This window comes from Protopterus annectens, chromosome 2.part2, assembly GCF_019279795.1.
Source record: "Protopterus annectens isolate FY-2018-M chromosome 2.part2, PAN1.0, whole genome shotgun sequence".
Lineage (NCBI taxonomy): Eukaryota > Metazoa > Chordata > Ceratodontiformes > Protopteridae > Protopterus > Protopterus annectens.
The window spans coordinates 384,947,382-385,091,560 of NC_056730.1; positions in this window are offsets into that span (position 1 = coordinate 384,947,382).

Consider the following 144,179-nt stretch of genomic DNA (forward strand, 5'->3'; position numbering starts at 1 on the left):
ATTCCGTAATGCATAGCTGATCTAGTTCAGGAAATGCTATGGCAATATCACTAGTACATAATTTTAATATAACATAGGAAATGTATTCTTCTAGGGCAGCAGGCTCTGCATTTGTAGATGAAATACTGGGATGGAAAGTTGTTTGCCAGTAGCAACCTCTGCAGTAGTAATAGTTTACTTTAATGTTTATTATACAGACAACTTTTACATCTGCAGATATTGTGCATATTGACTTACCATATGTTATCAGGTGGTTAATATTTCTTTTGCTGTCATAAATTATCTTTTATTTAAACTGCAACACATGGCTGGATCTTATGGTATGATGCTAGTGATCTTTATACAGTTTCATATAATTCAGTTAAAGCTGCCGACAAAGTACATGTAATTTATTTCTTCATAACAATAAGAGATAGATACAGTCAGCAAAGTGGCTATAACTGCTCTTAGTGATGGAGGGTTTGCTGTGGATGAAAGTACCTTATGCTCTTATCATTTGGTCATTTTTAGACAATCTTTAATCTGGCTCTTCAGGACTAGTGTGTATGTGTATGTATGATTTAAGTTGGAATACTTTGGCTACTGTGTGTTTGTGTAAAATGAATTTGGACAGCACAGTGGTGCAGTGGTAGCATTGTTGCCTCACAGCAAGACATTCTCTCATTCAATTCTCAGTTGGAGTGCCTTTTGTGTGGAGTCTGCATGTCCTCCTTGTGTTTGTGTGGTTTCCTTTCAGATTTCAAAGACATGCATCTGGAGCACTTCTTCCCAAGTATCTGCTGAAAATTGGCTACATTCCAAGTCAGACTTTCCTGTTAAATAAAATAAATAAAAGTATATGGCTTTGGATTATTATTTGATGCAAACATTTGAAAAGGATGTAGTCAAATGGGGGATGTCGGTGTATAAAAATGACTGACCTCACCGAGGTGAGAAAGGTAAAAAGTCATTAGTTTGTCTTTGCAGGACTAGTATGCATTTGTGTAAAGCAAACTGAAATGCTCTACAGTGGCCATTTTTATCAGTCAGACATGTGATGTATACACAGTCAATAATGTGGCCATACAGATATTGGTGGATTAAGTTTGAGTGGCCTTTCATAGCTGACATGTTCTGAAATAGGTAATGTTGCCATTTTTATTACAGTCAGACATGTGATGTGTACGCAGTCAATAATGTGGCCATACAGATATTGGTGGATTAAGTCTGAGTGGCCTTTCATAGTTGAAATGTTCTGAAATAGGTAATGTTGTCATTAATGTTTTACACATTTTGTTTTACTACTTTCTGGAAAAAAAATGCTCAAAACTTAAACTTTAAAATGCACTCCTAACAAATGCTACTGTAGTAAACAAGAAAGTGGCCTTTTATGGTTGAAATGTGTATTTTTATAATTACTGGTTTATATATTTTGTTTCACTGCTTTTTGGAAAAAAAAATGTTCAAAACTACAACTTTAAAACACACACCTAACAAAATGTTTTGAAATGTGTACTTTTGTCATTGCTGGTTTATACATTTTGTTTCACTGGTTTCTGGAAAACAAATGTTCAAAACTACAATTTTAAGATCTTGAGGGACTCCACTTGTGACTGGCCTCTTTGTAAATGTGGACTCCCCAGTTCTAACTTCCTGGGTCCTGTCTGTGAGCCAGTTGGCTATTCACCGGGTGATATGCGAGTTTGTACGTAACCTCTTGAGTTTGTAAAAAATGCCAAAGTGGGATATTGTATCAAATAACTTGGTCAGGTCATAGTAGGCAATGTGAGCTATTTTTCCCTCATCCATTGCTTTGGTGACCTTTTCAAAGAAGTCCACCAAGTTGAGTAGGCATGATCTGCCCTTGAGTCCAGTATCTGGAGGTTTACTATATCTCTGTTGATCATTTCCATGATAATTCTTTCAATGGCTTTACATATAAGACTAGTGAGACTTATGGGTCTGTAGTTTCCAGGGTCTGTAGATGGCCCACCTTTGTGCAGAGGGATGACTGTTGCTGTTCTGCATTCATGAGGCACAAAGGCTGTTTGGAGGCTACAGTTAAATAGTAATTCCAGAGGCCCTGATAAATCATGTTTCATGCTATTTAGAAGGCATCCTGGGATATTGTCTGGGCCCACTGATGCAATGTTCTTGGTCTCAGAGAGAGCATTAAGAACCTGCTCCCTAGTGATAGTGGGGGGAATTATATTTGATGGTATTTCCTGAAGGAAGGCTGAGGGAGAGAGACGGGTAAAGCTGGAGATGAATATATCAGCCAGGAGGTTTACTATATCTTCTTCTGCTTAACCTACCATAAAAATAACAATATCATCTGTATACATGATGCTTTGGATATCTGGAAGGACATATAATTGGTTCATAGGTGTTTACTAGGCTAATGACAACAAGGGCCTTTTTAAGCCTAGCCATGCATCCCAAATCTCAGACAGGTTTGCTACCCTTGATAAGTGTAAGCATGGGCTGGGAAATTAACCATTTACAGGTTACCTGTGTCCATTAGAGACATAGGTGCCAAACCAGGGATGAATTTCCGGTTTCCCATTCAATTGTCCAAGTAGCACTTGAATTGGAGTAGGGAGAAATTCTGCTTCACATGGATGGGGAGCCTGCTCCATAGACGTGGTAGTCTCTGGGATACATACCTATCTCTCCAGCAAGTCCTATTTATATCACAGGCAAGGTTTATGTCTTTACAACGGGTAATTCTGGTGCTGTTTGTTTTGTGGATATGCAGGAGGTCCATCAGAGTGGGATCTGACAATGCCCTGTATGCCAGGCATAGATCTCCCCTCAAAATCCAGCTATACTCAGTCGCATATCATCTACTCTGAGGCGATCTCTGCTTAACATACAAGGCCATGTCAAACCCAGAGCTGTTGGACATGCTACACTTAAAGAAATCCCAATCCCTCAGAGCCACACACTCCAGGGATCTAAATCCTGTCATCACAGTAAACAAAAACATGCTGGAGGGATAGGTTCCTGACCCAGAGACTCTCCAGACTCTGGAATAGACTGTCCATACATGTCAAGCAGAGCACCTCTTTGGACCTCTTCAAAATGAACTTTAATGACTGGATGGGAGAAAGGAAGTTCACCCTGGGGATCATGTCAGTCACCCTGCTAGACAGGGGTCCAGGGAAGTAAATGGTGTGGGAAGAAATAGCCAGGGAATTGTTATGGCTAGCCTTCTATAGGCCCTAGGGCCAATAGCCTAGTACCAACCTATGAACCTATGAACCTATGAACCTATGAGACAGAATACAGGGATAGGGCCTTGAGGCGGTCTGCATAGGACATATTACTTATGCCCTGTATTCTTTTAGTGAGGAACCTCTGTGGACATTCGAATTGTTGGCTATGCCTGGTTAGGTACAAACCAAAGGGGGCATTGTACTCAATAATAGGTCTGATGAATGCCGAAGGTTAGTAATAAAATGTAGAATAGGAGCATTTCAAGCACAACAAAATAACAATGGATGTAGTGATACCAGTGAACAGATATTAGAGCACAATATCAATATGAAATGCAAATGTTAAATATATGTATATATATATATATATATATATATATATATATATATATATATATATATATATCTTGAAATGTTATATGATTGAAAATGTAATCATTGAAGATGTATTGTTCAAAACTTAAAACAATGACAGCCAACACAAAAAAAATATATATCTGTTTTCTAAGGGGGACAAGTTCCCCTACCCCTAGCATCAGTGGCGGCTGGTGACTTCAAATCAAAGGGGGGCTGCAGGAGACAGCTGAATGGGTGGGGGTCAAGGGGAAGGGGTGTGGCCAACCAGAAAGGGGAGGAGCTATGCTCAAAACTACAAAAACTAACTTTAATTAAATACGCTGCCCTGGGTGGCAAACCATCATTATGAGAGTCCAATCAAGACAAAAATAAGTGTAGAAGAATAAAAATATTTCAATGCATTGGCTGCATGACAGCTTACTTAATATTTAGATGGAAACAAAAGGTTGTGAGGCATGAAAAATAAATTACTTTTTAAATACATTACTGGAATGCCAGTCAAAATCAAGTACAAGCAAAACCAGAAGCACTCAACTCAAACCACTTCTCCTTGCACTGCAGTTCTAATTATAATTTATATTCAGCTTTATTAAAGTTCCAAGTAACATGCTGAAAGTAGAAATCTCTGTGATGCCCCACTTGTAAAAATGTTTCTTATCCAAAAAGACCTGCTGCCTGACAATTATCTACTTGTTTCATGGGGAAAACATGTAAGTAAAAATGAAAAGCAAACAAGAAACAAGCTCAAGATACATTGCTTAAAGGATTACTGTACAGGTTATGGACCACACATGACTGGCATTCTGTTTAGTTTATGGGTAAAGTCTGTAGAGATGACTGGAAGTCTCCAACAAGTGTAATGAGCTTTTTAAAATAATGGAATCCTGTCCTTTAATACCCAAGGCTTATACATTATCTAGTCAAGTATTCTCTGCATGGCAACAACAGAAAGGCTTTCAATGTTGGCAATTCTTTAACAGTATGCTTATTAAAGCTTACTTGCATCTTACGATCTCAGACAAGCTTATCTTATGGTCATTAAAACATTGCTACTTAAACACAGAGCAACAGGCACTTTGAGTAATAAGCATAAATCAACAGTACAAAAATATGACAGAAACCAGACATTTCTGCAAAATCAAGGACAAATGAAAAGCCACTGTAGTACTTGTGTCTACCTTGGATGGGGGGGGGGGGAGACACACTGCACATTTACACTGCATAACTACTCCTTGCCTTGCTTGGACACATCCAGAGTCAGTATATGGTGGAGTGGGGTGCAACAAGTATGTCACAATTTGAAATGTTTCTGGCTGACTGTGATGGCCCTGACATGTGTCATACCTCTCAACCTCAGAGCAAGAAATCTGGACAAAGCCATACACAGAAGTGGGACAAATGCCCACAAATAAGGACAATTTTTAAATATTGCTCTAATAAAGAAAGATAATAGAATAGGTCTTGCATTAGTATGACTTTTCTGAAGGGTATAAAATCTGAAACTCAAATGTCTGTCATTATTTTCTAACTTCAGTCTTTAGTGATTTGTCACTAATTTTCCAAAAAACACAATTTTATGAAAAATGGACCAAATGTGATGCAAAAATATAAAATAGCCACACAATACAGCTGGGAACCTGTCAAAGAAGGGACACTTTAATATTAGTACTGCTAACTTGAGCAGCTGACAAAATAAAAGAATCTACATGCATTTCAAGTAATCTATAACTTTGATTATTACAGTTATTTCTTAATTGTAAACCCTCCATGTTTTCTTCCAAAATTGCTATTTTGTGGAGGGATTATCAGGGGGAAAAGCAACATTTTAAGCCAAAATCGGAGACAGTTGAGAGGTTGGCTATGCCTAATTCTATAAAGCAATTTATTTGCATGTACCTCTCAACCTGTTAATGCAGTAAATCTGAACAAGGCCAAATGTACTGGGGCAACATATAAACAGTACTAAAAATTGCTTTTGTAGAAATTGAGACAGTTGATAGAATAACAGTTCTTACTTTTGCATGCATTTTTCTGAAGGTTATGAAGTCTGAAACTTAGTGTATCATTATTTAGTGACTTAATTTCTAAATGATTTGCCAGAAAACTACAAATTTTATGAAGAACAAACCAAAAATAAGAAGCAAAAATCTATTCATTCTTTGAAAATCTGGACAGTTGGGAGGTATAGTTCAGCTGGGCCTGTCTGAGTTTGCTGCCCTTTCCCCCGACAAAATCACGGTTGAATGGAGCCTCTGCAGCCATTTCAATGAACCATTACTTGGCTATTTCACTCCATTTACCATAAACACTAATGTGCATACTGCTTTACTTGTATGAGGAGTTGGACTTCATTTGAAAGTTTTATTTTGTATTTTACAGCACAAACACTAAGTTATTTACTAAACAAAGCAATGCAGTCTCACAATGAAAACTTAGCATTAAAACTTCTCTGCCCTTGAAACTCACATTCATTGAAACAGCATTGAAACCCACATTCAAAGAAAATACATTTTGCCAGTGGCAGATAAAGATTAATTTTGGGCTGTTTTCAAATCATAGGCCCCTTGCATATGAAACATACATGTGCTCTTTGATACACCTTCCTCTTTGTACTAAATTATATTCCTTGTACAATATATTACAGTTGTTAGAGGGCGTTTTAAATTTGTTTTGAACATTTTTCCAGTAAGCAATGAAACAAAATGCATGCACCCATAATGACAAAACTGCCCAGTTCAGAACATTTGTCATAAAAGTCTACTCAGACTTCCAGTCCACCATTATCAGTAAATATGCACAATTCTACAGTCCACCGTTATCAGTAAATATGCACAATTCTACAGTCCATTATCAGTAAATATGCACTCTCTGAAGAAGTAAAGTCATCTAAATAATTCCACATTAAAGAAATCTGTAACTAATGAAGAGGTTGCTGCTAGCAAACACCTTTATATTTCATGGTTTCATTGAAAAATAAAGTGCCTGTTGCCCCTCAGGAATAAATTGGCTATATTACATTAAAAAAATGATAAGCTAGTAATATTGCAAGAGATGGATGGCAAACTGATAATGGACTCATAGTTAGTATTTTCACCAAGGAGAACATTCTCAATACAGCAGCATCCACCCCTTGTGGGAGTAGAACCCACAGCCTTCTACATCAAAGGTAAGTACACAACGTGTTGTGCTATTAACAAGGTAAACCAGCTTCACTTAAGCAGCACTAAACTTCTGTTCCCCTGCAGCTCTCAGCTCCTTGTAAAATCTACTCAATGCTCAACTTCGCAGCACAAGAAAACTGGAAAAAGCCAAAATGTATTGGGGGGGGGGGGTCAAAAGCCCAAAATCCAGGGACACAAGCATTGCTTGTATAATCTTGGAAAGTTGCTAGAACCATACATTTTACTGCCAAGCTCCCTGTGCAAAACAGAGCAACATACCACTATGCCAAATCAGCTGCTTTGTAAAAGAGGAAGACTGAAACTTAAATGGCTATCATTTAGTGAATTCAGTTCTCACCATAGCTGTCAACCTCTTAGTACAAAACACCTGGACAAACCCAGTAATGAGGGAATACAGCCCTCAAACATTCAGTGAATTCAGTTCTTGCCATAGCTGTCAACCTTAGCACAAAAAAACCTGGACAAAGCCAATATTGAGGGAATACAGTCCCAAAAATAGGGACACATTTCAAATATTCATCTTATAAACTTAGAAAATTGCTAGAATAAAAGGTTGTGTTACTATGTATTTTTGAAGAACATGAAGTCTGAAATTCAAATGCCTGTCAATTTTACTGCTGACAGAATAAAAATTTTCAGCAGAGACCCAGGGAGAAATACTGCAGACACGTCTTTGTAAAATGACAGGGCACCAGAGCAAATCCACACAAACACAGGGAGGAGATGCAGACTCCACACAGAAGGCACCCCAGCCAAGAATCAAACCAGAAAACCTATAGCTGTGAGGCAAAAATACTACCACTGCACCATCAAATATGCAAGGACTTAAACATTCAGATTCCTGAAGTCTGAAATTCAAATGCCTGTCAATTTTATTTAACATTTGTTAATCAGGACAGTCTGACTTGGAAAAAAAATAAATAAATAAAATCAGCAGAGGCCCAGGAAGAAATAATGCAGACATGTCTTTGTAACATGGGAGGACACAAAAGCAAACCCACACAAACACAGGGAGAAGATAAAGACCCCACAAAGAAAGCACCCCAGCCAAGAAGCAAACCTGAGAACCTGTAGCTGTGAGGCAACAATGCTACAACTGCCCCATCAAATATCAAGCATTGCAACATTTACAAACCACAGATATTACGAGGAACAGATCAGATCAAACATGAGGCAAAAATCTGCAGTTTTTTTTCCACAAATGGTGGTGGGTAGGGAATTAAGGTCTTTAACACCTGCATACAAGGTACAGCGTTCAAGCCTGAGGTATTCCCACACACACAAACACCTGTAGTAGCAAACCTCAAAAACTAAATATACTGCACTGGGTGCCAAACAGTTGTCATGAGAGTCCAATCAAGACAAAATGAAGTGTAGAAGAATAAAAATATTTCAATGCATTGGCTGCATGACAGCTTAATATCTAGATGGAAACAAAAAAGGTTGTGAGGCATGAAAAAAATGCCAGTCAAAATCAAGTATAAGAAAAACAAGCAGCACTCAACTCAAACCACTTCTTGCACTGCAGTTCTAATAATTTATATTCAGCTTTATTAAAGTACCAAGTAACATGCTGAAAGTAGAAATCTCTGATGCCCCCACTTGTAAAAATGTTTCTTATCCAAAAAAGACGTGCTGCCTGACATCTACTTGTTTCATGGGAAAACATGATCAAAGCAAAAATGAAAAGCAAACAAGAAATAAGCTCAAGATACATTGCTTAAAAGGATTACTGTACAGGTTATAGACCACATGATTGGCATTCGGTTTATGGTTAAAGCCTGCAGAGATGACTGTCTGTAAGTCTCCAAGTGTAATGAGACTCTTAAAATAATGTAATTCTGTCCTTTATTACAAATACTGGCATATGCATTTCAATACCCAAGGCTTATACATTATCTAGTTAAGTATTCTCTACATGGCAACAGAAAGGCTTTCAATGTTGGCAATTCTTTAACAGTATGCTTGTTAAAGCTTACTTGCATCTTGCAATCTCAGCCAAGCTTACCTGATGGTCATTAAAGTATTGCTACTTAAACACAGAACAACAGGCACTTTGAGTAATAAGCATAAATCAACAGTACAAAAAATGACAGAAACCAGACCATTCTGCAAAAATCAAGGACAGATGAAAAGCCACTCTAGTACTTGTGTCTACCTTGGATGGGTGGGATTCTCTGCACATTTACACTGCATAACTACTCCTTGCCTTGCTCTGACACATCCAGAGTCACTACATGGGGGAGTGGGGTGTAACAAGTATGTCACAGTTTGAAATGTCTCTGGCTGACTTGTGATGGCCCTGACACATTTGTCATACCTCTCAACCTCAGAGCAAGAAATCTGGACAAAGCCATACAAAGAAATGGGACAAAGGCCCAAAAATAAGGACAATTTTAAAATATCGCTCTTATAACCTTAGAAAGCTAATAGAGGTCTTGCATTAGTATGAATTTTCTGAATGGTATGAAATCTGAAACTCAAATGTCTGTCATTATTTTTTAACTTCAGTCTTTAATTATTTGTCACTAATTTGCCAAAAAACCCACAATTTTATTGAAAATGGACCAACAAATGTGATGTAAAAATATAAAATAGCAACACAATACAGCTGGGAACCTGCCAAAGAAGGGACACTTTAATATTAGTACTGCTAACTTGAGCAGCTGACAAAATAAAATAATCTACATGCATTTCTGAAATAAAAGTAATCTGATTATTACAGTTATTTCTTAATTATAAACCCTCCATGTTTTCTTCCAAAATTGCTATTTTGGAGGGATCATTAGGGAAGAGTAACATTTTGAGTCAAAATCAGGGACAGTTCAGAGGTTTGGCTATGCCTAATTCTATAAAGCAATTTATTTGCATGTACCTCTCAACCTGTTAATGCAATAAATCTGGACAAGGCCAGATATATTGGGGAACATATAAACAGTACTAAAATTGCTCTTGTATAAACTGGGACATAAATCTGGACAAGGCCAAATATATTGGGGAACATATAAACAGTACTAAAAATGCTCTTCTATAAACTGGGACAGTTGATAGAACAGGTCTTACTTTAGCATGGATTTTTCTGAAGGTTATGAAGTCTGAAACTAGGTGTGTCATTATTTAGTGACTTAATTCCTAAATGATTTGCCAGAAAACCACAAATTTTTATGAGGAACAAATCAAAAATAAGAAGCAAAAAATCTATTCATTCTTTGAAAATCTGGACAGTTGGGAGGTATAGTTCAGCTGAGGCTGTCTAAGTTTGCCGCCCTTCCCCCTCACAAAACCCTGGTTGAATGGAGCCTCCCCCTGCAGCCATTCCAATGATCCATTACTTTGCTATTTCACTCCATTTTCCATAAACACTAATGTGCATACTGATTTACTTCTATGATGATTTGAACTTCATTTGAAAGTTTTATTTTTGCATTTTACAGCACAAACACTAAGACATCTGCTAAACAAACTTGGCATTAAACCTTCTCTGCCCTTGAAACTCACATTCACTGAAACAACATTAAAATCCACATTCAAAGAAAATACATTTTACTCGTGGCAGATAAAAATTAATTCTGGGCTGTTTTCACATCATAGGCCCCTTGCATATGAAACACATGTGTTCTTTGATACACCTTCCTATTGCTTTGAACATTTTTACAGAAAACAATGAAACAAAACTGTCCAATTCAGAACATTTCCATCATAAAAGTCTACTCAAACTTCTACAGTCCACTATTATCAGTAAATATGCACAATTCTACAGTCCACCATTATCAGTAAATATGCACAATCTCTGAAGTAGTAAAAAAGTCATCTAAATAATTCCACGTTAAATAAATCTGTAATGAAGAGGTTGGTGCTAGCAATCACCTTTATATTTCATGGTTTCATCGAACAATAAAGTGTCTGATGCCCCTGTGGAATAAATTGCCTAAATTATATTAAAAATAAGCTAGTAATATTGCAATAGGAAATGGATGGCAAACTGATAACAGGCTCATAATTAGTATCTTAACTTTCAGTACGGCAGCATTCACCCCTTATGGGAGTAGAACCAACAACCTTCTGCATCAAAAGCAAGCACACAGCCTGGTGTGCTATTAGCACTAAACTTCTCTTCCCCTGCAGCTCTCAGCTCCTTGTAAAATCTACTCAATACTCAACTGCATCTCAACTTCGCAGCACAAGAAGTCTGGAAAAAGCCAAATTTATTGGGGTGGGTCAAAAGGGCAAAAACCAGGGACACATTAAACATTGCTTGTATAATCTTGGAAAGCTGCTAGAATAAAATGCTGTGTTACCACGGTACCACCATACATTTTACTGCCAAAGTCCCTGTGCAAAAAAGAGTCAGAACATACCACTATGCCAAATCACCTGCTTTGTGAAAGAAAAATGCTGTGTTACCACCGTGCATTTTACAGACAAGGTCCTTGTGCAAAACAGTCAAGAGCAACATACCACTACGCCAAATCAGCTGTTTTGTGAATGAGAGGAAGACTGAAACTTAAATGGCTATCATTTAATGAATTCAGTTCTCACCATAGCTGTCAACCTCTTAGCACAAAACACCTGGACAAACCCAGTAATGAGGGAATGCAGCCCTCAAACATATTCAGTGAATTCAGTTCTTGCCATAGCTGTCAACCTTAGCACAAAAAACCTGGACAAAGCCACTAACAGGGTATTACAGTCCCAAAAATAAGGAAACATTTCAAATAGTCACCTTATAAACTTAAAAAATTGCTATAATAAAAGGTTGTGTTACTATATATTTATTGCTAGAATAAAATGTTGTTTTACTATGTATTTTCTGAAGACTATGAAGTCTGAAATTCAAATGCCTGTCAATTTTACTTGTGATGGAACAAAAACAATTTTCAGCAGAGGCCCAGGGAGAAATACTGTAGACACGTCTTTGTAAAATGGCAGGACACCAGAGCAAATCCACACAAACACAGAGATAAGATGCATACTCCACAAAGAAGGCACCCCAGCCAAGAATCAAACCACAAATCCTATAGCTGTGACTCTGAGGCAACAATACTGCCACTGCACCATCAAATATGTAAGAAATTAAACATTCAGAAACCTGAAGTCTGAAATTCAAATGCCTGTCAATTTTATTTAACATTTGTTAATCAGGACAGTCTGACTTGGAACAAAAAAACAATTTTCAGCAGAGGCCCAGGAAAAAAATAATGCAGACATGTCTTTGTAACATGGGAGGACACAAACGCAAACCCACACAAACACAGAAAGAAGATACAGACCCCACAAAGAAGGAATCCCAGCCAAGAATCGAACCTGCAGCTGTGAGGCAACAATGCTACCAGTGCACCATCAAATAAAAGCAAACCCCACCCAAACACAGAGAGAAGATACAGACCCCACAAAGAAGGAACCCCAGCCAAGAATCAAACCTGAGAACCTGCAGCTGTGAGGCAGTAATGCTACTACTTCACCATCAAATATCAAGCATTGCAATATTTACAAACCACAGATATTATGAGGAACAGATCAGATAAAATATGAGGCAAAAATCCGCAATTTTTTTACAAATGGTGGTGGGTAGGGAACTCAAGTCTTTAACACCTGCATACAGGGTACAGTGTTCAAGCCTAAGGTATTCCCTACCACACCACCTGGGGCATTTTCACACACACACACACACACACACCTGTTCTCCATACTAACCAGTTGCACAAGCACCATATATTCAACACTTACCTGTCCTCCATTCTAACCAACGTTAGATCCAAACCCCTTCCCGCGCAATACTCCAACGACTCGCGAGAGTAGATCGCATCCAAACCCTTTCCCGACGAGACTGCAGCTCCCATTCCTGCTGCTCGTGTTGCAGTCCGGCTGCGCTGTATAATCCCAGCATGTCTGTGCACTTTAAAGTGCACAGACGTCTCCTCGCGTTTCCCTATCAGTCCTGCCGGACTGCTGTGAGCATGCGCATACAGTAGACCAGTAGTCTGGTCTACTGTGCATGCGCGTAGTCCGTGAAATTTAAAACTTTTTTTCTTTTTATTTTTTTGAGTTCTTTTTGTTTTGAGGGGGCTGCAGTCCGGCAGTCCGATAGCGTGGGACGCCCCTGCCTAGCATCAAGTTCCCCTTGCTAATTATATATATATCAACTCTGAGATTACACTACAGTGTGAAAAAGGAAAAATTCCCAAACCCCACTATACCGTGATCTCATTAAAAAAAAAAAGCTAGTATAACTCAACAAGCTGATTTTCAATCAGCTGTAGTAGTTTTTCAGTATTCCATGTAAAAGCAATGTCTTTCAGCTTTTCCCGGTTAGGGGTCGCCACAGCAGATCACCAGTCCACAGATTGATTGGCAGCAAAGTTTTTATAGTGTCGAGTTGCCAGCCTGGCACCCAACCTTCATAGAAGGCACACACACATGCACCTATCTGCATGTCTTTAAAATTCACTTGACCACAGGGAGCACATGCAGACCCCACACAGAAAGTGCTTCAGCTAAGAATCAAACTGTAGAACCTCTTGCTGTGAGGTGACAATGCTAACCACTGCACCACCATGGCCAGCATTTTATTCGTTATTCGATGTAAAAAAAAAAAATTGATCAAATCAACTTAAGCATTATGTATTAGCATATAGCGTGAGTTTTTGAAATGCAAAAGCAATGACCCTTTTCAAAATCAACATAAGTAATGCCTACTATTCTTATCCTTTACTTTTCTCTTTCCTCTAACCTTAACCCTACATTTTACCTTAGAAAAACCTTTTCCATAAAACTACCACAATGCAAGGCAGCTCGGCCATGCACACACACACACACACACACACACACACACACACACACACACACACACACACACACACACACACACACACACACATGTGCACCACACTAAATCTATCCCTTTACTCAGGGGCGGCACGTGCTATCGGTCTGCAGGACTGCAGCCCTCCCACCTAGAAATAAAAGAAATACTTAACATAAAACATACACTTTAAAAAAAAAGTTCTTTTTTTACCGAGTACCGGAACTGCCATGCATGCGCAGACACACTCAGACGGCCCCACAGATGCCCAGGAATCTCTGCGAACTCTGACTGCCTGAGTTAGCAGTCCAGATGCAGAGAAGGTATTTTTGCCCTGCAGATGCCCAGGATGCCATGCAGTAGACGATCGCACAGAAGAGAGGAGCTCCGGACTGCTTGAGCCACAGACAGAACCAATCAGGAGAGAGGTAAGCAGGGATTTGAGTGCAGGACCAATCAGGAGTGAGGTAAGTTGAGTTCACAGCTCCTGCAGGGAAGCGTTAAGTCAAGTGCAGGTTTTGCTGCTTCAAGACAATGGAGTTGGACCTGGTTTGCTTTCCGGACCCATTTACAGGTAAGGTGTGTGTGTGAGCTCCTGTGTGTATATTTAATCAAGGCAGTGACAAGCTCCATTAGTGGAAATATCTCATAGCTCTGTTTATTCAGACCAAAACAAAGGGTGTGTGTGTGTGTGTGTGTGTGTAATGCCCTTGTTAACACATAGTGGTGGGTAGAAATGCTCAGGCTTGAACACTGTACCTTGGATGCAGGAGGCAAGGACCTGAATTCCCTACCCACCACTATTTGTAAAAAATTGCAGATTTTTGCCTCATATTTGTTCTGTTCGTCATAAAATCTGTGGTTTCTGTATCTTATTATGTCCTTGGAAAGGTTTGTAGTGCAGTGGTGCACTGGTAGCATTGTTGCCTGACAGCTACAGGTTCTCTGGTTTGATTCTTGGCTGGGGTGCCTTCTGTGTGGAGTCTGCATGTTTTTCTCTCCCTTACAAAGATGTGTTTGTAGTGTTTCTTCCTGCTCTGCTGAAATTTGGCTTTGTTTTGTTCCAAGTCAGACTAGTTTCCTGGTTAACAAATGTTTAAAAATAACAGGCATTTGAATTTCAGACTTCATATTCTTCAGAAAGTACATGGTAAAACAAAACCTTTTATTCTAGCAATTGTCTAAGTTTATAACATGGATATTTGAAATTTGCCCATATTTTTGGGAGTGTATTCCCCCATTATTGGCCTCGTCCAGGTATTTTGTGCTAAGGTTGAGAGCTATGGTGAGAACTGAATTCACTGAATATGTTTGGCAGCTGTATTCCCACATTACTGGCTTTTTTCAGGTGTGTTTTGCTAAGAGGTTGACAGCTATGGTGAGAACTGAATTCACTAAATAGTAGCCATTTAAGTTTGTCTTCCTCTGTTTCAGTTGATTTGGCATAGTGGTATGTTTCTCTGACTGTTTTGCACAGGGTCCCCTGGGTTCCAGACGTGGCAGTGAAATGTATGATGGTAACACAGCATTTTATTCTAGCAACTTTCCAACATTATACAAGCAATGTTTAAAATGTTTTCCTCATTTTTGGTCTTTTGCCCCCCCCCCCCAATAAATTTTGGCTTTTTCCAGATATCTTGTGCTGCAAAGTTCAGAGATACAGCTGAGTGTTGAGTAGATTTTACAAGGAGCTCAGAGCTGCAGGGGAACAAAAGTTTAGTGCTGCTTATGCTAAGTTTTCTTGCATTGTTAATAGCACAACAGGTAGTGTACTTGCTTTTGATGTAGAAGGCTGTGGGTTCTACTCCCACAGTAGGTAGATGCATTGCCGATACTGTACTGTGTTGTAAAGAGGATGGATGCTACAGTCCTTTTTGGCAAAGATACCTAGTAACTATGAACCTGTTATCAGTTTGCTATCCATTCCCTATTGCGGTATTACTAGCTTATCATTTTTTTAGTGCATGCAACATAGGCAATTTATTCTTCAAGGGCAACAGGCATTTTATTTGTAGATGAAACAATGACATATAAAGTTGTTTGCTAGCAGCAACAACTTTATTAGTTACAGATTTCTTTAATGTGGATTTTACTACTTCAAAGATTGTGCATATTTACTGATACTGGTGGACTATAGAAGGTTGAGTAGACGTTTTATGATGGAAATGTTCTGAATTGGGCAGTTTTGACATTGGTGCATGTATTTTGTTTTATTGTTTACTGAAAAAATGTTCAAAACAATAAATTTAAAATGCTCTCTAACAACTGTACTGTATTGTGCAAGGAATATAATGTAATACAGTCAGGAAGGTGTATCAAAGAGCATGTGTATGTTTCATGTTCAAGGGGCCTATGATTTTGAAAACAGCCCAGAGTTAATCTTTATCTGCCACTGGCAAAATGTATTTTTTTTGAATGTGGGTTTCTATGCTGTCTCAATGCATGTGAGTTTCAAGGGCAGAGAAGTTTTAATGCTAAGTCTATTTTCATTGTGAGACTGCATTGCTTTGTTTAACAGATATCTATTAGGGTTTGTGTGTAAAATGCAAAATAAAACATTCAAATGAAATCTAAATCATTGCAGAAGTAAAGCAGTATGCACATTACAGTGTTTATGGTAAATGGGGCAAAATAACCAAGGAATGGGACGTTGGAATGGCTGCAGGGGGGAGGCTCTATTCGACCATGATTTTGTGGGGGGGGGGTAGCAAACTCATTCAGCCCCGGTTGAACTATACCTCTCAGTTGTCCATATTTTTGCATAATGAATAGATATTTGCTTCTTATTTTTGGTTTGTTCCTCATAAAATTTGTGGTTTTCTAGAAAATCATTTAGGAATGAAGTCACTACATGACAGACATTGAGTTTCAGACGTCATAACCTTCAGAAAAAATGCATGCTAATGCAAGACCTGTTATTCTATAAACTGTCTTAAGTTTATACAAGAGCAATTTTCAGTAGTGTTTGTATGTTCCCCAAATATATTTGGCCTTGTCCAGATTTCCTGCATTAAGAGGTTGACAGGTACGTGCAAATCGCTTTGTAGAATTAGGAATATCCAAACCTCTCAATTGTCCCCAATTTTGGCTCAAAATGTTGCTCTCCCCTAATAATCCCTCCTCCAAAATGGCAATTTTGGAAGACAATGTGGAGGGTTTACAATTATATATAACTGTAATGATCAGAGTTATAGATTACTTTTATTTCAGAAATGCATGTAGATGCTCTTATTTTGTTAGCTGCTCAAGTTAACAGTGTTTATATTAAAAAGGTGTTCCTTTTTTGACAGGTTCCCAGCTGTATTGTGTGGCAACTTTATATTTTTGCATCACATTTTTGGTCTGTTTATCATAAAATTGTGGTTTTCTGGAAAATTAGTGGCAAGTCATTTAAGATTGAAGTTAGAAAATAATGGCAGACATTTGAGTTTCAGATTTTATACCCTTCAGAAAATTCGTACTAATGCAAGATCTACTACTGTTTTATTATCTAAGTTAATAAGAGCAATATTTAAAAATTGTCCTTATTTTTGGGCCTGTGTCCCACTTCTAGTTCTATGTATGGCTTTGTCCAGATTTCTTGCTCTGAAGTTGAGAGGTATGAGTGTCAGAGCCATCACTGTCAGCCAAAGACATTTCGAATTATGACATACTTGTTGCACCCCACTCCCCATTGTAGTGGCTCTGGATGTGTCCAAGGAAGGCAAGGAGCAGTTATGCAGTGTAAGTGTGCAGAGTATTCCCCCATCCAAGTACGACCGTGGCTTTTCATCTGTCCTTGATTTTGCAGAATGTTCTGGTTTTCTGTCAGATTTTTATACTGTTGATTTATGCTTCTTATTATTCAGGAAATGCATGCTGTCACAGTGCCCTGTTGCTCTGTTTAAGTAGCAGTGATTTAATGAGCATCAGGTAAGCTTGTCGGAAATTGTAAGATGCAAGTAAGCTTTAATAAGCATACTGTTAAAGAATTACCAGGATTGAAAGCCTTTTCGTTGTTGCCATGCAGAGAATATTTACATAACTAGATAATGTATAAGCCTTAGGTATTGAAATGCATATGACAGTATTTGTAATAAAAGGACAGGATTACAGTATTTTCAGAAGCTCATTACATTTATTGGAGACTTGCACTCATCTTTTGTTGGAGACTTGCAGTTATCTTTGCAGGCTTACCGGTAAAATAAACAGAATGCCAATCTATCATGTGTGGTCCATAACTTGTGCAGGAATCCTTTAAGCAATTTATCTTGAGCTTGTTTCTTGTTTGCTGTTCATTTTTTACTTTGATCATGTCTTTCCCATGAAACTAGTAGATAGTTGTTGTCAGGCAGCAGGTCTTTTTTGGATAAGAAACATTTTTACAAGTGGGGGTATCACAGAGATTGCTACTTTCAGCATGTTACTTGGTAATTTTATAAAGCTGAATATAAATTATAATTAGAACTGCAGTGCAAGGAGTAGTGGTTTGAGTTGAGTGCTGCTTGTTTTTTATACTTGATTTTGACTGGCATTCCAGTAATGTATTTAAAAAGTAATTTATTTTTTCATGCCTCACAACCTGTTTCCATCTGGATATTAAGTAAATTGTCATGTAGCCAATGCATTGAAATATTTTTTTCTTCTATACTTCATTTTGTCTTGATTGGACTCTCGTAATGACTGTTTGTCACCCAGGGCAGCGCATTTAATTAAAGTTCCAGTTGTTGTGGGTTTGAGCATAGCCCCACCCCTTTCTAGTTGTCCACACCCCTTCCCATTGGCCCCACCCATTCAGCTGTCTCCTGCAGCCCTCCTTTAATTTGAAGTCACCAGCCGCCACCGCTTTTACTTAATCCTTACACTAAACACAACTCACCTATACTTGCATAATCACTCCCACCCCTATTGCTGAAACCTCAGTTTCCCAAACACACACCTACCCTATCTGTATGTACACAATGCTACATTCATCTAATTTCTTACTTTTCTATTAATGGAAGAATTAACTATATCTCAGAGTCATTCACTCTGTTGATGAGCTGCTGATCTGACAGAGTGAATGGCAACTATATATATATATATATATATATATATATATATATATATATATATATACACATAAATATACTGCGGTGGTGGTGCTGCGGTAGCGTTGTCACCTCACAGTTAGACGTTGCCCGTTCAATCCTCAGTTAGAGCGTCTTCTGTGTGGCGACATGCGTGAACGGGCGTTCCTTCGTGGAAGGTTGTGCGTTAGGCCTGGCAAGCCAGCACGTAAAACTCTACTGCCAATCATTAGCGGACCGGAGTTCCGCTGTGGTGACCCCTAACCGGGAAAAGCCGAAAGACACAAATAAACAAATATGAATACACATCTATATCTATATCTTGATATCTATATAGATATAGATACATAAATATATGAATACACATCTATATCTTGATATCTATAAAGCTATAGATATAGACACACAAACACACACGCACACACACATGCACACGCACACACACACACACACACACACACACACACACACACACACACACACACACACACACACACACACACACACACACACAATGTTTCTAAATTAAAAGGATAACATTCCTAAAGTATGTTGAGACAGGAGGTTGGCAGAGTTATGGGAGAGATGGCATACATGTTAAGGTCTTAACCTTACATATACAGTACCTGAGTCCTATAGTTATTGGCTAGGCTTGTAAAAGTCTGCAGACTGACAGACTGATAGGTGAGTATGAACTTATGAGATGCTATTTCACCATAATGTTTTACCTCCAGACACTGGACCCATCTAAGGTTGGTTTTGTTAAAGGAAGGTCATGCTTACTAACTCTAGTGGACTTCTTTGAAACGGTCACCAAGGCAATGGATGAGGGGAAAATGGTACATACTGCCTACCTAAATCTGGCTAAAGCATTTGATACAATATCCGACTTGGCCATTATCAAAAAATTAAACCAAATTAATAACACAAAACTTATGAAAAACAAAAAAGAAGGCGAATTCGAATGGAAACGATGTAAACAAAGTGTAATAAAATTTGTGCTTTCGGATTAGTCAGTGCTCTTCCTTTGTCAGATACAAGTCAAATGCATTTTTAGTAGTTTTATAATAAAACTACGTACCGATTAAACAATTAATGCAATCACATGACATAAAAATTAATATTTTTAAAATGATGACCAACTTCAAATCACAAAATACTATGTTATAAATAGATCGAAATTACATTTTTTCAGCTTTTATATTCAACACTTAGTTAAGAGGACATTTTAGCCTCCTAATGTGATTTAAGTATTTTTTACAGGAAGGGACGTATGCAGACTTTTTAAGTGTGTATTTGTGTTTTTTATAAAGAACTTCATATAATCAACCTTTAAATAAAGGAGACAAATGTAAGTAATTTCGAAAGCGCTAATTTTATTAAACTTTGTTTACATCATTTCCATTCAAATTCACCTTCTTTATTGTCAAAAAATTTACACAACTAGGTATAAAACTCTTTATACATGCTGGATAGCTAACTGTCTCAATGATAGGACACAGGAGGTTAGAATCAGTGAGGCCACCTCCACAAAGAGGCTGGTCACCAATGGAGTCTCCTTGCCTCGGGCTCTGTGCTAGGCATACTCCTCTTTGGGATTTACTTCTCGGATGTTGAAGCTGATGTCAAAGATCTCTGGCTTACCAAGTTTATTGAAGATTGCAAACTAAGAGCAGTCACTGAATCCCCTCAAGGTGAAAACACCCTTCGGGAAGGTCTAACACAGACAAATGCTTGTTGCCAAATCCTTGGCTTAACCTCTATATGAAGAAATACATTATAGTACGTTTTGAGATCAGCCACCCCGGGTCACCAATAAAACACCCCTAAAAGTTGATTCACTAGTTAAGGATCTGGGAGCTCATATAGATAGTAGTCTTGCCTTCGACCAACACATATTCAAGGTAGTGAAAAAATATCCTTCTATGTCGCTCAACTTATAAGTAAGGGCATAGCATCTATGTCCAGAAAGGTCATCATACCACTGTACTCAGCTCTCATCAGACACATAGTAGTGAATAATGCCCCCTTCTGTATGTACCTGACCAGATACATGCAGCAACTGGAACATCCACAAAGATTCCTTATAAAAGAAATACATGGAGTAAACACAATCTCCTATACTGATCGCCTCAAAGTCCTGTTTCTTTAGTTGGTATCATACAGACTTTTGAGGGGTGATCTTTGCCTGGCATACATGACATCCCCAGACCCTATTTTGATGAACCTTTTACACATCCACAAAACAAACACCATCAGAACTACTTGATTAAAAGACTTAAGAGTTTGCTTATACTACATAAATAGGATATATTGGTGAGATAGGTGTATTTCTCTGAGAATTCCCATTCTTGGGAACAAGCTCACCATCCATGTAAAGCAGACTTCCTCCTTATCATTATTTAACCACAAATTGGACCAGTAGATAGATCATCAGAAATTCACCCCTGGTTTGGCTCCTATATCTCTGATGGACATAGGGAGTCAGTAAATCACTCCCTGTATAAATCAAACTTGTGAGTCACATTTGGGTTGCACAGCTAGGATTATAAGAGCCCTAGTGGTCATTAGCCTAGTATGCATCTATGAACCTATGAACCTATAAGTAGTTGCTCTACTTTTGCCAAAGTTATATTTCTGTTTGCCAATGCATTGACCGACATGTAAGATGAAAGTTGTCTAACGTTGCAAAAGGGTTTGTATAATTTACAATTACTACAAATATCTTTAATTTTTGAAGGGTGAGGTAGTATTTAAAAAAATACTTGCTGATTCCAAACTGACACTTTTTGTTAAAGATCATCAGCCTCAACATAGAATAACACCACCGATATACATTACTGTAATTTCACCTAACACTTGAGAATGGAAGGCAATTTAATTTACCTACATTATAGCCACATCTCATTTAAATCTTCTGAAGATCATAGTGAGAGGGTATGATTCACTCATACAGACAGGCAAACTGCCTATGTTTTGTGCAGTTCACTATAGGCAGCTGTATCCATGAGTTTCTTCAGCAAGGACATGCTGCAGCCTTTTGTTAATGAATCACTGCACGACTCGAATGAGCAGCAAAACAAAAACAAACTAAAAGTTGGGTGCATTTTATTTTCTTGAGAAAGCAAAATATTAAATGCAGTTGTTATCTCATTGATGTAGCACCATCCTTCATATATATATATATATATATATATATATATATATATATATATATTTGTGTGCGCGTGTGCATGTGTATAAAAAATGCTGACGGAAACCTGATGTAATGCCATTTATTTAATTGTGTAAGGAATATATCCTGTATCATGCTATCCTTAATAGTTTATCATACAACTAATATGCATTCAGAATCTGAACTGAAGCATTGTAGAATTATTTAATTATTATATGTGGTAACCATTTGAAATATCAAGATCGGCTAAAGCTAGTCCAGAAATACGGAGACTGAATGGCTGAAAGATTGGAATTAATATATGTAAGTCAATATACTAAGTCTGAGATGCCATTTCTCAGAATATTCCCTTTTCTTTGAGTTATGGTAGTCTCAGAGTTGCTATATACAAGTTCGGAGGGGAGGGGCACCCCCCAAAAGACGTTCTAAGGATTTGCTTTTCTCCTGTGTTTCTGGTCTTTTTTTTCAGCTTTTTGGCACTTGGCATTTTGAGTGCCAACATTTCAGTAAGGAGCCATTATATGTTCATAGTGGCAAAGGAAACTGCATAATTTCAAACTATAACCTGGACTTGGTATCACTGATATTGTAAGAAGTTATTGTGAATGCTATACAAATGTGAATGTAAAACACAACACAGCATAAGAATCATGACTGCAAAACATGGTACAAGTCTCAGAGATGTAATTATAAGTATCATCAAACTGAGTTTCTGTGCTCCTGAATGCCAGAAACCCAAGGTAGAATGTATATATTTTCAACATTTTTTTTTTTAATTTTAAGGACTGAAAGGTTCCATTTATGTCAGTTGTTAACTCTGGAAAGTTATTCCACATAGCTTGCAGCAAATATTTTGCCAAAGTTATCCTAGAGTATGTATCTTATGTAACACAGTCCTATTAAAATCATGCACAATTTTGTTAAAAGTCTTTGATGTTCTTGGCAGAAAATTACTTAATGTTAACTTTCACAGCAGGTGTGCAGTCTGCTTTAAGCATGTGCTCTTAATATCTTATCTTTTGTGACACTAACTATACAATAACCATAATAACCATTTTAATTGCGTTATGCACAACAGTGTAGTATTGTGCCTGATAAAAGTTGCTTCATCAGTGCATCAAATTATCCATTTTCTAAACTACATGTGCTACTGCGTGATTACAAACTAAGTAGGGTAGATGAGGCTTCCCTATGCCAGCAACATTGTCCAGTGTATCTTGTGAGAGCCCTAGTTACTTTCATGTGAACAAAGAACATAATCCCTCCAGAATATCATGGGTCAGTCCCATGTCTTCCTCTCGGTAGGCCAGAAGAGTACTTTATAATATAAAAAATATCTGGAAGTATTACATTTATACTCCCAACTATTGCACCTTAAAAATGATAGAGTTCATTCATGCACATTAGTCATTATTCAATGAAATTATGACTTATAGCATTATTATCACACTAGAAACTCATGGAGCTAACAAATGTTACAAAGGTTTGCTAATGCGTACTAATATGGATAGACCACTTCTGAAGAATAATTTCTACAAGCTCTTTTTATGTTTATTGCTACTGACTGTCTATCAGAAGCCTCTCAGCCAATTGACTCATTTGTTCTCCTTTACTGTGGCCATAGACAGCTAAGAGGAACCATCATTAAGGCAGCTTCAGTATATTTCTTCCTGATAGATTCCTACTCTTTTGTGCATGCTCAGTGAGCGCGCTCCCAGTGGCCCATTCAGTGAGTTTAGTACGGCAGGGTCACACTCTTCCATGACTGACATATCGGCAAACAATCCTGTCTTCCAGAATAAACATGTTGTACATATTTTCCAGTTTCCAGTGGTCACATTGGCACACTTTAAGTGTTTTGGACACACCGCCCACCCATCTGGCCTGAAAGGGGTGACCAGGCACAGGGTTTTAACTGCCCTCCCTTCTCCTCTAACTCCAACAGGTGCTCCAGTTACTAAATGAACTCAGGTTTCATGGATTGCCATTAGGACTTTATCCTTCGATGCCAGTGAAGACAGCTTGGATAATTATTTATTTTAATTGAGAAGAAAACAACTACTTTGGAATGACAGATGACCCCTAACTCTGTGTGGTAAGGCTATATTACCGAACAAGTAAAAATAAAAACACAGTCCAGATGAACCAAAAAGAAATTTTATTTAGCCACTAAAGTGAAACATAAGTGCTTTTGTCTGCTAAGCTATTTTCAAGAGCCACAGACTACTATCTAAACCTCTGTTTTGAAAGTGTCTTGCAGGACATCGTCAGAAAGATGACAAAAGGATGTATGGTTATGAGTTTTGAATGCACAGTTAATGTGGTAAGGCAATCTGAAAGATTTTTTGCTGGACTTCAGTATACGTTTGGTATATAGTTAACATTACATTACATTATGCTGCATTACTTTGACATTGGAATGAGACAGTCTGTCCTTTTAAGTGTCATAACATTATACCTCTCCTATACCCCTTACTTCTACCTGCCCCTCTTTTCACCTGCCACATGTCCTCCTGAATGCTTCTGTGGATTCCCTCTCATTTATTCATTCTGGTAGTCTATCTCATAGGTCTACAACCCTCATTGTGAAAAAAATATATATTTTTGGAAGTGCAGGAAATAGTTTGTTCCTACAATGTGCGGCCTGTGCTCCATCCTTCCTCCTGTACCCTTCCAGCTCAGAATCACCCCTTCTCATCTTCCTGACATGATCGTGTGCACCTGTATCATGTCATCCTACCTGTTTTAGTTTTAAGACTAGAGCAGCCCTAGCTTTTCTATCCGCAGGTCATATTGCTCCTCCTCCTCCTCCATTCCACAGATCTTTTTGATAACATTCCTCTGAATTAAAAAATAACACAGGATTAAATTTTTGAGTTTTGAACTCAACACCTATGTAAAGATAAGATATATGTGAACAACATTGTTTTATAACTTTCTTTTGTATGATATTAGCAATTCTTTGAGGAATGGTTTGGAAAAGTTATTTTGTTTGAAACATTTCTTGACTCAGCAGGCATTCCCATTAATCAAGGACTGCACCTAGGCAAACTATAGTTGTCTTCTTTATCTACCTCTGATGTGTGATTGTGAGGAAAAATAAAGAAATAATGACAGCACTATTCCCAGCCACCAAACAAGTTGTTGTGACCTCTTGTACGCATGTCTGCACAGGGCTGGTTTTAGGCTATGTGGAATCCAACACAAAGACTGAGGATAGTGTCCCATACTAAGTCTGTGTCAGAATCACCTTATTTAGCTGGGGTGTACAGGCCTGATGTCTCCAAAATGTTAGAAGGTATAGGTGTTGTATGATTTCATTTAGCCTTATATTTAAAATATATACTTGCTAACTGTTTTTTATTTACTGCTAGCCAGAACAGCCATGTAGGCACCCCCAATATTGTGTGTGTGTGTGTGTGTGTGTTCACAAATAAAATTTCTAATATTATATTTTTATGCATACACTCACAAATTCTGACACTTTCACTCACAATCCATAGCTTTCACAAGACACATACACACACACACGCACACACACACACACACACACACACACACGCACACACACACACACACACACACACACACACACACACACACACACACACACACACACACACACACACACACTTGCCATAAGACATCCTTTTAGAGAACTGGAGAAAATTGGATAAAACCCACACACAAACAGGCAGCATATGCATGCTCCACACAAAAGGAACAACAGCCAAACATTCTACCAGAGAGCAAAGTCGTGAGATGGCAATAATATTTGCTGTTCCATTGTGCCAATAATCAGCTGCTTTCACAATTTGTTCTCTTGCACTATGCCCAAACCAACAAAGGTAGCCAGCCATTTTATACAATGCAGATATGTGGCTGTAATTGGAAGTATATGAAGTTATGGACATTATTCTACTGTGGAGCTTTTCTCCCTGGATCTCTGCTGAAAATGGGCCTCACAGCTCAGCTGGTCTAACCAGGTCAACAAATGTAAAATAAAACAAAATAAATAAATAACTTGTCACTCTTAGATACATTGCAATGCCTTGTTTTATCCTTGTGGGTTGTTCTATACTGGAGAAAAGAAAAATAAATTTAGTGATAGAACAAAAGAACACCTTAGAGATATAAGGCACGCTAAATTAAATACAACCATAGGATGTTCTGTTGGCTACTGCTTTGTTGCAAGTAAAAGTTAAAGAAACTGAGGAACATTTAATCCTATAAAACATGTATATTAATTATATGTATTTTGAAGTATGATACTTTGGTACCTAAGGAGTTAAACAGGGAAGTTAATTGGAGATATTTAATTCATTAATTATATTTGATGTCTTTACTTGTTAATTAAATTTTATTTTGTATAAATGTAAGATATGTTGGTTTAGACATCACTTGCTTTGAAGGCTGTTGAGCTAAGGCACTAGAAGTGAAATTTTATGATCTTTATAGTTCATTAAAGAATAGTTTGCTTTTTATGTCACATTTTCTTCACTCATTTGTGTGGTATTGTTAAATAATATACTGCAATATCCCTCTCAACACTAATATATTTATTACCTATAGGAATGATCATTTTACAATTATTTCCACAATACAATACAGTGTGCTACACCACTTTTGCCAAGCCTGAACACTGACTGTTAAAATGTGATCAGACAACAGCAGAGGTAAGTTGCTTTTATCAACAGACAGCCTCAGTACCCATAAGTTACATCCATTTTGACTATGCACACTTCAGAAATTCGATTGTGACTAATAATGGCCCCAGTAAAGTATTCCAACTTCTTTCAAAAAAATGCACATTAATGCTTCAAAATAGATCAATGAATGTTTAACCTGAGCAAAGGACAACAAGGTCAGTTATTTTTATCCAATGACAAGCTACTATCCCAGCCATTATAACCACTTTCTTGAATCTGTATACTTCAAATGTCCGATTGTAGTAAAAACAATGGCCAGAGTAAAGTATATCAATTTTTGCACACATACATTAGCTATAGTAAAATATTTTAACTTGATTCACACAAATATGCAAAGCTAAAAAATGATGGTTTATCTTGATCAAATGACAGCAGTGTGATTCATTTTCATGTACAAAGCAAATTTCCTCAGCATAATTTATTTTCATCCGTTTTAAGTCAAGAACGGCCCTACCTTCTCTAGTCTTAGGTCAAATTGCTCCTCCCCCCATTCCACAGATCTTTTTGATAACATTCCTCTGAATTAAAAAGTAACACAGAATTAAACATACTACCAGGATTAAGTTTTTGAGTTTTGAACTTAACACCTTTGTAAAGGTAAGCTTTATCTGAATAACGTTGTTGTTTATAACTTTGTTTTGTATGATATAAGCAATTCTTTGAGGAATGGTGTGGAAAAGTGGTTTTGTCTGAAATCTTTCATGACTCAGCAGGCATTCCCATTAATGTAGTCAAGTATCAAGGACTGGAACTAGACAAGCTTTAGTGGGCTTCTGTGTCTACCTCTGATGTTTGATTGTGAGGAAAGGTAAAGAAATAATGACAACACTGTTCCCAGCCACCAAACAAGCTGTTGTGACCTCTTGTGCACACGTCTGCACAGGGCTGGTTTTATGTAGTAGATTTTAATGCAGTTCTGTGTCAATGTCCCCAGTCCTGTCTATAAGTCCCTGCACTTTTTTTTGGATTTGATTCAGGCTATCTTGGGTACTGGTCACATAATGCAGCCTAATCTAATGGGAAAGGCTGCTCACTTCTTCATGTTGTACACCCCCAGAATGACAAGCAACCTATAATGAAATGTAATCATCTTGTTCTCTATGGAAGTATAGTCATAAAAGCTGAGCTGCTTTAAAAACAGCCAAGTCAGCTCATTTTTAACAGAAATCATAACTCTATATGTGTAGAGTTCTGATTCTCAAAGCAATGTAGGCAACTACTTAAAAACACACACAAATGAAAAAGAAATAATTAGTAACTATTTTGCTTTTTGAGGCCTGCAACCTAACAGTCTAGTACAATGAACTGCTCATGACTTGTCTTACAAACTAAGTTTTCTCCATTTATTTTTTTATTTCCCATATTAATGAACTGTACTTGTCAAATGTGGAATCACTATATCCCCTGACCAGAGCTGTAGTATGTACTACTCAAAATATATTTCTATATCTATATTTGTATCTATATAGATAGATGTTTATATTAACTTAAAGAATAATTAACCCTCACATAGTCGACCAAAACTTGGCAACTGTATGTTTTATTCATGCAGTTAATTTCAACCTAATGGGCTTCTTTTGTGATCTGTAAGAGCATATACAGCGTACATAAAAATCAAATCTCCTGCAAATCTTATGTGCAGTATATGCAGTATACACCATCTTATTGTTGCATTCTCCTATAAAATTGACAAATCAGAGCACATCATCTGCCAACACCTAACATATAAACCCAAATCCCCAGTAACATAATCCTCATGAAGAAGAAAATATAACAAAGGAAGCATCTGCATTTAGACAGAGGGCTGTGCCTACCATTCCCCCAAAGTGTGTGTTTCACCTCAACACCCCCTTATGTTTCACTGTTCAAAAACTGCAGCTAATGGCACCAACCTGCAATAGCAACAATGTTGTCCACAACATGTCTGTCAGTAGCAACAGTTGACATAAACAAGACAAAACTGCAACAACACTTTGCCTCAAACACACACACGCACACACACACACACACACACACACACACACACACACACACACACACACACACACACACACACACACACACACACACACCTGTCTATCTAACTATCTATCTATCTATCTATCTATCTATCTATCTATCTATCTATCTATCTATCTATCCAAATTGTGCTACATGATTAAAAACTGAGAATTAATGTAGTAAGAGGCAATTAGCACCACAGAGATTAACTGATTAACAAATATTCTGGGGCGAATAACACTGCAAGGGAAGAAAGGGCTATAATATGACTGCAGTCACATGATTCATTTATATCAGTAATATGCAGGTAGCAGGCATACAACTATATGTATTCAGATGCGTTGTCACAATAACTGTTCAGAATCATAATAAATCCCTCTGAGTAAGATTCCTACCAATTTTATGCTTAGAAATGGAGAGGAAATAGGGGCATAGGACAATCAGAAAGAAGCAAGCGCAAACAAAAGAACAAAGAGAAGGACACAGGAAGGAAACTTTGATGTAGAAGTGTAGAAGAAATGGCATGCTTGTTTGAGTCAGATGCTCCATTTTTTATTTTCAAAAAGGGTAGAGGTGAAATGAAGCAAGGGGAATGTAGGAGGAATGATAGAATGTATAGGGATGGTAACAGTCGCAGGTATACACACACACACGCACACGCACACACACACACACACACACACACACACACACACACACACACACACACACACACACACACACACACACACACACGCACACGCACACACACACACACACACACACACACACACACACACACACACTGGATGTGCTGGCACAAATAGGGAGAACATTATAGAGAGACATATTTATTTATTTTATTTATTATTTGACATTTGTTTACTGGGAAAGTCCGACTGGGTATGACCCTATTTTCAGCGGAGGCCCAGGGAAAAAAGCTCCTCAGTACACATTAAACAGAATTAAAAAAAATGAGCAATGGTTACAAATATTAAGACAATAATAAGAGTAGTACAATATGTGAATACAATAAAAGAAAATAAACAAAATATAAAGGCAAGCAATAAAGTTGACCGTACATTATATACACAACAGAAGAGAGTTCTTAATGTGCATGTTACATAATGATACATGAAAAATAGATAACAGAATAAGTAATAGGTCTTAAAAGCCATATACTCTTTCTGGCAGGAGAACTAGATAGTAAATTTCAGTCATAAATTCTGGGATAGATAAAGGTTAGTGTAAAAATATAAAGAAAGGAAATTTAAATGTTAATGAATTAAAGAGAAGTGAGGCTAGAAAGTAAGTAAAGCAGGAAGACAAGTAGGATACATCTAGAGAAAGTCTATTAAGGGGGGGGGGTAGAAAAGAGTACTAAGGTGGCAAGGAGCATGGGCAGATCCAATTACTGGTTGGATGTCCTTTCAGCCTAGACTTGAAGGAGTAGTAGTGGAGTAAATATCTGTTTGCTTCTGGAATGCTATTCCATGATTTAGCAACACAGTGAGAGTACAAACTAACACCGTTAGATCTTTGAGGTTTGTAAATAGATAGTAGATACTTGTGACAGGAGCGTAGATAATGTGATAGAATATAGTGTTGACGTAGTGATGATGTAGTTTGCAAAAATGAGGTGTTGTACAGTAATGTGTGAGTTAATGTTAATTAAAGGTGAGAAGGTGGGGGTAGTTTGAGCCAATTTAGGAACTTGAGAGTAGAGCAGTGGTGACAGTATTGGGCCTGCCCTGTGGCAAACTTAGCTACTTTATCATAACATTGACTAAGTTTTGCTTTGAGGGAAGAGTGGGAGATTGGTTAGGATAGATGAAGCATATAGAAGGCAACCTAAGAGATAGGTGGTGGCAAGGGTTACTCTTGTGGAGTTAGAGATGAATTTCTTAGCCCTATACATCATACCTAATTTTTGATTATTATTATTATTTTTTTATGATGTTGCTGATATGTAGGTCAAACTTAAGATTGTTGTTAGTAGTTACACCTAACAGTGTTGCATGTGAAACCCCATTGATTAAAGTATTGTTCAGAGAAGTAATAGGAACATTTGAGGCATTTGGAGAATATTATTTTGGTAAAAACAGTAGAAGTGTAGTTTTTTGGGGGACTAAGTAACAAATGGTTGTTGGTGAGCCAAGACTCAATGGAATTGAATGATTCTTGTGTTAAACTCTGTAGATGAGACAGGGTCCAGGCAGAGCAGATTAATGTAGAGTCATCAGCATATTGAATTAGAGTGGCTTGTTTGCTGGCAGTATTAAGATGGTTAATAAAAATGCTGAAGAGAAATGGACCTAGTATTGAGCTTTGGGGCACCACAGTACTAACAGGTACGTAAAGAGAGAAGTTAGAGTTCCATTTGACAGATTGATATATGTTACAGAGATAGTCAGTGAACCATTATAAGAATGTTTTGGTTAAGCCCAGAAAAGATAGTTGGGATAACAGCTGGGGGTAGGAGACAGTATCAAAGACTTTGGACAGATCTAAGAACAGAGAAGAGACAAAGTTTCCAGAGTCACAAGCTTTGTTGACGGTGTCAGTAAAGGATAGTAGAGCAATGGTATTGCTGTGTGCTGGCCTGAATCCATGTTGGGTGGGAGAGAGAAAATTATTGTCAAGTAGGTATTGAATAAGTTGTTTGTGGATACATTTTTCTAGAATTTTTGATAGTGGAGAAAGAATAGCAATTGGCCTATAGTTAGAGATTTCTGTGGAGGTACCACCTTTGTGGAGAGGAAGAATGAAGAATTTTTCCAGAGGGAGGGGACATAAGACTCCTTAGTGGATCTATTAATGATTATTGAGACAGGGTAGGCAAATTGAGTCAGAAGACATTTTTTGAAATTCATTAGGAAGATTGTCTGCAGAGGGGGAGCATGGCCTGGGCTTGGAAAGGAGGGATTTGATGAAAGAAGTAGGAACCAGTTTCAGGGAAAATCTGGAGTGATAGGTAATATGAGGCTAAGAGAGGGTAGAGGGAGATGGAGGGAATTTTTTAGGGATGCAAACTTTGCTATCAATGAAGTTAAGAGTTAAACTGAGTTGTTGTGTCAGGGGAGGTACTATACCCAGAGGGTTGGGAGGAGGACTGACTTCCTGGGTTTAGGATTTTTTTATAGTATGCCAGAAGGCTTTTGGACTGGATTTGTGCTGATTTTGTGACTGTGCATAAAAGTGTTTTTTGTCTAAATTAACCTGTTTCTTTACGAGGTTACACAGTGCTTTGAAATGCTGTAAATTATTGTGAGTCTTATGTTTTAGGTAAGTTGTCCAAGCCTTTTCTGTTTTTTGAATGAGTGATCTGGTATAGGCAAAAAGCCAAGGAGTATAGCAGATTTTAACTCTTTTCCTTTTGGTGGGAGCTAAACTGTCTGAAGTGTTTAAGAATGTAGAACTAAATTATTCAACTGCATCATCTACATATACAGAGGGATGTTATTTTGCAGTGAGGAGGCTTGGATTACAAACAGGCAATTCATGATGTCCAGGGCAGCATGCAACCAAATGTCATTGTCCATGACTGCCATCTCTTTTTTGCCCCCTGCCTCTGTTTACACACTAGGTAGAGGCAGGCAGTGGTGCAAGTCTGTTAGTCACACAAGGTTGTTCTCCAGGTAGCCAGTGTGGATGCCAAGTTACTGGTCTACCATCATCACCATCTTCTACATGGTAACATTCGGGATTTACAGGCCATATCCATGGAAGGTGTGACAACCCTCCCAGTGAACTCACTGAAGGCCACTATGGCATTATTCACATCACCACTCAACCTGGTTGACTTATATCACCCTGCAGAACAGGCAACCCTGCAGGCAGATGGAGATCCTGCAGAAGAAGGCAGGGCAGAATAATGGTGTAGTGACAGCTGCCACAGCACAGACACAGCTGTGTTTGACACCACATAAAAAAGTAAGAAAAACATTAGATAACTATATAAGTGTAAGCTAGCAAGAAAAAGAGAGCCACATATATATAAGTGTGAGCTAGCAAGAAAGAGAGAGCCACAAAAAGTTACTATCATGTTTCTGTATGACTATCAGGCACACAGGTAGATACAGGACTACAGACTGCTTGCTTGATATGCAGTGGTAGCATGGAGGATGCATCTGGTCAGGCACACTATGCAATTTGGTGCAATTGCATTAAGACCAAGGATGTTACCCATGTCCACTGTGTGTATCAGGAAATACAATGCAGGTGGTGTGCTGGGGGACAATGGAACACGTGGAAGGTGTAGGGGGATTCCCTTACTATTCGTCTTACAACAAAGGGACAAGGAAGGGCTTAGTAAACATGGTCATATGTACAGAAGTTGTAGGGCAACATGTTGACCATGCCAATGTAACAGTCCTCACAACATTTTGCATCTAGGGGGATTGCCCCTCTCACCCCATCCTAGCTACAATTCTGATTATTGTTTGCATGCAAGGTTTGTTTCACTTGTGCAATCTATCAAACGTATGAGCTAAAAAAACAAAACAAAAAAAAAACACACTGAATTTTAAAGATTTGAAAAAAAAAACAAGTAATGCAAGCTAACCCCAATCCTGCTCCTGCACTTAACTATAATCTAACACTTTACCTTAAAAGAAAACTTTCTGTAGCACTATCATGACACAGTTCAAGCTCATACACACAAACATGCACCAACAGACACACTCAAAATGATTAATCTATTACCTTACCTAATCCTTAGCCTAATCTTCATACAGTCACACACACACACACACACACACACACACACACACACACACACACACACACACACACACACACACACACACACACACATGTACACATGCACGCACACGCATGCACATGTATGCACGCACACACACACACACACACACACACACACACACACACACACACACACACACACACACACACACACACACACTCTGAAGCTATGCTATTACCTAGCAATACCTCTGACCTTAAGCCTCAGATTCACACACAGACACTCCATTCCCCACCCAAAATCTTCTTTCCTTTTTGGCAAACAGACATTTAAAATCTGAACATTTGATCAGTCAAATATTTAGCAATTTGTGACACCACTTTCAGTTATCAAACAAACATACATTTCACAAACTTCAGGGGAACCATGTATCTCTCTCTCTCTCTATATATATATATATATATATATATATATATATATATATATATATATATCGACATATTGATCTCTCTCTCTCTCTCTCTATATATATATATATATATATGTGTGTGTGTGTGTGTGTGTGTGTGTGTGTGTGTGTCTGTGTATATGCAAGATCACTACATAATCTCAAATGTTTGAAATACCGAATTTCAAACTTTCGAGACTATATAGCGGAAACCCCTAATTACCAAAAGACCAGAAGCGCGACTTTCAAAAGCCCGATCATCGGGAGTTTGACAGTCGTGCTTCTGGTGTTGCGGTATGGTGGAAGGTCAGGTAAATATCGATGTTTAAATGTGTTGGTTAGGGATTTAGTGTGTAAGTGTGTGTTGTGACTGTGATGTGTGTGTGTGTGAGGGGAATGTAGGTGTGTGGTGGTGTTTTGTGTGTTTGTATATGTAGTACAACCTTGGAGTTAGAATATTTAAGTAGAGGGGGTGTGGGGACGCAGCACACGGGGGTTGCAGGGGGGCTTCCCCCTATTTGTCTGTAGTTTAGGTTTGTGTGTTTGTGTTCTGGGGGAAGGTATGTGTATGTATATGTGTGCGGTGTATGTTGAGTGTAGTTTTCGGTAGTTTGAATTCCGCGGTTTTGATGTTTTGGTATTTTAGTGTTTCAGGTATTTGGTCTTGGGATTTTGGGCATCAGTAGTTTGGGTTTTCAGGATTTAATATATATATATTTATGGATCTAGGACACTTGCTCGAAAGAGCAAGTGTCCGAATCCATATGTATCGATTACAGTTTAATGAAAGTGCTTTATTCGAAAAAGCGCTTCCGTTAAACTGTGAAAAAAACAAAAAACAAAACCACCAGTTAAATGTTTTTGCAGCCCCTGTGCACCCCCCAACGTGGGGGGCTGTGCCCCCCACACCCCCCCTTACTTAAATAGTCTCACTCCAAGGTCACACTACAGTGGAATAAAGGAATATTCCCTTACTCACACCGCAGTGTGACTGGCACACCACTCACACATACCCAAAATTGCTGCTTCGATGAACAGCAATTTCGGGTATGTGTGAGCGCGAATTTGACTTTCAGTGAAAGTTAAATTCGCGCAAGTGTCTGGGTCCCATATATATATATATATATATATATATATATATATATATATAGATAGATAGATAGCTATAGATATATGCATACATACATACATACATAGTTTGGGAATTATTATGCATAGCAGGAAAATATTGACAATGTCATGTAAAATAATTTGCCACTTGATCCACACAATTGCCAGCCTAGTAAAATTAAATAAATACTGATAAAGAAATAGTATGGGGAGTTCATTTTGAAATGTCCTAAAAGAAACATTTAGCACACACAAAGATTATGAATAAATGTTTTTTTTTTATTATTTCCTTTTGTTGAGAATATATGTTAAAGTCATTTTACAACACTTCTCTGCTGTTTTAAAGTGTTCGATTTGAAATAATCCTAAGTAGTTATGATGTCTTTCCACTTACAAGCAATGTACATATAGACTGATGTTTTATAAGGCTAATAGTTTATTTAGATGAAGTCAATGTTGTTATGATTTACCAAACAGGAACGCACCAAAATGACATATCTACAGTCAGGGAAAGGGAAACATTTTGTTTTAAAATTAGAAAATAATATTTGCACCTTAAATAAATATTTTAGTTTTGGTGTAAAACGCCGTTTAATAAGGTACATCCAGAATTGCAAGTTTTGTAGTCTTCTTTCATTCGTAGGCTTCATAGAAGTTATGGGATTCCAAGGAGTTTCCAGAATATTTTAGTCTAATAACTGCATACACTTTGCCAATAGTCAACTTCAGGGTTTATCTCATTTTTCAAGGAGGGAGAGGCTGTTTAGTCCTTAAGTAAAGCTGAGAGTACCTATCCACTTATACAGGTTTAGTTTGAATAAAGATATTGAATAGCATCACTTAACTTACAGAGAAAATGTATTCCAATCAGGGGATAGGCACTAGGTAATGAATCTATGTCTCTATCACATTCTGATTATCAGCTGCTGAAGGTTCATGTCTCTGGTTTTTGGTGAGCTGCACTGTTTAACTTAACTACTTTATCGGAGTCAAGGGTCACTAAGTCTCTAATGGAGAGGTAAGCAAGGCATAGGTCAGCACTCTGGAGTTTTTAAGACACAAAGTACATGAGCAGAGCTTCTAGCCTCTCCTGATAACTAATATTTTTAAGACCAGAGATCTTTTTGGTTGGTAACATATTAGGCATTTCAAATTTATTGAAACGTTGAATGAGGTACATCTTAAAAAGAATATTGTGGTCTATAATGGGCCTGATCAGTATTCGGAGATGAGCTGAAACAAGTGCTGAGAAAGGTTTTTCCACAGCAATTATAAGCTTAAACTCCACATAAATATCCAGGAAAATATTGAAATTGTTGTTCTTTAGTCATTTTGGTGATTTCTGTACATTTTTGCTGATTTTATTGAATTTTGTAACTTCTTACAGTTTGGTTAAAATTACTGTTTTTTTTATTTTGCACAATTGCCTGCCTGATAGAGTATCAGACTGCATCCACTTACACTTAATCAGGGTGTTCTCCCTGTGATTTTATGCTTTCTGTACAACCTTTTTTAGCACTAAATTACAGTTTCAGTTAATATACCTTATATAGTCACTTGTCTATTTGTGCTATTAATTGATCCTCCATTTTGTTACACTGAGTAGTCTCCTTTGCTAATTAATCAGCAATCAACTACATTTGTCTAAACAAGACATTTTCCTTGTGACTTTCCATCTTTTTCCCTATTTTACATTTTGATATTACAAGTAAAGTACATTTTCAGTTGTTTTTCTGTTCAGGGTGCAAACTTGCTGAGAACATTAGTGGTTATATAATGTCAGGAAATAACCTGCTGCTATTTTTGAGGTGTGGACATTATTGGCTGAAGCTCTAACTGCCTTCTTATTGGTTCTTCCACTTTTTCCCCTTTGGTCTTCAGTGGGTGGTGGAACTCAACACAGGGCCATCCAACACTGTATTTGGCAAATACAGGAACTTTAATTTCCAAATTCTGTCTTACTTAACTCCACCTCACTGTTATAGCTGTATAAATCACAGAATTTAGCAGTGGTACATTTTTACATGTTTAAAGCTGATCTCTTAGCTGGTCTTGACCAAATTATTTACTGCCTAGCTGGTTTTGGTGGTTGAACCCATTTTTTTCTATCTACATTTATTAGCTTGGCCCAAATCAGTATATTAACTTGGATCCAAAAGACTTTTATTTTCTCCATTTCTTTTCAACTGACATTATAGCTAGGTTAGACTAGAACATTGCCCACATATAGTTAACTTAGTGCTCAAAACGTCAATCTATGTCTACTATTTTTCTCAAACAAATACCTAAAACCCAGGAACCAAAACACTGTTATATTTTTTTTATTCTTCCTGGACACATCTTGCACTCTTGGGTAAAATAGAAGATCAGAAAACTAGCCTGTCCCCTGTTGCCAGCCTCATAACACTAGGAATACTAAGGCAATGTAAAAACTACCTGATGCTCACAAACCATTATCTGTTGCTTAACTTGTCACTGTCTGTTTGTGAGAGATGTAAGTACCTAGCCAAATTCGAGACCACACTCTCACAAACAAACCCATCTTGTGAGCATCACTCACCTACACCAAAATCCACACCTACCCATACTAAATCCTTACCCAAGGGGCTACAGACTAATAGGTACAAGGTCCAACATAAACTAAGCAGTGAAACACTAATTAGATACAACAAAGCTGAGAATCACCAGGAAAAACTACATCCCAAACTGATTACTCCTAAGCAATCTTCAAACACAAATATAAATGTACTAGAGACTGGTGACTTCATAGTTAGGCATATGGATTCTACCCTCATGAGGCCAGATAGAAACAGGGTAACAGTGAGCTGCATCTTAGGGGCCAAGATTTTTATTATTACAAGGGCCCTTAGGACTCTTGACACAGACAATACAAACAATACAAAAGAGTGTGGTACGCTAACTGCTAACCATGAAAATAATAAGAAACACACCATGGAGGTATCAGTAGTTGAAATCTACTTTATTATAACAATTAAGCACTTTCATCTCTCCGCAGCGGGAACTTCATCAGAACGCTAAAACCTTCCCTTTAATCCCTTAAATATCACACTGATGTTGGTTCATAGGTTCATAGGTTCATACTAGGCTATCTGCCCGAGGGCATTTACAAGCCTAGCCAATAGTTTTGTGGCTTACGCCACCCCTTTAGTTTGGAGAAACTATGCCCATTATTTTGCTGTGCCTCTGTCGAGCAGTGACACTGAGGTAACCCCTGGGGTGTATCTGCGATCTCCCATCCATTGGTCAAGATTCCTCTTGAACAAGGCCAGCGAGGTGCTCTGCCTCACATATACCGGGATTTTGTTCCACAGCATAGGGAGTCTTTGGGTGATGAATCTATCCCTCCAGCACGTCCTATTAATAACCGTGTTGAGGTTTAAGTCTCCGCCCTTGTGGCTCTGAGGGATCTAGATTTTTTGAGATGAAGCATGTTCATCAAATCTGGGTTTGACATGGCCTTGTATGTCAGGCACAGGTCACCTCTGAGCAAGCGGTAAGCAACTGAATATAGCTGGAGTTCTTTCAGTTGGACAGCATAAGACAGATTTTTGAGACCCTTTATCCTTTTGGTGAGGAACTTTTGTGGCCTCTCCAGCTGCTGCAAGTGTCGGGTCAGATACATTCCGAATGGGGCATTGTACTCAATCATTGGTCTGATGAGTGATGAGTATAGGGAGACTATGACCTCCCTTGATCTAGATGTGAATCCCTTCATGATAAGGTGGGCAATATAGAAGGTCTTCCTAACTACTTTAGCAATATGAGTGTCGAATGAAAGGCTACTGTCAACCTGGGTCCCCAGGTCCCTGATAACTTCTTCTGTGATCAGTGGATTGCCACCTATATGGTAGCTAGGGGTAACCTTGTTTTTCTCGAAGGGTATGACTATGCATTTCTTGGCATTTAACTTTAGGCCATGGCTCTGGCACCAGTTATCCATTTCTGTGAGCCCCTTCTGAAGGATATCTGTGTCAGATGTGTTTTCAACTACGGCGCCCAGTTTGCAGTCATCTGCAAACTTTGTCAGCCATAACCCTCCTGTGTTTGCCTGTACTTCAGAAAAGTAGATGCCAAACAAGAGTGGGCCCAGGACTGAGCCCTGTGGGATACCACTTGTGACAGGCTTTGAGTCTGACATGGCGCCAGCAACTCTGACCCTGTGGGTTCTGTCACTCAGCCAGTTTGCAACCCATCTTGTAATGTATGGGTTTACATTTAAGTTGATGAGTTTTTCAATGATACCCGAGTGGGGTATTGTATCGAAAGCCTTCGCCAGGTCTAGGTAGGCTGTATGGACTGCCTTTCCCTCGTCAATGGCCTTGGTGACTGTTTCGAAAAAGTCAACCAAGTTTAAAAGGCATGATCTGCCTTTGACAAAGCCAAACTGGGTTGGATCCAAAGTCTGCAAATTCCTATGTCTTTATTTATGAGATCCATTATGATCCTCTCCATGGCTTTGCAGATAAGGCTTGTCAAGCTAATGGGACGGTAATTTCCAGGGTCGGTGGAGGCACTGCCTTTGTGAAGTGGGACCACAGTCGCTGTGCGCCACTCCCTGGGTACGTATCCAGAGGTGAGACTAAGATTAAACAGCTGTCCTAACTGTGGGTTTAATTCCTCGTTGAGTTCGTGGAGCACACAGCCGGGGACACCATCAGGTCCCATGGATGCTGTGTTCTTTGCCTTGGAGAGAGCAGTTCTCACCTGGGCATTAGAGATGTTTGGGGGGCTACAATCATTTGGTATAGATATCTCTCCTTTTGGGGGGGGGAGAAGTTTGCACTGAACCTGTCAGCCAGTATGTTGGCAATGTCTGTAGGATCAGTAATCTTCACATCATTTTGGACTAATTCTGAGCATATCTGGGAGTTTCCTCCTAGGTTTCTGACATAGCTAAAGAATGCCTTATGGTTGTCTTTAGAGTCCTTAGCTATTTTTCTCTCAAAATTAGCTTTGGATGATTTTATGAGAGCTCTTAGCTTTTTACTTATAGTGATCAGTGGTGTCTTACCTTTTAAGGATTTTGCTCTATCTTGTAGTAGCTTTCTCCTTTTGTTGTAGAGTTTGTTTATGGCTGGGGTCCACCAGACTGGACGCTTGCCTTTGGTACAAAGAGTCTTTGTTTTGCTTGGGATTGCCTGATCCATGCAGCCCTGCAGGTGCTGGTAGAAGGCATTTGTAAGTGATTCAGCGGTTTGAGTAATGTTTACCGGCTCGGGGCCTTAAAGGAGACCACACTAGTCTTTAGAAGTGTGAAGTCGGCTTTCGAGAAGTTCTTTACTGTGGTCTTTTTTATTTCAGGTGGGGGCGGGATAAGGACCTCCAGCGAGATTAGTTTGTGATCTTATCTCACCAGTGAGGGGTATACTTCCGGTGTTGAACATTGTGCTCCCATGTTCGTGATGATGAGATCAAGTATGTTTTCTCCTCTTGTGGGGATGGTGACTAGTTGTTCCAAGGCATTTGAGTTTATGAATTCCAGGAACTTTTGGGCTAGAGTGTTTGGGCTTGACTAGTGTTCCCAATCTATATTAGGGTAGTTGAAGTCACCTAGTATGATGGTGTTCGGAGATACATTTATCCCCTCCAGTGTTTTCAGGAAGGCCATGTGAGGTTCCTGAGTTTGCGAGGGTGGCCTGTAACATGCTACAAATTGCAAAGCAGTCTTGCCTATGGTTAATTGCACCTGGATGGTTTCCAATGCATCGTGCATTGCCACCAATCTTGAGGTGTGGGTGTCCTTGATGAATATGGATACCCCCCCTCCTTTCTTGGTATTGTCCGGATTTTGGGGCCGGAACGCATGATATGAGGTAAAACCTGATAGTGCTGGGGTGCTCTCAGGAGCCTTGAACCAGGTTTCTGTCACAGCACAGACATCGATGTTCTCCATACTGAGAAGGGCCTCGACTGCGTGCATCTTGAGGTTAAGACTTCTGGCATTGAGCAGCATTACCCTTAGTTTCTTTTCTTTGTTGTGTTCTAGGGTGGTAGGTTTAGAATTTGAGCCTTGCCTAAAAAAGGCACTATGGGGGTGGCAAGAGCCTTTGCCAAAATCCGGAATCCCAGGGGTGACAGGTGCAAGCCATCCCTTGCGAAGCAGCATGGCTTGTCCAGCATGTCATCCCAGGCAAACAGACATTGGATCCCCTTTGAATGACACCAGAGTTTAAGCCAATTGTTAAAGCTGATCATCTTATCTCTGTATTGTGGCATCATTCTTGGTGAAGGTAGGATACTGCTCAAGGTCAGGGTCATACCTGCTTGGGCTACATAATCAGAGAGCTCCTCTATGTTTCTTTTCATGTAGTCCAAGGAGGTACGTCTCAGGTCGTTTACACCAGCATGGACAATGATTGAGTCGTACTTGTACCTGCTGTTGAGAGACCTGAGTGCTTGCATTATGTGGCGGATTCTAGCGCCCGACAGGCAGCTTACTGTGACCTTTTCCTTACTCAGTCTGGTGAGCGGGACGTCAGTGTGTCTGACTATGGAGTCACCAATGACTAGTGTGTCTGGCATTGTGTTTGGCCTTAAGGGCTGTGACTGCTTGACACTCTGACTGTGTGGTCTATGTGTTGCAGGTGTTGTGTTCTGAGGTGGTAGTTGTTTGGGTGTCTGCTTTGGTGGCCTCTGCTGTTTTGGTAGATTTTTGATCAGAGCCTCCGAGTATGTCTTTGTGTGTTTATGTGTATGGTTTGATGTTGTGATGGTATTATGTGAGACTGGGTCTATAGTGTGTGTGGTTACCTTCTCCTCCTGTCTGGTCTTGCCAGTCCTATGTTGAGAGAGCTCAGCCTCCAGTTTGGCTGTATAGTTGCATCTCTCGCATGTATTTGTGTTTTGTGGGAGGAGGAGAGGGTTGTCTGTGTACATGAGGCAATTGTAACATTGCCTCAATATTCCCAGGTTCACCAGCTGAGCAGGAGAGGACATTAGCAACTGATCCCTCGACATGCTAGAAGGAATAGACAGAAAAACTTAAAAAAGGTTTTGGGGGATGTGGGTGACCGAGAAATGTGGTTTGCTTTTTTGGGGTACTATCTATAACAAGAGTGCTGTATCAAGGTGATAAGTACTGTAGGAGCAAGTGCTGGGCTATACAGATAGAGAATAGTCTACTTGGGAGTCAAGTAGAGATAATTTATAGTTATAGGATACACTAAATAGAACAGTAGTATACTTTGAGGAAGGTAGTTTTAAGGGAAAATTTGAAGAGTGGACTTTAGGTAGCCCGAATAGTTTAAACCTGATTAACCGCCGCTGCCCTAGTGTGCAACGGTAGCAGCTCCACGCTAAATCTCGCTAATGCGCGCTAAAGCGCGCTTTATAGCAGGGGGCTGGAAAAGACTGGAAATGACCCAAAATGGCCAATAAACTACAAGTTACTGCCTTAAACCAATCCTCTAAGGACAAACAGGCAGCTCAGTACTCCCCACTCTCACTGGTGAGTAAAGAAACTTCCCCCTGACCAAACAAGGAAAATGGAGAAACACAGGAACCAAGACAAAGCCCAGGGATCAGCAAAATCTGGTCTCTGGAACACTAGTTAGGAAAGTATGGAAAAACAAGGATAATTTTTGTTTTTTCAAGATTTTTACAGAAAGGCAGAAAACACAATAAATGCTATAATTTTCGATTAATTGCTATCAAAAGCTAGTACACTTGAGTGTATTAGCCTGTAATTTAACTTTTAGGCAAAACTTAAATTAGCAAGTGCAGTAAACAGTTTTAGCTTATAAAGACAGTAAAAACAGTGCAAACTTCGATAAAACAAGCAAAAACAGTGGTCGAAAGTATCAAATAGTCGAAAAAGCCAAGAAAAATACTTAAAATCTGGAAAGGTAGTCTTTTCTGGTCTCTGCTACTACAGGAACACTGCTGGCCACCACGAGGAGCTGTGCTGAGTTCTCAATAGCTGAAAAAGCCCGCCAAAGCGCTTTATAGCAGGGGGCTGGAAAAGACTGGAAATGACCCAAAATGGCCAATAAACTACAAGTTACTGCCTTAAACCACTCCTCTAAGGACAAACAGGCAGCTCAGTACTCCCCACTCTCACTGGTGAGTAAAGAAACTTCCCCCTGACCAAACAAGAAAAATGGAGAAACACAGGAACCAAGACAAAGCCCAGGGATCAGCAAAATCTGGTCTCTGGAACACTAGTTAGGAAAGTATGGAAAAACAAGGATATTTTTTTTTTTTCAAGATTTTTACAGAAAGGCAGAAAACACAATAAATGCTATAATTTTCGATTAATTGCTATCAAAAGCTAGTACACTTGAATGTATTAGCCTGTAATTTAACTTTTAGGCAAAACTTAAATTAGCAAGTGCAGTAAACAGTTTTAGCTTATAAAGACAGTAAAAACAGTGCAAACTTCGATAAAACAAGCAAAAACAGTGGTCGAAAGTATCAAATAGTCGAAAAAGCCAAGAAAAATACTTAAAATCTGGGAGGTAGTCTTTTCTGGTCTCTGCTGCTACAGGAACACTGCTGGCCACCACAAGGAGCTGTGCTGAGTTCTCAATAGCTGAAAAAGCCCGCCAAAGCGCGCTTTATAGCAGGGGGCTGGAAAAGACTGGAAATGACCCAAAATGGCCAATAAACTACAAATTACTGCCTTAAACCACTCCTCTAAGGACAAACAGGCAGCTCAGTACTCCCCACTCTCACTGGTGAGTAAAGAAACTTCCCCCTGACCAAACAAGGAAAATGGAGAAACACAGGAACCAAGACAAAGCCCAGGGATCAGCAAAATCTGGTCTCTGGAACACTAGTTAGGAAAGTATGGAAAAACAAAGATTTTTTTTGTTTTTTTTTCAAGATTTTTTTACAGAAAGGCAGAAAACACAATAAATGCTATAATTTTCGATTAATTGCTATCAAAAGCTAGTACACTTGAGTGTATTAGCCTGTAATTTAACTTTTAGGCAAAACTTAAATTAGCAAGTGCAGTAAACAGTTTTAGCTTATAAAGACAGTAAAAACAGTGCAAACTTCGATAAAACAAGCAAAAACAGTGGTCGAAAGTATCAAATAGTCGAAAAAGCCAAGAAAAATACTTAAAATCTGGAAAGGTAGTCTTTTCTGGTCTCTGCTGCTACAGGAACACTGCTGGCCACCACGAGGAGCTGTGCTGAGTTCTCAATGTAATTGGTAGAATGCTAACCAATAGTACACCAGTATAAATCTTGTTGCTTGGTAAAAATAATTAATACTTGAGATAAAATGTCAAAAGTATGAAACCTCTAAATGTGTCACATATTGCTAAATAAACACATTAAAAATGTAAAAATTAAAACATTATTCTTTTCCATGCCAGTATAAATGCAAGAGCAATTTTCTTATAATTTATCTGCTTTCTCTTTCAGTACTGGGGCTATTGACAAGGATTCATTCAGACCTGGCAGTATAGTTGCAGCAAACCTCAGCTGCCATTGTAATTCTTTTTTAACCAAGAGATTCTTTCAGTCTCCCCCTCTAAGATCTGTTTCTATTGTTTCCAGTATCCCAAATCTGAATTTAACAAAATTTTCACATAAGAGAGAATGCCTGTATAAAGCATTGTTTTATTTTTTATTCTTAATCTCATAAGTGTGTTCATATATTCTATTTGTCAAGGATCGTTCAGTTTTTCCTACATAAAATGCTTTACAGGATTTACATATGGCCACGTAAATTACCCTAGATGTAAGGCAATTCTCTTTCTTAAATGTAACTTTACTTTTCATAGTGTTTTCCAGTGTAATGTCTGTCTCATTGTTTATAAAATGACACTGACTACAATTGCCACAAGGTCTTGTACCATTGGTGACCCCATTACTTGTCCCCACCTTTTTCCTCCAATAATGTTGTTATGTTCCTTCCTACTCTATTGATAAAAACAGGTTCTTCTCCTACCATTTTTTTGATGTACTGTACTATTGAAACAGGCATATATAAACACAGCATGGTGGTGAGTCATGTTAGGGCAAATGACATGGCATGCAGAACCGTAAGAGATATGGAGAGAGACATGACAGATCTCTTCATGCATGTCAAAAATGTAGGAAATACTCTAGTATTGAGTGGAATCCTTCCATTACCAGAAACGATGCCAGGGTTTAAAGAAAAGTTTATAGGGTTTAACAATTGCCTAAAGACTTGATGCCATTCTAGGTGGAGTCCACTATGCGTCAGCAGGGAGTGAGATGCTTGGCAACAATTCTGACTTTATCAGGGATGGTTTGCACCTTTCTTTCCAAGGCTTCCACATGCTGTCCAAAGCATTTGCAGTCTACACTGTGCCTTTTTTAAGCAAAGTCCAGCTGATGAATCTCTCAACCTAAAGTTCAAAACAAATCAACCATTGGACCATGTCAAATGTCTCAATTAATGCTAGAACTCTAAAGAACAAATGCTGGACCTTGAGGCCCTCCTGCATTTGTATCACATTCAAGTATGTACCATTACTTAAACCTGGTTTAAGTACCCAGAGAAAACTCCTTCAATAACTGTGTTTTATACTTACTACTTGATTTGACCTGATAGAAACTGTGGTGCCATATCCATATTTGTTAGAAACCACAGTACCTCCACCTCCTGACAAATGCCTAGAAACCCACAAGTGGAGCTTATAGAAATTCAAATCACACTAAAAAAATCCAATATCAGTTTGTAGCATACTAAAGACCACCCTCCATGTCGCTACAAAATCACAAAGCATTACTAAATATTCTAGAGGAACTCCCCATAAGTAGGAATGCTAGTATCCAAGTTCATTTTAACTACCCCTAATTTAGTGGGGGACCTGCATAACCAATGCACAATATGCTCAAAAAGGTTTAGATTTTATAAATAAAAACTCCTTGGATCTGATCTGCAGTTATAGCCCAGATGTGGAAATATGTTTTTAATGATATTTGACCACTGATACATGGTTACAGCAATAGGTTACATATGTAAAGCCTTGAAATCCACTTCAGACTTTAGTTAGCTAAATGATTGGCGGAATATTCTTATATGCTTGGGACAGTATAATACAACTGCTTATAGCTAAGAGTGATGGTTTATTTTAGGGCCAATAGTCTTGTACTCTACCCTCTGTTTGCTGAACTTGGTATGTCAATAAAGTTTTTAGGTGGTTAAATAAAACTCCCTGGATCAGATTGTTAAAGAACTTATTAGACAACAGAATATATTTGACCATGTCTTAACAAACTTAGCATGTGTATGTATCATCCCCAAGGTATTCCCCTCAGTGTCAGATCAGACCACAAACTAGTAAACTTATCCAAAAGAATCTCCAAATCATTAGAAACAAATGCCACAGAATTCAAGGACTTCAAACATACAAATGTCAAAACAATCTATCATGAAGCCTGCACATGTGAGTATAATGGCATTACCCACAATGTAAATTCTGTACCTGGACAAATGTATTACATTAGCTGTCACAACTAGATGCAAGCAAATGGCAAGGTCTAAAAGCAATTGGTTGTCGTCAAGAATTAATAAACTCTGTAATAAAAGGAAAACAATCTCCTAAACCTGTATAGCAGAACAAATGATCTCCAAATTAAGGAGAATATCAAACAGCTATATAAGAAACTAAAAAAGGACAAAATGAAATTGAGACATCTCATTTACTCAGACTAGCTACAGAAGCCAAAGGTAACTACAAATCCTTGTTTAGTTATGTCAGAAGCCAAAGATAACTACAAATCCTTATTTATTTATATCAGAAAAATAGGAAATAACATTCAACATTGCTTCAAGCTTATTCATAATGGAATTAACTTCTCTGACACAACATACTAACTAATAAATTCAAATCCAGCTTCACCCAAATCTATTCCAAACCCACCTATCCCTGATGGAATCAAGTCACCAACCATTATGAAACAGCATGCAATGGGGGTACTCTGCAAAATGATAACTATCTCATCCATGAGGCCTGCCAATGTACCTGGTTGCCTGTTTAACAGTTCTAAGCAAGAACTGGCAGATCCATTTATCAACCTCTTACATGCAAAGCCATGGAATGTATCACAATTGACCTAATTAACTATGATATCAAAAAATGTATCAGACTCAATCTCTAGCAGTTTGGCTTTGTCAAGAGTAAATCCTTCCTAATGAATCTTTTGGACGTCTTTGAAAGCACTACTCAGGCTTCAGATTTGGGACAAGCTGTCTAAATAATATGCCTTCACCTTGCCAAGGATTTGATTCCAATTTAGAGAGTCAAAGACCTTCTCAGTATCCAAGTTGATAATAAGGGCTTATTCTTTCTTGTTGTTTAAGATGACTATAAGGGTTAATAGTCATTTAATATTGTCATATGTTTGTCTATTATGAATGAGGCCAGTTTGGTCTGTGTTAATTATATGGGCTAAGGGTTCTTTCAACTGATCTGTAAAAATGGACATATAGATTTCATAATCATTATTTAAGAGTGAAACATATTAAAAGAGAGAGAACTTGTGGAGGAAAATCAAATAATTCTATATTTTTGAATAATAATTCAAATTTAGAGAGTCAAAATCCTTCTCAGTATCCAAGTTGATAATAAGGGCTTCTTTTTTCTTGTTGTTTAAGAAGACTATAAGCATTAATAGTAATTTAATATTGTGATATGTTGTCTATTATGAATGAAGCCAGTTTGGTCTGTGTTTATTATATGGAGCAAGGGTTCTTTCAACCGATCTGTAAAAATGGACATAAATATTTTATAACCAATATTTAAGAATGAAATAGGCCTATAAAAGGAACATAGAGGATGGGTTGTTTTCTTTGGGCATTGGAATAATTAGGGAATATTTCCAAGGAGAAGGAATCATTTCATTTTTGTGTCCTTCTATTAGGATCTTATGAATGAAATTAATGATGGTAGGAGAAAATAACTTCCATATTTCAGCTATTATTCCATCAATACTGTGTGCTTTGTTAGGTTTAAGTTGTTTAATCTTGCTCCAAACGTCATTAAAAGCAATTTGCTTAAGTACATTTTCTTTTAGTTCAGTTGGAATTTTGTTCACAAAACTGAAGTCAATGTCTAAACTTAAATTGGATTCAGTGTATTTTGCTTCTTGATTTAAAGATAGATAATGTGTCTGAGTGTATCTAGGATATTTTCAATATCAGTATACAATTTATTAATTTTTGTCTTTTTTATTTCTAGAATTTCATGGACCTAGATTGTATTTTAACTCTTCTGGAGATATTATGCATATGTTTTGGTGACATGGCAAGTGAAGCATTTTTTAACATCTCCATTGATAAAGTTGCCTTGTGAGACATAATATCAAAATATGTTTAACTCTTCTATTGTTGCAATTAAAGATGCATAATCACTTTTATACTCAGCTTTAGCTCTTTGAAGTTCTTGTTGGAAACTCACTGACTGTAACTCCCATTATTTAAATTTTCTTGCACCAGGTCAAGGATTTATTGAATATGTAGGTTTTTAGGGAATTCTAAACCATTATTGTGCTGGTTTTATCTGTGTTATTCAGTTTCATAAAAAATCTACTTTGGAACAGGGCTAGTGCTTACATTATTTTACTTTAGTTATGGAAGCAGAAATTCTAGTTGTGAATTGTATTCTTTTAAAATCAATTTCAAAATTTAGAATAAGAGCATTATGGTCTGATATAGGAGAAGGGACAGTGTTAAACTGAAATATTTTTAAACTATGTCATATGACTTTAATACTCTGTTGATTCTAATTTGGGTTTCATAATTAAATGAATAGTGAGTAAAGTCTAAAGATTTTTTATCTTTTAAGGTGAATGTATATTTTAGTTTAAGAGTATATATCTGATTTTTAAGTGCTTTGGCAGTAGAAGTTAGTCTTACTTTTCTCTTTGATTTGGAATCTAAGTCATTTAATATAAAATTAGAATATCCCCAAAGTATTAAGTTACCTTCAGTGTCATTGGGGGTTAAATCTAAATTCTTTTTAGCTAAATTTATACACACTCCAGGAATCCAGTAAAGATTTACTAAGGTCCAATATCTTTTATTATAATGTATTACTATAAGGAATAATGATAGACCATTATGGACTTATAGGTTCATAGATTCATATGTGTTTACTAGGCTAATGACCACAAGGTTCTTTTTAAGCCTAGCCATGCATCCCAAATATCTGACAAGTTTTGATGCCATTGATAAGTGTAAGCATGGGCACTGCCCCCATGCTTACATTTGTGCTTGATATTTATGAATTACCTGGGGTAATGGCATGCTATTCTTGAAAATGTCATTACTCCCTTCCTCTTACTTTTAAATGTGGACTTAGCTAATATACTATATTTATTTGGATTCCCATTCTTTTTATCTGAGTATTTGATAAGAGCTTCTTGAAGAAAAACAACTTGTGCTTATTGATGTTTAAGTATTGTAGCAGGTTTGTTCTTTCCCTTGGGTGGCTTAGTCAATTAATATTTAAAGACCACAATGATAATTCCATGGACGGTTTAGGTGGTGTTTAGAAAGTGAACAATCTTGTTAATATATGCCGGCAAATGATAAGATATCATACCTCTCTTTATTTTTTGAAGAGTAAAAAATAGTATTTCAGGCATATCAAAAAAGTAAATTATACTGATACTTAAAACACTCTTGGATAACTAAATACATGGAATTGTCAAAATTCCTGCACTAGAGATAAGTATTATTCACTAGACTACTGCTCACTCACTAACTAAACTGAAGCTTATGAGTTAAGTTAACATACGAGGATGTCAGAGTCCCGCATTGTCTAGATGTGATTTTATGAGACTTGATTCTTCCCATTTTACATTCTGCATGATTTCATTATTGTATACAAGTCAGTTGTGAATACAATGAGAGCTATTCCTTTAATGGGAAAAAGCACACACTTCATAAGCTAGATACTTTGGTTAAGAAAGGGACAGACTTTAATTCTAATATTTCATTACAGTTATTTTTTCTGTGCATTATGATTTCTATGAATATTTAAGTGATATTTATTTTGTTTTCTTCACCCTTTTCTTCATATTCCCTGCTTCCTGTATTCCTTTTGTTTTTCTCCTTTCATTTATCTCTAGTCTCCATTCCTCTTTTGCTTTCCCCTTTTTTATTTTCCCCCTTTTATTATTCCTCATGTAAATATTTGTTGCTCCTTTCCCTTTATCTTTACATTTTGTAACTTTAACTGTGGTTTCCTTTTGCTTGAAACTTTGAGATGGTAAAATCTGACATATTTTGAGTGCTGTTTGTATAGATTTACATTTGTGTTCATATTATAACCATCTATAAATTATTACAATTCATTATACTTCTGTAAGTATTTTCTAGTGTAGTCAAGACTTCTCATAGGGGATGACAGAAGAAAGGTATACTCTGTGACTTAAGTGATTACTCACTGCCACATTTTCAACTGAAATCCTCTCTGATGAGGGACTTATTGACCCTCAATGCATATAAAGAATCTTGGTAACATTCAGCATTTACTGTAATTGTTAATCAAGCTAAGCTATAAAGATAAGGTTTGCAGAGTCAAATAACCAACTCATGGAGTATAAACTACACTGTAAACCTCCAACAAAGTGAAAAGCAACACCAGAAATATGGAACCAAGATGGTATACCTCACTGTCACAGATAGCTTTTCAGAATTAGCGTGCAGGCTTAACTCGAATAAGGCAAGAGAAATGCAATTCCTCCAAAATATTTAATATGAACAGTCCACAAAAAAAAAAACACAGAACTAAAAAATTCCAAATATTGCATATGGCTGTTAAGCGCTTTCATCCGCTTATTGCAGACTTCTTCAGAACAGCTGATCAATTCACCAGATGATCCATTTCAAATCTTTTTGGCGCCATTCTGAAAGCACAAATCTTTTTAAAGTGCCAGTGCTCATTTATACTTAAAGACACTATACATAACTAATCCAAGTATATAGCAACAAACTAAAAATACTTCTATAAATATTTATATTTTGGAGGAATTGCATTTCTCTTGCCTTATTCGAGTTAAGCCTGCATGCTAATTCTGAAAAGCTAGCTGTGACGGTGAGGTATACCATCTTGGTTCCATATTTCCACAACTCATGGACTATAACATTTTCTGACAACACTGAGATAAGGGGTACAATCTTAATCAGTTTTCAGTGCTTCATTTAGATTTGATCCTCTAACTGTTAAACTATGCTAATATGATTTAAATTTGAACTGACTAGCATTAGCCAAGTCCTTTAAATGTTAAGCACTTCATTCATAGCAAAGATAGTACCTGTATTCAGATAAATTTAAAGAGAATGTCTTAGAATTTTTTTTACTATGGCGAGCTGCTAGGTAACATAGTTTATGTTTCAAACCAACCTAAAGGTATGTGATTAAGATTTAGTTAATTAACACATATGATATTAGGATGGTGACAACCATTTTGTGATACCTCATTAAGTTTGCAGAGCAAAGAGCCTATATTACAACACGGATTGAGTCTGGGATACATTCATTGTTGTTTTGACTCTCATCTGCATTATTTCTACATTCATATATCAATAATTCAGTACCACACACTATTAGGACAGATCTACAATCAATCAAATCAAATCACCTGCTAGAAAACAATCAGTTGTTGTCAAGACAACCTGCCTGAGGTTTGTGGCGATACCAAAATACATTTGAGTTAAATATTCTGGGTGTGAAAATACTACTTAACCCAATGTCTTACTTATCATGCTGAGGTGAAGGTTATCAGATAAACAGCAACCAAAGCTTGCACCAAGCATGGGAAAAAAGATTTAGAAAATATTCCATTTTAAATGGAAATCCAAGTATAGCTTCAAACAGAACACAATCACATGGATATCAAACACTCTCGCAAAAAAATCTAGCTTTCTATTTCCCCCTACATTTCCCTTCTCCCTCTGTTTCAATCTTCTCCTTCTGTTGCTCTTCACTCAACACCAAAACAAGTATAAAAGGGAAATGAAAAGAAAAGAAAATATATAACATAAGTCCAAACAATTGCAATAGTGAACAACTTGGCTGAGGAAGGTGACAACTTGGTTGAGGAAGATGACTAAAGCATGATTTATTCTAATACTTTAGCCAGAATTGCAAGTTAACTAAACTGTGAAAGTTGGATGCCATATTTATATAAGAAACTAGTAATCCCAAACTAGTATGTAATATGTACATTATAGTTTAATAATGCCATTAAAAGAAACACATTAATATTAATGAGAAAAGTATTAAATCTTACTTTTATAATGTTAACTCTTACAATGTTGAGAGAAAGAATCAATGAACATATGGGAGCTATATCACATCATATTCAGATATGACAGTAATACACTTTTATAGCATCACAGTACAGTTTATGAAATTAGAGTTGTATGCATTTGAACAAATATGAAAAGATATGAGGGGAGGGGATAAGGACTTAATTTTAGAAAGCAAAAAAACAATTGTGCATGACTGTCAGATACAGTATGACCTGTTACCCATGACCAGTCCATCCATCTGTTCCTGTTCTAATCAGTACATTGGGCAACCTGACCCCATAAAAACTGTAACTGGTCCAATGCACCTACTGTATGTCTTTGGAATATGGGAGGAAACTGGAGCACCCACAGGGAATCCATGCAAATGCAGGGAGGACATGCAGACTCTACATAGAAGGTTCACCAGCTGAAAATTGAACTGGAGAACCTCTTGCTATGAGATGAAAATTCTCACCATTACACCACTGCACTGCCCCTTGTGACTAGTAGTCTGGTATAATTGTTTTTGGTTTTTACTTTATTTTTTTTTAAGCTTAGAAACCGGTAGGGTATTTTTCTTATTTTTACTTATTATTAGAAACATGTGAACTGTATTAGCAATTGTTGCTTAATGTTAACAGATATCCAAGTTTAAAATGAATCCTTTAAAAATAAAATTTAAATCTGAAGCTTTTGGGCTACTGAATATTTTGGACATCATATGGCACCCTTGCTCTAGGAATCCTAGCATGTACTTAAGTGAAGTAATTATTTTTTCACCATGCATTTTTTGCTTAAGATAAACTTTAAAATATACAATAAAGAAATATGGTGAATCATGGTTTAAAAGAACAAACACAATAATAACTATTTACAATATGTACAGTTAGGATGAGACCAATAAGGTAATAAATGAGACAAGACAATTTCTTGAAAAAGAGAAAACAAAGCAATCTTAACAACATTCCAAATAATTAAGTAGATGAAGATGTTGATTCAATAAGGGCCAAAACCTTGGACCAAGAATTATTCCTTAATTTCTTTGGATATATTATTCTCTCTTTTACTTTAATGTCTTTAATTGCAACCTTCTTTAGGAGAGTAAGAAAGTCTTCAAATTTTGATTCTGAAGAAGATTTCCAGTTCCTTGTAATAGTTTTTCTGGCACCAGCAAGTATGTTCCAAGTTAAATAAGAATTTTTTTTTCATTTGTTTATCTATTCCCACAATATTAAAGAGAAACATTTCTTTTTTTTAATATGAATGTATCATTCAATAATGCTTTAAAAATATCTTGAATTTTTACCAAAAAATTCTGAACCATAAAACAATCAAAAAAATATGTGACTAATTAACTTTAATTTGTTTAGTACATCTCCAACAGCCAGAAAGATTTTCTTTTCTCATTTTAGCAACGCTTCCAGGAGTTATAAATGATCTAAACCAATATTTCCAAGTTAATATACTCCAATAAAGGGTCCAAGATGTATTTTTAACAGAGGAAAGAAGATGAGTTTTATTTTGATCAGGGAAGACTATATAATATTCTTCAGGAAAAAGTTCCAAAAATTCTTATCTTGGCTAACATTTGATATACTTTCGAGATTAAATTATTAAATCCCAAATGTTTATAAATAATTTCACCTAGAGTTAGTATCCATTCAGGAATTTCAATTAAATTAGACTTAGATAATAAAGAAAACTTAGTTTGAAATTATGTTAAAATTATTTGTAAATAATTCATTAATATTTATATTAAATTCTAAACAAATAGTTTCAATAGAGTTACATGTAACCCCTTCAAAACATTGGTAACCATAATAAATATGTTTATTATTTCAAGAATTGAAAATATGATCAGGTAGTTTATTCATAACATTTTTAGTTAATGAAAAAGGAATTGGAGATTCAAACCAGAATTTATAATTTGAGTTATTCGGTATTATTATTTTAATTTTTTTTAAGATTGAATTTAAATAAGTTGAATTAGAAGGGGAATTTGTAGTTACTTGAATATATTTACAAATAAAAAGCCAGAAAGGATTGCACAATTTAGAGTTTATTGAGTCTAAAGAGTTTAGCTTATTGACATTCAGTAATTGCAAATGTAATATTTTCCAATTAGGTATATAATTTATGTCTAACCAGTTAAGAATCATTTTAATAATTGCCACTTTTGCATAAGTATCTATATTAGGAAAGTTTATACTCCCATTTTTCCAAGGCCTGAAGTGATGATTTATATTAACTCTAGATTTATTTGGATACCATAAAAAGTTTATAAGTATCCTATACATTGTTTTTTATTTGTTTCTTGTTTGGTGGTAATATAATTGTGTTATATATAATTTTTTTGGAAATAGAAACATTTTAATAATTTGTAATATATCTTCAAATGAAATACATATTTTATTGCAAGAATTAATAAGATTAGATGTTTTTACTACATTCTGTTTCTGGGCTCTGAACTAGTACTCTTTGTCAACTAAACCAATGGTGTCTTGACTAAAACTGTCATAGGGAAAACTACCTCTGTCATTGGAAATTCATTTTGTATTAAGGCTGTGGATTACTAAACTGTCACAGAGAAAACTATAGGTTCTTGTACCACTACTGGTGTTATCTGCCCATCTTACGTATATTATAGAATTCAGGATTCAAAGCAAGTCAGAGGCCATACTCCTGCTCATCAAAGGGTTCAATTGTGGCAAATAATACGCATGACTATTAGATAACCTTTGATTAGAGATTCAAACCAGAATTTATAATTTGAGTTATTCAGTAATATTCTTTTTAAACATTTTTAAGATTGAATTTAAATAAGTTGAATTAGAAAGGGAATTTGTAGATACTTGAATATATTTACAAATAAAAACCTAAAACCTTCCAGCCCTAAAAGCGCCATCTTTAAACCAGGTTCTGTTCTCGGCTGCTGTGCATCCCTGGCATTAGCGTCCACACCTACATTCTCCAGCTTGCTCTGCATTACCCTTTGTGACTATGCCTTGTTGGATGTCTCTAGACTTAAAATAAATTAAAATAATCACTGCTGCCTCATCCCCATTATGGGAATAGAACCAAGCTTCTCCCAGAAGTATAACCACTGAAGGAACCAAGAAATTCTCCATCTTGCTTGCCCTGCATTACCCTTTGCGACTACGCCTTGTTGGACGTCTAGACTTAAAATAAATTAAAACAATTACTGCTGCCTCATCCCCATTATGGGAATAGAACCAAGCTTCTCCTAGAAGTATAACCACTTTATTTATTTATTTATTTCCAGTTTGAAACACTGAAGGAACAAAGAAAGTCTCCAGCTTGCTTGCCCTGCATTACACTTTGTGACTACGCCTTGTTGGATGTCTAGACTTAAAATAAATTAAAACAATCACTGCTGCCTCATCCCCATTACGGGAATAGAACCAAACTTCTCCCAGAAGTATAACCACTTTATTTATTTATTTATTTCCAGTTTGAAACACTGAAGCAACCAAGAAATTCTCCAGCTTGCTTGCCCTGCATTACCCTTTGTGACTATGCCTTGTTGGACGTCTATACTTAAAATGAATTAAAACAATCACTGCTGCCTCATCCCCATTATGGGAATAGAACCAAGCTTCTCCCAGAAGTATAACCACTGAAGGAACCAAGAAATTCTCCAGCTTGATTGCCCTGCATTACCCTTTGTGACTATGCCTTGTTGGACGTCTAGACTTAAAATGAATTAAAACAATCACTGCTGCCTCATCCCCATTACGGGAATAGAATCAAGCTTCTCCCAGAAATATAACCACTGAAGGAACCAAGAAAGTATGTGCAACTGTTGCTAACCTTCTGTATTAGATTTTATTTGCCTAATGTCCTGTTAGGTGTTTCAGCACGCTCCCTTGCCAGGACAGCCAGCAGCCAATCCCTTCTTAATTCTGTATCCCCCATACTTGCCCCTCTTCTAGCTCCCCAATTTACAGTAGCCTCTCCTCTCTCCTTCCAGTCCAGGGATCTGCCCTTGTGGAGCCACAGGTGTACTTTAGCATTTGTCCACTAGATGGCACCATCTCCTCACTATTCTTGACTTCTTATATCTTCGCTTTACTTTCTTGTCTTCTGTATAGTTCTAAGTCAATTTTCCCTCTCTCTTTTTCTTAAACTTCAGGCCCACTCTATCCTACCAAATCCCTGTCCCCTGTACTTACCTTCAGCAATCAACACTTCACTGATTGGTTCTTGTTCTTCTCCTGCCTTCCCTTGGCTCTTAACCCTGCTATTGTATCATGCCGCACTGTTCTTCAATCTCTCGCTCTCTCCCTCTTACCTATTTCTCACTCAGCTCATGATATTCCTGTCCTCTATTACCCCATCCTTACTCACTGAACCTCTCCTCATCTTCTGAACCAACCCTGCAAAGACAGTAAGTGTGTGCCAACTCTCTCTACCTTGCTGCAGAATTGCAGTTCTTCCGGTCTGTACCTGCTAACACCTACCCCGGCTCCTCCCCCTTCAACTTGAATATCCTCCCTGAACTTATAAAACCTTCCAGCCCTAAGGGCGCCATCTTTAAACTCAGGTTCTGTTCTCGGCTGCTTTACGTCCCTGGCCTTAGTGTCCACACCTACAGTAAGTTGAATCTGTTATCATTTGCAACTGTAAATCTGTATTGCATTTATTTTGAAAACAGCAATGTCTTTGTACTAAATGTAGTTTGATGAGTTAAAAATATGCTGGTCAAATGTACTTTGAAAATGTCAACCTGTGTTAGTGTACTACAAGCTAATGGTTTATAAACAATCCTGCTTAAAGTGCTTATGCGTTAACTAGATACAGTAGCATGGTAATTGATATAGTAATATCACCCAGCCTATTCGTAGTGCTTATTTTGCAGTACAGATTGCATTTTGCATGTCTTATTGTGTATTACGTGCTAGCTGTTCCTGAATTTCCTACAGCTCCTTCTGAAGATCCTTAACCTAGCCACCTGCGACAAATGAATCAGTATTAGTGTAGCGGTCTATACCCAAACACATAACTGGATACTCTGAGTGTATTTCGCTCAGCAAATGGACGCAGTTGAGGGTCCTAACAAGAGTTAAATCTGAAAGGGACTTTAAAATGTACTAGCATATTAGCGTGCTGCTGATAATATAATTTGCCTAGATTAGTAGTGCATTTAGTGGGTGTAAAACTTTAACTACGCTAGCGTACTCTTAGATTTGCAAGTAGAAGCATACAGTGTTACAGTACAATCCCAAGTGCTTATTTATTTATTTTTTTCTGCTACAATTTCAGTATTGGCAATCTAAATGTAACAAAATACCTTAGCTAAAGGGTTTTAAATCTCAGTCATATTGTTGCTTTGAATATTTGTTCATTTTTAATCACGTGTCTGATACCTGTTTGTTACTGTTGCTGGGAGCCAATATATTTCTGTATTACTTACTATAATACAATTTCTCTCTGTCATCATATCTCTCCAGTTCTCCAGCTTGTTTGTCCTGCGTTACCCTTTGTGACTATGCCTTGTTGGATGTCTAGACTTAAAATAAATTAAAACAATCACTGCTGCCTCATCCCATTATGAGAATAGAACCAAGCTTCTTCCAGAAGTATAACCACTGAAGGAACCAAGAAAGTATGTGCAACTGTTGCTAACCCTCTGTATTAGATTTTATTTGCCTAAAGTTTTGGTAGATGTTTCAGTATGCTCCCTTGCCAGGACAGCCAGCAGCCAAATCCTTCTTAATTCTGTTGCCCCTCTTCTAGCTCCCCAATTTACACTAGCATCTACTCTCCTCCCAGTGCAGTGATCTGCCCTTGTGGAGCTACAGGTGCACTTTAGCATTTGTCCACTAGATGGCACACTCTCCTCACTATTCTTGACTTCTTATATCTTCGCTTTACTTTCTTGTCTTCTGTATAGTTCTAAGTCAATTTTCTCTCTCTCTTTTTCTTAAACTTCAGGCCCACTCTATCCTACCAAATCCATGTCCCCTGTACTTACCTTCAGCAATCAACACTCCACTGATTGGTTCTTGTTCTTTTCCTGCCTTCCCTTGGCTCTACCCGCTCCGTTCCCCCTGCGGGCTCACTCCGCTCCCCTACCCTGCCCCCATATCCCACCCACCCCCAGCACCTCTACATTTATTCCTTCATAGCCGCACACACTACCCTGCCTGGCCAATTAGTCTCCATTGCTCTGTCAACACCCACTTCATAATTCCACCCATATCAACCATCACTCAACTCTCCATTCCCTCTCATATATTAGAGTATTACCTGCTCCTCTGTAAACATACAACTCTCCTGCCCCTGTAAATTACTCAGCCACAACATACCTACTCTTAACAGCCCTATCTCACTATGCTTTCAAAATATTCATCCTTCTCTATTCTGCTACTACATCTTCTCAACATATCCTATATCTACTATCTCATCCAGCCCATTAACACTAATCACTCACAATCCTTCCATATAACCAACCATTTTACCCCACCACTCTTATACCCACATATCCCAATATATCCCTGCCTTTATCCTATAAAAAAATCTACTCTTTCCCTGTAAACATATTACTCCTCATAAATATTCTACCTCCTCAGTAACTAACAAAACCCTCACAATTCTAATAAAGCTCAACCTAGATTCTAAGCAGTCCAAGTACCTCTCCAACCTAATCCTACATCTAACTACCATTCTATTATCTGGAGATATTCACCCTAACCCAGGCCCTCCCATCTCCCCCCTCTACAGACAAATCCATACTACTTACCTCTTTAAACTCCCAAAGTATAGCTAACAAAATCCCTAACCTCCATGCCTGGGTTACACATAATAAACCTGACATCCTGTCCATCTCCGAAACTTGGTTAAAACCCCATATAAAAGATTCTGAAATAATACCACCCAACTATTCTATCATTAGAAAAGATAGAACCCACAAAAAAGGTGGAGGAGTAGCTCTCCTATACATATCCTCCTTATCAGTTACTCCCTATAACAAACCTACTCCCCACTTCAATAATGCCGAATTACTCCTAGCAATACTTCAAGTTGATAAACACAAGCACATATGTATAGTCTCCCTTTACATCCCCCTGGTGACAATATTTCTACACTCAAGGACAGCCTCTCCTGGCTTTCTACCAACATTAGCAATGAAACAATAATTTTGGGAGACATGAATATCAATTGGTCCTCCATTCAGTCTCCCACAAACCCATTTAACATCAACTTCTATAATTTCTCACAGCTAATCAACTCCATAACCCGTCCCTCAAAAATAACTCTCCAGTGGTAGTACCGTAAACTGGATTTTAGTCTCTCACCCCCATTATTTCTCTGACAGTGGCACCCTTCCCGATCCCCTTAGTGACCACTTACCCACATTCACACATCGACTTCCTTCACCCTTACTCATAATTATATTACTACTCGCTACCAAAAAAACTTCAACCCCATTACCTTTTCTAACTCTCTAAAAGCAATAAACTGGAACAGTCTAAAAACTCTACCCCTGAAAAATGCATTTGCCCACTTCAACTCACCTTTCTTAAACCTCCTAGACCACCATGCTCCCATAAAGACAAAAAGAACAAAAATCAAAACTGCCCATTTGCTAACCAGAAACACACTAGCAGCCATGCACCACAGAGATAAAGCTTGGGCACATTACCAGAAAAATAGGACTCCACCCACCCATAATGAATACAAAATACTTAGAAACAAAGTAAAAAAGCTCATCATCACTGATCGACAGAATTATTTCTCCATACTCCAAAACAACAATAAAACAAACCCTCAAAAAAATTTGGAAATGAATCTTCACCCTCCTTACTCCCAGCAAAACAGATAACCCCAGCACAGACCCTAATGATCCAGAAATAGATTTGGCTACACAATTTAACTCTTTTTTATTGATTCTATTTCCAAACTAACCTCATAATTCCCTAACATCATCGCACCCTCCACTTCACCCCCATCCTCTTCTACCAACACTATACCCCCCACTTCTGCTTCTCCTTTCATTTCTTCTCCATCACCACCACCCTCAAATAACCCCTCTTCCCACTCTCCACCTTTCTCATTAAAACCTATACCCACATCTACCATAAAAAAACTCCTTCAGAAACTGAAGCCATGCTTTAATGCCCCTGATAACATTCCTTCATACTTTCTTAGCATAGCTGCTGAAGCTATTGCCTACCCTATCAGCATTCTAATCAACTGCTCTACCCAAGAAAGTTTTGTACCCCAAATATGGAAAAAGGCTTTTATCATACCTTTGCATAAAGGTGGCAACAATAACAATATCACTAATTTCCATCCCATCGCTATTCTATCTCCCATCTCTAAACTCCTAGAAAAGTGTATCCATCTACAACTCCTAACACATCTCTTAGACAATCACCTACTAACTCCCACACAACATGGTTTTAGACCCAGTCACAGCACTATGACAGCCCTTCTTTCCTTCCTAGAAACTGTGAATAAAGCCCAGGACTCCGGCCACATTGTTTCTACCCTCCTACTTGACCTCTCTAAGGCCTTTGACACTATCTCTCACAATCTACTTCTAACTAAACTCTCTAAGCTTAATCTATCACCTTCCTCTCTGAACTGGTTCACCAGCTACTTATCCAATAGATATCAAGCAGTAAAATGGAAAAAGGCCACCTCCTCATTCCTTAACACCCCAACTGGAGTTCCCCAGGGATCCATACTGGGTCCCCTCCTCTTCAATATATTTATAAACGATTTCCGTGACTCCATCCTTTCACAAATATTATCCAATATGCAGATGATTCAACTATTATCTGTTCTGCCACCTCCATCCCTACACTCCTAAAGCTTACACAAGATGCGTTCTCAACCACTGAACAATGGATGAAAAAAAATCACCTAGCACTCAATGCCTCTAAAACCAAATTAATGGTATTTACTCCCTCTAAAGTCACCTCTTTCAATATAAGCACATTCTCTATCACTAGCCATAACAACATGTCTCTTGAATTGGTATCAGAGGCCAAATTACTAGGGGTCCAAATTGACAGTCAGCTTAAATTCAACTCCCACCTTCAACTAAATATCAAAAAAACCCACCAAAAACTTGGCATGCTCTACCGACAAAATCGTTATCTCATGCCCTCCACTAAATTCACTCTCTCTACCACATTTCTTATCCCCTCCCTCCTCTATGGAATCCCACTCCTAACTAACCTACAATCTTCCCTTAAAACACAACTTTCCTCTTGCTATAACAAAGTAGCCAAGTTTGCTACCAGCCATATGTCCTCCACCCACCACTGTACATCTCTCCACAAACTAAAATGGCTAGAACCATCCAATCATCTCACCTACACTCAACTTGCTCTTGCTCACAAGCTCATTTTCAACCCCTCCCTCTGTCCCTCCCTTTCCTCTGCCTTTAAAATGCACCTCCCTGATAGACTACTAAGATCTAACAACCAAAACCTAATAGAATTGTATAAACCAATTCGTCCCCCCCAGGTTAAAATCTCCTATCCTATAGTCTAGCACGTATCTGGAACTCCCTACCACCATCCATTCGTACCACCTCAAACCACTTTTTATTCAAAAAATCTCTTCACTCACATCTAATATCCCAGTGGGAATGCTCCTGCTCCCACCCCACATAATCTCCTCCCCTCTTTACACTGGCAATTCCCATTTTACTTACTCTCCTAACTTATACATTCTGTTTTTACTTTTGTACTAAGCTATTTACAAAGAATGTATTAGAATGCACCTCTTAAGTGCAAGCTTCCTTAAGATCTAATGGCTTCTCAGTATTTATATTGTAATGTTTTTTTCACCAGTCCATAGCATCTGTAATGTTTTTCACTAGTTTATACTATTTGTAATGTTTTTCCACTAGTCTGAAGTATTTGTAATGATTGTAACCTAAAACCTTACTGTAACCTTGCTTGTTTTTGGAGCTTTTCTCCCCAGGACTCCATTGAAAATGGGTTCATCTTGGCCCAATGGACTATCCTGGTAAACCAACTGCAAATAAATAAATAAATAAATAAATAAATAACCCTTAAGATGGTAAACAGTACTACTGCCAGACAACTGAAGATGAATTTTATAATGTACCTATACAGTCACCGTGTGAATCAGACATGGACTATGGTCATCAAAATACTTTTTTCAGCCAATTTGCCAGCCTGATGACAGTCTGATGGCATTTCAAGTCAACTGCTCAAATAAAAAAAAATGTAAATGTTAGAGGTCTCAGAACCCCAAGTATGGGTCAATTCAGTTGTCCTCCATCCTAGAAACAATTTCTAAAGTTGTATACAACACAGTTCAAATCACCCTTACAACTCTGAACTCTTCTCAAAGCAAGATGATAAGCCTTACAGGGCAAGTGCACACCTTGAGAAACTGTAATGGTTTCAGAGTGCAGATTATTAAATATCTTTTTAGTAGCATCAGCTGCACTTTCATATGCATTTCCAATAAATGATTCAGAGGATATTCTTATTCAGCTTAAATGTATTGAGTAACAGATTTTTTGTACTTAAATCTCTTTGGCTTTCATTGTGATTATAAAGTTCGGAGCTCCATACTTATATTTTCATAATTATTTAGCTTGAAGTAATTGACTAATCATGAGTATGACTGCCAACCATGTGAAACTGTACTGTTGTGTTGCACAAGCTAATGCAACAGCAAAATATAGTCCCTTCAGCATATCATGTGCAACTGCACATAATTCCAGCCACATGTAATAATATTCAGTAGTAATAATATACTTTTCATTGACATATCACTGTGATGATGTGAGGTATTGCCAGCTATGCCGGGAAAAGTAGAGAAATGGATGTGTAACATATGCCAGCAAGCCTAGCTGAAATTTTGTAAAGAAAATTTATTTATTTATTTATTTATTTGTCTTTTGTTAACAAGGTTAGTCCACTGGGCTGGGGGCCCACTTTCAGTGGAGACCCGAGGAGAAAAGCTCCACATAAAGAACAACTTGGAGAGTTTTATATTTGCAATGCATACATTCTACAAATTTACAGAAGTTTTATATTGCAATACTTACATTCTTGACATATCAAAAATATAGTACATGGTGTTATGACATATTACATTAATGAGACTTAACAATACATATAACAATGGTAACAATTTAAAAGAAGAAGTAGATTGCTGAGCAGTTAAAGAGGAGAACCCCTACAGTATTAATTATTATTATTATTTTTTATATACCAAGCGGGTAGAGGTGGAGAAGGAGTGAGTAGTGAAAGAGAATAGGTACAGGTAAGGGGAAAAAGGTGTAGTGGAGTCAAGAGAGTAAGAGGGAGAGGGAGTAAAGTAGCAGTGGAAGAGGGGGTATGATGAGTATTAATAGTGGAAGAGATAAGAATAGGTTTTGGTAGAGAATTGCTGAGAAAGACAGCTGAGGGGAACAGAGAGTTGGTGTTTAAGAGAATATAGATTAAGGTGATGAAGGACTATTGTATTATAGAACAGTTGAGTGGGTAATGGGTTGGGTGGTGACAGGTGCAAGAGGGGGCATTACCTAGGTAGTTCTTCAATTCTTTTTTGAAGAGAGGGAGGAGTAGATAGACCATAAATTGTTAGGGAGTTTATTCCAGGTTTGAGACATAGAGCATTTATATAATACTTTGCGTATAGTTTTATTGGGTCTGTAGGTATCAAGAATTTGTTGGTAAGTGCTGTGAAGGGATTGGGTAGGTTTGTATAGGGGTAGGAGGGTAGACAGATAGGGGTAGTTGACAGATTTGTAAAGTAGAAAATGTGTCATTTGAAGCTGAGACAGATTGTAGGCAAGTCTAGCTATCTGGTAGTAGGTTTGATTGAGCTTGATTAAAAGATTTGCTTGAAAGTGAACAAATATAGGGGATGCACAGAGTAGGCATGGAAGGAGGTAGGCTTGAACCAGGAAGGTCCTAGAGGAAATTGATAAGAATTTTTTGTTTGTGTACAATAGGCCTAGTTTTTGATTGGTCTTTTTGATGGATAATTGGACATGAAGGTCAAATTTCAGGTTATCATCTATTGTGACACCTAGAAGTTTGGTATGAGAGTTGGCATCAATGATCATGTTGTCTAGGGAGGAGAGAGTGAAGCATGTCTTAAGGTTGACCATGGATTTAGGGAGGAAAGGTAGTAACTTGGTTTTCATTGGGTTGAGGATGAGTTAATTGCTAACTAGCCAGTTCTCTACGATGTTAAATGAAGTTTGTGTAAGAGTGTGGAGGTCAGTAGGGTTGTCAGAGAGGTTAATACGAGTTGAACTATCTGCATACTGGATTAATGAGGATGCGCAGCTGGCAGAGTGAAGATTATTAGTAAAAATATCGAAGAGGAGGGAGCCGAGAATAGATCCTTGGGGTACACCAGTTTTGATGGGTAGGAAGGGAGAGCAGGAGGATAGCCATCTAACAGATTGCTGTCTGTTCGTAAGATAACTAGAGAACCAAAGAGTAGCGGATGCAGAGAGGTTAAGTTCAGTAAGTTTTGTGAGGAGCTTAGGGTGGGAGATGGTGTCAAATTCCTTGGAGAGGTTGAGGAATAAGCATGACACCAATTTGTTGTTGTCTCTAGCCTCAGCTGCAGTCTGAGTGAAAGACAGAAGGGCAGTGGAGGTGCTGTGGTGGGGCCCAAATCTATGTTGTGAGGGGGCGAGGAGATTTTCCTGTAGTAGATATTTGAGAAGCTGTGTATGAATGCATTTCTCTAGGATTTTTGAGAGAGATGAAAGGATGGCTATAGGGTGGAAATTGGATGGGTCAGTGGAGTTAACTCCTTTGTAAAGTGGTATTGTAAAGAAGGATTTCCAGATGTGTGGTACTATGGATTCTTTGATAAAATGGTTAATAAGGATTGATACAGGATATGCTATAGTATTTGCTGCAAGTCTAAGAAATTGAGGGGGTAGATTGTTTTAGGAAGGAGAACATGGCTTAAATTTCAACAGAAGAGATTTTATATAGGTGGTGGGGACAGGTTTCAGGAAGAAGGTTAAATGGGGGCAGGTACTGGAGGGGGAGGGGGGTTGTGACTGGTTGGTGTCAGGAGGGGTTAGTTTGCGGATTGAGTCTATGAAGTAATTGTTTAGTAGGGTAGCTGTTTCAAGGGGTGCTTTGTTAGGGAAGGGGTTGGGGTGGAGGGTTTTTCTGTATGGAGAATGCGGTTCATGGTATGCCAACATTGTTTAGGGTTTGAAGAGTGGGTAGATTGAGCATTTAGGTGGAAGTTTTTCTTGTCTTGGACAATATGTTTTTTAGTAAGGTTTTGTAGTTGTTTGAATCTAAGGAGGTGTGATGGGGATTTAGACTTAGTCCACTGTTTCCAGGTGGAATCCCCAAGTTTTATGGTGAAAAGGGTATGTTTGGAGAGCCAAGGTGCTGGATTAGATTTGATCCTAAGTTTTCTTATGGGAGCTATGGAGTTCAGTATGTTCAAGAAGATATTGTTAAATTCAAGAATGGCTTAATTCAAGGGAAGGTTGTACAGGTGGGACCAGTTTGCAAGGGAGAGTTGGTAGTTGAAGTTATCTGCATTAAAAGTAGATAGGTTTCAGTAGTCTTTATAAAGGTGGGTTTTAGAGGTGTGAGATGGCATTCTTAGTACTGAGACAGGGTGGTGATCACTTAAGGAGTCTGGTAAAGTACTTGGATTATGGTAGTGATAGGGGTTGGAAGTTAAGTTCCAGTCAATAATGGAGCAAGCATTCTTGTTAATGTGGGTGGGGTTAGAAATAAGTTGACTGAACCTAAAAAGGTTAATATTGAGGCTTGGAGAGAGGTTTGAGAGTTTATTCCAATAAATGTTATCATCTCCTTGGTAATATTGTCTTGTACAATAGTTGCTGAGAGAAAAGAAATATACATGCATTATTGTAACTGTTTAAATGTATATTTTTAACAGAGGAGACTGGAGGAGAAGAGGTTAATCTCAATCCACCTAACATTGAAAATGGTTTGAAATTAAATTACCTGGCATAGGCCATAAAGATTGTATCTTACAGTTCTTAATGCAGCCAGAGAAAAAAATGTCTGTACTAGGAAGCTTTTTGCATTGTCTTTGGGGTGAACTAATTGCTGCACTGGAAGGGTACAAGTTTGAAATTATTTTATGACTTCCAGGAGATGCAGCAGATCTTGGCAAGGCTCTCCCTGTATGTATTATTGACATATATGTGCTAAATCCTGACAACTTCTAGCCAAGGGTGGGGGGGGTAGCATGGGGAACCAGAAGTCAGATGACCAGATATATGTGATGTCATTCTGTAATCCATCACTGAATCTTATATTTAAATACTAGGTGAGATTGAAGTCTCATTGTGTCCTGTTTTTGGAACCTGACAGAGAAGGACCTCTCAACTACTTCATCTTGCCTTGCTCTAGTTAGTGGCCAGGGAATAGTAATTCTTTAGATTAGTCAGAAAAATATAGTGAGATTAGTTAAGTACTGATTTTCTGTATCTGTGTGAATCTATTCATCTGTGTTATGTTAATATTTTCTGTGATTGAAACTCTGGTGTTTACTATAAATCAGTATTTAGTATTTTCATGTTCTTTTCTTATTTATTATTAAATATATTTAAATTTTTTTATCATGGCTGGTCTTTTAGAGAATATTTTAATCTCTGAGAGTACTTATATATATATATATATATATATATATATATATATATATATATATATATATATATATATATATATTTGCTGACAGCTATGGCCACTCCTGAAAGCCTTGCTCTTAGTCAAACTATCATTTATATTAGTCTTAATTTCATTCAGTATAATTGGGTACCCTTGCAAGAGCCTTAGAGTAGCTGGCTTTGGAGTGTCTGGAGATGGTGAATCTACCTTATAATCTGGACAGAAGGGGGCATAGCTAGTAAATCTGTGCCAGCCTTTCCCAGGTGTGTGTGTGTGTGTGTGTGTGTGTGTGTGTGTGTGTGTGTGTGTGTGTGTGTGTGTGTGTGTATGTGTGTGTTTGAAAATCAAATCTCAAAGTGTGCTTATGTCAGCTTCTTGGAGCAGGGACAAAACCACTGGTTTCAAAGAGAGGGTGCTGTAGGGCTCGGCTTGGACACTCACCTTAGGACTCAATCCTACACCTGTGCCAGTGGGGAGTCTTACTGGGGATTTGGACAGAGGGGGAATCGAGACACTGGATTGAGTGTGTTCTGTGTGCTCTTAAGGGAAATTGTGCTTGATGCAGAGAGCTGCATCCGGGAGTACTGGGTGTATCCATTTTTGTTCCAAGTGAATGTCCCTCTCCAGTGTTAGTGGCAAGGATTCAGGCTCCTTGATTACTGGCCCAGAGTGGGGATGTCACAATCACTATATTGCATTAAATTTTGCATTTTATCCTTTGTTTAAGATCTTATTATAAATATACCACAAACATGAGCCATACATCAGTTTTTAACAATAACATTTTCTTGGTTTTTGTCATTATGTTTAGGTATTATTTGTGTTTTGGCTGGACCATCTTCATTTCAAATTATTTCCTTAATTCACTGAAATGTTACCACAGAAGTGGAACGTATGAAAGCTTGGAAGAAAAAGAAAAAGTAAAAAAAAACAAAAAAAAAAAAAACAAACAAAAAAAAATATATATATATATTTTTTGGTGATAGCCTGCCCAAGCAGTCTCTACCCTTTTTCTTAACATTTCCATGTGAGAAGGTCACCGGAGAACTGTGACTATCTCAGTTTTCACTGTAGTGACCTGTGTATGATGATTTATTAAAGTATCCATTCAAAACAGTTGGTTGGGCATGTTGTGAAACCTTCAGCAATGGTTTAAAAGCATAGGCTTAATCAGAATTCATAGTGGCCTGAATCAGTCTTCCCTAAATTATTAGTAGATATGAGCAAAGCCATAACTACTTGGAATGATGCCCTGGGTAGTGTCCCAGTTGTAGCCCAAAAAACGATCTTCTGATATTGATGGACAATAAAAATTTAAATAGATAGGTAGATAGCTAGATAGATGAAAAGGTCCTTGAAGATTGAAAATATATATTCACTCATTAAACAACTGAGTATTCATGGCTGGAATGCTGATACTGCACTTTCTTGCCATTTTCACTGCTTGGTAAGCTTTAAAATGAAAGCTAACTTTCAGTTTCAAATTGCATGCAGGCCAAAGAGTCATCAGCCTTGGAGATGGACGGCCTGGAGTAGTACCTCATTCTCCTCATCAGAGAACATTGCCTTATGTGTTGTGTTTTCAGAAGAATCTGTAATGTGTTTCTGCTTTCCTGTTTTTAGGCATTGCTCTGTAGGTCTTATCGCCTGAAAAACCCTTACACCACCAGTCTGCCTTTTGTCCATTCTAGCATGCTGTTAGTGTGCTTGACAGTTATATATCCCTGTCTACACTCAATAACTAATGTCAGGCACATAGCTGTACTGAGCAAATGTCCCCCTCAATAAAATATCCATAACATTGCAACAGACCAAGTTGACATGACTTTTTTCTTACTGTTAAAAAGATTTTTGCAGATGTGTCACGTACACAACAGGCACATTTTTTCAAATGAAAATGGTAACAGAAGGCCAGCCAGAAAGTGGTGAAGTGTCAGTCAGATTATATGCTGATGGATGTCTTTCTGTATGCTTAACAATACTGCAGCACAACAATTGCCTTACCCTTCCAGTCTCCATCTTAGTAATTTTAATTCCATACATAGTCTGAAGGAAATGGAGAAGCTATAGTGCCTGTTTTCTTAACAGCATATACAGGGATACAGGACTGCCATGTTTCACACCTTAATGTGCCATTGTAATCCACTGTAATGTAGTACTTATATTAGCTTAGCTTGCCATGCACCACACAAATGAGGTGCCCATTACTGACTGAAAGATGGAACACATGAGATCTACTTTTGGTACAGATTTTCTGCCATTTTCTCTGGGATTCGTTATGGTTGGTTACCATGGCTGGAGAAGGAGAGGGTAGTGCTCCTTTTATAGCTTAGAGGTAGTGTGTAAAGCAGACAAAAATCTGTCTAAACCTCCTTGATAAAGATCACAGCGAAAGGCTGAAAAAGTTTAGCACATGCTGCCATCTGTGTCACTGGCATTTAACCCACAGGAGGGCAGTGCTGTCACCATTATAGTGACATGAGACAATGCAAACCTGACCTCCTAGGCCAATAGGAAAAAGAAGTTAGACAATAGACACTATTTATGTACCACAAGTAGAAATTATGTCAGCTACACATGCAGCCTGCCAGTGTGCGCCACCCACAGGTGTTACACACTGCTCTTTGTCACCATTGAAGAGATTGCAGAGAATAGGTAGCTGTACACCAGGAGATAAGAGCACCTAGGAGAGTGTTGGGATTAGTATACCTGGTTTAGACAGTATAGTTTTTAATATTAAGCATCTACTCAGGTAGTCTGGACAGTTTTGTACCCTACAGCTTTTATACGTAATTGACATTTCTGTGCTAACTTCCATAGTTCAAATGTAGCAGTATAAGTGTTGAATGTTATGAGTGTGTGTGTGTGTGTGTGTGTGTGTGTGTGTGCGTGTGTGGTGTGTGCGTGTGTGCATGTGTGTGGTGTGTGTGTGTGTGTGTGTGTGTGTGTGTGTGTGTGTGTGTGTGTGTGTGTGTGTGTGTGTGTGTGTGTGTGTGTGTGTGTGTGTGTGTGTGTGTGTGTGTGTGTGTGTGTGTGTGTGTGTGTGTGTGTGCATCCTGCCATTTACTTGAACAAGTGTCTCAGAATGCTGTGGCTGTGCTTCCACAGTGTGATGATTGCTGCAGATTCAAGTCTCCCTCCCACGTATGTTTTGATTATTTCTAATTTGAGGTGTGTGTCTAATTATAGTAACTGCAAGATTAGAGGACGGAAATACAAAATGAGCAACATTATTTTTGTGCCACAAAAACGTTTTCAATATATTTGTTTCCTTCACTAATGGTACTCACGAGGGAATATATATCTGAGCAGCATTTTTTATTTCAGTTTGTAAATTTGTCTCTGACATTACATTACTGTGTCTTGGACTGCAGACCCCCTGCTGGTTTGTTCAAGTAGTTCAAGATGTTAATACTTCGTTCTTCAGAATGTAGATGAAGATGGCTGTAGGTTCAAGTTCCTTTCTAACTTGTCTATGCTAAAATTGTTATTAAACTGAAAAATGAATTTATTCATGCAAGTATAGTACATGTAATTTTACCAAAGAAAAGTATATTATATGAATATGAGCTTTATTTTTTTTATTGCATTTGTACTTCTCTGCCCCCAACTCTCTCTTTGTCCTTTCTATCACTTACATTTATTTTGTCTCTCTCCATTTTTTTTACTGTTATATGCAGCAGCATCAAGACCTGCACCCATCCAGTAGGCAATATCTACTGGACACCTAGAGGTGAGAGCATCTCTGCCCACCACCCCCCACCAGAAGCACCAACAACATGTGGGTCACAGCTTGCCACTGTCATCTCCACATCCCCTACCCTACCCTACCTGCATCACTGACTACAGATAGCCCTGCACCAGATGCTGTAACTGTTGTACCCACCAGTAGCAGTGCAAGTAGAGGTGACACATTTGTCACCCAACAACAGCTAACAGATATTGTGGGGAGATAATTGAGAGAAAATTAGATGACCACATTTTCCGGACGGAGAACATTACTCAGTGATACACTGATTTGCTTACCTTTGTGGAACTGTCTCTAAGGCAGAGCTAGTGGTGATGGTAGCCAGGTTGGTGAGTAATTTCATGCTGGATCACAGCTGGAGGGGCTGCAGCTGCAGAACCCCTTCCTATACCCCATTCTGGTGTTCCCCTCCCTTTTATGTCTATAGTAGTATAGCCTTCCCACATCATAGTCTTCCCTCTGTCTGATGTCTCCTTCACCAGTGTTTCCTTCTTTTCTCATTGTGTTACTACACACCATGTTATTATTCCCTGTCTTCCCCTGCTACCTATCCTAACCCTCTTACCTTCCTCTTACTTCCTTTTCTTCCTTTCCTGACTTACCTTCTATTTATATGTGAAAAATGAGCACCTGTCCTGCAAAAAATATTTAGTGGATTTCCCCCTCCATCCTGCTCACTCCTTAGATGATTTTCTTTTGCTCTGCCATTTGCTTGCTTCCTCTTTTCATCTCTTTCCTCCCATTTCATCCCTTTTGACTGGTCATAACATAGATAAACGTACTTCACCCATAGCCATTTAAGGCTTCCAAATCACCTTGCCGGTACTGTGCACAGGATATAGTGTAAAACAATGTCACTGCTGAGAGGAAACTGATGAGTATGGTTATTGCTCATTGTATAGAAAGGGGTTAGGCTACCTTAATTCACACCTTCAACTATTATGTACAGCCACCATCATACACTACTTCAATTGGCCTTTTCTGCACCAGCAGAGCAAATGAACTGACCATCATTATCTGACAGTTGTCACAGACAAAATCAGGCATGACCACAAAAGCACTTCTCTTTGCAAAGTATTGTACTGCCAACTATAGCTTTGGAAAATGAGTTTATATCCCAAAAAATATCCATTCATCACCATTAGAAGCCAAGGCTTCTTGATGAGCAGTGCCAAGTTCCACAATATCAAAGAGAGTCCTGGAGCAGCCTGGCACAAGATGTCACATGTTCTATAGGCATACCTCATATTGATGAACAATTTGACCACCAATGCAGTGATAGCAAATGTAGAAATTCTAACCACTTGGTCCAATGGAAAACCAAGGTGATGGAGCAGCATGTGTTTCCCTAATATCCTGTCTCTGATTGCTACTGTATATTTTGCATGTACATGACATATGTTTGAGGTTTTAGGTGATGAAAGTTCTAGGTTCAAGTCCCCTAGGAGATGCATAATGTCTCTTTCATTGAACAAGTGTGTGACACATCACTGGTGTGTTTGCCATTAAGCTTCTCTCTGTCTTTGGCTATAGCTCAGCATGGACATGAAGTGCTTTTGAGGTTGCAGGTGAGGGGTAGCACATTGTTGTTCCCTTTATTCTTTCATTCTACAAGTGTGTGGCACACACCATTAGTGTGTTTCCTTGAATGCCAATGCCTGATTGTTGCTGTAGCTCAGCGTATAAGTGATGTGCCTTTAATGTTGCAGAAGGTAAAGACTGTAGGTTCAGGACTGCTCTACATATTGGCACATCATTGCTAGAGTCGAGTGCTTGTATAATGACTGTTGTATTATAGTACAGGTAAAGTGATCAGACTCAGTTGATGTTTTTCCCTAATATTTTCACTACATTTGTATTTTTTTTCTTCCCTGCCCTCTTTTTTATTTTATTTATTTTCATTTAGCTTCTGTTTACCAGATTTTTCTGACTCAGTTTAGTCAAAAATCCATATCCATGGAGGCCCGGGGAGAAAAGATCCAACATATTACAAACATTTTTTAACAGACATTCAATAATATACATGAACATATATCAACAGTTCCACATTCATTTGCTAATTATATTACACCATTATGAAATAAAGGCAACTATAACAGTATAAAAGATACTTATGCTTCAGTAGATGCTAAATATTGAGCATTTGAAGATGTGTACTACTGGGTTTGTCAAACAGATAACAGATCATGTGATTAGTGTTTAGACATTCAAAGACATTGAGGAGAGGGAAGCTGCTAGGTTGGGCAGAAAATGTTAATAGTTAAGAAGTGGGATATAAAGCAGATTCATAGACGATTAGATATATGGCTATCATGAGGTTATATTAGAGTCTAAAGGTGGGGGATGAGTAGTTTTACAAAACTATGTAAATGGCTGGGAAATGCTAGTAAAACTATTCAGGTATTGATAAAGACTGTCTGTGAGGCATAGGATTCTGAATAAAGAGAAAGGGTTTGGCAAGCTGAAGGTAACCATGGCAATGCGATCCATAGTGTGTGTGTGTGTGTGTGTGTGTGTGTGTGTGTGTGTGTGTGTGTGTGTGTGTGTGTGTGTGTATATATATATATATATATATATATATATATATATATATATATATATTTTTTTTTTTTTCTTTCTCCATTTAATTTACATTTATACACAGTAGCATCCAGAGAAGTATCCCTGATACCATACAGGCCCACAAGCAATGGCCAGAAGTGCAAGTAGCCTTTTGGCATCTGGGGTGAATTCCTCATTTGGGGGCCCCTTCATCACCGCCTACAAGTTAGATGACCAAAAAAAAAGCCATGAAAGTCAAGTTCTCAATCAATAAATACAATACATTCACTGATTTATTTACAGGAGCATGGTCATTGCCAGCATTAATGAGCTACGACTATTTAAAAGTGAACTATTATTAGCAGTCTGCTAATTGAGAAATATGCCTGCCATACCTCTCAACTGTACAGTTTTTTGCAGAATGTCCAGATGTTCACTTCAAATATTTGGTCTGTCCCTCATAGGAGATTACTAGGCTATTGACCCAGAGGTCATTAAAGCCTAGCCATTTCAACCCAATGTAATACCGTAGAAGTACATTACATTTAGTGATGACTGCCCATGTCCAGTTGGGTTGTAGCACTATCCCTGTTAAGAATTTATGATGCCCTATCCACTTATTTAGGTTCCTCTTGAACAGTGTCATAGAGGTGTTCTGTTTTACATGAATTGGTAGCCTGTTCCAAAGACGTGGCAGTCACTGGGAGATAAATCTGTCCCTACAGCATGTCCTATTTAATTTGCAAGCCATATTTAAGTCCCTGGAATGGGTAGCCCTAGACCCATTTGATTTATAGATATGCAGTAAGTTCATTAGGTTTGGGTCTTGGGTTGCTCTGTAGGCCAGGTATAAATCTCCCCTAAGAAGTCTATACAATACAGAGAATAGTGACAGGGAATTTAGTCAGTCTGTATAAGGCACATGGTGGAGAAGCTTCTGAGGTCTCCCTAATTGCTGCAGATACTTAGTACGGTACAGACTGAATGGGGCATTATACTCAATTATGAGCCAGATAAGTGCCAAATATAGGGGGGGTTATAACTTCTTTTGCTCTCGAGGCAATGTCTTTACTAATCAAGTGAGCTACATGGAACAGCTTTCCTTACAATGGTAGACATGTGGTGGTCAAAGTTAAGGTGGCGGTCAACCTGTGATCCCAGGTCCCTTACTGTATCATGGGTACTTAGGGCATTGTTGTTGATTTGATAGTGTGAAGGGACATTGTTTGTGCAGAAGGGAATGGTGATGCATTTCTTTGCATTCGGTTTGAAACTGTGACTAACATACCAGTCATCGGTCTGTGTGACACCGTTCTGGAGTATACTGACATCATTTGGGGACTCAATGATTGCACCTAGTTTGCAGTCATTTGCAAACTTGGTCAGCCACAACCCTTTAGCTTTTGACCTGAACTGCTGAGAAGTATATACTAAACAGTAGGAGGCCCAGCACTGACTCCTGTGGCACCCCACTGGTAACAGGTCTGATGGTTGATGTGGCATCACCCACTTTAATAGTGTGTGCCAGTTTGTGAGCCAGTTGGCAACCCATCTTACAACAAAGGGGGTTACATTCAGTTTGCTAGGTTTATCGGTAATGCCTGAATGTGGGATTGTGTCAAAAGCCTTTGCCAAGTCATTGTATGCTGTGTGCACAGACTTGCCCTCTTCAATGGCCTTGGTCATACTTTCAAAGAAATCCACCAGATTTTACAGACAAGACCTGCCCTTCATGAAGCCGAATTGGGTAGGATCCAGGGTTTGGAGGTCACCTATGTCTTTATTTGTGTGGCCCATAATAATACATTTCTTAGCCTTACAGGTGAGGCTGTTCAGGCTTATGGGTCTCTAATTTCCAGGACCTGTTGCTAGTCTACTTTTTTTGGAGGGGAATAACTGTAGCTGTTCTCCATTCTGCAGGAACAAAGCCTGTGGTTAGGCTATAATTGAAAAGGGTACCTAGTGGTGATGCTAGCTCATGTTTTAGCCTGTTTAGAAGAGAGCCTGGGATGTCACCTGGTTCCATAGAGGCCATGTTCTTTGCCTTGGACAGGGCTTTGATGACCTGCCCTTCAGATATGTAAGATGGGGGGGTGGGGGAGGGTTTGTTGTAAGTTAGGAGGAGATAAGGTAGTGAGATTTTCAAAAAACCTATCACTAGTGGGTTCACTATTTCTGTGAGGTCAGTGTGTGTGACACCATTGCCCATCAGTTCTGCACATGCTTGGGTCCTGCCCTTTAGGTTACATAGGCATCTGTAAAAGGCCTTATGGTTATCCTTGGCAGTACTTGCTAGGTTTCTCTCAAAAGAGCTCTTGGAGGATTTGACAAGTTGTCCTATTTGCCTGCTAAGGCTGAGGAGGGTGCTTTTCCATTGTTGGGTCCTTGTCTTTGTTTTCTTGGACAGCAACATTTTGCATTTATTGTAGAGTTTGTTGATGATGGAAGTCTACCATGGAAGCTTGATTTTACTTGTGGGTTTTGCTTTGATTCTACCTGGTACAGCTGATTTTATACACTTATGCAAGTGATTGTATAAGGCTTTAGTTTAAGCTTCAGTGTAATTACCACTTTCAGCTTGGGGTGGGGCATGGAATGCATTTATAACTTCACCTAGGAGGGTATAGTTTGCCTTGGTGAAGGTTTTTAGCCTGATTTCACCCTTTGTGAGTTCTGGTGTTAGTGTGAGTTCAAAGGTGACTGATTTGTGGACAGTTTTAACTAATGAGGGTCCAACAGTTGCAGCCGTGCACCTGCTTGACATGTTGGTGAGATGTAGAATGTTTTTTCCTCCTGTCTGTGTATGGACAATTTGCACCAGGGCATTTGAATTCATAAAGTCAAGGAACTTTTGTGCTAGCGAGTTTGGGCTAGAGTAGGTTTCTCAGTTGATGGTGGGCTAATCGAAATCCCCCATAACCAGTGTGTTCGGTAAAATTTGAATTGTTTTCAGTTTGGTTAAGTAGGCTTCATGGGTGTCGTAACTCATACAGGGGGATCTATAACAGGCTAGGACTTGAATGGGGGTCTTACCAAGCATAACCCGAACCTGGAGTAACTCCATGGAGTTGTCCAGTCTAACTAGACAGGAGGTGAATTTATCTCTAATATAGATTGAAACACCACCTCCTTTGGTTTTCACACATTCATTTTGCAGTCTAAAGGTGTGGAAGGCATTGTAGCCTTGTAGGGCCAGGGTACTCTCTGCTCTCTGAGGCCTTAAACCAGGTTTCTGTGATTGCGCAGACATGTACATCTTCTAGTGATAGAAGTACTTCCAGGGAGTGCAGTTTTAGGTTTAAGCTCCTAGCATTTAGCAGCATGACCCTTATTTTGTTCTGATTGGTTAATTTTACACTGGTAATGTTGTTTTCAAGATCTTGCTTAAAAAAACCCTATGGTGGAGGCAAGAGCCTCTGCCAGCAGCTGAAAGTCTAGGAGTGCCAGGTGCAAACCATCTCTTTTAGAGCAGTGAGGTTTATTGACCATGGCTTCCCTGGCAGACAGGAACTGGATCTCCTTGGTATGATACCAAAAACTAAGACAATTATTGAAATCAATTGTTTTTTGTTTATACTGTGGCATCATTCTAGGTGAGAGTAGTATGCTGCTCAAGGCTAGGGACATACCTGCCTAAGACACATACTCAGAGAGCTTGACCATGTCTCTCTTCATATAGTCTAGCGAGATATGTCTCAGGTCATTCACACCAGTATGAACTATGACATAAAATCTGTGGTTTTCTGGCAAATCACGGAATACTGAAGTGACTAAATAATGAACAAATAATGACACATTTGTGTTTCAGACTTCATTTCCTTCAGAAAATGCATGCTACCACACATCCAGTTATCCTAACTGCTTTCTAAGTTTATAAAAGCAACATTTAAGATCTGTCCCTATTTTGGGGGCTTTGTCCCCCCATTATTTCAGTCTTTTTTCCAGATTTCTTGTGTTAAGAGGTTGAGAGGTATAATGCCTGTTGACTCATTTTTACACATACGCAGTATGTGTTATATGTGGTGAGCGAGTCATCCCATAAATTAAGCTACATAAAGCCAATTTTGGGTTGTAGAAAGAACTCACAAACTTTACTTCTACCACCAGTCCATACTATTGCCCACACACCACAATGCCCAGAGTAGCGACCAGAAATTACTGATTGGTGCAATAAACTTCTGCACTGCTACCCACCCAACATTCCGGACTTTTTTCAGTTATACATTCTGAATAGGAATTAAAGATGCAGAATCCTTTTATGGGAATGGTGACAAAGGTCTTCCACAGCCATCTTCCTTACTAGTTCACTTGCACCGTTATAATTAACAGTTAAAATATTTGAAGCTGAAGTAATTTCTGCCATTGTCTGGACAAAATGCTATCCCCTTAAAAAGTAATTGTACATCATGAACAGAAATATAATATATGCATGGCTACATGCACATGGCCATTATATTGCATCATGAATTACTTTGGATAAAATTCTTACAAAAAATACAAGATGTTGTTTTGAAGTTTAATTCAAAATTCCACCACTCACCGGCAGCTGAGATTAGTTACAATTAAATGTAATTTGTTGCTCACATTTATAAAAATCTGTATTAAGTCTACTAGTACGCAATAGCTGACTTTTAACTATTCCGCGGAATACGTGGTTAGCATGCATACTATTTGCATGTGTATATCTATTAACTTGTACCTTCTTCTGAAAAAACTGAAGTTTCTAACATATTAACACGATTTTTGTGTATTTCAACATCCAAAAAAAGACATTTTAATGTTAGATGAACACGTGGTAAATTTAAAAAATTCAGTGGTGTTATTTAAATAGGAAACAAAACTTGCTAATTGCTCTTGTGTTCCTTCCCATAGGAGAAAACAAACATCTACAAAGCGTTAGTAGAATAATATATTATTTTTATATAGATTTTTATTGCCATATATATATATTCTTTCCCATTGACTTAAAATAATGTTGGCATATGTATTTGCCATGGGAGTACCCATAGCCACGCCAGAAGTCTGTAAATAGTATTGTTTTTTAAGCATAAAAACATTTTTCTCCAAAATTATTTCCAGCACACTGCACAAAACTTCAATATCTCTCCCTTTAATATCAGTGTTTTCACATAGAAAACTACGAACGGCATCAACTCCATAGTCATTAGGTATGACTGTGAACAAAGATGCTATGTCCATAGTCACCATTATGTACTCAGGTTCTTTATTTATAAAACACCACTGATTTAATTTCTTCAAAAAAGCTCCCGTATCCTTTATGTAACTAGAACATAAAGTCAGGTATTTACCAAGTCTTTCCTGAATATAAATAGATAGAGGTTCTGTAGACCAACCTCTCCCTGATACAATGGGCCTCATCGGTGGCAATGTGAGAGATTTATGTAACTGAGGAATACCATAAACAACTGGAATGACCGGAGTTGAAACAGAAAAATAATTAAAGAGTTCTATGCTAATATCACCTTGTGCTTGTAAATCATATACAAACATATTCACATCACTGATGATCTTTTTAACATCGACCAAAGCAATCTCCTTAAATGTTTGTTTATCATCCAAGAAATTATGCATTAATTCAAGATAGTTAGCTTTGTCAAAAATCACAATAGCACCGCCTTTATCTGCCTGTTTGATTATGATGTTTTTATTTTCAACTAATGACTTATAGGCCTCATTCTCACCATACGTTATATTATATGAATGCGTTTTTAGTTTATGCTTAGACACATCATCATATAACTGTCTTAGCTCTTCCTCACAGACAGAATTAAAAGCGTTCAATATAGGAAAATTATTAGGAATAAACACACTTTTTTTCTTCAGCTTCTCTTGAACACCATTATACATATCCTTAAAAAACATTTTCAAACTAACATTTCGCACAAATATTTTTAAATCATTCAGGGCTTCACCTATGGTATCGTTACCACTTACAATGAATTGTAAGCCTTTATCTAGAAGCTTCTCCATATCGGCAGTCAGAATAAAGGAAGATAGATTCACAACTGATGCATTCAGCTTACCAGTCACTTTCGCACCTGTTTGTTGTTTGGCAAGGGACTGTTGTTTTTCCTTTTGCCTACATTCAAGTTGAAATTTTGTTGGGAGTGACCTCTGGACTGAGGCCGACTCCTTGTGTCTACCTTCTTGGGCAAGTTCGGAACTATTGACTGTGTGAGGTTTAAAAAAAATCAGTTTGCTTAGTTTTCATGGCCGATACACTTATTATTATTATACACTTATTCCAGAAAGCTTTGTTTTATGTTTTAAATAAATTGAGTTTTCTTATCTCATTCGTCTTTGGAGCTTGTCTATAATACCAGAATGGTGAATGGTATTGAAGTCTCTGCGAGATCTAGGTAGGCTGTGTGTACCACCTTTCCTTCTTCTATAGCCTTGGTTAACTGTCTCAAAGAAGTCCACCAGGTTTAGGAGTTATGATCTGCCCTTAACAAAGCTGAACTGGGTATTGTCCAGGGTTTGGAGGTTCCCAATGTCTCTGTTAATGAGTTCCATGATGATGCACTCCATAGCCTTGCAGACCAAGCTAGTCAGGCTTATAGGGCAATAGTTCCATGGGTCTGTTGTGGCTCCACCTTTGTGGAGCGGAATAACCGTTGCTGTGTACCACTCTATGGGTATGTAGCCTGTTGAGAGGCTGAGTTTGAACAGTGTGTTTAGGTGAGGGGTTAGTTCGTCTTTGAGCTCATGTAGGATGCAGCCTGGGACACCGTCTGGTCCCATTGATGCTGTGTTTCTGACTTTGGAGGGGGCTGTTTTAACCTGAGTGTCTGTGATTTCAGGGGCTCTAAATTCTTCTGGTATGGTTATGGGCCCTTTTGGGCATGAGAGGGGGGGGTGAAGTTTGCACTGAACCTGTCTGCCAGGATGTTGGTGAAGTCAGTCAGTTCAGTGTATTTTGTGCCATTCTGCACTAACTCCGAGCAGATCTGAGCATTGCCACTTATATTCTTGTCATAGATAAAGAATGTCTTGTGGTTATCTTTGGAGTCCTTGGCAATTTTTCTTTCGAAGCTCACCTTGGATGATTTTATGAAGGATCGTAGTTTCTTGCTGATACTGATCAGGGATGTCTTCCCTTCTTGGGATTTTACTCTTTTCTGTACTAGTTTCCTCCTTCTATTGTATAGCTTATTTATGGTAAGGGTCCACCAGACTGGTTTCCTTTTCTTGGAGGAGTGAGTCTTGGTTTTGCTTGGGATAGCACAATCCATGCATTCTTGTAGGTGCCCGTAGAATGCATTAGTAAAGAATTTTGCAGCTTGGACAGCATTATCCTTTAGCATGGGGGCTTTGAAACTTTCCACCTCGGTCTTAAGTAACGTGAAGTTTGCTTTTGAAAAGTTTTTCACGGTGGTTTCCTTGTCCGGGGGTGAGGGTGGAATGTGGATATCCAAAGTGATTTGTTTATGGTCAGATCTAACCAATGAAGAGTTGACCTCCGGTGTGGAACACCAGTCGCCCATGTTGGTGATGGCCAGGTCCAATATGTTGTCACCTCTGGTGGGAGTGTTGACCAGTTGATCCAGGGTGTTTGAGTTTATAAATTCTAGGAAATGTTGGATAAGGGAGTTAGTACTATTCTTAAATCAACCTAGCACAGCTGTTGGAACTCTGCTGTCTTTTTTTCTCAGTGTTCGGTAAACAATCTTTATCTTCTTTTAACCCTTCTCATCCCTATAATATACTAATTTTTGTATTTTTCCTTTGTGTTTCCTGCCCAAAATTGTTTTAAAGAGACTTGCATCCCTTATGTCTGCACACAGAAATGACTATCACATGCATTTTTTTGTGAAACATATATTGCATACCTTAAGACATGGATTCTCCCTATTACAATCTTCACTTCCTTTCCATTTTTCTGCAGTTATTCACAAAATTTTCTCTCTAATCATAATTATGTTTACATATTTATTCAAATCCTAACTGACTTCAAGTCATGTCTTATGAAAACACTTTTAAACCATTTGTCCTTACATTGCATTTTTACCTCTATGTATGTGTTGTTTTGTTTATCAGCAAACATTTTTGTTTCTCTTTCTACTCACATGTCTCTCCAACATGTCTCAGGAACATGTCGGTCTTCCTCTGTACCAAGGATATTATATCTAGGCAATATAAAGAAAATAATAAGAGAAAAGAAAAGAGAAAAAAGAAAGAAAGAAAAATGCACTGAACTACAACAAGCCACAGCACCGCATTCCCTTTCTCCTCTTTTCATTACTTAACTGATAATCTTAGCCTCTTTATAGCTTTGCTTCTTATTTGGTGTCCATATCAAAGATATCTTGACCTAGAAGTCCATAGTCCTCTTCTCTGACTTTTTCCATCTCTGTGGCCTTTCTCTCACTCTCTCTCTCTTTTTCTCATTTCCTCCCTGCACAATTCACTGCACTTCAAACTCAGTCCTGGACTGGAACATTCCTCCTCATCACTGTTCCACTCATTTAAGTATTTCTCCCAGTCATAACTGTTTTCCCTTTTGTCTGAGGGGGAGGCATCTTTTTCTTCCCTCTCCAGTACATTCATCTTTCACCCATTAACTATACTTTCCTGCATTCATTCTCATATTACCAACTCTGTCATACTTTCCCTTATATCTCATGGATGATGGGCCATTCCCTGCTTGTTCCTCTCCTTTAATATTGCTGATTCTGGATCCCTCACTGTTGTTTGCTCTAAGCTTCTTTCTGTTCCCTTCTTTCATCTTGAGTTCCTTTGTAGTCTTGTTTATTTTGGTGTGGAATTATTACATTTATATCAATTTTATTCTTCTGAGATATAATGCAGGCATATCTTATTAATTTAAAAGTACTGTTTCTTTGTATTTTATAGAAATGTATTTTGCACCTCTGCAAGGTTTGCACAATTTAGCAAAAGGTAATCTGTTTAGAAATAGTTCATAGCAGGACTTATATGATCCTGGAGACCCTTGTTTGGAGAACACAATCAGCTTAGGGATAGTATGTATAGGGACTTACGACAGGCAGCTAGACTAGTACTTGCCTATGAACCTATAAACCTATGGTGCTTAGCATGTTTTTACCAGACCTCAGGAGACCTTGGCTGTAAAGTGCAATCAGTTTAGAGTTGGACTTACCTGACCTCAGATATTCTTGGCTGCGGAAAGCAATCTGCTTAGAACACGTGTGTAGAGACACTTATCTGACAATAGAGGCTCCTGGTTGCAAAAAACAATCAGTTTATAACTAGTACATGGTAGGACTTATCTGATTTTACTGACTTTTGATTGCAGTTCTGAGCTGGTGGATAACTGGATTTACCTGAACTCAGTGATATTTCACTAAAGAAAGCACTCAGTTTCAAGCAGGTGCATAGAGGGTCCAATCTGATCTCAGAGGTCCATGGATATAGAAAGCAATAATTTTAGAGAGTTGCAGGGTTGGTGTAATAGTTAAGGTGTTTACCTCACATACACAAGGAACAGGACTTGATTCTTACCTTTGAAAAGGAAACTGGCTAGGCATAAAATGGCCCACAAGGGCAACTAGCCTAGTACTTGCCTATAAACCTATGGTGCATAGCATGTCTTACCAGATCTCAGGAGCCCTTGGTTGTAAAATGCAGTCAGTTTAGAGCTGGAGCAGGATGTGACTTACTTGACCTCAGATGTCCTTGACTGCGGAAAGCAATCTGCTCAAAGCAAGTCTGCAGAGGGACTTATCTGACCTTAGAGGATCCTGGTTGCAAAAATCAATCAATTTAGAGCTGGTAAACATCAGGACTTACCTAATTTCACTGGCTTTTGGTTGCAGAGGGCTATCTGTTTAGGCCTAGTTTGTTCATATCAGGTGTTATAAGATGTTATATACCCTTGGTTAGAGAATGTAATCAGCATAAGGATAGTATATATAGGGACTTATAACCTCATAAGCCCTTTCTTGCAGGAAGGAAGCAGTTTAAAGATGGAGTGTAGCAAGACTCATCTGATCTCAGTAACTCTTCATTGTGGAAAGCAATCTGTTTAGAGCTGATGTGTTGTGGTGCAATATATCTAACCTAGGAGGCTCATTTTTGCAGAAAGTATTCACTTCATAGCTGGTGTATAATGGGACTATCATGACCTCAGTGGTCTATTGTTGCAGAAAGCAATCAGGTTAGAGCCAGTGCTCATTTAGTCTAACCTGATCTCAGAGGACCTTGACTGAAGTAGGAAATTAGTGTAAAGCTGGATACCTGACCTCAGAGGCACTTGGCTGCAGAAAGCAGATAGGTCATATTTTTATGCATGTTAAGACTTATCTGACCTAAAAAGGAATTGGTTGCTGAAAGCAATCAGTTTAGAGCTGGTGTAGTATACAGCTGGTCATTAGTCAGACTTACCTGACCTTAGTGACCAATCAATGCAGACAGCAAACTCTTTAGTGCTGGCGTGTAGCAGATTTACCTGAACTCAGAGACCCTTTATTGTGGAACGCAATCAGTAAAGAACTAGTGGGTGAGATGGGAGTTTTCCAACCTCAGGGACCTTCATTGTGTAAAACAATCAATTTAGAGCTGATGCATAAAGGAACCCACCTGACCTGCGAATTTTCTAAAGAAATCAATTTAGGGCTAGTGTGCAGAGGAACTTATATGAACTCAGAGGCCCTTTCTTCTGGAAGGTAATCAGATTAGAGGTGGTAAGTTGTGGAACTTACTTGACCTCAGAAGCTCAGAACCCATTTAGAGCTGGTGCCTAGTGCAACATTTATGACTTCAAAGATGAATAGCTATAGAAAACATTTGGTTTAAAACTGTCACATAGCAGGACTTACCTGCACTCAAAGGCCCTTTGTCACTGAAAGAAATCAATTTAGAGCTAGAGTGTATCAAAACTTACGTGACCTTAGTGGGCCTTGGCTGCAGAAAGCAATCACTTTAAAGCTCATGCTTTGCAGGACTCACCTGACCTTAGAGTTCCATGATAGCAGAAGACAGTCAGTTCAGAGCTTGTGAGTAGTGCGTTTTAAATTAACTCAGATTTTCTTTCCTTGCAGAAAGCAATTAGTTTATAGCTTGTGGGTATCTGGACTTTCCTGTCTTCACAGGCCCGTGGTTGCAGATAGCAGTTTAGAGCTAGTGTGTTTCAGGACATACCTAACCTTAGAGGTACCTGTTTGAAGAAAGCAGTCAGTTCATGTTTTGCACATAGCATGGCTTCTGTGACCTTAGAGGTTAATTGTTCTGAGCTGGTGCATAGTTGGATTTAGGTGGCCTCAATGGGCTTTCATTTCAGAAAGGAAACAGTTTAGAAAGGTGCATATTGGAACTTGCATTACATCGGAGGCCCTTCACTGTAGGAAGGGTGGTGAAATCTGCAAGAGAAAGAGAGTAGTATTGCTGATGAAGGAAATATATTACAGAAAGTCAATAAGACTCAAAATGTTAGAAGTCTGATAAAAGAAATGAACATAGCAATCAAGATTATTAACAAGAATTTGCTTGACAAAAGTAAATAGGATATATTATTGTGCAGCTAAATTAGTAACCGATCATTTTCTTACTCCAAAAACAGAGAATAATAAGGGAAAGGAAGAGAATAAATCAAATGCCATCATGGAAGTATTGAATAGAAAAGACTGTAAAGCAACTAGGACAAGAATTTCATTGTTAAAAAAGTACAGTAGAGGGAACAGATCAACAAAAATACTAAGGAAGATAGATGTGATAAAAGCAACATGCAGCATTAGAACAGACCAGAATCTATAATACACTCTTGCGAGTAATAAACTTAAGGTATTAGCACAGGCAGAAAAACCTAGAAGATATGCACTTAAATATAAAAGAAAAGTACAAAATAAGGAATTCATTGATGACCCAAAAACCTTTTATAGAGAACTGGGAAAAAAAGCAAAAGGAATAGAAACACCACAGAAAAAAAGAAGAGATAGACACATTTTGGAGAAATATCTATGAAGACTATGGTGAACATAATAAAGATGCTGAATGGATAGAAGAAGTAAAAGAAACAGTAACAAGCCCAAATGCACAGGATATGAAATGAGATGAAGCAACAGCCAGAGAGACTAAAAAAAACTGGTATGCATAATGGTTTGCTTCTCTTACAACAGCTGCAGAAGAGAGGGCTCGCAATGTCCAGTCCCATGCAGGGCGCCTGGCCAGGATGAGTCGATAGTGTGGTAAATAGGGAAACATCAAAGTAATAACCTAATGCATAATGTACTTTTATAATAAATTATTTACAGAGTTTGCAGTCTTAACAGTCAGGTATCACATACCTGTGACACATAACATGTTTAGCATTGTGTCACTGCCTACCTGAAATGTTAAAGCAAGTTAAATCAAGTAAACATACAGTACTTTGTAGTATAGCTTCCAAACATCAGTTAATTTTTGGGTCTACTCAGCTTAGCAGTCACTGTTCTGGCCTGCTCATTATGCGAAATATGGTGTAGGTTGCACTTAATTAATGGTGAGGGTATATGGGTTATTTATTAAAAGTCTTACACAGCTATCCATGCTCTACATGCCAGACTTGAAGCAACATTAATCGATATTTTTTTAAGCGTGATGGTGCTTTGATATGTAAAATGTTTTCAAATAATAAGTGCACATTATTCCATATTCACTGCATGTGTGTTCAAATCTGACACCAGTCAACTGTGAAATGTAAATGAATACAGACTGAAAAATCAACTGTCTGAAATAAATGTAGTGCAATACCCACTGTAAGGTTCAAGCTTGTGTTCTGGCCATTTTGTCTGAAATAATGCTGTGTATTCCATCCAGTCGAGGAACAAGGTATATGGGTAAGGTAGCTGAAGTCCTGGGCCGCTATCCATGAGAATAAATACCAGATTTTAAGGAACATTATCAATAAAGTTTAAAACAGGATTTTGCTTTGATAAGTAATCTTTGCAAATAAGTGTGCATTCTTCCTGTATTCACTGCATGTGTGTTCTAATCTGACACCAGTTAATTATTAAATTAAGTACACATTTTCCTTGTAGTCACAGCTTGTGGATTCTAATCTCATGGCATCTCACTAAGAAATCACCAGCTGTCTAGTCTACTTAGTGTACATGAAAATACCTCTCAACTGTCATGATTTTTCAGAATGTAATGACTAATGCCCCATATGTCTGCTCCTCGATCAGCAGATAAATGACATTGCTTGGAATGCAATTTTATTGGCAAATCTGTTATCAGAACACCTTGTTACTAATGTATGGACACATTATGTACAACTGTTTCCTGTAATTGTGCCTCTGTATCACCATGTGTTAGAGCTTGGCCCATACTGTCCCACGCTAACAGGTTGAGAGCTATGTATGTGCAACATCATCTATACAGTAGTTGCAGTCAGTGTTCTCACAACTGTAATCTTACTTATGTGGAAGTATGTAGTAGTAGTCTGTGTAGTAATATTACCTGTGAAGTTACTAATGGCATTTTTCTCTCTCAACCCCACCCCTTCTCTTCTTTAATTTATTAGTATTATTTATTATTATGATTTGATATTAATATATATTTTTGTAACCACCTCATATGTTGGCCTTATGTATAATTTCATATTTCTTTGCTGTTAAAATAATATTATTTATCGTTATGTTTTTCATTATATTCCTTTCTATTTCATTTCATTAATCATTATTTTCTATAATGTTAATACTAACATCTGTTTGGTTATGTTTATTCTCACCTTATATTTATATTTATTTCCCACAGTGGGACAAGGTAGGACAGTTCCAGGTGATCCACCTACCTTGGCTCCCCCAGCTGTGGCACTTTGGCCCAGCACATCTTAGCTGCAGCCTGATGGAGCACCACCTGCTGTCCCTGCACTACCTGTGCTGTTGGGTGGTTCTACCCCAGATGCTGGGGTTGGTCCCTCCTCTAGGAGTGGAGGTGGAGGGGGTTGATTATGTCACCTGTGAGGAACTGCCAGGCATGGTGCATAGGCTGCTGCTCCAAACTCTTGGTGCACGCCTACGCCAGATGGAGAGCATGCTGTCCACACCCACCAAAATCAATCATTGCCTCCACAGGAGCAGTGAAGGAGCAATGCTGACAGCCCCATGAATGAGGACTTGAGTCACACTGCTACTGTGTCTGACGTCCATGGGACTGGGATTCCACAACACCCTCCCAACCAAGGTGTTTACCCCACTCTTGTGTCACACACCAACCCTGTCTGCTGTCTTGTCTGTCTGCAAAAGCTTCCTCACCTTCCCAACTTACCTTCTCCACATGTACCTATGTCCCTTCCTCAACATTCTACTCTCACCTTAAAATAAAAAAAAAAAAACTGGGCACCTGTCCCAAGAAAAAATATCATCCCATACATAGCTCTCCATTTTCCACATGTGACCACTGGACACACTTAATTGGTCCAATTGGCTTGACAACACACTTCTGTTGTTCTCACCCCTCTCTCTCTCTCTCTCTCTCTCTGGGGGTGACAGTCCAAATTCAACTAAAAAAAATTTGTTAAAGTGCATAGTTGTTGCTGTACAACAAATGGATAGCTATGGTTCTTTCCTACACCCTTCCTGCACATACCTACCTGCCTTTCACTATGTTTCCCCCCTACTTACACCCCATTTTGCTACTGTCTTATCTCCCCATTTTTCTTTTCTTTAGAGATTTTTTTGCATGATGTCGCACGCACATCACTACGCTTAGCTATGCTAAATTGCACTATGTTGATATATGGGTTTGAAAAAAATTGTCATGTTCAAAAAGTTTACCTGCACCCAATTTCAAACTCATGGCCATCAAACCTGCAGAATAGTAGATCAACCTGTCAAGCTACATAATTAACACAGATGTTTTAATCAAAACATAGTAATGATCAAGTTCCTGTCATTAAGCATATGTAAGCAATACTGCACATCTCACTGCATCACACAAATCAGCCAAAAGAGTAAGAGAAAAATAGTACTGTAATTGAGACTCTAGTACAGAAATACATCAGTATAAAGCCATACACATAAGAATAGATGTAAGTGAGGTATCTAATATCAGGAAACCCTGCAATTATATGTGCAACATGTAAAAATACACTTGCTAAAACATTAATGGAAAAATAGGATTTTAACCGTGACTCTGGTAGACAAATACAGCACTCTAAAGCCTTACACATAATAATAGATGAAAGTGAGGCATATAACAGCAGATATCTGTGGAATGATATCTACAACAAGTAAGAATACACCTGTTGTAACAGTGACTCTGTAGCTCAGTATACAAAATGCATTGTGAACATTAGATTTTGGTACACATGGTCCTAGGTTCAACTGCAGCTGCATCTAGAACTGAAAATACATGTATGTGGACATCAACATTATAAATTGAGATATGTAAGTCTGTCTCATCACCTATTTATCCACCCAAAGCAGTACAAATGGCATGTCTACTTCTAAATAATATAAGTCAAAGGCCTACAGATAGGACCATTCATAACTACTCCTATTACAACTCTAGAAAGTGCAGAGAATGTCAGGTCATGCATTATCCTGAATTCCCAGAGGATGTTGCAGTGTGTACTGAAATTGTGGCCCAGCAATGATTTGCTAGTGACATTACAGACAACCACAGCTGCACAAATAACATACATATATGGAGGTTGTGTTAGATGCAGTGGTTGCCAACACGTAACAGGGGACTACCATCACATAACATATGACTTGACAGTTGCCCAGCTGCTTGACATAATGATTAATGTATCCCCTACCTTTTTCTAAGACACACCAAGCATTTTGCCTTTTATTTTGTTAGTGATACCTTTGGCTAATATAATTGCTTTGAACACATAACCTAATTTCCATTGGGATGGGTTGCCTCCATCTGGCTCTGCCTATACAACAAGGCTGCCACAAGCCCCACACTTACTCGTAAAGCTTGCTGTCCTGCAAAGTGTTCACCCCCTCTGCCTATGCCTATTGCCTGTAGCATCAGAGCTCCAGATGAGAGTGTGCTGTTCCACACCAAGATGTGGCAGGCCATGGGATCATGTTCCTGGGTGTTCCCATGGAGGATACAGTCCCAAAAGACAGCAGTCACCCTCAGGTAGTAACCCTGCTTTTGACCTTGGGCATGTAGGTGCCAGTGCAACCCATGGCAGAGCCAGTTTCCATGTTCAGTGGTGGTGGATGTGGTGAACTGTCAGCTCTATTATGCATGGTTCAAAGCTGTCCAACATACAGACATGTAGGGCTAGCACAGAGCTTGACTATGTTCATGCAGACACTCACATACCACTGTCACAATCAGGGAACCTACAGACACACACATCACATTTCCATGGTCCATCTTGCCTGATTCTCTTCCTGACTAACACACATGCTTACCAACCTATTGGGTCAGCCTAGGCCTCCTGCACCCCCACAAAACACGCTGTGCAAGTGATGATACCTGTGCCACATCCCTGTCATCCTTGCCATTGACACAGGGAAATAAAGCTATGTGTCTGATGCACAGGGTGACTATATAAATTACTCTGTATTTGTTTCATCCATTGTTGCCTTTGACATGCTACTTGTACTGGTCACTAACAGAAATTGTATGCTGGAAATTGTAATGAGTAATCCGCATGATTTTGTGTACATTATACTGAATGATGTTGTAATGGCTGTATACTTACACAATGAAAGGTGTCTCATAGCATTGTTTATGTTTCAGTTTCAAGATTGTGTAGGACACACTTATGGGTACACAGGTACAATAAACCCATAAACATCAGCGTCCAGGATGGAATGTCAGCACAAAAGGAAAATGTCTTCAGAAAGGTAAAGCAGGATAGGTGCATGCCTCTGTAGATTCATATGTGTATAACAGGCTAACAAGAACAATGGCTGCTTTCAGCTTAGTCATGCATCCCTAATCTCTTGCAAGGTCTGATACCTTGATAAGTATAAGCAGGGTTTTGGAAGCTGACACATCTACAAGCTGTGATGTGGGAGATGTACCATCTACAATTTCTCTGTGTCCATTAGACACATGTCCTAAACCAGTTATGATTGTCTTGTTCCGTATCCCATTGTATAACTTGCACATGATGTGCATTACAGCAGATGTGTGCTTCACATGGATGGGGAGCCTGTTACATATAGGGTGTAGTCTCTGGGTTACATACCTGTCTCTCCAGCATGTTCTGTTTATATCACAGTTGAGGTGCAGGTGTGTAGAACAGGTAATTATTGTGCTAGTCCTTTCTTCAATATGCAGGAGGTACACGGTGGGATCTGACACCACCCAGTCTGGCAGTCATGTACCTCCCCTCCAAAGAATATAGGAGACAGAACACACAATTACGACCTTAACATGGTCTGCATATGACATGTTATGTACACTATGTATTGGTGGACTGTGGAACCTCTTTGGCTGTTACAGTTGCCGGATATGCCCATGTAGTTACATGTCAAAAGTGGCATTGCACTCAATGATAGGTGTGAAGAGTGCCAAATACAGTTAACAATGACAGTCTTGGATTTACATGCCATATCTTTCCCTATAGATTGTGCAACATTGAATGAATCCCCACATCTTACTGATCTGTGAAAGTAAAGGCTAGATCATTGTCAGTGTCCATATGCCCCTGACTACTGGGTCAACTGTTGGAAGTATGCAGACACTACGATATTTACCAGGGGTGGATGACTTCCCAAAGGATAGTATTATGCATTCCTTGGCATTTAGTAATCATCAATGACAACAACTGAATGTGTTTGTGTGTGTGTGTCTGTGAACCCATCCTGGATAACTGTTGGTTCTCTGTGGAATTCAGTGACAGGTCCTAATTTGCAATCAACTGCAAATGTAGTCAGTCTGAGGTCACTGACAGTAGCTGTGACTGTAGAGAAGGGAATGGCTAGAGTGGTAGTCCCAGGAATGATTTGTGAGGGAGTTCCACTGGTGACTGGCTTCATTGTAGTGGTGGACTACCCAATGCTATTGTTCTGGATAATGACAGTTGGACACTTGGCTATCCATTGGCTGACATACTAGTTTATAAATAACCTCTATAGTTTTTTAACAATTCCTGATGGCCTAATAGTGTCAAATGCCTAGGCAGGCCATGGTAGATGGAGTGAGTCACTTTCCCCACCTCCATTGCATAGTTTAACAGTCAATTAGGTCCACCGGTTAGGATAGGCATGATCTGCCCTTGAGCAAAACAAACTAGGTTTGGTTCAGTGTCTGTAGGTGTATTATATTGTTACTGATCGTTCCCATGATAATTCTTTTCATGGCTTTAAATATCAGACTAACTGGAAATCTGGGGTCAGTGCTTGTCACTTCATGCTAGTTGTCCAGTGTGCAACTCAGTATTGCAGTTAATTCCATCATGGTTTCCAAGAAAATAGTCATCCAAGATGTGTCTGTACAGATCACAGGAGAACACTGGAAGGAAATTTAATACATACACCCTTTGAAGGTAAGGAGGGAGGTTTTACACAGTTATTCTGTAGTTGGACACTACTCAAGCAGTATGTGCTGAAATGACACAATTACCCTGTGAAGATTGCTGGAAAGAGGGGAGTACCCTGAATTGCTGGTGCTTGGAAACTACTACTGCTGGTCTCAACGCAACCACTTTCTCCTGGGATACTAGGCTCCTATACTTTTCCTCTCACCAGAAGCAACACGTTAGAACCAAGCTCAAGATGAGAAGCAGGCCACAGCCTATTTGTTCATCCACATAGTTATCCCACGTCATGCAAGGCTCCATAAGCTTTATATATACCCTTTTCCAGGTAGATGCCTTGATTAGCGACCATGGTGATCATTTGAGTTTGCATGTATTATACCATGTGTTCTGTGGTTATTAGGATTTCACTAGGGTACTGACCAGATGATGTTTAGGAGCACAGCTGCTGTATCACAATATAATTTTCAATATCAGGTGACATAGACATTCAAGGTTGCTCGAACAAGCACCACAGCGGCAGTGATCCATGTTAGGTGACAATTTCACAGCAATTCATGCAGCCCGACCTTCAACAGCTTAATGGTGAATATCTGTGTGACATGGATCTGAGGCTGACTGCAGAGGAGTGGCCACTTTTGGCCAAAGTGTCTCTACCTCCAGCATGTCCTAGGAATGTCATACTGTACATTTATGTTACTGGAACAGATGTCTTGTGTTGCCACATTATGTCACACAACATCCAGTTTGCTGTCTGGTTGTTTGACAGGCATTGCAAAGTTGCAAGGCCAAAGTTATGAATGTAAAGTTGAACAAGTTCTCTGTGCATGCATGGACATCCACATCTTCACTGCAAGAAGTGCCTACAGACAGTGTGTTTGACACTGTCAACCCCAAGGGTGTAGCAGCATGACCCTAACTTTGCTGAAGTTGTACATTGTCACATTTGTAGGTATGTTATTGCGACCATGCCTAATAAGACTATGGTTAATGCAAGGGCCACATGCCTGGCAGAGCACTGTACTCCCAGAACCATGTTATGGCACACCATCCGGTGCTGTTTTACCTTAGGAGAACTGCGTAAAGGTGATAACATGTCACATGTCAGCATCTCTCAGGCCACTGCCTATTGATGGCCTGCTGTGATGTACACACAAGCAAGGCTCTATTGCTAATGGCATTATCAATGACTGTTGACGAGATGTGGAAAGCATCTCCACCCCTCTACTCCTATGCCTCACAAACACAATACGTGAGAGATGTGACTATATTACAAACCTTGATTCCATGGTGTCTCACACACTTGTCAGTACATATGACAATGAGCAGTTTGCCGACATGCACACCTCACCTCCTACTCCACCCACACCCACATCACACACCTGCATGTGTGGAGCTCCTTGCCACACACATACACAAACAATTGACACCTCAGAAACACACATGCAAGCTCACTACACATAATCATACCTCTGCAGAACAAAGTACACATAATAGCTCACGCACCACTGTCTCACCAGGAAACACCTGAGGCATACACAAAATCAAGCCTATTACTCATAGATGATTACATCATGAGACACATTGATGTCCCTCTCACCAGGCTACATATGGGAAAGGTCACAGCTATCTGACTGTGAGGTGCCAGGATTCACCAAAAAACACATACATGCATGTCTGTCAATATTAGGAAACATTATGATGACGTTATAGTTCCTGTTGGTGTGTACAGCTTGAGACATACCACACTGGACTGTATGCAGAGACATGACTGAGCTTACAGACTCTGTGTCTCTGGCGGATATGGTCATAGCCTTCAGCTACATTTGACCTTCACCTAGGATGATGGCTCAATACACATGGAAAATGAATGAAGTCAATAATTGGCTTAGAGTGTGGCGTCATTATAAGTGGATCCACTACATGTCAGCCTGGGATAACTTGCTCAACAGACCTGGCTGGGTGACCATCATTTCAGCACAGTGCTTCTGCCTGTGTCCCTTGTGGACAGGAGAAAATGATCACATGATCCCATATGCTGCTGTAAAATGCTCTATCATCCACACACAGTAACTTGGCTACAGTAAGAATAGCACCACTACCAATTAATGTTTACAAAACACTGTACAGCACACAAACTATAAGTTGGTTGCAGTTAGATTAGAACCCCAACCAATCTAATAGTACACACTACAGATCACAGTACTTAATGCATGCACCAGAGCTGAAGCATGCTATGAACATCTCTGTAGGTAATCGTATACTAGATGACATCAGCAGGCCTTGTTACAGTCAGGAAATTGGAGGCCCACGTCACCTGCTACAACCAAAATACTGCAAACCCTACCTTTTTCTAAGTCAATGTGGTGATCACATTTATTTTGTAGGGAGATACACCCCAAAACACACCATGTGGTCTGCAGTGAGATTAGAACCCCTACCTGTCTAGTTTTTCACTAAACAGATCATAGTACTTATACTGAAGTCTGACATTAAAATTGTAGTTGGTAGTCTTAAGGTACATGACATCAGCAAGCCTTGTGGAAGACAGGAGTTTGAAGGCTGGCATCAACTGCAATGGCCAAAACTTGCAGATTGGTAGTCACTAAAGGATTCTCTTTTGTATGGCAGGGAGATGAACCCACACACACAAGTGGCCTGGTGTAAGATTAGAACCCCTACCTATCTACTCTTGCACACTACAGATCAAAGTACTTATCACACATGCCACAGCTAAAGCCTGCTTTATACATCACTGCAGGCAAACTACTTGTGGACTATATAAACTAAGCTTGTGTTGAACAGAGTGTGTGGCCTGCAGAGTGACATTGCTTCTTACTGTTATCTACATCTAGTAGCCTAGCAGTCAGATTACTGTTACTTATCTTAGCCATGTGGCTACAGTAGCCATTTTGGCCATATGTGGCTGTTTGCATTTGTATGGGCAAGCCTGTGGGCAAAACCAATGTGCCCTGTAAACGCACGTGTAGCTAACATTATACATTACACCACCTGACTGTTCACCTGTTGGTGTATGTGTGGTGACATCCACCAGGCACGGGGGGCTGTAAGAAAGTACATTATCTAGTGTGGAGCCTTTACTTTTGGTCTTTTGAGCAACATTATATATGTGTTAAAGTGTAGCTTTACTCACCATTATCAGGGTATGTAGGACAATGCAGACATACACACACATATAAACATATATATTTATGTATATAACAGGGATGTGTGTGTATATATATATATATATATATATATATATATATATATATATATATATATATATATATATATATATATATATATATATATATATATATATATATATATATATATATATATAAATGGAGGTGTGTATGTGTCCATCCATTCATCCTCAACCCCTTTTTTCCCATTTTGCACATCGGGTCAGGGTGCCACTTCTGCGGTGACAATCATCTCAAGACAAGGTTTACACCACTGGGTGGCTAGCCTTCCCACTATAGTTCATTTGTATCACACACTCACACACACGCAACTATCACCTACAGCCAATTTAGAGTGTCTAATCCACCTGCTGCATGTCTTTGGAATGCGGGAGGAAACTGGAGAACCTGGAGGAAACCCACATGACCACAGGGAGAACATGCAGACTCTGCACAGAAGGCACCCCAGCCAGGAAATAAACAGGAGAACCTCTTACTGTGAGGCGACACTGCTAACTGCTGCACTGTTTGTGTGTGTGTGTGTGTGTGTGTGTGTGTGTGTGTGTGTGTGTGTGTGTGTGTCTGATATATATATATATATATATATATATATATATATATATATATTTATATATGTTATGTAATTATATGGGGAGAGACAGAGATGTACGTGTTCATATATATATATATATATATATATATATATATATATATATATATGTGTGTGTGTGTGTATATGTGCATCTATATATACATACAGATATAAATATATATATATATATATATATATATATATATATATATATATATATATATATATATATATATCAGTAGGGGAATAAATAGTGGCAGACAGATATGTATACATATATGTATGTAGCTATAGACATATCTATATATAAAAAGTCATTATGAGCGAGGAGCAACAGAATTGCACTCTGCTTAACTAAGTGTATGAGCCTGCCCAGTGGGATTTTCGCTAGTTATAAACTGACTCCCACACCTGCCTGTACTCCAGTCCGGGATTTTGTGTGTTACAAAAAATGACATCTGTCCCTGTTTCTACACTGCTGCACTTCACTCAAATTAGCTACGGCTTTCTGAAGTTGTCTGATGTAATTCATATGTGACAGAGGTTAATAATATTATACCACACACAGAATGACAGTCTGTAAAATACAACATAATAATACCTCATATACAAAAGGAATGGACACTGCCAGATTAGAATGATGAACACCATCACACAAGCTAATTACCTTAGTCCATTGAGTCTCATAAGCAGCTTGACTGACAGGGGTCATTCATCACACAATCACCTTCATAAATATGTACATTGTTATCCCTGTGTTAAGTAAGATATACAATGTATGATCAATTTCTATGTTACTGTCCTGAGACTGCCTGGAATGCTGATATACCATTGATGAGTTACTGTTACAGCAGTTACAAGGGAGCACTGCTGTGTTGGGGGTTGGGGAATAACACTACATGTTCTGCTGGAATACACAGTAGTCTATCATGTAACCCCACTGTTGAATATCTCCCTTGACTGATGTACCAGTTATCTGTTGCAGTAGGACTGCATGAATATTCCATGCATGAGGCCTAGTGAATAGTAATGAAACATGATAGTGGAATGGGTACCTGTAGTCCCATGTGGATGTTATTTCTGTCTAAGTAGCCCACAATATTTACTTGCATAAATGTTCCAGATCCATACATACAATGTCATTTCATAATAATCCTTAAGAGTACTGTGTAGGTTGTGGACTTACTTTGCAAATGTAGCAGTTGACACAACTGTAGTTCAGGGCTGACTCTGTCAGATGCAAGCAATACACAGCCAATACATGGATAGGGATAGGATGTGTGGGTTGCCTAGCATCCATTTTAATTTCTGTATGTGAGTAGGAATAAGGTGTCAGTCCCTAGGTCCCTAGGTTGTCAGTGAATATGCTGTGCATTGTCTCTTAACCAAAGTTAGGGCATACTGAGCACAGCTATGACTGCCTACAGCGACATCAGCAGGAGGTTCCTCCTCCAAGTCCTCCTGTGACTGTGACTGTGGTGACCTAGGCACTGGTGGGGGTCTGTGTAACCCTTCCCTTTGCTGATCCTGCTGCAGCTGTTTCCATAGGATCTGATTGTGTAGCATAGCACATACTGTGAATATATGTGCACATGTGGCTGGAGAATATTGCAGTGCTCCACCAGATATATCTAGACACCAGAACCATGACTTCAGAAGCCCAAACATATGCTCCATGATTTTCCTAGTTTGTGGGTGTGCCTCATTATACTGTTTTTTCTAGGGTGTGTCATTTCTGATGGGTATTGTCATCCATGGTTCCAAGGCATAGCCAGCATCCCCCAGTAAATGGCCATGTGGGATGTCCACCCAGCAAACATCTGGTACAGCTGTGATGTGTGCAAGATATGGGAGTCATGATAACTGCCAAGGCCGCCAGCACACACATTCAGGATAATCCCCTGGTGTGTGAGCCTACATGAAGTGGATATGTGGACATGCTTACTACTTTTTGCTATTCAAGGCATCCACTACATTTCACATATATCCATGCTGACAGCCTGGTAACTGCATGGTTCATAGCCATATGACCTGGGAAACAGCACCAATGCACCATTGCATGGACCTGATGCAACGTCCTGTAATACATTTCTGACAAATATTCTAAAATGCTGTTTTTCCCTTTTTTTATTTTTCAATTAAGCATATTTGTGCACTGCGGTGCATAGTGCAAACATGCCGAAATTATTAAAAAAAATATTTATTTTTACATATTCCCTCCCTTTTTCATACATCCACAATGTACCTTTTATACATATATGTATGTGTTCTAACATTTTCTGGGGTGTTATGTCCATGTTTCTGTTGTTTTACATCCACTTCTGTCCGTGTAGACCTCTGTAAGTGGAAATATTCCACGTACATTACAGACATGGACTCAGGGTCTACATGAATGCCTTTCTGCTTGTTGGATCACTCCTTCTGGGTCATTTTCATGAGATTCACCTGCTTATTAGGTAATTTGCATTACACCGAACTTTCCTTGTTTGCGAGTGCTTGTGAACTGCTAAGTGGCGCTTACTGAATCTAAACATTTTCAAGCTCATGTAAGCATCACACAGTGATGTGTACACAGAAAAAAAATTGTGTAGGCTTTATTAAATTCACAGCATAAATATAGCATAAATATAGCTACAAGTACAGAAAACTCCTGGAATAACCTCATGTCAAACAGGATCTGATGTAGGAATGGTTAAGGAGAGGTGACTTTAAACCAAAAGATGAAAGGTTAATATTGGTGGCCCAGGAGAGTGGATTACATATACAGTGGTTTCAAAGTCCATTGAGCAAGTGGGAGAACCAGACAAATGCATATTCTGTAAAACAGAAATGGAAACAGTTGCATATGTTGTTGCTGGGTGTGATATACTAATGCCGGAGAGCCTGTATACTGAAAGGCATAATAATGTGGCATGTCTTTTGCACTGGGGATTGTGCAAACATTAAAATATTGACATTGTTGAGAAGCATTGGAAAGATTTGCCACAAAGCATTCTAGAGAATGCTGAAGTCTATATCAGATGGGATCACCCTTTACCAACTGTTCAAAAAATAGATGTGAGAAAAACAGATATAGTAGTCCATGAAAACATAGCAAAATTAGAATTGATCAATGAAACTGCTAAACCTACTGATTACAGTCTCTTACGTACAGAGACACAAAATCATAAAATACCAGGATTTGTAGGCAGAAATGAGGGTAGTGTGGAAGAAGGATACACAGATAGTTCTAACAGTAGTAGGAGCAATGGGTCTCATATGAAAGAATTTACAGTCTTATTTAGATATGCTACTGATACATGTGACTCTATATGAGTTGCAGAAGGAGTGAGCTCTGAGTACATTGTGGGTGCTGTGAAGAGCACTTTTGGCTGGCATCAAAGACTGAAACAATACTACTGTCAATGAATTTTAATCAGACTTTGGGGTCCATTCCTGTCATGGCATTAGAAATCCAAAGGACTTGGAGAAATTAAGCAGCAAGGGGTCCAAATGGAGAAATGAAATCAGCAAGAAAAGGAGAGTAGTATTCATTCTCAGGTCTTGGAGAGTTCCTTCACATGGTGGACCCTGTTTTTACAAAATCTTACCAAGACAACACGGATATATATATATATATATATATATATATATATATATATAGATTGCATATTATGTAGTATATATGAGGGAGAAATGTAGGTTAAAAAATAAAAAAGACAGCTGAGTGCAAAGGTCCCAGGATAATAAAGTGCCCAATCCAGGTGTGCACACTAGTGCCAGGATCAGAAAACATGGCAGTGTAGAATCCTCAAGAAATGGAAGCATTCCTACAGTGGGGTTAGGCCAGAATCAGGGGACGATGGCCCCATGCTGTAGAAGGAAGTAGTAGTCCACAAAACACACAAAAACTGAGAGGACAAAAAAAAGCCATAAAGATGAAAAAGTGGACTATTGAGAATAAGAAGAAAATTATGCATTGTTACTATTACGTAAAAAGCCCAGAATTTTCAATTATAAGATATTTAGAAAGATTTAGAAAGAGAGCAATTAAAGGAAAAAAGAACACTTGCACTAGAAAAATTATAAAGAGCTTTAAAGGGAAATTTATATTCATTAACACAACAGATTAATGAAAAATGTTACATAGATGAAAGAAATTTGGGCTCCCTGGAAAAATAAGTGATAGAGAATGTGTGAAATTATGGGCCTATATTAGCTAAATGAAAGTTTACCTTATCGAACGCTCTAATAATTGAAAAGCCTGGACCTCGAACTAGCTATTGTGGGGGGCTGTGCACTCCCGCTAAATATATATATATATATATATATATATATATATATATATATATATATATACCAACCCCGAGATCACACTACAGTGAGGAAAGGGCAAATATTCCAATCTTCACTGAACCACGATCTCACAAAAAGCATATTGAGGTCTGGGATTTTTGATTATTACAGCGTTCACTAAAGTAAACCTTCATTTATCTAATATAGACCCTGAAATTATAAAGAAGAAAATCCAGATGTATATGAAAGGTATTAAAAGAAACATAGATGTGGGAATGAAAAAGATATTGGGTATGGTTTAATGTTTATACAAAGGAGAAAGACATTCAATGCAAAAAAAGCAGCTACAGAGATATTTGAAGACAAATACAGGCAAATGTACCTGGCTATGGAACATTTCACAACACAAAAAAAAAAAGTGGAATGTAGGAAACAGTATCAGTATGGCAGAAATTAAACTACAGAAATTGAAGTTTTGGATTATCTGTGATGTAATGGATTTAGTGTACAGAATCCAGCTCTAAGTTCCCAGATAAAGGACCAGCAGATGTAGCAGGAGGCATCTGGAAATCTGCAACATGAAGATGATCTGGAGCCTTTGTAGAAGACCAGTATGAAAGCCAAGTTGAAGCTGCATAGCAAATATAGGAGTAGGAAGTAGTGGCAAGTCTGACATAGTTAATGTTGCAGAGTGATAGGCCAGAAGGTTCCAATATGAAGGAGCAGCTCTGGAAGCAGGGTGTATCTGAAAAGGATATGTCACAGAATGATTTTATGGAACTTTATGCAGATTATTCACAGGGAACAGAGAACCAGAAAGATGCTCTTAATCCAGAAGACATGCTTGATTTATTAGAGATGGATGGCTATATTAAGAGAGATGAAACAGATTACAGAAAATAAATAAGACCCAAAATGTTAGAAGACTGATAAAATAGATAAGCACTGTAATCAGGACTATTAAGATAAATGTATACAATATATAGAAACCACTTATACAAAAACGCAAAGAAAAACAACTAGCCAGTAGATCCACCAATGTTGTTGTTGTTGTTGTTTGTCTTTTGGCTTTTCCTGGTAAAGGGTTGCCACAGCGGAACTCCGGTCCGCTAATGATTGGCAGTAGATTTTTACAAAATGCTGAGGTGCCAGCTCGATGTCTAACCTTCAACGAAGGCACGCCCATTTACGCACGCATGTCTTTCGAATGCTACCCAACCGCGGGGAGGACATGCAGACTCCACACAGAAGGCACTCCCAGGCCCAGCTGAGAATTAAACGGGAGAACCTCTTGCTGTGAGGTAACAATGCTACCGCCATAATTTATTAAAATAATAAAAACTTGTAACGCGGCTCAGCTCTAATGTCTCGGCTCACCACACAAGCCTTCAAGGAGTAAAAACACATCAGAAAAACTTGCCTCATATACTGTGTTCAGTTAAACAATTAATTAATTCAATAGTTAAATCAGATACTTCCAATTTAACTCCTCATTAAGTCCATATGGATGCTGAGTATTAAATTTCAAAATGTAAAGAGATTCCTTTATCAAAAGCCGTTTTTTTTTTAAGACATTCATCAAATACTGATACTTTAACTTTCTCTAATATAGTACCCTGTAAACCTTCACTATTACCATTATGAAAACATTTAAAATGAGTGGCTACAGAGCTTTCTTGTTTCCTATTATTGATGTTTCTTATATGCTCAAGCATTCTAACCTTAAATGCCCTCTTAGTCTCTCCAATATAAAACAAATTGCATGGGCATTTATGTGCATATATAACCTCTTCTGTGTTGCACGTAAAACTGCAACATGTATCAAATGGAATGTGATTAATATTAACAAACTTATCTACTACATATTTACAAGCTTTACATTTTTTACAACAAGAAGTACCCAATGGAAATATATTTTGATTAATTCTAAAGTCTGGGGGACAAAACTTACCCCTGACAATGAAGTTATGTATATTTCTGCCCCTTCTGTAAGAAATGCCCAATCTAGCATTTAACCAAGAAGAGACACTCTTCAAAGAGCACAAATAATTCCAGAAATATTTTACTTCTTGAGTAATTTCAAAACTTAAGCATTCAAAATTAGTAGCAAAATAAATAGATTCAGAGGGTTTTGTTCTAGCCATTTTGTGTGGAACCAACCTGTGTGAATTAATATATGAATTATTTGTAACAGAGCCAGAACATAACTTCTTCCAGCTTCTTGCTATCAAATTCCTATCATAACCCCTCTTCTCGAACATATCCATAGTTACTTTTAATTCTCTTTTTAAATCTCCGATGTTGTTACATAATCTAGATACCCTAAGCATCTCACCATATGGAAGTGCTTCCAAAATATGAGTCGGATGACAACTATCTCTATGCACAAATTGTGTACCCTGGTCAAATTTTCTATGGACAGTAGTATGTAAAACAGTCCCATTAATAATACTCAATTGTGCATCCAAAAATGGAATGCATGTTCCTACTAATAGTCCATCAAATTGTAAATGAAATCTATTACAATGTAATGACTGAGTAAATTGTTCAACCATATCGTGACCACCCTGGGCAATAAAAATTAAATCATCAATATATCGGAAATATCTGACAACATACTGACAGAAAAATATGCTTCTATAAATATATTCTGATTCAAAAAGACCCATACTAAGGTTAGTGCACATGGAGGCAAAAGCAGCCCCCATGGCCATACTTTGTTTCTGTCTGTAAAGAATATTATTAAACTCAAAAAAGTTTTTAGAAAGACAGAAATAAATTAGGTCTATAACATATTCTGTAACTGGAGAGGTTCCTAGAAAAAATCTAACTGCCTCTAAGCCAAAAGCAAGACCAATACTAGTATATAAGCTCTTAACATCTATAGTAAAAAAAATACATTTCACTATTCCATTGTATATCACTAATTTTATGTATAAAATCAAATACATCTCTAATATAAGAAGGAAGTTTATATACTGCAGAACTCAAATAATGATGTAAAAAACCCCTAATGCATGTGTGAAATAATGACAACCAGCCACTATAGGCCTCCCTGGTGTTCTATTTAAATCTTTATGCACCTTCGGAAGGCAATAGAAATGTGCCATTTTACTATCTTTTATTTCAAATTTATTCTTGATATATAAATCTGTGAACTATCCAAGTCTATTGCCTTTGGATAGAAGTTCATAATATTCCTTTATAGCTTGATTATATACTGATATATCAACAATTTCATAAGTATGATTATCATTTAAATGCTCCATACACATGGAAAAATACTGGGCATGGTGCATAATAACTAATTTGTTTCCTTTATCTGAAGGCTTAAATATAACACTATCCATTTTACTTAATGTTTTAAGGGCTTTCCATTCCATAATAGATAAATTATAATTAATATGCCCTCTATTTTTATCAAATTTTGTAAAGTCATTATAAAGTGCAAAATTCAACATATTAGAAAAATGTACTACTTCTTCAGTAGAATAAGGAGGAATAAATATACTTTTAGTATGTACATTGCTTGTGTCTAACCTGCAATAAGCATTAAAAGAGGCATCTGATTCACAAGTCAAAAAACTATCATCAGAACCACTTATATTATCAATAGTATCTATAAGGTCACTTTCCACAATAGTATTCCTAAAGAAATATTTTAAATGCAATTTTCTACTAAACTTGAAAACATCACATTTAATGTCATGAATACGAGTCACTACAGTAGGAACACATTTTAAACCTCGATTCAAAACCGAATACTCATAATCTGTAAAGACATGTCCAGATAAGTTTATAATATAACTGTTGTTAACTGGAGGTAAAGTTGGATCTTTTCCCTTGTTTATACCCCCTCTGTGGGTAAAAGTCTCTCTGGAACTGTTCCTGTGCTTCGCGAACGTGTTTTGTGCCTTGTCTGCCCCCTTGAGAGTGAAATGACTCACCCCGAAAAGTCTGTTGATGTCGCTCAGGTTGTTGTGCTGCTGGTAAAGCGGGATAGTCTTCCAGGTTGTCATATTCATCATCACAAGATGTGTAGAGTCCATCTAAAGCAGAGAAAGAGGAATCGCACATCCGGGAACCGTTTTCCGGCTTTTGAAACCTCACATGATTGCAATCCTTCTTATTGGCCTTGGAAATACACGCCTTCCCATTTTCATAATCATGCAGATCTCTCAACAGCTTTCGCTTCTTTCTATCCACTAATTCCCCTTCAAAGTTTTTAAGTTTTAAATTGATGTCATTTCACAACACAAAAAAAAACAAAAAGTGGAATGTAGAAAACAGTATCAGTAAGGCAGAAATTAAACTACAGAAATTGAAGTTTTGGATTATCTGTAATGTAATGGATTTAGTGTACAGAATCCAGCTCTAAGTTCCCAGATAAAGGAGCAGCAGGTGTAGCAGGAGGCATCTGGAGATCTGCAACATGAAGATGATCTGGAGCCTTTGTAGGAGACCAGTATGAAAGTCAAGTTGAAGCTGCATAGCAAATATTGGAGTAGGAAGTAGTGGCAAGTCTGACATAGTTAATGTTGCAGAGTGATAGGCCAGAATGTTCCAATATGAAGGAGCAGCTTCGGAAACAGGGTGTATCTGAAAAGGATATGTCACAGAACGATTTTATGGAATTTTATGCATATTACTCACAGGGAACAGAGAACCAGGAAGATGCTCTCAATCCAGAAGACATGCTTGATTTATTAGAGATGGATGGCTATATTAAGAGAGATGAAACAGATTACTGAAAATAAATAAGACCCAAAATGTTAGAAGACTGATAAAACAGATAAGCACTGTAATCAGGATTATTAAGAGAAATGTATACAATATAACAGAATAAATATAATATATTAGTGTGCAGCTAAACTAATAACAGATAGTGTCACCACAAAAACATAGAGTAACAAGGGAAAGGGAGGGAACAAGTAAAATGACACCATGGAAGCACCGTATAGAGAAAACTATAAAGCAATTAAGATAAGAAGTATCACTGTTAGAAGAATATAAAAAAGGGAACAGATCTTCAAAAATACTTAGAAACGTGATAAAAGAAATGCATAGCATCAAAACAGATCAAGGTTTTACACATGCTATTGTCAATAATAAAAATATCAGCACAGGCAAAACAAGTAAGAAGATATGCCAATAAATACAAACAAAAAGTAGAAAATAAGCAATTTTTGGATGTCTGAAAAAGATTTTATGAAGAATTGGGAAACAAAGCAAAATGAAGAGGGAGTCAGGGACACTACCAAAGGAAAAGAAATAGGCACAGTTTGGAGAGATATTTACTAAGACCTTGTTGAACATAACAGCAATGCTGCATGGATAGAAGAATTAAAAGAAACAGTATGGATCTCTAATGTAGATGATATGAAATGGGATGAAGTAATAGCCAGAGAAATTCAGACTAATTTAAGAAAAGTTCATGAATGGAAAATCCCAGGCCCAAAAAGATTTAGCCCTGAGTAAGAATTACTTATATGTACATACCGGGCAGACACCAAACTAGTAAACACCAGGAAAAATGATACTCCTTAAGAATGAATGTGGAAGCCATCCTAAAAAAAGTATATTCTGATGAATTGCCTCCTGACAATATACAAGCTATATAATTGAACTGGAGCATAAGGAGCCAGAGTTTATAGTCATTAAAAAATTCAATTTCAGCAATAGAATAAAAGGTAACAAAAGAAAATCATATGGACCAAATGACCATTTGTTGTTAAATAACAGCTCAATAGAAACATGTAAAAAGGAGAAACACTAAGTATGGCATAAATAAATTACAAGAAGCATATGACAGCATTCCACATTCATGATTAAGGAACTTTTTTTACAGATGTATAAAATACGCCCTACTTTGATCAACTGCATTACAGCGACCATGAAACACTGACAGACCAGTTTCCAGTAGAACTATAACAAAAGGCAAATCATTATCTCAGGGATAAAAATTCAAATAGGGGGTATTCCATGTTAATTCTCTGTCACTGCTGCTGTTTTGTCTTGTCATTAACCCATTAATCAATTTACTAAATGGATTAGGTTATGTTTAAAATTTGGCTCCCAGAAACCAACCTTTTTTAAAGACTCTTGCCACCCCTATAGTGCCTTTTTTAGTCAAGGCTCAAATTCTAAACCTACCACCCTAGAACACAAAAAAGGAAAAAAACTAAGGGTAATGCTGCTCAATGCCAGAAGTCTCAACCTCAAGATGCAGGCCCTTCTCAGTATGGAGAACATCGATGTCTGTGCTGTGACTGAAACCTGGTTCAAGGCTCCTGAGAGCACCCCAGCACTCTCAGGTTTTACCTCATACCATGCATTCCGGCCCCAAAATCCGGACAACACCAAGAAAGGAGAGGGGGTGTCCATATTCATCAAGGACACCCATACCTCAAGGTTGGTGGATGCATCAGAGACCATCCAGGTGCAATTAACCATGGGCAAAACTGCTCTGCAATTTGTAGCATGTTACAGGCCACCCTCTCAAACTCAGGAAACTCACATAGCCTTCCTGAAAACACTGGAGGGGATAAATGTATCTCCAAACACCATCATACTAGGTGACTTCAACTACCCTAATATAGACTGGGATCACTACTCAAGCCCAAACACTCTAGCCCAAAGATTCCTGGAGTTCATAAACTCAAATGCCATGGAACAACTAGTCACCATCCCCACAAGAGGTGAAAACATACTTGACCTCATCATCACGAACATGGGATCACAATGTTCAACACCGGAAGTATACCCCTCACTGGTGAGATCAGATCATAAACTAATCTCACTGGAGGTCCTCATCCCGTCCCCAACTGAAATAAAAACGACCACAGTGAAGAACTTCTCAAAAGCCGACTTCACACTTCTAAAGACTAGTGTGGCCTCCTTTAAGGCCCCAAGCCGCTAAATCACTTACAAACGCCTTCTACCAGCACCTACAGGACTGCATGGATCAGGCAATCCCAAACAAAACAAAGACTCTTTGTACCAAAGGCAAGCGTCCAGTCTGGTGGACCCCAGCCATAAACAAGCTCTACAACAAAAGGAGGAAGCTACTACAAGATAGAGCAAAATCCTTAAAAGGTAAGACACCTTTGATCACTATAAGTAAAAAACTAAGAGCTCTCATAAAATCATCCAAGGCAAATTTTGAGAGAAAAATCGCTAACGACTCAAAAGACAATCATAAGGCCTTCTTTAGCTAAGAAACCTGGGAGGAAACTCCCAGATATGCTCAGAATTAGTTCAAAATGATGTGAAAATTACTGAACCTACAGACATTGCCAATATACTGGCTGACAGGTTCAGTGCAAACTTCTTCCACCCCCCCCCAAAAGGAGAGATATCAATACCAGAGGATTGTAGCCCCCCAAACATCTCTAACGCCCAGGTGAGAACTGCTCTCTCAAAGGCGAAAAACAGAGCATCCATGGGACCGGATGGTGTCCCCGGCTGTGTGCTCCATGAACTCAACGAGGAATTAAACCCGCAGTTAGGACAGTTGTTTAATCTTAGCCTCACCTCAGGATACATAACCACGGTCCCACTTCACAAAGGCGGTGCCTCCACCAAATTACTGTCCCATCAGCTTGACAAGCCTGATCTGCAAAGCCATGGAGAGGATCATAATGGAACTCATAAATAAAGACATAGGGAACTTGCAGACTTTGGATCCAACCCAGTTTGGCTTTGTCAAAGGCAGATCATGCCTTTTAAACTTGGTCGACTTTTAAACAGTCACCAAGGCCATTGATGAGGGAAAGGCAGTCCATACAGCCTACCTCGACCTGGCTAAGGCTTTCGACACAATACCCCACTCAGGTATCGAAAAACTCATCAGCTTAAATGTAAACCCATACATCACAAGATGGGTTGCAAACTGGCTAAGTGACAGAACCCACAGGGTCAGAGTTGCTGGCGCCATGTCAGACTCAAAGCCTGTCACAAGTGGGGTCCCACAGGGCTCAGTTTTGGGCCCACTCTTGTTCGGCATCTACTTTTCTGAAGTACAAACAAACACAGGAGGGTTATGGCTGACAAAGTTTGCAGATGACTGCAAACTGGGCACCATAGTCGAAAACACATCTGACACAGATATCCTTCAGAACGGTCTCACAGAAACGGATAACTGGTGCCAGAGCCATGGCCTAAAGTTAAACGCCAAGAAATGCATAGTGGAATAACAAGGTTACCCCTAGCTACCATATAGGTGGCAATCCACTGAGCACAGAAGAAGTTATCAGAGATCTGGGGACTCAGGTTGACAGTAACCTATCGTTTGACACTCACGTTGCTAAAGTAGTTAGGAAGACCTTCTACATTGCCCACCTGATCATGAAGGGATTCACATCTAGATCAAGGGAGGTCATCGTCCCCCTGTACTCATCACTCATCAGACCAATGATTGAGTACAATGCTCCATTCGGAATGTATCTGACCCGACACCTGCAGCAGCTGGAAAGGCCCCAAAAGTTCCTCACCAAAAGGATAAAGGGTCTCAAAAATATGTCTTATGCTGCCTGACTGAAAGAACTTCAGCTCTACTCAGTCGCTTACCGCCTGCTCAGAGGTGACCTGTGCCTGACATACAAGGCCATGTCAAACCCAGATTTGATGAACATGCTTCACCTCAAAAAATCTAGATCCCTCAGAACTACAAGGGCGGGAGACTTAAACCTTGACACTGTCATTAATAGGACATGCTGGAGGGACAGATTCATCACCCAAAGACTTCCTATGCTGTGGAACAAAATCCCGGTACATGTGAGGCAGAGCACCTCGCTGGCCATGTTCAAGAGAAATCTTGACCAATGGATGGGAGATCGCAGATATACCCCAGGGATTACCTCAGTGTCTCTGTTTGACAGAGGCACAGCAAAACAATGGGCATAGTTTTCTTCAAACTAAAGGCCACAAAAAACTCTGGGCTAGGCTTATAAATGCCCTTGGGCAGATAGCCTAGTATAAACCTATGAACCTATGAACATCTCATTTACTTTTGTGGATAACTTAAAATTGTATAGTACATGAGATAAGGGGTCGAAGTGCAACTACAAATGGTTAAAACTTTCTCACATGATATAAGAATGCCATTTGATCTTGATAAATAAGCAAAAGCAACAGTTAAAACAGGAAAGCTGCAGCACCAAGAAAATATTAATCTGGGAAAAGAATGTGATATAAAAGAATATGAGCAGGAGGGAGTGTATAAATATATGGAACACGTGAAGGATCAGCAATAAAATTTCAACAAATGAGAATAAAACTCAGTAAAGAACACTTAGGAAGACTAAACCTAATACTGAAAACTGTCTTTGCATCTAGGAATAAATCCAAGCTATAAACCAGTTTGTTCCTCCTGTTATAACTTACAGTTTTTAGGTGATTTACTGGCCCCTAAAAGTACTTGATCAGTTGGACAGGAAATCAAGAAAAATGCTTCCTTGCTCTGAAGGAGATATGAGCCTCCTCAAAATTGATTACATGTGTAGATCTGCTGTTGTGGGAATGTATACATATCTGTTGACCTCACCAGATTAAAACATAGTTTAAGTTTTAAAACACCAGGAAAAAGAAGTATAAGATACCTTCCTTCCTTAGTTTAGCAGAAGTATTTTGGTAGGAATGCAAATCAAACCACAAAAAGACAAAAATCAGACAGCAACTGAATGGGCCAAAAAAAAATAGAGAAAAAGAAAGGAAAAGCAGGATAATAAGGAAGCAAACAAACAAGAAGGAAAAAAAATTGGGAAATCCATAAATATAGTGGTAATTTCAGTGGTTTCATTCAACAACCTCAAGTTGACAAAGATTTGTTGCAGGAATAAATAGAAGTAAAACCAAAAGAACAGAGGCTAATCATGGTGGCCCAGGATAGTGGACTACATACATGTTGGTTTACAAAGTCCATTGAACATGTGGAGGAAAAAGACAGATGTGGATTTTGTAAAAAAGAAGTGGAAACAGTTGTGCATCTTGTTGCTCAGTGTAATACACTCATGCCAGAGGGCCTATATACCGAAATACACATTAATGATTCAAGACTGCTGCACTGGGTATTATGCAAATGTTGCAATACAGAAGCAGCTGAGAAGCATTGGAAACCTAAACTGCAATACAGTATACTGAATTATGAAGTTTATAATCGCATGGGATCATCCATTACTAACAGTTCAATAAATAGATGTCAGAAAACCAGATATAGTAGTCCTGAAAAAAGGCAAAAAAGCACTGATCATTAAAATTTCTTCACCCAGTGATTACAGTATATTACGTATATAAAGATAAAAAGGCATAAAATATCAAGATTTGCGGTCAGAAATGAGAACAATGTGGAAGAAAGATACCCAGACAGTTCCGATAGTACTAGGAGCAACAGGTCTAATAAAAAAGAATTTAGCAAGACAAGGAAGGACCACCATGAAGAAAAATATCCAAATAAGAATAATAATTTAATGAAACAACAGATGAGTGCTTTCACGTGGAAACCATGCTTCTTCAGATCTAAGTTACAAAATGAAACCTACAATTTAAATAGCATACTCAGCATAATTAATCAATTAAATAATTAAATAATTGTCACTTATACATCAATTAGACAACTTAAAAACAAACATCACTATAGTAACTGATACTTAGTTGATCAATTAATTAAAAAAAAATTTACAGTCATACCCTGATATGCTACCGTTACATGTAACTCCATATGAATTACAGGTGTCAATTCAGGGCACATTGCGGGTGCTGAAAAATGCACTTTTGTCTAACATCAAAGATAGAGGCAATACTAATTTCATGAACTTTAACTGCACTTTAACTTAGGAATGAAAGCCATTTCTATCATGGTATTACAAACCCAAAAGACCTGGAGAAATTAAAAGAGGAAGCAGACAATTCTGAGCTGGTGCATAGTGTGACTTATTTGATCTAAGAGGCGCTGTGTTAAAGAAATCAGTCAATTCCAAGTGGTGCATAGTGGGCCTTACTTGACCTTAGAGGCCTTTCACTGAAGAAAGCATTATTTTCTGAGCTCTTGCACAGATAGTCTTATATGACCTTAGTGGTCCTTGGAGCAGAAAGCAATGCTTTTAGAGTTGGTGCATAGTAGGTCTTATCAGATCTCAGTAGACCCTTGACTGCAGGAAGCAGTTAGTTTAGACTGGTGGGTAATAGGTGTTATCAGAGCTCAGTAGCCGTTGATTACAGAAAGCAGTCAGTTTAGAGGTGGAGCTGGAAGGGACCTGCCTGACCTCAGAGTCCCTTAGCTATAAAATCAATCTCCCTAGAGTTAGAATGTAGCAGGACTCACCTGACCTAAGACGTCTTGGTTGATGAAAGCAATCACTTTAGTATTGGTGTATAGCTGAACATACCTGACCTCAGAGGATTTTGGCTGCAGAAGGTAAACTGTTTAGACATAGTGTGTAGCAGGACTTACCTGATCTTAGACACCCTTGGTTACAGAATGCAATCAGCTTAGAGCTAGTTTTTATTCTACTTACCTGACCTCATAGGCCCTTTGTTGCAGGAAGCAATCAGGTTAGAACAGGTGCATAGTTGAATATACCTGTCCTCAGTGGCTCATTACTGGAGTACGTATTCTGCTTAGGGTTGGTGTGTAGAGGGACTTATCTCACCTCAGAGGTCCTTTGTAGTATAAAGTAATTAGGTTAGAGCTGGTGTGCATTGAGACTTACCTGCCCTCATAGGCCCTTGTTTAAACCAATCAGTTTAGTGCTGCTGCTGTTTAGCAAGACTTACCTGACCTTAGAAACTATTGGCATACAGTTGAGTTGAGATCTTGTGCACAGTAGGACTTACCTGATCTTAAAGGGCCTTAGTTTCTGAAAGAAATCAGTTTATAGCTGGAGCATAGTGGGACTTAATGGATCTCAGAAGACTTTAGTTGCACAAAGCAGTCAGTTTAAATTTAGAGTGAAATAGGACTTACCTGACCTCGGAGACACTTGGCTGCAGAATGCAATCAGCTTAGAGCTAGTATATTGTTGGACTTACCTGACCTTAAAGACCCTTAGTTGCTAAAAGCAATGGAACTTACCTAACACCAGAGGCTTTAGGTTTCAGAAGGCATTTTACTTAGTCATAGTGCATAGTGGGACTTACCTGATATTAGAAGTCCTTGGTTGCAGAATATAGTCAGCGTATAGCGAGTGTTTAATTGGATTTACCTAACCTCATAGGTCCTTTGTTTGCAAGAAACAATCAGTTTAGCAAGAGTTGTAGCATTATTTACCAGACATCAGAAGCCCTTAATTGTGGGGTCCAAATAGACAGGTAATGTGGAGTCTGAATGGAAGGAAGGTCTGAGTAGTATTGCTGGAACTGAAGTAATCTTCAGGTCTTGGTGAGTAGCTTTGTGTGGTAGACTTTGTTCAAGACGATACTGATATATAGACTGTATTTTATATAGCATTTATCATGGAAAGAGGTAGATTAAACATAAAAAAGACAGCTTGGTGCATAAGTACCAAGATAAAAAAGCTCCCAATCCTGGTATATATTCTGATGCCAGGACTGGAAAAATGGCAGTGTAGAATCTTGAAGACACAGAAATATTCCTAAAATGGGGTTAAGCCAAGTTCAGGGGGTGGATGGCCCCCTCTGTTTTGGAAGGGGGGAGTAGTCCACAAAAAACACAAAAGCTGATAGACCAAAAAAGAGCCATAAAGATGACAGAGTGGACTACAGACAATAAGGTAGAAATTATGTATTGTTATTATTATTATTATTATTATTATGCAAGAAGCCCAGAATTTACAGATATAAGATGAAGAGAGAAATTAGATGAAAGAAAAATACTTGTACAAGAAAAACTGTCAAAAGTTTCAAATAAAAAATTATGTTCATTAGTACAACAGATTCATGGAAACATTATATAGACAAAGAAACATTTGGCTGCTTGGAAAAAGAAGTGACTGGGGGGGTGCAAAAATATAAAGAACAAAACCTAGAGATTTTTGAAAGGTATAAAAAAGAAATATGGATATGACAAATAAAAAAGAGATCTGCTATGGTACAATATTTATGCAAAGGAGAAAGCCAAACTAATCTATACAAAAAAGCAGCTCAATAGATATTTGAAAAGAAATATAGGCAAAAGCATCCAGATAAAGGGAGTGCAGAGCAGAAGAATAGTTAGGTAGAAGTTAAGCAAATAGAAACTGAAGTTATGGATTACCTGCAAAGTGAAGGATTTAGTGTAGAAAATCTAACACAGATTATGTCACAGCATGATGGAACTATGAGCCCCCAAAGTAATGATGATAAACAAGTGGAGAGATATCTGAAGAAGAATTATGGACATGATAAAGAAAAAGAGATTTGATAGAGTGTAATACTTATGCAAGGAGAAAGCAAAAGTAATCAATACAAAAAAGCAACACCTAAGATATTTGAGGAAAAGTACGGGCAAAGACACCAATATTTGGAAAATTTCACAATACAAAAAATAAGAAAACAAAGGGAGACAGAAGAAAAGTGCATTAGTAATGGAGAAGATGAAAAAATAGAAACTGAAGTTATGGATTGCCTGTGAAGTGAAAGATTTAGTGTAGAAAATCCAGCTCAGGTAATGCCATGGCAGGATGGAATAATGTGTTGTTGTCTTTCGGCTTTTCCCGGTTAGGGGTCGCCACAGCGGAACTCCGGTCCGCTAATGATTGGCAGTAGATTTTCACAAATGCCAAGGTGCTAGCTCAATGTTTAACCTTCAACAAAGGCATGCCCATTTACACATGTCTTTCGAACGCCCACCCAAACGCAGGGAGGACATGCAGACTCCACACAGAAGGCACTCCCCGCACTCCAGCCGAGAATCGAACGGGAGAACCTCTTGCTGTGAGGCAACAACGCTACCGCTGCACCACCGCAGATCTAGGATGGAATACTAAGTCCCCAAATTAAGGACAAAAAGTAAAAATAAAAGGAGTAGCCTCTTTGTTTGAAGTAATCTGCTGTTATATTCTTATAGGTATTTTCCAGGCAGACAGATAACCAGAGCAGAATGTACACATTCTCAAAATTAAGCAATGAAAGCATGAATCAGTCCTTCTTTGTGCCTTACATTGTCCAGTTTATTCAAAGTAATGAGCATTTTCTTTTATCAGACTTCAGCAGATACAATGTTTCTTCCTGAAAAAAACATTATCATTCTAGCTGTTTAAATAACCCTAAACAAGGAGGTATGTTGGAAAAAAGCCCTTATGACTGGGGGTAAGACTATGGTTACTGATTGGCTTATAGTTGGCTCGGCTGGTTGGGGTGGAGGCCAAGTCCCTAATTAGAATAAGAGTTAGGGAATGGATAATAGTTGGGCCAGCTGGTTCGGAGGGAGGCTATGTTCCCAAATAGAATATGAGTCATAAACTGGTTAGGCTGTTATATACCTTCATCTCCTTGTTAAGGAAAAAAGATTAATTCGCAATGTTATAAAAATGAAAAAAAGCTTCAAGTTTAAAACATCTTCTTTTAACAGAATATTTCAGTCATTGGAAAAACATTTATTTTTACAGATTAATGGGAACAACATGTGTGTAGAGTCAACATTAACAGTGAATCAAGGGTGTCTGCTTTTACAGGGTTTCACATGTCATCTATCTATATTATGACTCTTTCTGAAATTAAATTGAAGTGAATAAAAACAGTAAAATAGGTGTGCTCATTTTATGTGGCCAGAGTTAACTTATTGAAACATCCATCTAGTATTAATGTAAACACTTTCATTCCTGAACCAAAGCTTTTTTTAGATTACCAGAACTAGGGCACGAGAAAGGAAACCTATAACAATCAGAGAGTCAAAAATCAAAAATATAATTAGCCATAAAAAATCAAATTAAGGCGAAACAAGGGGAACAGGAAGCATCTAATCACTGGCCACATGATGATGCTCTGGAGCCTTGGTAGGAAACCAGTACAAAAGTTCAGGTGGAGCTGCATTAACAAGGGAAGCAGAAGGAAACAGTGGCAACTCTGATGCAGGTAATGTTCTGGAGTGATGGGCCAATCAGTTTCCATATGAAGGAGCAACGGATGGCACAGAATGTAGTTGAAGAGGGTATGTCACATGAAGAAATTCTGGAACTTTCTGTAGAATGCCTTCAGGAAACACAGAGCAAAGAATGGGCCCTTAGTTTAGAAGAAAATGATCTGAGAGAGAGAAAAAGGATATGTTACTATGCAACTAAACTAATAGCAGATAAAGTCTTAGCACAAAAATACAGAGTAATAAGAGAAAGGAAGGAAAAATTAAAATGCATTTGTGGCAGCCCGACTAGAGAAAACTATAAAGCAGTTAAGACAAGATCTATCACTATTCAAAGACTACAGAAGAGGGAACATATCAACAAAAATGCTTAGATAGATGTGATAAAAGCAACTCATGATATCAGAATAGACCATGATTTATCATACACTATTGAAAATAATAAATTGATGATAAGAGCACAGCCAGAAGAATGTATAAGACATACAGATAAATAAAAAAGAAAAGTACAAAATAAGAAATTCATTGATGACCAAAAAAGGTTTTATAGAGAACTGGGAAACAAAACAAAATGAATAAAAACACCACCGAAAAAGGAAGAAATGATACATTTCAGAGAAATATTTCTGAAGACCCTATGGAACACAACAAAGATGCTAAATGGATAGAAACATTAAGAGAAACTGTAAGGGGTTCAAATGTATATGATATGAAATGGGATGAAGTAACAACCAGAGAAATTGAGCAGAATTAAGAAAAGCTCTTAAATAGAAAATCCCAGGCCCAGGTGCAGTACCTAACTTCTGCTAAAAGTATTATCATCTTTATACAGAGATTTAACCTTGAGTAAGAACTGTTAAATGTGCATCCTGAACAGACACCAACCTGGTTAACAACAAGAAAAATAATAGTCCTCCGAAAGAGTGATTATGTAAGCCATCCTAAAAACTATAGACTGATAACTTGCCTTCTGATGATGTACAAACTATATACTGGAACCGATACAGAGTTTATAGTAATTTAGAATAAAGTTCAACCATGGCAATAGAACAAAAGGGAAACAAAAGAAAGTCATAAGGAACAAAGGATCATTTGCTGCTAAATAAAGCCATAATGGAGAATTGTTAAAAAGAGGAAGACTCTAAGTATGGCATGGATAGACTACAAAATAGCATTTAGCATCAGCCCATATTAATGGATGATGGAGTGCTTACAGATGTATAATATACATCCTTCATTGATAAATTACATTACAGTGACCATGAAACAGTGAAAGAAAACAGTTTGTGATTATTATCCCAGGGATACAAATTCAAGGGGTGATATTTCAGGGTGATTTGTTGTCACCTCTGTTGTTTTGTCTTGCCCTTAACCCATTCAGATGTTTACTTAGGTGTTGGTTACAATTTGGGTCCCAAAAAACAAATGAGTAGAAATTTCTCATTTACCTTTGGGGTTGATATGAAATGGGATGAAGTAACTGAGGAATTGAAATCACAACTGCAAATGGTTAAAACTTTATCAGATGATATATGAATGACATTTGGTCTTGATAAATGAACAAAAGCAATGTTTAAAGCAGGAAAGCTGCAGCGCTGAGAAAATATCAATTTAGTTCAGAAATGTCATATTACTGAACTTGAGCAGGAAGGAGTGTATACATATTTGGGAAATGATCAAGGATTGGCAATAAAACACGAACAAATGTGAATAAAACTCAATAAAGAATACGGAAGACTAAAACTAATATTGAAAACAGCCTTGGCATCTAGAACTAAAACCCAAGCTATAAAACAAATTGGTCTTTGTGTTTTAACTGACAGTTTTGGTGATACTGACTGTCCCCAAAAGGTATTGGATCATTTGGAGAGAAAAACAAGAAAAATGCTTCATGCTTATCAAATGATATATAAAAATAGTGTATACCAAGATTATATATTCCACTCTCTGAAGGACGTATTGCCCTACTCAAAATTGATTACATGTATAGATCTGCAGTCATGGGACTCCATACATATCTACTGAGCTCATCAGATCCAAACATAGTGAAAGTTTTACAACATGAAGAGAAGAAGTGTAAGATGACTTCTCTGCTTAGTTTAACAGAAGCATTCAGGTGACAAGTGGGAATGGAAATAAAACCAGAAGTAAACAAAAATCAGACAGCAACTGAATGTGCCAAATTCAAAAGAAAGAATATAAGGAAAAGGATCAGATGAGGTGGAAAGAAATGTGGAAAAGCTATAAATATAGTAGCAAGTACAGAGATCTCCTGGAACATCATGTTATTCAGAATTTGATACAGGAATGGTTAAGGACAGTTAAGTTGAAAGGTTAATAATGAAAGCCCAGGATAGACTACATATATATGTTGGTTTACAAAGTTCATTGAACAGATGGGAGAAACAGACAAATGTAGGTTCTGTAAAAAATTGAAAACAGTCCCACACCTTGTTGCTGGCTGTGTTATACTCATGGCAGAAGGCCTTGTAGACTGAAAGGCAATATAATGTGGCAAGATTGTTGTACTGGGGATTGTGGCAACACTATAATACTGAAGTAGCTGAGAAGCATTGGAAACATGAACCACAAAGCATTGTAGAAAATTATGAAGTGTACAGCACTTGTGATGATCACCCATTGCTATCAATTCAAAAAATAGATGCATTAGCAGCAAATACAACTTGCTATAGTTAAACAGGATAATGCCCTGGAGTTCATCCACAACCATGTCTCCATAGACAAGGTACCCTACCTCTATGGCCCACAAAGCTCACATCTGTTACCTAGACCTACTAGCCATCCAACCATATACCCTGTTCATGGGAGATTTTAACTACCCCTCTATAGATTGGGAAATGTGCACTGCCTCTAACTCACAGACACAATGTTTTCTGGACTTTATCAACACAAACACCCTTGACCAGATAGTGCACTCTCACTCTCCAACCAGAGGATCAAACATATTGTACCTAGTAGTCTATTATAAACAAAAAGAAGGAAACAGTGTAGAGACCGCAGCTGTACCAACTATTCTATCAATGAATTCAACACTGTCAGAGGTGCAAAGGCGCAGAAATAAATTTTCAAAAACCAAGCTAGAACTCCAGTCCAACGTTCTTTAATAAAATTCCACAGTACACACGAAAAACACGAATAACACTTAAAACGCTTAACTTAATTCGGCATGATTTTTGTCTCTAAAATACTGAGACTTTCTCAGAAAGCAGACAACCCTTAAAATTCCTTCCTTTTATAACAAACCCAATTCTAAAGCTGTTAAACGTAACTTCCTGTAAATGATACTAGTGCCTTTTTTAAAAACACACTAAGAAGTGTAAAATGTTCTGTACACTTAAGCCTTTTAAAAATAATAAAATAACTATTTCTTACCTATATTATTTCATGTTCAAAATTGTTTGCAACAACTGTAAGGTTTGATAAGTGGGTATCTGTCAAGGATATATAAAAATACTTTCACTAGAACAAATATCATCAGATTATTTATCTAAAACTCTACTGCCATTTACTGGCCTTTACCAATATACTACCTGCTTCTAAAATTCTAAAATGATAATATAGCAATAACCCACGCCTGGGTGTGGGTAATGCTGGATTTACCCATGGTTGGTGTGGTTTGGTCATGAGGTGAAGCCGGTGGCCAACCAAAGATAAACGAGGGTAAAACCAGCATTACCCACACCCAGAAGTGGGTTATTGCTATTATACAATGAAATTATTTAAGAAAAAAAATAATTACTTTTCTTAAATAATGGCATTGTATAATGCCTCCTTGCTGCCCTTCGCAGCTGTCTGGTATTCTGCGGCAGTTCTGATGTACTGCGCATGCGTATGCTTATGCAGTACATCAGAGCTGTGGGCAAAAGCAACTGAGAAAGCAAGATCTCCATTGCTTTTTACGAACTGTCTCGCTATGTTAAAGGAGTTTAACATAGCGGGACAGCTTTAAAAAAAGCAAGGGAGAATCTCTGTTGCTTTTTAAAAGCTGTCTCGCTATGTTAAACCCATTTAACATAGCGAGACAGTTTTGAAAAAAAGCAACGGAGAAAGCAAGGTCTCCGTTGCTTTTTACAAAGTGTCTCGCTATGTTAAAGGAGTTTAACATAGCGAGACAGGTTTTAAAAAGCAACGGAAAATCTCCGTTGCTTTTTTAAAATCTGTCTCGCTATGTTAAACCCATTTAACATAGCGAGACACCTTTAAAAAAAGCAATAGAGATAGGAAGATCTCCTTTACTTTTTTTAAAGCTGTCTCGCTATGATAAACTCCTTTAACATAGCAAGACAGTGTCTAAACAGCAACGGAGGTCTTGCGTTCTCCGTTGCTGTAAAAAAAATTATACTAATGGAAAAAGTCCGGGCGAACGGACCTTTTTCCATTACTATAACCCTGATTTACAACGTGCACACTGACCAATCAGCGTGTACATTTTGGAATATTAATGGGGGGGTCGTTGTATAATATACCTTTTTCTACACCTACCTATAAATAAATAAAGTACTAAAATAATGCCTTATGTATATTTTTTAAACCACTTTCATTTACATAATGCATGTTAGCAAAAATGAATTAAATAAAGAATAAAATAAAGAGACAATATACAACTTTTTCAGAAACACTTTATAGTCTAGCTGGTCTCATTTTCAGTAATGGCATTATAGATATATTATTGTTAAGACCAGGACTCTGGTTGGCCTGCAGATATACTTGCCAATATGTTTCCTGAAACTCTATTTTTTCCTATCATAAACCTCCTCTAATGTTAAAAGGGGCATTCTCTAGCACAAAGAACATAAACTTAGATTTTTCACACACTAATGAATGTTTATATAAAGCATTATTTTGGTTAAATGTTGTTAATACTATAGGTGTGCTCATAAATTCTCTTCTTTAGGGTCTTTTCTGTTTTACCTACATAAAATATGTTGCATACCTTGCATGTAGCAAGGTATACAAGGCCTTTACTTTGACAGTTGCTATATTCCTTAGCTTGAATCAATTTATCCCTACTTGGTGTATATATGCAACTAGTGTTACTAATAAATTTACATTGCATACATTTCCCACATCTGTATGTTCCTTTCTTCTTCTTGGAAATACTTCTCTTACTTGTGTAATTATTTTTTAGTATATTCTTAATATTCCAACTCTTTTTCTATATGAATTGAATGGGATCCTCAAATAGATTCTCCTTCTCCATGAAACTCTTATACAACTCCCAATGGGATTTGATGATTTTAGTCACTACGGGGGTATCATAGTTATAATTCATGATAAATGCTGCCTTGTATCTCTCATCATTCCCTCCTTTTATTTCTTCATTATCGTTACAAACCTTTTTATGTAATACCATATTCTTACCTAAAATAGGAGAAAATCTACTATACCTACCTTCTATAACTTCCTGTGTTACTTCTTCTATCAACCTAATAGGATGTTGTCTTTTCATAAGCATATTTTTAATTATTTCTACTTCCCTGCTAAAATCATCTTGCTCTGAGGTCATCCTAGATGCCCTTATCAATTAGCCTTTAACAATACTATGCTTCTGTTTATAAGGATGAACACTTGTGAAGTGTAAATAGTAGTTTGAAAATGTATTTTTTCTATAAATCATAGATTTAAACCCTTTTCCCCTTCTTTAACTTGTATTGTTACATCTAGGTAATTAACCTTTCATTTTTCTATTGTATGTAAATTTTTAAAAAATTCATAGTGTGTCCAATATACTCTGTAAATTCAAAGAATTTTTCTTCCATACCAGTTCAAAAGATGCAGATGTCATCTAAAAATTTTTTTATATGAGTTCCAATATTGTTCATATGGAAAATGTAATTTATACTTCTTTTCCCGTATCTGAAATATAATATTAGCATAGCTGGGTGCACAACTTGCACCCATACCTACTCTACTTACTTGTTTATAAAATTCCCCTTCAAATGTCATAAAGTTGTTGTGAAGTACTATTTCTATTACTTCTAACAGTGCTCTAAATTCTTTGAAACTGTAAACACCTTTCTGAGATATTGCTTCCTTAAACCATTTAAGCCCTGTCTTGTGAGGAATCACTGAAAAAAGATCCATTATATCTATAGTTATGAATAACATATTCTCTTTAATTAACTAATTTGCCACTTCTCTTAAAAAGTCCCATGAATCCTTTAGAAAAACAGTTCCTTTAGTTTCCAACCTCTTTAATTTCTTATTCATGTAATAAGCAATCCTTTTTTTTTTCCTGTTGTTTTGGATCCATTTGCAGACACAATAGGTCTCATTGGTGAATCCAACACATTTTTATATTGGTATTCCAAAAAGGGATGGTCATGTTGGCTTCTCTGTTCTTAAGAAATTGTACTCTTCCATACTGATAAGATTTTCTGTTAACATATCTTGTAAACTGCAATCAGTTTTGCTATATGCTATATTTATTTCATTTTTGGGAAACTGGTACGTACTTGTTTGTATCATTTAAAATATCCATCATTTTTCCTATATAAATGATATTGTCCATAAGCACTATTCCTCCCCCTTTATCCAGTCTCATAACTCTAATATTTTCATTATTTCTAATTTTTGTAAGATTGTACCTCACCCTTTTATTCTCCAGTTTCTTTCTCAATTCTTTCTCTACTATATTTTCAAAATTTTTTTTAGCTGTAGGTGAAGGGGGATTGTATATACGTTTTCTTTTAAATTGATTATCTGTGTTTACTGTCTTCTCATTCTTATAAAATATATGTTCCAAGTTTTTCTTTCAAGTGAACATTTTTAGATCCAATATAATCTGACTGATGTCACTCTTTTTACTAGGCACATATTTTAAACCTTTCATAAATAAGTTAAAATACGTTTTGTTTAAAACAACATTGCTGTAATTGTAAATATTGTAATTTTGATAAGAATATACATTATTATCTTTTTCTATAATCCTACCATAACTTAAATTTATTAATTGCTTATTATTCTCACTATAACTCTCTATCTCTGATTTCTCTCTTGGTTGTAGTTCTGTGGGTAAAACAAAACGTTGGACTGGAGTTCTGGCTTGGTTTTTGAAAATTTATTTCTGTTCCTCTGCAGCACTGACAGTGTCACATTCATTGTTGTACCTAGTAGTCATCAACATGGGAGGGCATTTTAACCCCTGCCCATGTCACATCCTCATTGGTGAAGTTGGATAACAAAGCTGTCTCCCTCAAAATAAAAATAAACCTGGAAAACTCAACTAAACCAATTGCTGTTAGGAACTATACTTATTATACAAAGTACATCTTATTAAGTGACAATTTGTCAAAATTCCTAGCTCCCCCAAACCCTGAGAACACAGCTACCTATACAGAATTATTTACAGAAGCACTTTAAAAACATATAAATGGTTGAACTGAGGCTGCTGTACCTACCATAAAAAGTCATGGCCAAAATAAAAAAAAAACAAGTATCATAGAGACAAGAGCTCTCCGATTCAACTAAACAAGAAACTAAAAAGTCTAATAAAGGCCAACAAGGCCAATTATGAGGCCAGGAATGCCTCTTAGGATAAGGACAGTCACAAGTTCTTCTTCAGCTACGTCAAGAACCCTAAAGTTAATACTCAACAGTGTGCAGAACTGTTGGTAAATGGCACAACCTTCACTGATCAGGGTGACATAGGAAATCTACTGACTGAAAAATTTAGCCCTAACTCCACTCCCCCACTACTCCCTGTGAAATCCCTTCTAGCATATTACCCAACTATTAACAGAGAGCAAGTCCTGAAGGCACTCGCTAAGGCCAAAAACTCTGCTTCATAGTGCCTTGACAATATCCCAGGTTGCCTCCTAAAGAACCAAAAACATGATCTAGCAAGATCACTAGAGACATTCTTCAACTACAGCTTCAAAGCAGGTTACATGCTTGGTGAATGGAAAGCTGCAATGCTCATATCTCAAGTGACCTTGGAAGCTACAGACCCATTAGTCTGATATGCAAAGCCATGGAACAAATTATCACGGAAATGATCAACAAGGATATTGTCAACCAACAGACACAGGACCTATCTCAGCCTGGCTTTGTTAAGGGGAGGTCTTGCCTACTTATCCTGGTAGACTTCTTCAAGAGGGTCACCAAGGCTATGGATGAGGGGAAAATGGTGTGTAATGCCTACCGTGACCTAACCAAATCATGTGATACAATACACCACTCTGGTATTGCTGACAAACTCTTAGAACTAGGCATAAATCCCTACATAACTTGCCAAATTGCCAGCTGGCTGACAGATAGGACCCAAGAAGTCAGGATTGGTGAGACCACCTCCACCAAGAGACCAGTCACCAGGGAATTACCTCATGACTCTATGTTGGGCCTGCTCTTGTTTGGTATCTAATTATTGAAAGTGAAAGCTAATGTCAAAGGCTTCTGGCTCACCAAGCTTGCTGATGACTGCAAAATGGGAGCTATCATAGATTCCCCCACAGCATGGAATTCCTACAAGAGGGTGTAAGATAAACAAATAACTGGTGTGAAAGCCACAAATTAAAACTCAATGCAAAGAAATGCATTATAGTGCCCATTGGGTAAGCATCCAACCTAGCTAATAAAACACCCCTAAGATGTGACATGGTAGTTAGGGATCTGGACACATATGTAGACAGCAATCTGGTGTTCGACTTACATGTAGCCAAGATAGCAAGTAAATCATTCTATGTCACCCAACTCACGCAAGGGTATGGTATTCAGGTCTAAGGAAGTAACAGTGCCACATTCTAGTCAACCCTTATCAGACCCATTAGTGAGTACAATGCCCCCTTTGGCATGTACCTCACCAGGCACTTGCAACTGTTGGAATGCCCTCAAAGGTGCCTTACTAAGGGAATCCAAGGTATAAATTCCCTGTCCTACACAGATCACCTTAAAGTCCTCTCTTTGTACCAATCTTCTACGTTACTGAGTGGGGATCTATGCTTGGAACATAATACATCCTCAGATCCACCTCTGATGAACCTCTTGCACAACCATAAGACAAACAGCACCAGAAATACTAGAGCCAAGAACTTGAACTTTGTCTGTGACATAAATAGAACCTGCTGGAGGGTCCAATATGTGTCTCAAAAGATCCCCACACTATGGATTAGGGTCCCCATCTATGTGAAGCAGAATTAATTCCTGACCCTATCCAAAAGGAACCTTGATCATTGGATGAGAAATCACAAATTCACTCCCAGTCAGGACCACATGTGTCTGATGGACAGAGATCAATAGTAAGTAGATCATTCTCCAACTTACTCCCCACATCACCCTTAGCTACCTCTTTAGTAACATACCCCACCATATAGATGTCCAAGGAACTCTGGGATAAAATGGTTGGGTTGCATGGCAAAGCCTGTAAAGACACTGGTGGTTGTTAGCCCAGTATGACCCTATGAACCTGTGTACCTACTAAAACCAGCTATAATAGTCCATGAAAAAAGGCAAAAGTTGCATTGAAACTGATGCATCAGTTTGTCTCAGCGCCTTCAGTAGGGGCTACTGCTGGACTACTGCTATGTGCATGAGATCTCTTCTAATAAGTTCATGGGGCATTTTTGTGAAGTACTTTTACAGTCTCTTCCTACCTTAGACAGGAGACAGGGTCAGTTATTGCTATATCATGGGAAAGTGGTTCTGTACGGTTGTTGCTTTGCTGCTTTCACTAATATAATCGGGTGGGTCAGAATGTGTTCCGTAACTTTGAAGGGTGTATCAAAGTTTCAGGATGCCCTGAATCACACAAATCTCATCTATCTCGGGTGATACTATCTAAGCTATTGATAGATGCTTACAAAAACTATTGTTATGCATTCTTCCAAATGCATTCTGTTTTCAGGAATCATTTGATTTTCTATTTTTTTTGATTCATTCTATGGTTCTACCTACATTCTAATAAAACATTCTAATAATCTACCATAGTTGTCCGCCTCTGTTGCACGTTTTTGTTGCACGCATTGGTTAACAAGGTCCATTTCATTTTTCAGTCCCTTCAATCAAGTAAGACTATCTCAATCTAGTATCTGTATCTGGTCTCATCTGGCGTAGGAGTGGCCTGAGTTGGCGCTGCCACGGCCACAGTTCCTACTAAAAATTGTGTGCATACTTTTCTACCCTAAAATAATATTACTTTTTTTACCTCTTCCCATTTCAGGTGGTAACTCAATCTCATACCCCAAATCTTGTATTTTGGTACAAATTTTAACTTTTGGCTGGGGAATTCTGGATGTCTTCTCCATGTGTCTTCCGGTCCCACGTCTATACACTAAGGAGAGTTGAGGCCTGGCCTCCTGTCTGTGGGTTTGGTTTGGTACTTCAATTAACGGACAGATTTCACTCATCTAATGAATTTCCGCTTAGTTGAACATCTATAAGGATACACTTAGCGATTACAGTATCTCACATACAGAGAGACACAATGTCATAAAATATCAGAATTTGCAGGCAGAAAGTAGAGAAATGTGAAAGAAAGATACCCAGGCAGGTCCAGTAGTAGTAGCAGGAGCAATGGGTCTAATAAAAAAGAATCTACAGTCGTATGTAGATATGCTACCAGTACATATAACTGTATGATTTGCTTAAGGAGTCGGTTCTGAGCACATTGCAGGTACTGCAAAGAGGACATCTGGCTAACATCAGACACTGAAACAATACTAATTTCATGAATTTTAATTATAACTCGACTTAGGAGTGGGGTCTATTCCCTTCATGGTATTAGAAACCTAAAGGATTTGGAGAAATTAAACATGAAAAACAGTCAGTTTAGAACAGGTATGTAAGAGGACTTACCTGACCTCAGGAACTTTTAGTTGAGGAAAACAATCACTTTAGAGCTGGTACTTAGTGGTACTTACCTGGACTAAGCTGGCCTTCATTATGGAAAACAGTCAGCTTAGAGCTTGTGTATAGTGGGACTTGCCTGATTTTAGGGGTTGTTTCATGCAGGAAACATTCAGTAAAGGTCTTATATGTTCTGGGACTTACATGACTGCAGTGGTACTTTGTTGCAGAATGAAATCAGGTTAGAACTGGTGCACATAGGGAACTATCTGAACTCTGAGGCCCTTGGTTGAAGAAAGAAAGAAATCAATTTAGAGCTTATGGAAAGTTGGTATGTTAAAGTACTTACCTGGTCTCAGAAGGCCTTTGTTGTGGAATGCAGTCAGTTTAGAGCTGGTGTATGGTGGGGCTTACCAGAACTTAGAGGTCATTTGTTGCAGAAAGCAATCAGGTTAGTGCTGTTGTAAATCCAACTTACATGACTTTAGGTGGTCTTGGATGCAGTAAGCAATCAGTTTAGAGATGGTGGATAGTAGGACTTACCTGATGTTAGAAGCCCTTGGTTGCAGAAAGCAATCAGTTTATAACTAGTCGGTAGTTGTGCTTATCTGATCTCAGACACCCTTTCTTAAAGAAAGCAACACATTTGCATCTGGTGTATAGTGGGCCTTATCTGGCTTAGATTTCCTTTGTTGCTTAAAGAAATCAGTTTAGAGCTGGTGGGTAATGGGCATATGTCACAGGCTCTTAGGAAGCAATGAGTTTTGAGCTGATGTGTAATAGGACCCAGCTGACTTTAGAGGTTCTTCACTGTGGAAATGAATCAATTTAGTGCTAGTGTATAGTGGGACTTCCTAACTTCAGTGTACCTTTGTTTCAGAAAGCAATAATTTTAGAACTAGTGCATAATGAAGTTTACCTGACCTCAGTGGCACTTAATTGATGAAGCAGTCCATTCAAGGGTGGTATATAGCAGGACTTACTGGACCAAATAGACAATTTGCTCTGGATAGCAGTCAGTTTTGAGTTTGTTTATAGTGGAACTTACCTGATTTCAGAGGTCCAGAGTTGTAGAAAGCATTTATTTTTCAGCTGGCAAATAACAGGACTTACCTAACATCAAAGTCTGTTTGTTGCAGAAAACAATATGTTTAGAGCAAGTGAGCTTTAAGACTTACCTGACCTCAATGGACCACGGTTGCAGAAACTAGTCAGTTTAAAGCTGGTGTGTAGTAGGACTTACCTGAAGAAAGAAACCCTTTGTTGTAGAGTACAATAACTTTAGAGCTGCACAGTGGGACTTATCTTAACTCAGAAGCCCTTCACTCAGGAAGTAATTGAATTGTATGCTGGTGCATAGAGAGCCTTACCTGAGCTTGGAAGTCCTTTGTTGCAGAAAGCAATCAATTCTAATCTGGTGCATACTGGCATTAGCGGCCCTGGGCTGCAGGAAACAATTTTAGAGAGGTTGTGTAGCAGGACTTACCTGACCTCAGAAACCATTGGTTGCAGAAACCAGTCAGGTTATTGCTGGTTTGTAATGGGTCTTGGCTGCCTGATCACAGTGGTCTTTGGTTGTACAAAGTAATCAGTTTTGAGCTGGTGCATTGCAGTACTTACCTGAACCAAGTGGGTCTTCATTGTGGAAAGCATTCAGTTTCAACCCATCCCTCTCACCCACAGCCATTCTGGTGTCCCATTACTTGTCTTTCTCCACCTAATTACCATAAACACTGCTGAAAACTCATAGTATACAGACTATTTTCTTCACCTTTGAAATAAAGGCAGAAATATGAATTTAATTTAAAACTTTTAATTTAAATATTGTTAGATGATCAGGTTAGTCCCACTAAGCTAGTAACATTTTTTTCACAGGAGACCCTTGGTGGTATTTATACTACTAGGAGAAATTTGGCCAGGGCATTGGAGAACTTCTTATACTCTTTGATAGCTCAGGTGGATGTAAAAGCTCCCACGACACCTACCATTAACACAGACTGGGAATCAATTTAACATCCTGAACCAAAGGATGACACACTCAGGAGTGCAACACCCTCCAACACCTTAAAGTGCTCTTGGATGAATTAAGCAATCACTTTAGAAGTGGTGCATAACAGGAATTACCTGACCTCACAGACCTTTGGTCGGAGAAAATAATCTTTATAGCTGGTGAGTACTTGGACTACCTGACCTCAGAAACCTTTCATTACAGAAAACAATCAATTTATAACTAGTCCATAGCAGTACTTACAAGATCTCAGAGGCCCTTCCATACAGAGAACAATACATTTGCAACTGGTATATAGCGGGTCCCTATTATATGATTGAAGACACATTCGTTCGAATGCGTCTTGATCGAACTTGAAAGCACGAAACAGCAAAATACCAAAACAGCATATAAGCAAATTCTTTCCCTGGGAAAGAAATTGCTTGGCCACCTTCATTATTTTGCTGTTTTTGTCACTGTAGTGCGATCTCGGAGTTGGTATATGTAAGTAGAGGGGGTGTGGCAGGTGAAGCCCCCCCACTTTATGTAATTTTTTAAAGTTTTTTTTTTTTTTCTTTTTTGTAACAGCAATTTTTTTCCCTGGGAAAAAAAATCGCTGTTCTAAGTGTTTGGGATTGTAAGCTTTCACTTACATGGGGTCGATAAATCAGTGATCGCTTTTTTAAGCGTTCGCTGATTTAATATAGACCTTATATAGCAGGCCTTACGTGACTTAGAGGCCCTTCATTGCAGAAAGCAATCGGGTTATAGCTATTGGGTGGTGGGACATATCTGACCTCACAGGCCATTGAAAAGTAATGCATTTAGAGAAGGTGTGTATTAGGACTCACTTGAGCATACAGGTCCTTCACTCTGGGAAGAAATCAGCTTAGGGATAGTATGCAGTAAACAACACTTACAATTATAATGTACAAGCATATCTGATTCGCAATATAAAATACCACAATGTTTTAATTTATGCTTGAAAATGAATATTTTCTGCATTTTGTATGTGTGAAAACTGTATAGCTTTTCTCCTGTACAATGTTAACTCCTACTGTCTTACAGTATTTTATGTATGTATATGTAGTGTTCTCTGTACTTTGTATCTTGTATCTGTAATACCTGTGGAGGTTTTTTTCCTTGGGTTTCCACTGAAAATGGGATTAACCTAGGTCGGACTTTCCCAGTAAGCAAAGGTAAATAAATAAATAAATAAATAAATGGATAAATGAATGAGTAAATAAATAAAAAGTGACACTTACTGACCTGAGCGCACCTTTGTTGCAAAAAGGAATCAGTTTAGATGTGGTGCAGAGTGGGATTTACCTGACTTCAGAGGCCCTTTGTTACAGAAGCAATCCATTCAAGGCTGGTGCATAGTGGGACTTACTGGACCTCAAAGACCCTTTGTTCTGGAAACCAATCAGTTTAGAGCTTGTGTGTAGTGGAACTTACTTGACTGCATAGGCGCATAGATGCAGAAAGCATCATGTTTAGAGCTAGCACACTGTGGAACTTACCTCTCATCAAAGACCCTTTGTTGCAGAAAGCAATCAGTTAAGAACTGGTGAGCTTGGAGACTTACCTGAACTCAGTGGTACTTGGTTGAAGAAACTTGTTAGTTTAAAGCTGGTGTGTAGCAGGACTTACCTGAAGTCAGAAACCATTTGTTGTAGAAAGCAATAAGTTTGGAACTGCTGCACAGTGGGACTTATCAGAACTCAGAAGCAGAAAGCAACTCGGTAGCAGAAAGCAATCTGTTTGCAGCTGGTAGGTAGTGGGATATCCTTGACCTCAGAGACCATTTATTGCAATTAATTTCTGCATCCAAGAACCTTTGGTATCAGATAAGAACCTCTATGTACCAGCTTGTAACTTTAGTTTGGAGCTGATGTGTAGTGGGACTTTCCTGACCTATGAGGTCATCCATTGCCAAAGACAATCTGTTTTTGCAGCTGTTGGGTAGCAGGACTTACCTGATCTCAGGGGCCCCTGGTTGCAGAAAATAGTTCAGATATTGTGCATAGCAGGGCTTTAGAAGACCTTGGACACCCTTTGTTGATGAAAGAGTTCAGCTTTAAGCCTTTTACTGCAGAAAACAAGCTATTTAGAGCTGGAGCTTAGTGGGACATACTTAGTGGGACATATTTGATCTCAGAGGCCCTTCGTTGGTGAAAGCAATCAGGTAAGAGCTAGTGACTGAGGTTAGTGATCAGTTTCAAGCTGGTGCACAGTTGTACTTACCTGATCTCAAAGAAATTTCTTTGTGGAAAGCAATCAGTTTAGAGCTGACAGATAGTGGAGCAAAGGTCCTTCTTTGCAGAAACAAATCAGTTTAGAGCTGTTGCATAGCAGAACTAATCTGAGCTCAGTGGCCACTCATTACAGAAGGAAATCAGGTGAGATCTAGTGCACAGTGGGACTTAACTGACCTCAAATGCCCTTCATTGGCCAAAGCAATATGTTTAGATGTGGTTCATAGGTGGACTTTTCTGACCTCAGAGGCCATTCATTGTGGAAAGCAATTAGTTTAGAGTTGGTGCATGATGGGACCTAACAGTCCCCAGTAGTCATTTGTTGCAGACAAAATCAATTTAGGTCTGGTGTTTAGTGGGACTTGCCTGTCCTCAGAGGTCTTTTGTTCTGGAATGCAATCAGTTTAGAGCTAGTAGGTTGTAGGACTTACCCAAATCAGAATAATCTTATTGTGAAAAGTGGTTAGTTTAGATATGGAGTGCAGTGGGACTTATTTGACTTCAGACTCCAGGAGATGCAGAAAGCATTTGGTTTAGTGCTGTAATATAGCAGGACTTATCTGATCTGAGAGCCTTTGTTGCAGAAAGCAATCAGTTTAGACCTGATGCGCATTAAGACTTAACCAATGCCCGGATGCCCTTAGTTCTGGAGAGCAATCAGTTTAGTGCTGGTGCATAACAGGATTTACCTGACTTCAGATGTCCTTTGTAGGAGAATTCAGTCAGTTGATTGCTTCAGAGCAGCAGAACTTACTTGAAATCAGAGGGTCTTTTTTGCAGAAAGCAATAATTTGTGAGCTGGTGTATAACTGACTTAATTCACTTAAGAGGGCCTTCATTGCGAAAAAGAATCAGTTTAGATCTAGTGTATGGTGGTCTTACTTTACCTCACAGTCCCTTTAGTGCTAACAGGTAGGGAGTTGGCATAATAGTTAAGCTGTTTGTTTTACAGACACAAGTTACAGCGTTTGATTCTCACCTTTGGGAAGCATGGTTAGGCTTATAAAGGCTCACTTGGGTTATTGGCCTAGTAATCACTTAGGAACTTGTAAAAGTACAGTTGTGTGAAATCTTACCATAACAGCAGATGACCTTCTCTTCACTGTTGTAGTATTCCGCTGAAAATTGGCTTTGTTCCAAGTCGGGCTTTCCTGGTTAACAAATGATAAATAAAAAGTAAATAAAATTCTGTACAGAAGGGATGCCCCACACTGGGCAGTCCAACACTCGGCCAAGTAGCCAAACCAAGCTATGTAGGGAACAGTCAATTCTGAATTCCTGCATTCCTAACCTCAGAGGCCTTTTGTTGAAGAAAGCAATCAGTTCTGAGCTAGTGCATAGGTGATCCTACCTGATCTCAGAAGTCTTTCACTAAAGAAAGCATTCAGTTACAAGCTGGTACATGGAGGTTCTTATCTGATACCAACGGTTCCTGATGCAGAAATTAATCCTTTTAGAGCTACTGAGCAGCAGGGCTTACCTGACCACAGAAGTACTTGGTTGCACAAAGTAGTTAGTTTAAAGGTGATATGGAATGCAACCTATTTGACCTTGGTTAAAGAAAGCAATCAGCTTAGAGCTAGTGTGTAGTGGGACTTACCTGACCTTAGAGTGTCTTGGATGCAGAAAGAAGTCTGTTTAGATCTGTTTAGATCTGGTGAGTAGTGGGACTTATTTAACCTCAGAGGTTTTTGGTTGCAGAAGGCATTCTATTTAGACATAGTGCATTGTGAGACTTACTTGATTTTAGAGGCCCTTGGCTGCAGAACACATTCAGCTTATTCTTAGTTTTTATGGAGTCTTACCTGAACTCATAGGGCCTTTGCTGCAAGATGCAGTCAGTTTAACAAGTAGCTTAACAGTTCTTACCTGATATCAGAAGCCCTTCATTGTGGAAAACAATCAGTTTATAACTAGTGTGTAACAAGGCTTACCTGACCTCAAAGACTCATAGGTTCATAGGTCTGTAGGGTTATACTAGGCTAACATCCACCAGAGTCATTATAGGCCTAACTGTAAAACCCAACTCAGGTTTGACCTAAAGTACCTTGGATGCCTATATGGTGGAGTATGTTAGTAAGGAGGTAGCTAAGGGTTATGTGTGTGGGGTATGTTAGTTGGGGATTAATTTAGTTACTGTTGATATCTGTCCATCACATGACATGGGGGCCAGACCAGCGGTGAATTTATGATTTCCCATCTAATGATCAAGGTTTCATTTGAATAGGGTCAGGGAGGAACTCTGCCTCATATGGATGGTGAACTTATGCCATTGTGAAGGGATCCTTTGAGACACATATCGGTCTCTCCAGCATGTTCTGGTCATGCAACAGGGAAAGTTTAGGTCCTTGGATTAAGTGTTTCTGGTGCTGTATGATTTGCGGACGTGCAAGAGATCCATCAGAGCTGTATCTGAGGAAGTCTTGTATGGCAGAAATAGATTACCTTTAAGTAACCTGTAGGAGACTGAGTAAAGGGTTAGGACATTAAGGTGATCTGTGTAGGATAGGGTATTCATACTCTGGATTCTGTTGGTGAGGAACCTTTGAGGGCTTGCCAGCTGTTGCAAGTGCTTGGTTAGGTACATTCCAGTGGGTCGTTGTACTGTATGGGTCTGATAAGGGATGAGTAGAGTGGTACCATAACTTCCTTGGACCTGGATGCCATACCCTTATTTATGAGTTGGGCCACACACAACAATTTTTTTACTGTATTGGCTACATTTTGGTCAAAGGCAAGATTGTTGTCTACATATGTTCCCAGATCCCTAACTACCGGGTTAACTATTATAGGTACATCGATTCATAGGAAATTACTGGGCTAATGGCTCAAGAGTCCTTACATGCCTAGCCAGTTTTATCCTGATTTTACCCAATTTTCTATCCTTGGGGAAAGTTAACAAGGGTCAACAAGTGGGGTTTTGACTATTTTTAAAGACTTCCTCTGTCCATAAGGGACATGGGAGCCACCCCAGGAGTGAATTTGCGATTTCCCATCTATTGGTCCAGATTGTACTTGCATATGGCCAGGGAAAGGCTCTACTTCATGTGAATAGGTAGCCCATTCCAGAGGAGGGTCAGTCTCTGGGACACATATCTGTCTCACCGGCATGATCTATTCATGTCAGAGATCAGGTTTAGATCTTTGGAGCAGGTAACCCTTGTGCAGTTAGTTTTTTGAATATATGACATTTCCATCAGGGCTGGGTCAGAGACTGCCTTGTAGGTCAGACACAGATCAGCCCTCAGTAATCTATAGGAAACTGAACACAGTGATAGGGCTTTTAATTGGTCCACATATGACATGCTGGTTATACCTTGCATTTTTTGATGAGAAACCTCTGAGGATACTCCAACTGTTGCAGGTGTCTGGCAAGGTACATGCCAAAGGGTACAATTTACTCAGTTAGTGGTCTGGTGAGAGCTGAGTACAGTGGTACTGTGACATCCTTAGATCTGGATGCCATTCCCTTACTTATAAGCGGAGCCACTTAGAAAGATGTCCTCACCACCGTGGGCACATGGTGGTCAAAGTACAGATTACTATCTGTGTACCCCGATCTCTCACAACTGTCTCCACTCTTAGAGAGATGCTATCAGTGTTGTAATTTGCAGGGGTATTTGATTTCCCAAAAGGTATTATTATGCAATTCTTCGTATTTAGTTTGAGGCTATAGCTCTGACAATGATCATTAGTCTGCATCAGACCTTTTTGTAGGATATCAACATCGTTTGGGGTTTCATTGATTGCTCCCAATTTGCAGTCATCAGCAAACTTGGTCAGCCAAAGGCCATCTACATATTCCTTATCACAGAAGTATATTCCAAACAGCAAGGGCCCCAGCACTGAGCCCTGTGGTACTCAACTGGTGACTGACCTCTTGCTGTATGTGGATTCCCCCACTGTAACAATGTGTCCTATCCACGAGCCATTTGGCTATCCATCTTGTGATGTAGAGGTTTATGCCCAATTTTGTGAGTTTATCTATAATACCTGACTGGGGTATTGTGTCAAATGCTTTAGCCAGGTTAAGGTAGGTGGTATGCTTACCCTCATCCATGGCCTCGGTGACCTTCTCAAAGAAGTCCACTAGATGAAGCAGGCAGGACTTGCCCTTGACGAGGCCGAACTGGGTTGGGTCCAGAGTCTGGAGATTTCCTTTGTCATTGTTAATCAGAGCATGATAATCCTTTCCATAGCATTGCATATGAGGCTAGTCAGACTTATGGGTCAGTAGTTTCCTGGATCAGTTGATGGTCCCTCCTTGTGAAGAGGAATGACAGTTGCTGTCCTCCACTCTACTAGGGCAAAGTTAACAGAGACTCTTGTTAATAGAGATCCGAATGGGTCTGCTAGGGCATCGAGTTATTTAATAACAAGCAACCTGGGATTCCATCAGGGCCCACTGATGCCATGTTTCTAGCTTAAGAGAATACAGTGATGACCTGTTGTTCTGTGGTAACAGGTAAAAGAATGGTAGGGGTATTTTATGGGAGTGACCAGAGGTGATAAGGGGTGAAATTTCAGCTGACTTTATTGGCCAGCAGGTTTGCTATTCCTTCTGGTTGAGTATAGGTAGTGCCATCTACAGCCAACTCAGCACATTGTTGAATGTTTGTGGTTATCCTTTGCTCTCACAATTAGCTTTTGAAGACTTGCTTCGCTGATTTGCCTGTTGAGACTAATGAGGGATTGTTTTCTTTACTGTGCTCCCTTCCACTTACTTCCAGGCAGGAATTTCTTCCTTCTGTTGTATAGTCTATTTATTCCAGGGGTCCACCAGGGAAGCTTATTTTTCCTGCTAGACCTGGGTTTAGTTCAGTCAGGTACTGTCATTTCTATGCAGTTGTTGAAAAAATAATTCCTTAGGGTTTTAGGGTTTGATGGGGGTACTACCATTACATTTATCTCAAAGGAGACTGATTTATGATTTGATCTCAGCAATGAGGACATTATGTTTGGGGGAGGTGTGCAATGCTCCCACATATTTGTGAGTACTATGTCCAGGATATTTGAGCCCCTAGTGGGAGTGTAGACAAGCTGTTCCAAGTATTTGCATTGACAAAGTACAGGAATCTTTGAGCCTGCATGATAGTGGTTATATATGTTTCTCAGTTTATGAAGAGGTAGTTAAAATAACCCATGAGTAGTGTGCTGGGCTGAATGGTAAGGGATTCTAGTAATTTCAGGTAGATGGAGTGGTTTTCATGGTTCATGGTTAGGGGCCTGTAGCTAGTAATGATATGGTGGTGGATTCTGCCTATGGTCTGCTGGACATGGAGTAGCTCAAGTGAGTCATCCTGCTTGACCAACCTAGAAGTGTGATTGCTTTTTATGTAAATGTAAACATCTCATCCTTTTATTTTTTTCCTTTTCAGAGGGTGGTCTGAATGTGTGATAGGCATTGTAGCCTTGCACTGCTGGGGTGTTTTCCTCTGCCTTGAACCATGTCTCTATAACTGCACAGATGTCAGCATTCTCCAGGGCAAGGAGAGCTTCCAGGGAGTGCAGTTTCTTGTTAAGACTCCCAGCATTAAGCAGTAGCACTCAATTAGAAAAAAATGTTATGTTGGTAGGTCTGTTGGTTTAGCACTGTCTAAAAAAGGCACTATGGGTTAGCTAATGTCTTGGCCAGTATTTGAAAGTCTAGCAACAACAGGTGCTGACCATCTCTGGCAAAGCAGTGCAGTCTGTCAATCATGTTGCCCCAGGCTGATAAATACTGGATACCCTTGGAATGACACCATTAGCTAAACAATTTATCGAAGTCAATCATTTTCTGTTTGTATTGTGGTATCATTCTTGGTGAGGGTAGAATGCTGTTCAATGTGAGGATCACACTAGCCTGTGACATGTATTCAGAGAAGTCCATCATGTCTCCCTTTATATAGTCCAGGGAAGTACATATCAGGCCATTCACACACACACATGGACTATGATTGAGTCATACTGATACCTGTGGTTGAGTGACTTGAGTGCCTGTCTGATCTGGGCAATCCTGGCCCCTGCAAGGCAACTTACTGTAACCCTCTCTTTATGCAACCTGGTGAGGGGGTGTCCATGTGTCACACAATGGAGTCTCCCATGACCAATATGCTTGAATGTGTGGTGTTTCACCATGTGGGCTTGCATGTGGAGACACTGTGATGTGTATTTTTATGTGTAGTGGTTGGTATTGACTTGGTTTTGTTTGTATGGGGTTTCTGAAAGAAGCATATGGGAGACCTCTGAAGTTTTGGTAAGTACCTCTGCATATTTCGGTTTATGTGTCAAGAACTTATTTAGTGAGGGAAATAATATGTGTGTGCTGACAACCTGTTTGTCATTTGATTTGTCAGCATGTGAGGCATGTTTCAATTTTCATAATGTTACTACATCTTTCACATATTGTGTTTGTTTCAGGATGAAGTGGTGGTTGTTATACATGAGACACTTTCTACATTGCCTCAGGATGCCCATGTCCACCAGGCTGGCCAAAAAGATAGCAGGAAAATGCCTATCCATGGTTTCAGTTTTTTTACTATGAGTATAACCATGGAGAAGAGTTGGGAGATTTAACTGGACTGGGATGATAGCAAACGGATGAAGAATGGATGCTATACTCAGTGTAAACTGCAGTTATTCAGCAAGGTGATGCTGCTCTACATACAACTCAAATCCTCCTGGAGCCACAGGGGGATTGCAGAAGGTTGCAGAGATAGTTATTTTAAGGGAAATTTTAACTTGAAAGTGTTTGCATCTATACAGGGCACTAGCAACCACCACTGTGTGGAGAGCAGCTTAGCACAAACACTGGGCATATATAGAGTCAGAAAAATTATTTTTACAAAGCAAAGCCTACAGACAAATCAGGAAAACACACAGTAAGCTTTCAGCCAGCATCTCCAACGCAGATAGGTTTGCTACAGTACACTTCTGCCACAGGAGTGCAGTCAGCCTACCCTCTTAATGGAAAAATGCTAGTTTTAGAGCTCGAGTGCAGGGGAAACTACACAATCTAGATATTACTGTCCTGTAAAACTAGCAGACACAATGTAACTAATTTAGTACTACAGCAGCTGTGGAAAAAGTTCAGCTTTGGAACTCTACTAAAGTGCGGGAAATGTAACAATCAGTAAAGGATTCTTATGAAATACAGCAAAAATAATTAGCAGAAGTGCAAAATTATACTTATTTTCATTCTTTTAGCAGCAGATGCCTTTAGATGTAGCAGATTCAGTGTAAATCTCAGATGAAGTAGCCAACCAAGAGCAGCTCTCAGTAATTAGCATGGGTGGATGATTTCCCAAAGGGCACTATAATGCATTTCTTTCTGTCGAGTTTTAATCCGTGGCTTTGTCACCAGTCATTGTTTGTGTCAGGCCTTCTTGCAGGATGCCAGTGATGTAGGGGAAATCAGTGACAGTTGCCAATTTGTAATCGTCTGCAAACTTGTTGAGCCAGAGACCTTCGACATTAGCCTTGACTGATGAGAAGTAGATGCCAAACAGCACTGGGTCCAACACAGTGCCCTCTGCTGGTGACTGGTCTCCTGTTGTCGGTGGTCTCACTGATCCTGACTTCTTGGGTTCTATCTGTAATCCAGCCAGCAATCTAGGAATTTATGTAGGGATTTATGCCTAGTTTTGAGAGTTTGCCAATAATACCTTAGTGGGGTATTATATCAAATGCCTTGGCCACGTCAAGTTACATAGTATGCACCATTTTCCCCCTCATCTATAGCCTTGGTGACCATCTCAAATAAGTCTACCAGAATGAATAGGCAAGACCTTCCCTTAACAGTGCTAAACTGGGATGGGTCCAGTGTCAGCAGGTTGCCAATGTCCTTGTTGATCATTTCCATATAATTTGTTCCATGGCTTTGCATAATAGACTTGTCAGACTAATGAGTCTGTAGCTCCCCAAGTTCAGTTAATGATCCACCTTTGTGAAGACTGCTGACTGTTGAAGCCCACTATTCACCTGGCACTTACCCTATTTTGAGACTGTAGTTGAAGAGTGCTTCAAATGGTCCTGCTAGATCATGGTTTATGCTATTTAGGAGGCAACCTGTTATATTGTCTGGGCCCATTAAAGCAATGTGTTTGGCCTTAGTGAGAGCTAAGCTGCAAGGATCTGATGTGCTCCCTGTTTATAGTTGGGGATATGCTAGAAAAGATTTCAAAGGGGATAGTTGGGGGGGAGAAGAAGAACTTGTGATTGTCTTTAGTCTGGGAGGCTATCCTGACCTCATAATTGACCTTATTGAACTTTATTAGACCTTTCAGTTTCTTGCTTAGTTGAATCAAAGAGCTCTTATCTTTGTGAGAGCTCTTCTTTCAGGTTTTAGCCATGACTTTTTTCTTTTGTTATATACCATGTTAAGGTAAGGATTTCATCAATGGTGTTTGTTTTTGGTGTTAGATTTGAGCTTACTTCTGGTAGGTACACATCCTCAGTGCACCTATCTACATTTTTGTACAGGATTTCTGTGAATAATTCTGAAAAGGTTCTTGGGGTTTGAGAGAGCCATGAATTTTGACAAACTATTGCTTAATAGGAATTTGTTTGCTTTAGAATAGTTGTGGAAAGCAATCAATTTAGAGCAAGTGTATAGCATTACTTACTTGAACTAAGTAGGCCTTCATAGTGAAAATCAGTCAGTTTACAGCTAGTGAGTAATGGGACTTACCTGACTTCAGATGCTCTTAATTGTTTTGCAAAAAGGATTCAGTTTAGAGCTGGCATGCATTGGGACTTACCTGAACTCAGAAGTCTTTCGTTGCAGAAAGAGATACGGATAGAGCTGGTGTGTACCGGGACTTACCTTTCCTTAGAGGGCTTGGTTGCAGAAAGCAATCAATTTAGAGCTAGTGCAAAGTGGACCTCACCTTATCTCAGAGGCCCTTCATTGCTGAAAGCAGTCATTTTATAGCTATTGGGTAGTAAGACATACTTGACCTCAGAAACCATTCACTGTGGAAAGCAATCAGTTTAGTGTTAGTTTGTAGCAGTACTTACCTGATCTCAAACAGCCATTGTTATAGAAAGAAATAAACTTGGGGCTCATGCATAGTGGGACTTACCTGACCTCAGAGGTCTTTCATTGTGGAAATGTCAGCTTAGAGGTGGTGTATAGCAGAATATACTTCACATCAGAGGAACTGTGGGACAGAACAAAGATGCTAAACTGATAAAAAGAACAAAAGAAACAGTAAGAAGTTCATATGTACAGGATATGAAATAGGATGAAATAACGGTCAGAGAAATTGAAACAAAAATTAAGGAAAGTTCCTAAATAGAAAATCCAGATATAGGTACCTAACTTTTGGCTAAAAGTATTGTCATCTTTACACAAAGATTTAGCCCTGAATAAGAATTACTCATATGCACATCCAAACAACAGGAAAAACGATATTTCTCTTTAAGAGTGAACCTGTAAGTCATCCTAAAAATTATAGACCAATATTGTGCTTTATGACAATGCACAAACTATATTCTGGAACTGATACAGATAGTGTTTGTAGTCATTTAGAAAAAAAACCCCTCAGTTATGGCAATAGAACAAAAGCATAACAAAAGAAAGTCAAATGGAACAAAGGGTTATTTGTTGCTAAATAAAATCATAATAGACAATTTAAAAAGGGGGCATGGATAGATTACAAAAAGCGTTTGACAGCATCCCACATTCATAGATAAAGGAGTGCATACAGATATGTAAGATTCATAGAATCATAGATTGTTAGTATGCTAATGACCCAGGGCCTGCCTAAGCCTAGCCAAGTTTTCCCAAAAGAATATTGATGTCCTGTATCTACATAAGACACTGAAGGCCAGGTATTTATGAGCTACCTCTGTCCATAAGGGACATGGGTACCAGGCCTGGTGCAAATTTCCTATTCCCCATCCACTGGTCTAAGTTGCACTTAAATTGGGTAAGAGATAAACCCAGCTTCACATTGATGGGAAGCCTGTTCCATAGGAGGGGCAGTCTCTGGGACATATATCTGTCTCTTCAGCATGTTCTGTTTAAGTCACAGACAAAATTCAGGTCACTAGACCTTGTATTTCAGGCACTCTTTGACTTACAAATATATAGGAGATTCGTAAGTGTGGATTTGCTGATGCCTTGTAAGCCAGGCATAGATCACCCCTCAACAATCTATTGGAGACTGGGTAGAAGGAAAGGGCTTTATGGTGGACTGCATAAGGCAGGTTTGTTACACCTTGTATTCTTTTTGTATGGAACCTCTGAAGTCACTCTATTTGCTGCATATGCCTGTTCAGGTACCTTGAAGCACTGTACTCTATGACTGGTCTGATAAGGGCAGAGTACGGTATTATAATGACCTCTTTGGACCTAGATAATATGCCCTTACTTATAAGTTGAACAAACATAAAAGGATTTCCTTACCACTGTAGCCACATGGTGGTTGAAGGTAAGGCTACTGTCTATGTGTGTACACATATCCCTGATAACTGGGTGACTCTTGGGGGTGTATTATCAACATGGTAATCAGCCAGATGGCTGATTTCCCAAAGGGTACAATTATGCATTTCTTAGCATTGAATTTAAAACCATGGCTTTGGCAACATTTGTTAGTTAGAGACAGACCTTCTTGAAGAATACTAGTGTCTGCAGGTGAGTTGATGATGGATTGTAATCATCTGCAAACTTAGTCAGACATAAACCTTCAGCGTTTGATTCCATTTCAGAGTAATAGATGCCAAAAAAGAGCAGGACCAATACTGAATCCTGGAGACCCTTCTAGTGACTGGCTTATTGGTGGAGGTGGCCTCATCCATTTTGACCTCCTCTGTCCTAACAGTGAGACAGTTGACTATCCAGTGGGTGATAAAAGGGTTTATACCTAAATTAGTGAGCTTGTCTATAATGCCTGAGTGGGGTGTTGTATCAAAAGCCTTGTCAAGTCGAGGTAAGCTGAGTATGCAATCTTACCTTCAGCCAGTGGTGACCCTCTCAAAAAAGTTCACCACATTTAATAGGCATGACCTTCCTTTAACAAAGCTGAACTGTGATGGGTTCAGTGTTTTCAGGTTGACTATGCCCTCATTTATCATATCCATGATGATTCTTTCTATGGCCTTACATATGAGGCTGGTAAGACTTATGGGTGTGTAGTTACCCAGATCAGTGGTTGGACCTCCTTAGTGCAGGGAATGACTGTAGCAATCTTCCATTCCTTGGGCACAAAACCTGATTGAAGACTCCAGTTGAAAAGTGATTCAAGTGGACCAGAGAGGTCATGTTTCATGCTATTTATTAAACATCCCCACATTATTGGGGCTCACTGATGCAGTGGTTTTGGCCTTGGAAAGTGCACTGATGACTCATTCCCTAGTAATGGTTGAGAGGATTGTGGTAAGCTGTATTTCCTTTGGATTATCGGAGGGGAAGTGGGGGGAGAAACTTGAAATGAACATGTCAGCAAAAAGGTTGGTAATGGCCTCTGGTTTCTCCCTTTTTATTTCTCCAAGTCTTTTGAGTTTCTAATAACATGATAGGAATGGACCCCATTCCTAAGTCAAAATATGATTAAAGTTCATGAAATTAGTATTGTTTCAATCTTTGATGTCAGCCAAAAGTGCTCTTCACAGCACCCACAATGTGCCCAGTAATGACTCCTTCTGCAATTTGTATGGGGTTACATGTATTGGTAACATATCTAAATATGACTGTAAATTCTTTTTATAAGACCTGTTGCCCCTACTACTACTATTGGAACTGTCTGGGTATCTTTCATACACATTGCTCTTGTTTCTGCCTGCAGATCCTGATATTTTATGACTTTGTGTCTCTCTGTCCCCAGGACACTGTAGTCACTGGGTGTGATGATTTCAGTGATCATTTCTACTTTTGTCTTCTTTTCATGAACCAGTATATCCAGTTTTCTAACGTCTATCTTTTGAACTGTTGGTAATGGATGAGCCCATGTGATGTAGACTTTATCATTTTCCATGATAGTTTGTGGCTCATGTTTCCAGTGTTTTTCAGCCACTTCAATGCCATAATGTTTGCACAATCCCCAGTGCAACAGTCTTGCCACATTATTATGCCTTTTAGTATACAGTCCTTCTGCCATTAGTATGTCATAACCAGCAATGAGGTGTGCACCTGTTTCCAATTTGGTTTTACAAAACCTACATTTGTCTATTTCTTCCACATGTTCAATGGACTTTGTAAACCAGCATGTACGTAGCCCACTGTCTTGGACCGCTAAAATTAACCTTCCATTTCTTGGTTTGAATTCGCCTCTCCTTATCCATTCCTGCATTTGTTCCTGATCAACATGTGATTCTTCCAGATGTTTTCTATAATTGCAACTATATTTATGCATTTTCCAGATTTCTTGCCTTTTCATCTGGTACATCACCTTATATTCTTTCTTTTGTTTCTTGGCACATTCAGTTGCTGCCTGATTTTTATCTACTTCTGGTTTGATATCCAATCCTGCTTGATGCCGATATGCTTCTGCTAGATTAAGCAGAGAAGTCATCTTAGATTTATTCTCTTCATGTTTCATATTTAAGAAGACAGCTTAATGGGTTAAGGGCAAGGCAGAATACCAGCGGTGACAGAATATTTATCCCTGGGATGATAATTTGTCCTTTATGATGGCTTAATTACAGTGGTCTATCACTGTTTCATGGTCACTGTAATGTAGTCAATCAGTGTAGGGTGTATCTTATACATTTTTAAGCACTCTTTTATCCATGAATGTGGGATACTATCATATACTTTTTGTAGTCAATCCATACCATACTTAGAGTCTTCCCCTTTTTACAGTTTTCCACTATGACTTTATTTAACAACAAATGATCCTTTGTTGCATAGGACTTTCTTTTATTTCCCTTTTGATATTGCCATAATTGAGTTTGCTTCTAAATAACTATACACTCTGTTGGCATCAGTTCCAGTATACAGTTTATACATCGCGGGAAGGCAAGTTATTGGTCTATAATTTTTAGAGTAGCTTGCAGGTTTACTCTTAAGTATGAGCATTGTTTCTCCTGTTGTCAGCCAGGTTGGTGCCTGTTCAGGGTGTGCATATAAATAGTTCTTACTCATAGGTAAATCTTCGTGCAGAGATGTTAATACTTTTAACCAAAGGTTAGGTACGGCATCTGGGTCTGGGGTTTTCCAAATAGAAGATTTTCTTAACTTTGTTTCAGTCTCTCTGGCTGTTACTTCATCCCATTTCATATCCTGTACCTTTAAATTTCTTATTCTTTCTTTTACTTCTTCTATCCAGTTTGCATCTTTGTTATGTTCCACAGGACCTTCATAGATACTTCTTCAAAATGTATCTATTTTTTGTTTTGGTGGTCTTTCAATTCCTTTTACCATGTTTCCCAATTCTCTATAAAACTTTTTTGGGTCATCAATAAATTACTTATTTTGTAGTTTTCCTTTTTGTTTATCTGTGCATCTTCTAATTTTTTTCTGCCTGTGCTGAGATTTTTAGTTTGTTATGTGCGATAGTGCATTATAGATCCTGGCCTGCTTTAATACTGTGCATTGGATTTATCATGTCTATCTTTCTTGGTATTTTTGTTGATCTGTTCCCTCTTCTATATTCTTCTAACAGTGACACTTCTTGTCTTAATGCTTTATAGTTTTCTCTATTCGATATTTCCATGATGATAATCGATTTCTCCCCTTTCTCTCCCTCACTAACCTGTGTTCTTGTGGTAGAACTTTATCAGTTATTAATTTAGCTGCACAGTAATATATCCTGTTTACTTCTGTTATATCGCATGGATCTCTATGGACAGCCCTAATTACTTTGTTCATTTGTTTTATCAAACTTCTGACTTTTTGGGTTTTATTGCCTTCTGCAGTCTATTTCTTTCATTGATCTTAATATGTTTATATATATCTATTAAATCAAGCAACTCTTCTATTGGCTCATTTTCTTCTAAACTGAGGGCAATTTTTTTTATTTTCCATTTCCTGTGGGCATGCTATAGAAAATTCTACAGTATCTTCCTGTGGCACATTCTCTTCACTTTCATCCTGTGCCATTCGTTGCTCTGTCATATGGGAACTCATTAGCCTATCACTCATCAACATTGACTGCATCAGAGTTTCCAGTTTCCTATTCCTTCCTTTGCTGTCCAGTGTCAAGTGAACATTTATACTGGTTTCCTGTGGAAGGTTCCAAAATATCTTTATATGGCACCTGAGCAATTGCTTCCCATTCCAGTAGTTTCCCCTTAATTTGGATATCCATTGCTCTATCCTGTTTTCTATGGTATATATTCACTGTATTATCTAACTTATTCATTTTTAACTATGTACACTACATTATCCAGTTCCATGTATCTGGTTACATCTTTTGAAATTGCACTCTTTATCTAAGTGTCTTTTCTTGAAAAGATGCCAGCTGAATCAGCATTCTAAGTTGGTTAGCAAATTAAAGTAAATTAAATCTTCTGTACACCAGAATGTATACCTTTTCCACTACACACATAATAATCAACTGCAAAAATGTTTCCTCTCCAACCTTGCTGTCACTGTCACTAAAAGAGATAAGCCATTCTAGCACTGGCCCTTGTGAAACCTGATGAGTACTCCACCCCCATAGCTCTCATCCTCTTAGCGCAAGAAATCTGGAAAAAGTCAAAAAGAATGGGGGGAGGCAAAGGCCCAAAAATAGGGGCACATTTTAAATATTGCTCTTATAAACTTAGAAAGTTGTTAGAATAAAAGGGTATGTTTCA